The following is a 144,179-nucleotide window of genomic DNA, read 5'->3' as shown; positions in this document are numbered from 1 at the left end:
TTTATGTTACAGTATTGTATTTCAAAACCTGGCTTTGCGAATATAATTGCACATATATAAGGAACGAAACGTGATAGCGTTTTCTTTTGCACGTGGAGTAATGCTATGTCCATTAAATAAAAGCATAGCTGAACTTAACAACATAACCCCCCCTCACACACACACAAATTGATTAATTTCCTGACACCTAAAGCGATCCAGATGGCTGTTATTAGCTATATCTTCGAGATAAACAAAAGTCGAGGTGTTTTTTTTTATCACTTTTAAGTCCAACTTCTATCTACAGGGTGAAATGAAAGTTAACTGTACAATTAAGTGAGAGAAAACTGCTATACAGTTTGTTCTCCGGCAATTTTACCCATCTGCAACACAAAAATTCGAGGTTCAATTCTCATCTCTAGACCACAGCAGCAAGCACAATAAACAACCAACCAAACAAATAAACTCACTAAAGAAAATATAACTAGCACTGTTAAAACAGTTTTATTTTTGTTAGTTCGGAGAATAATGTTACAAATTAAAACGTATAGAACTTTCACTCCTCCGTATACAGGCTAGAAGAAAACTAATATGATGTGTGGTAAGAATTTATATATCATGGGAAGGTGGTGAGTGATAATACTTTGTTTATTATGGGAAGATGGTTAGTGGTAATACTTTGTTTATTATGGGAAGGTAGTGAGTGATAATACTTTGTTTATCATGGGAAGGTGGTGAGTGATAATACTTTGTTTATTATGGGAAGATGGTTAGTGATAATACTTTGTTTATTATGGGAAGGTGGTGAGTGATAATACTTTGTTTATTATGGGAAGGTTTGTTTATTATGGGAAGGTGGTGAGTGATAATACTTTGTATATCATGGGAAGGTGGTGAATGATAATACTTTGTATATTATGGGAAGATGGTTAGTGACAGGACATTGGTTATTATGGAAAGATGGTGCATGATAATATTTTGATTATTAGGGAAAGATGGTGAGTGTATATCATGGGAAGGTGGTGAATGATAATATTTGTTATTGGGAAGATGGGAAAATGGTGAATTATAATATTTTGATTATTATGGGAAGATGGTGAGTGATAAGACATTGGTTATTATGGAAAGATGGTGAATGATATATTTTGATTATTATCAGAAGATGGTTAGTGATAAGACATTGGTTATTATGGAACGATGGTGCATGATAATATTTTGATTATTATGGGAATATGGAGCTCTATGAAGTAACTTTCCTGGCTTAACTTACCCAGGAAAAGAAAAACTGAAGTTACTACTTTAAAAAAAAAGTCATTGAACTAAACTTTAACTTCACGAGAAACATTAACTTCGCCCATAGCATGAGTTTCTAAAACCGTTCGATTTAAAATTATGCTGTCTTAAATGGTGAGTAGTACGGCTTTTATATCAGATAAAGTTTGTATAGTAATTATTTCTAAAGTGTATAATGGGCTAGAGCTGTATTCATATTAACGGTGGAGGGACTTGGGGGAATTTCATTCCAACTAAAGGCGATATTAAATGAGATTTAAGACTTAAATTCATAGTTATCTGGACTTTTTCCTTCACTTCATTAACTGAAACATGTTTTTCTACCAGTTGTTTGCGTTCAAACCGTTTTGCACACAATAAGCGAACACTACTTTTTTGACTGATCGTGTCATCACGGAAACACGAGTTGTGTTATTCTATTTTACTCTTGCTTACACGTACCAATCATCTACGTTTCACACTTTTCTGTTAATGATAAAGAATCAGAAGGGTGAATAATTACCCATATAGGGTTGTAAATTGTCTTGTTAATAAAATGTCACGTTTCTTTCTCCTGATCGAGCCTTCCGAATTGCCAACACTTGTTTTCGATTTCAATGGCACCTCATGCGCGTATAGGATAAATGTTCGGATCAGCTGTCCCTCAATTTTGAGCTACAAACCAAATACAAGGTAGTCTATCAATAGAACCCGCTACCAAGAAGTCTTTGTCCTCCTTTGAATCGAATGTCAGGGTTGAATGTCGCTCTTATCACGCATCCTCAGTTGAAAGTGCAGAGCATGCTTTTCATCGGTATTGAACCTTGGTACTTCTGATAGCAAATTGACACGCTAACACCTGGACCACACTCTACCTCAACCTCCATATCACGAAAATACTAATAATTCATACACAGAATTTTAATTATGAGGAACTTACCATGATCAAATTACGTTTTCTATCTTTATTTATCAATAGAAAAAAACGAAAAATCTTAAATCAAAGACGTCTTTTCTATACTTAGTAGAACATAGAACTGTAACAGTTATGAAATTAAATACTGTTGGTTCTGTTTAACTTTTATACGGACCCCATTAGTTTTGTCTTTACATCGTATGGTTGACAGGAAAAAACAAATGATCGTCTACAGTGGGAATCTATTTATACCCTCTAATTAATTAACAAAACCATTAAATTAATGTACCTGTGCAGCTGAGTATCATTTAGTATCGTTATTTTTTAATTATCGAATAAATTATATCGTCAGCTTCAAGTATTTCTGTTTTTGAACATATCATTTTTGTCAAAGGAATAAGAAGTTCATATTATTCTTGTTGTTGCCTTTCGTCATAGTTTCGCAAACCTCTTAGCCACGAACTAATAATTGTGGATACTTTACTTTGTTTTATACACAAGATGGTGTTGGTTAAAGACAAGAAGAAAACCGAAGTGACTGGATCAGGTTCAATCTATTAGAGACAAGAAGCAGAAAGAATTGATTTGATCAGACTCGATGTACGAACGCACTTTCTGAAGGCCAACTTGCTTAGTTTGGTGAAAGTATGAAGATTCACTATTTACAATGTACGTCAGGTACATCTGATGTTTTTTGGATGTTTTCCAAGAGGAAACGTGTCTGAATGAAGAGAGTAGAACAAGATTAACTGTGAATATTTTGTCATTTTTTAAACTGATACATAGATAGACTCTCCTGACCTTTCTTTTTAATAAAGTTTCTTAGAAATATCACAAAGCTCAGCATCTCGCGGACATTCAATTTTACACTGGACAACTCCATACTTCTCATGCAATATCAAAATTAACTGTGTATAGATTCCAAATATCATAACGTATACAAAATGTCAGTTATAGCTTTCTACATATTTAAAAATATATATAAAGAAAACTTTAATGACTTTCCCAGTTTTCTAACGTTTGTTTGAATTTCGCGCAAAGCTACTCGAGGGTTATCTGCGCTAGCCGTCCATAATTTAGCAGTGTAAGACTAGAGGGAAGGCAGCTAGTCGATAACTCTTGGGCTACTCTTTTACAAACGAATAGTGGGATTGACCGTCACATTATAACGCCCCCACGGCTGAAAGGGCGAGCATGTTTGGCGCGACGGGGATACGAACCCGTGACTTTCGGATAACGAGTCGAACGCCTTAACACGCTTGGCCATGCCGGGCCTATTTTCTAACGTACATAAAGGTTTATTCTTCGATGTGTACTAGAATATATCAAGAAAACCTTTTTGTATAAGTGCAAAAGGTGTTAAGTATTATTATTTGTTTCGGATGAGTCTCCGATCTATTATATTACATACTTTACTTACTATTACTTCATAATAACCGGAATTTTAAGTTGAGCTCAGTAGTTAATTAAATTTTAATATGTTTTAAATTTATGTTATTTGCCAAAAAGAATGATATACACAATTTCCTTTTATAACACAAATATATTTTAATATACAAACATTAAAACAATATAATTTATAATAACGGTTATTACTAATAGTTGGTACAAATGGTGGTTTATATACAACAGTTTTACAAATTATAGTAAGTCTTATATCCGGTCTAGGACTGAATATTTTATCGATGGTCCAGGTCCACGACGAGCAAATTAATTCTGACTTGATATTGTTATGCCTCGTCTAAGCTAACACTGTCTTTTTCTTGGCTGGCCTCGCATCGTGTAAAAGCTGACTGCTTCCAAGAAATATATTTAATGTCCTTCTAGAAACAATAATGTCCGAAGTAATTCAATGAAGTTGAACGGTTTGCAATGTGCGAAACCTATAACATTCCTGGTCAGATTCTGTAGTTTCCGATTAATAGACGTTAGTCACAGTTATAGCTTCTTGTGCCTATAACACATTGGCTGTAATTGTTCAATAATATTCTCTTCCGTCTCTCGACTAGCCGCTTTTTATAGGAACCATGCGAAATTATAGAAATTTCGACAATATTTTCGTACACTTTCGTCAAACACGTATTGTTAATTTTTACACTTAAGTATTCTCTATAAGATTCGAGAACATGCGGGATTTAAGCAATCAACAATATACATCACATGCAGAAAAGAAAATTATACAGAAACAAGCGAAGGCACTAAAACAAAGGTACAGCAGTAAATCTCTTCCGAATGTCTATTAATACATCCCTAGAATTATGTTAAAATAATACTTGTTAATGGATTCCCACGATTCACGATCTACGATAAGTATGAGGTCTTATAACGCTAAAAATATTTTCAATACCGGCATCGGGCAGAGAATAGAAAACCCATTGTGTAGCTTTGTGTTTACTCACAAACTAACAAAATTATACTTATAGAAAATGACAAATATTAAGTTTCTAAGTTTGCTAAGATGCATTAAAACCATCTAAAAATAAAGATACATTTGAGAGAAAATGTAATCAGGTTGTTAAAAGTCTCTTTTCCCATATAATACTGTCTGTTTCTAAAGACATAAAGAACATCTGTCAAAATACATCATACTCCGCCATCTTAAAAGTGATGCCAGAAGCTTTTGAGAACATTTTCAAATACGGACGAACGAATCTTAGTCAAGATTATATTATAGTAAGTCTGTTTTGTATTTCGTGCAAAGCTACAAAAGGACTATTTGTACAACTCAACTCTTATTTAATAGTGACTGACTAGAGAAAACGCAGCTAGTCAACATCACCCACCGCCAATTCTTGGACTACTCTTTTATCAAAGAATAGTGGAAGTGGCCTTCATATTATAACGCCCTCACGAGTTAAAGCGTGAGCATCTTCGATGACCACGGTTCGAACCCTCGATCCACAGATTTCTAGTCGAGCTCACTAACAATTAAACCAATGTATGCATTATGGTGACAAATATACATACACACAGTATCCATAGAAAAGCAAAGTTTTCCGGGGGGGGTAGTGTGAAATTAAACGAATAAATTAATAGATATAATTTTCTATTTGTTTTAGCACAAAGCTGTTCAGTAAACCACATATGTTGTGTCCTCAGAGATCAACCTCGAAATTTAGCTCTACAAACTTCTAGGTTTACCTCTGATCAGCCATCGGGGAAGGTAGTGGCTTATTTATTTATGGTATAACCATTTTTAACGATTGCATCTATTAACTAAAGCCTCAGTCTCATTTGTAAAATAACGTGTCTCATACAAACACAGAGAATAGCTGTGTAAAAGGTTAGTCTTCTCTGATACTCACTATTTTGGGGTAATTTTTTTTTTTCGTACAATAAGAGTCAATTTATAAATGTTAACTTCAAATGAACTTATGATGGACACTATAAGAATTCATTTCTGACACGCGTGAAAGGCAATACTGGTTAAACATATATCTTTAAGGCATGAAACTTAACGGTGTAATTATTCATTTCACACGCACACACGTTAAGATGTTCAGAATTTCCGCGTATAAAGCCGTCCCTAATTTTGAATTGATACACTAGGAGGAAGACAGCTAGTCAACACCAACCACCAACAGCTCTTGGGTTGCTTATATTTTACGTAATAGTGGGATTTGACTGTCATTTTCATAATTGTACCCATGGTACAAATATGCCAGATTCTTTTACAGAAAGAGGGCATGCTATCCACACGCGATCAGGACATGATTGTAAACTTTCAGCGCAGCCATTCCTGACGTTGGACGAACGTTGACTTCTTGTGGGCGTGAGAGATGCGACATAAATATTAAAAATATATGTATGTAAATAACTATATAATTAATAATTTTAATCAAATACTTATGTTGGTACCCATGTATCATGATGGTTCAGTGATATTTCTTATACATCTAACTCTCGTGTATATTAAGTACGATTACACTAGAAATAGTAACCAGAACATATTAGCGCTTATTCGTGATGACGAGAAACCCACTTGAAATTAATATAAGAAAATGAAAACGTTGTTGTTCTCTACCTTATTTTAATTAAAGTTTTAATACCCATATCAGCCGTCTTGAGAATACATGTTGGCACGTAGACTGACTCAAGTGAAAGATGTTACTGACGGTAACATGCGACAATTTTATTACTTTAGAAGCCCGGCATAACCAGGTGGTTAAGGCGTTGAACTCGTAACCTGAGGGTTGCGAATTCGAATCTCCGTCGCACCAAACGTGCTCGCCCTTTCAGCCGTGGAGGCGTTATAATGTGACGGTCAATCCCACTATTCGTTGGTAAAAGAGTAGCCCAAAAGTTGGCGGTGGGTGGTGATGACTAGCTGCCTTCCCTCTAGTCTTACACTGCTAAATTAGGGAAGACTAGCGTAGATAGCCCTTGAGCAGCTTTGCGCGAAATTCAAACTAACAAACTTTCGAAACAATAGTTATTAACCAGAGACATACTCTTAGGACAGGTATACTCAGATAACACTATAGATCTTCAAAGGAAAAACATATTTGAATAAAAAAATACTGAAACATGATAAATTTTCATAATTACATTAAGTTTCCAAGCTACACATTTGGAACATGCAATTTAGTTAGCATTTTTGTTCTTTCTTGTTTTTAACAAACCATGAAAAGACTTAAAAGTAGAAAAAACAACACATGAACAACTAATGCTCTACGTGCAGTCTTATAGAATCCAGTGAAGTTTACTAAGCCTTCTTTTATATCATGCGAGATCGTTACAAATTAAAGCTTCAAGACTAATATTATCCTGTCTTATAAATAAACTATTTATTTACGCCATTGAGCCCAGCATATGCTATACTGGTTATGAATAAATTAATAACCTCGTATTGTCCTTAAATAAGACAATAGTACACACAGCTCACAGTAATTCACAAAGTCTTAAACAGAGCAAGACAATAACACACATACTAACAACGATACTTTTTATTTATTTATTATTGTATAATATTAGTTATTGATGTTTCTTTCTTTTTGTGTTTTAGTCCAGAGGTCGCTAGCGACTGTTGAGGCGTTGCCGGTGAATCTTGGTTGAATTTACCTGATGGCGCCCCTCACCTCTCCTGGTTGCTGTCTCAAGTTACCAGTGAAAGACTAGATGGAAACCAATTAGTGAACACCACTCACCACCAGCTCTTTGGCTGCTCTTTTTGCCAACGAATAGTAGAACTGTCGTCACATTGAAACACCCCCAGGAATGAAATGACGAGGATGTTCGGTGACGAGAATCGAATCTGTGGCCCTCAGATTGCGAGTCGATCGCCTTAACTACGTGGATCATTACAATGTACTTTCCGTTCTTGAAATCGTATTAACTTTCAATATCAGTTTCACACGAGACATTCATGTTCGCTGTTTACTACTGTTAGTTTCCATACGATGGTATTAATATATATTATCGCAGGTAACGACATCAGTTGAATATTACTCAGAGTTGATAATTAATTACTAACTATACTGGATTTCTAAATAGCCGAGTTATTGCTTCTTATTCTTGAATATGTTGTTGTTATAAATCAAATATTAGTATAAGTGAGTTATCATATCATTATATTAATTATTAATTGAATATATATATATATATATACATCAATTAATTGAAAACTTTATAATATTGTATTTTGAAGCCAGTTATATATACGATAGCTTCGCATAATTAATTATTCATTATCTTTTTCTAAAGTGATATGTTTACTTTATCATTACATTTGTAAAACCAACAGAATATATTCAATACAGGCAGCTACTAGCTTAAAATGTTTTAACTCTTTGCACATCTTTCGAAAAATAAAACCCGTTACGCAGAAGTATATATATCTCTTCAGCAAGTACGTAAATATTGATTGATGTAGTCTTACATACAAGTACAGGTCACTGACATCATACGCATGCGCTTTCATTTGCTTTCCGTTAGCAATCGATCATGTTAACGACTGTTATCATTTGTAACCCGTACTTTAGAACACGAGCCTTTTTCGCAGGTAAATGAAATATGTTTGTTTAGAATTAAGCACAAAGCTACACGATGGGTTATCTGTGCTCTACTCACCCCGGGTATCGAAACCCGATTTTTAGTGTGTAAGTCCGCAGACATACCACTGTGCTACTGGGGGACAATACAGATATGAAAAAAACAAATAGTAATCATGGAGTCTTCACATACCGACTGTCTCTTAACAAATGAGTTTTGAAAACCGATAAATGTTATAGCGATATGACGATTTAATATTCATCATCCCTATAGAAGCATTTAAACAGGAATGTCAACAGTGGAAGTTAAATTAGAACGTGCGAGTTAAACAGTACGTTCTTATGAAATGTTACCAGAGTATATGAGTTATCAGTAACTCTTCAAGGAGTCAGTCTACCTGCACGGCTCAGAACTAAAACGTAATACGTTGGTTTGATCACTTATAGAGGGTGCGATAGATAATAAAACACTCGAACAGCCAGCCCGGGAAGATTGTTGCAAGTGATTTGTTTTTAGTGGGACACAAAATAAACACTTGAACGTTGCGGGAATATTATTGTGTGTGAGTTGATTTTACATGGAAACTTTGAAATACAATAGACAACAAGTAGAATCTTTGCTGCTATACGCTGAGATATGTGAAACTCCGAATATTGTTAAAAACATGTAGCTAAACATTTTGACATTCTAATTACGAATTCACCTCTAACATATTATTCCCTGTTTCATCTGATCTCATTTCAATATCCTGAAGTTCTTAATGTTTGGAAGGTTTTATACCAAATTGAAATGAGAAATTTTGTAAATAGGACTTTTTTAAGCATGCTTTTTTTTCCGAAAGTGTTCGTGTCTTTTAAACAATTAGCGTAGGAAGCATTTACAATTAGAAAAGCATCTAATGAGACACGAGGTCTAAATATCTTATTCACAGACACAGAAATGCTAACTAACTAAGAAATGCTGACTAAAGAAAGGGGGCCAATCAGTGAAACCCACCGAAGAAAAAGTTATACTGAACCGAATATTGGAATTAACTGTTACTTTAATAACACTACCATAGGTTTGATATGGAGCGTGTTTAGGTTTTTTTATTGGGGCTGGACCTTTGCACCCTTCATTTGCGACCCGAATACGTTCAAGTCACGCGACTTTAGTTTCTCAATACGTTCATCTTTGCAAATCGCAAAACAAATATAAGCTCGTGATCAGCGGTACAAAAATACACAGACGTTTTGTTTGCACATGTAACCTGATAGCTTTATCTACTTCAATAACATATCTTGTAGGCAGGTGAATGACCTCAACTTGTCTGCATCATAATCAGTATGTCCAGACAACGTACTAAAACTAAAGCTTTCCCAGAATTACCAAATATTACTCTTTTATAATAAAAAACAAATAACACAGCAAGTAGCCGGGTAGACGGTGGCTGCTATTGGCTGGTTAACCTCCTTCTGGTTAATAGCTCTATAACAAAGATGGCTACCAAATATTAATTAGTATAGGGTAAAACAGACACGAAATGAAATCCATCCTTTAACTGGTTCCACACGTGCTCTCTACTTCAAACCTTGGCCTAATTCTAGCCACTTGACTCTCATAGTTAACACTTGCTCAGGACAGACAACAGTGATACATGCACAGTTGGAACGAGCATTATTGTCCATCAAAGTGAAATCTAGATATGAACATGGAATTCAGACCACTGACCTTTGTTTGTTTGTTGAGTTCCACGCAAAGCTACACGAGGAGTAACTGCACTGTCCATACCTAATTCTGAAATGATAAGTTAGAGGGAAGGCAGAGAGTCAACATCACCCACTAACAACACTTGGGCTAGTCTTGTCAGATCAAATAATCCTATAATGTATCAATTTCCCCAAAATTCGGAGCATTTGTTTTTTGTTATTTTTTTTACATTAACAGGACGAAGACGACAGAACCTAAGAACCATATAAAACAGTTAGGTCATACCTAGCTCATTACACTATGTAACACAAATTTTGTTCCTGGATAGTATGTGTTATTTCTTAACTGCTTATGTTGTAAAAGTACAGAAAATGGCCATTATTCCCTTCAACAAAATCCTTTTATATCATCAAATAATCACCCCTTACCTGGAGAAATTCCTTACATACCATCAGAGGATCACCCCTTAACTCGAGAAGAATCCTTTTATACCATTAGAGAATCGATTACCTCTTAATTTGAGAAAATTCCATCCGTATTGGGGCTCGGCATGGCCAGGTGGTTAGGCTACCCGATTCGTAGTCTGAGGATCACGTATTCGAATCCCCGTCGCGCCAAACTTGCTTGCCATTTCAGCCGTGAGGGCGTTATAATGTTACAGTCAATCCCACTATTCGTTGGTAAAAGAGTAGCCCAAGAGTTGGCGGTGAATGGCACCTTCTCTCTAGTCTTACACTGGTAAATTAGGACGACTAGTGAACATAGCTCTCGTGTAGCTTTGCGCGAAATTTCTAAACACACACCCCTAACAACCTAACGCTTGTTTCCGTGGGAAAAAGTACACGAAATCTTGTAAGAAAGTGAAGTAGTGCTCCGGAAAAAGAAAAGTCCGTATACGACAATTTACAGATCATTATAAATAACTCGCAAAGCATCATGAATATAAATATTACACATTTCATATACAAATACACTTAAAATGTTACGTACAAATATCCCACAGTTTCAACCATAAATGTCACAGAAAACTTGATAGACAAGTATACACACACATAACCTGTAAGTCATGGCCTTTAGCATGCTGAGTTATTATTAGGAAGATTTATGGTTCGCGTCCCCTTGTCGAAAAACACAGTACGGAATTTGGGTTTTGGGTGCATTATAAGAGTGAGGGTTAAATCTACGTTAACCAGCTGTTTTCTCTTTAGTCTGTCAGTTCAAAGTAAGATAATCATTCGCATGAAAATTCTGAAACAAACAAGCTTAAAAGTTATAAAATTATACTGAAAAATATGTGATAACCTTTCCTTTGGGAAAATTCCCTTGATAAGGAAAATCATGTCTATCCCAATATATCTGAAAACATTACACTAAAAACTGCAATTGAAGCTATTAACTATATTATAAATACTGCGTTAGGTTCAACAATGATATTCACATAGACTGTAAGAACAATAATTGTTTTGAGACAATAAATTTGATAATCATTTTGATCACATCTTTCTTTACATGGCTATTCGGGTTGACAACAAATAAAGAGCATAACAGCTTTTAAACTGCACACGTTACGTTACAGATTGATGATACCCTGACCTAAACGTTATAAGGCCTAGGTAGTATAAGCTATTAAGCAAACATAGGCATTGCGAAGTGCGGACAGTAGTGCTTCCACTGAGCATTTATGTGTGTTATAAACCTGACGAAATGTAACAAGGCCTCGTCGATAACAGCATGAAACACATGAAGAGTTCAGTTGCATTGTAATTACTGCTCTTATTCTGACACAACCACAAGTTCCAGATCAACAGAACACGTTCCACCAAGTTAGGCCTTAAGACTTAACATATCGTAAACGTCCGATACAACAAACATTTCAAATAGTTCGGTAGGCTTCTCCTACTTTCTGCTGACGCCATGCACAATTTTTTTTTATTATGTTCGTCACGTCCTTCGCAGCCACCATTGCTTATAAACTTTTAGCTCCATAATTTCGTTCATCCAGGACCGTCTTATCCAGTGGACAAAAGTGGTATTTGCCTAGCCCTAGAGCCTACACGATCACCGTTAGGGGTCCACCGCGCTTTTCGAGTAAAATAATAAATAAATGATAATATATGAAGTGCATAATAAAATTAAAATATTTTTTCCGCTTTTAGTTCCTTAACTTTTTGTCATTAATAAATTTAACTTATCAAACTGTACGGTATTTTCTTAAAAGCAAGAGTAAGCAGATATAAAGACATTGATTTATACTTTGCCCGCGGGCCAACTATTGCCTTAACGGTCCGGAATGAAATGACATAAAAAAATTAAGTTTTTTGAAGTTTCCTACTATTTTAACAGAAGAGGGGGTGCGACCCTCTGCTGCCCCACCAATTGTTTTACAATAACTGGAATGAAAATATATTTAAAAAATATATGATTGATCGAAACGCCTTGCAGGCCACACGTGATGTGGGAAGTTTGAATGTTATTATACAATTTTTAAAGAACATCATGTATAGGACTACCAAAGAAAGGGATCATTAGTTTTATTTCGGTCAATTATCACATAAATTAACAGGAAAAATTGCTGCAAATTTCCTGTTACCCAAATTCAGGAGACAAATAGAACTGCCACGAACATCGGTAATGGTGTTATATGTATATATCATTTTACCGCCGCCTATAAATGCTTATTATTTTTACAGTTATGAAAATTCATTTTCAGCAAGTGTGTATGTGAAATGATATTTTTATGGGATTACACTCAAATGGTAGGTTTAATTTGCTTTACATTTTGGCATAATGATTTGAAATGCTAATCTTAAAGATAATCTCCATTTATGAAATCAAAGGTGGTCCTCGCCTTTCTTCTTTTTAAACAAACAAAAACGTACAAACAACGATTCTTGTTCCATCTAGTGCAACATTTTATGAACATTAACTTGTTTATTACAAACACAAGAAATTAGATTTGATTTTATTTAAAATGATTCACAACACTTGTCATACAGACAAGAAAGAACGGGAAAGCAGTACGTCAACAGTTCGACAGTTTAGTTGACAGATAAAAGACGACTGTTTGTTTATTTCGGAGCTACACGAGGGCTATCTGCGCTAGCCGTCCCTAAATTAGCAGTGTAAGACAAGGGGAAAGCAGCTAGTCATCACCACCCACCGCCAACTCTTGGGCTACTCTTTTACCATAGAATAGTTGAATTGACCGTCACATTATAACGCCCCCACGGCTGAAAGGGCGAACATGTTTGGTACGACAGAATGAAGAAGAGACAAGTCTGAACCAAGCGGATATACGTAAGAGGAAGTGAAAAACGTCGAGCTTTGAATGCTACATCTTTTATGCCGAACGGAAAAAAAAACGTTCGAAAACAACAAAAATGAGTACGTGAGAGTCTAAGAGAGTTTGAGGAGTTGTTGATCCATGGTGGACAGATGAGGTTACAATCCGGCTTTAGAAGTCAGTAAGGTATCACGATATTGAAGGAAAACATAAAGTCGACGCACAGATACTTGTTCAAGCGATTTGCTGAAGACACTGAGTCGATCTGGACAGAAGACTTCTGTCGCGTGAGGCAAATGAAGAATGGTGAAATTTTCCAGGAGGAAGAATATGATCCCGACGGAAAGTGATAAAAAAAATGAGAAACGGCATTACAGTATTTTGCAGATTAAAATAAGACAATCCATCTGGATGAAAAGCTGTGTTAAGCCTACAAGATGAAGACAATGCACAGCAATAGAAACGTTCAAAAACAAATCATTCAGAATTCAAGGAGAAATACATTGGATTAGGTGCAGACGTACCTTCGATAATCAGTATCTAATGGGTCATGGTTATATTTGTTAATAGCTAAGCACAATGTTAAATAAAGGACTATCTGTTTCTGCCGACCAAAGGTATTGAAACCCGGTGTCTAGAGTTGTAAGTTTGTAGACATACCGCTGTGCCACTGGGGGTAGGTAATGGTTAAGGACGATAAATTTCACTTACAAGAAGAAGACGAATGTAAAGTATGAGTTTTATAGTGTCGTTTGCAATATTATTTTTATTATTAAAGTGCATGAACAACCGCTGTTATTTTGCGAAATAAATTAAAATGGTGAAATTAATTTGTTTATCATTAGAATCACGGTAAGGATTACCTAACACTAAATTATTTACTTATTTTAACACCAAATTGCTTATTATAACTACATATTTATTTTATTTAGGTTAGCCCGTTGATTGTTCAAAAGAACTGATGAACCAGCGTTCTAGTCTTCTTTTTTTATTATTTAAACATGTTCGCCCTTTTAGCCATTGGGGCGTTATAAGTTGAAGGTCAATTCCACTCTTTCAGTTGGAAATACCAGTAGCAGCACGAGCAACTACGACACACAAAGAACGTGCGCCAAGATTGAATAAAATTAACGAAACTCTTTCGATACCAGTCCAACACTAGTACAGTCTTAACTCTACGGATTTAAACGCCACAATCAGGTGTTTGATTACCCTCGGTGAACTCAGCTGATTGCCCAATGTGGCTTGGCTATATGAAAACACACACACTTTTGATACCATTGATTAATAAACAATTAACCAATACGAATAAAGAAAAACAAAAAATAAAAGAAAGTCCGTCATACTGTCTTCTTTATCTATTTACAGTGGATCAGCGATAAATAGACATAAGGACTTACAACGCTTCAATCTGTGGATCGATTCCACCGATGCACACATCACAGATAACGCATTATGTAGATCTGCGCTAAGAAACAATTACAGATACATGAGATAACACATTATGTAGATCTGCGCTAAGAAACAATTACAGATACATGAGATAACACATTATGTAGATCTGCGCTAAGAAACAATTACAGATACATGAGATAACGCATTATGTAGATCTGCGTTAAGAAAACATTATAGACACATCAGGTAACTTATTATGTAGATCTGCGCTAAGAAAACATTACAGATACATCAAATAACTCATCACATTCATGTATATAGACGTTAATCATTTGGTTTACGTTATGTTCAGGTTTCAAACAATTCTCATTATAAAACCTTGTTTTCGATGACAACGACATTTACTAGGCATGTAAATACATTATTTTGCTTCTAGTTACGTTCACGAAGGGGTTTCGAACTGTAAAGGTGGGCAGTAACTATTGTATTTGTGCAGTTCCGGATTCCAGTTTTCGCATGTGATTTGTTTATTTCAATGCTAACAAGTACGCGCGCGTGGGTTTGTTTTCTTTTCTCCTTTTTGTTTTCAAATCAAAATTACGGTAATAAGAGTGGATAATGTGTTGGATTACTATTGCTGTCACATAAGATAAGTTTCATGGAAACGCAGATAGCCTAGCTGCTCTATGCCATGAAACACCAGAACAACCAACCATTCATGAAAACACGGGGGGGGCGATAATTGGAGGGGGCGTTAATTAAGGGCAATGTGGCACGCACAACAACAAGAGTTAAACTATTTATGCTCGTACAGACTTCTAAAATTTCCACCAGTCCAGAGGTTTAGCCGTAGGCCTAAAGGCTTATATTGTTAAAAAGTGGGTTTCCGTACCTGTGACAAGTATAACGCAGATAACCTATTGTGCAGCTTCGTGTTTAATAACAAAAAAAAAAGATCGCAACATTCGTCGTTTAATTTTATTTTTCGACTTTCACTTAGACATATCGTCGTTTCAAGTTTCCGTCTTTGTAAGGGATTATAAAGTCCATCGTTTTTTAATGTAATAGAACACTTATATAGACACCATCTTGTTTTAAAATAAGATTAGTGACGGTTATGACAGAATGTAAGGTGGTCACTTGCCGTTGAGTTTGATGGTAACGCACTATCCTACAGCACCATACAGTAATTGCGGATGATGGTTTTAAACAGCAAGATTTATTCTTTGTTGGTTATACCCTTTTCCATATTTAATGAAATACCGTGTAATCTGACCACCATTTTATGAGTATCAACTGAATTAACTTTGGTCGCTATAGGCAAACTGTTAACGTGATCTACATGTGTAAGTGCGTAAATATTTGTGTAGTACAGGTTGATAGATTGATTAATTATTTAGCACCAAACACAAACTGCGTTTGACAGCACCCGCACGCTCTTTTATTTCAGTTCTCGTAAATTCCTTCAAGTGGTGCGTCCGTAAACAAAGTTAGCACCCAACAGCGTCGATAGAAATCAATTACACATTAGCGCTTATTAAACGAAAGTACCTATCCACCCACACATTGCATGCTTTTCAAGTGCAGTTTGTTACCAATTTGATGAAAGTTAGCTTTCTACTCGAACAACAGGTACTAAACCAAAAATAATTATGTGTACTTAAAAACAAATTAGGTACTGCTCATTTCATCTATTAATACGATAAATTTGGGAATTCTACGGGTTATATGATCCCGTTAAATGTGATAAATAAAGCATTATGCGCAGCTTACATCCTCTATCAAATATGATAAATATAGGTATTCTGCTGCTTATAATACCTCGTTAAATAAGATAAATATTGGTATTATACGGATTACATCATCTGTTAAAAATAATAAAAGTAGCTATCATACAGTTTACAATACTGTACAAAAGTGTTAGAACAAAGTGAAAAATTATATTTCAGGCTACTTTCAAAGAACAATGGAAGATAAAATCACAGGTGAAACATTAAACTTTTATTAACCTTCATATTTAGTACAACAGAAACTCACTGGAAGTGATTGAGATCAGTAAAGAGTTAATATTTTGTGTTTTCCTTTTACTTTAATAACTGCAGACAGTCTTTCAGACATTGATACAAAATATTTAATTAAAGTGTCCTTTGGGATTTTACTCCAAATGTCTCTGGTACACTCCCATAAAGTTTCTTTGGAAGTAATTTTTTATTTCTCAAGTTTTTATCTTTCAAATCCCAGATCTCCTCAATTGGGTTGAGATGGGAACCATTACATTATACGAATGACTCCAGCAACTTCTTTCTTAGCTAAGTATTTTATGCTTAGATTGGGTGAGTGTTTGTGGTCATTATCTTCTTGGCAGTAGAATCCTTTACCAATAATATGCAAACCACTGGGTATACCATGATGTACCAGTATCTGATGGTACTTGCACTTATTCATTATTCCAACTATTTTGCAAATATTTTCCTATCGCCTCAGCAGAGCAACCACCCCCAAACCATCAAACTGCCTCCTTCATGGTAGGTGCTACACATTGAGGTAAATATCTTTCACCGGATGTATAATCTACGTTATGAACCAAATATTTCAAACCTGGACTCATCCGTCCATAATATCCTTTTCAATCATCAACAGTCCTATTTTTGAACGTTATAGCGAACTTCAGTCTCTTCACAATATTTGGAGATCGAAATAAATATTTTTTAATTGCCACACGACCAAATAATATATTCTTGTTGAGGCTTCTTGATACCGTATATCTGGACACTTTTCTGTCATTTAGTAGATGGTTGTTTATCTCATGCTTGAGATAAGTGACAGTCTTCCTTCTGTCTCAAAGGTTACACAAAGATATTTAACATCACTATCATTGAGTTTAGGTGTTCTGCCTCTTCCTTTCCTATTTTCAAATGTATCTGTCTCAGTCTGACAGACAATCTATGGTGTACTTTATAGTGTTTAGGAAGCATTTCAAGTCTGTAGCAATTTGTCAAAGAGTCCAACCAGCATCATGTAAAACTTTTATGCGAACTTTCTGCTCTACTGACAATTCTCTACGGTTTTTGGACAGTAACATGACAACAAAACTTAATATAATATATAGTGTTACACACTGTTTTTATCAAAGTTTATCTTATTTTTAATTGTTTTCAACTTTTAAAGGCTTTAATACTTGCTGACTGTCTTGGACGCTACCAAGAGGTATCAAATTAATGAGCCCCAGAAATCTAACTATAATACTGTTGTTACGAATGAATTAGCGTGCGATCCTGTATACACCAAATAGTGGACATTTGTAGAATAAGTATGAATATGACCCGGCATGGTCAGGTGGTTAAGGTGCTCGATTCGTAATTTGAGGGTCGCAGGCTCGAATCCCCGTCACACCAAACATGCTCACCCCTTTCAGTCATGGAGGCGTTATAATGTCACGGTTAATCCCACTATTCGTTGGTAAAAGGGTAGCCCAAGAGTTGGCGGTGGGTATGTTGACTAGTTTTTTTCCCTCTGATCTTACCCTGGTAAATCAGGAACGACTAGCTCAGATGGTTCTCGTGTAGCTTTGCGCAAAATTTTAAACAAACAAGTACGATAGCTACGATCCCAAGATTCTAACAGCGTTAGACGGACAGGAATCTACATACATTTTGGCTAAAAAAATATTCATCATAAATATTTTTGTTTACAGTAAAAAATATATAATATATTATACTGATACGATATTACTCGTTTCTGACTCGGCGCGGTATGGTTCAAACAACTGTTTCTAGTAAAGAAGGGGTCACGGCTGTTTTTCGAAACAAAGGAAAAAAATCGAACTTTTAATTAAATGCTATGAGTGATGATTATTGAGTACTAAGTGTTGATTATTAATTATTCGGTTTAGAATCCTTATATTTATGTATAAATGTCCACATGAATAAATCAACTAGAAAACTCAATACGTAAGAGACTTTGATCAACATGTGTGCAGTCTCCTGGCGCAACTCGAAAGGAATGACTCCTAAAGATACTAAGACACACATCAGCTATGTTAAGTCGAAAGAATGGTAATCTAGTGTTATATTCTGAGAAAAGACTGTAATAAAACTGTATAACCTAATGTTTCAGGATTGAAACTACAGGGCATGAAAGAGTAACCAGTATACTTATTTAAAATCACATTATTATTATTGTTGTAGTCTAATGAAAAAATATAAATCGTGATACTGTTGTGGTGATTCTACTGCTAAGTTTGGTCCTGGTACAGAAAACTATCATAATTTATTTGTAAAATCTACTATCTGATGAATTATCAACGAAAATGCTTAAAAAATGATGGGTGATATTGACTTTTTAATTATAATAAGTTCTATTTTTTCATGTGTCAGCGCTCTGTAAGCCAATCACCACGGGTATCGAAATTCGATTTTTATGGTCCTAAGCCTTCAGACTTACCTCCACTGAGCCACGAGGAGAGGGGAGCGGACGGACATGACTAATTACACTGAACAAATGTATAGTTGAGATAGGTGTTCGCCACCGAGAAATTTCAGTTGACTGACTACCTATCCAGTCTTCCTGGGGTGAAAGGACTGTAATGGTTTGGTTTGAATTTCGCGCAAAGCTACAATAGGGCTAGCGCAGATAGCTAAATTATACTGCTAAATTAGTATAAGACTAGAGAAAAGGCAACTAGTCATCATCTCCCACCGTGAACTCTTGGACTACTCTTTTACCAACGAATAGTGGGATTGATCGAACATTATAGCTCCCCCCGGCTGAAAGAACGAGAATGTTTGGTGTGATGGGGGTTCCAACTCGCGACCCTCAGATTAAGAGTCGAGTACCTCAACCACCTGGCTATATCGGGCCCTGGCTGTAATGGACGAAAGCAGTGAACCTCATTGTTAGTGAGGTTTACTTTGCTGTTTTGAACGTGTATCTTTTCTCTAAGATTAGTTAACTCAACGTGGTTTCAGACCTTTTGTCGCCTCAATATTGCTAAATAACTTGGTTTGGTGCTAGTTCGTCTTAATTTTGAATAGTTAAAGATACCTAAATAAACTGATACTAGCATTAATATGAAAAGATATATATATATAGACATATAGAATAATCTTGTCTCCCTAATAACGTTAGACAGTTTTAAAAATTATCAAATTTCAAACAAAAGTAGCGAATATCACGTATTTCTTCATATCTTCATCAGATCTGTTTACAAAAGCATGAGTGTATAATGAAAGGTTTATATATTCAGGGCCATCAACCATCATTATGAAGAACTGAAGATTAATTGTCTGTCAACAGGATAAAAGGTTTGCACTTACATTTATCACATAATGGTTAATGTATGATATGACAATAATTTCCTAACATTACTACGTAGGAGGCAACAGAGATGAAATATTGTTACAATTACTGTTCTTTTTTGATCTGTTTAGAATTTCGCGCAAAGCTACACGAGGACTATTTACGCTAGCCGTCCCTAATTTTGCAATGAAAGACTAGAGGAAAGGCAGCTAGTCATCACTACCCACCACCAGCTCTTGGGCTACTCTTTTACCAATGAATAGGGTAATCGACCGTAACATAATAACGCCCCCACGCCTGAAAGGGCGAGCATGTTTGGTGGGACGGGGATTCGAACCCGCGACCCTCAGATTATGAGTCGAGTGCCTTAACCACCTAGGGCCATCACAATTACTACTTCTTATGTAGGTCGCTAGACCAACATCCACCAATTTTTATAAACGAAGATAGCTAAATAACATTAGAACATTTAATACGCTGAAGGGCTACGATTGGGCTTAGTACCATGTGATTAGTAAACAAATATACAAATATATATATATATTTGTATTTTTGGTTACTATTATATGAATATAGCTCGGCTGTTCTACAGAGTCATAGGATCTACATAAGAATACGGTTTAAACAGAGGATCTTTGATAACTGGTAAAGATTTTTTTACAAATATATAACACAATGAATATCAGTATTGAAGCAAACGAAATACACTGTGACAGCAGTTACGTCGTTCGGTTGGATACAGAAAACAAAAACCAAACTTTTCTCCATAGAAAAACAAAAACAGAGCCATAAGTTTCGGTCTTATTGAGCATAGATTCCATCATTGTTGTAAATCTGCCCCTCTTTAACACCCGAGTTGATGTCCAGATTTTACTTTCGGATATCATCAAATATCTTTGTGTTATAACTGAAAAATATCTTACCTAGAAGCTCAGATAACGGCTGTTGACTAGAATGTTACATCCTGTCTCCACCCACTTAGTCTGTTATCCGGAACTACATGAGGTTTGAATCTGCCCCTTTGTTTGCCCCTGTCTTACATACGGTCACACCACTTAACTCTCTGTCTACCAGCTTTTGTCGTTCCCTCCAGGCATTGAAACATAGTGTTCGTGTCTCGCTTTCATGTCCAACTAACTACCTGGTCCTTCCTACACTTCACCTCTATAACCGCACCTCTTTGCAATTTCCAGGACCTTCAAACCCGTTATGTTCACCACTGTTTCCTAAGTCAAAATGTCATATTCACTGATCCATGCCAGTCAGAACCCCTCGCTAAGCTTTACCTCCTGTTGAACATGTACGTCAAGTCTCTTCCACCAGATGACCCTAATTATAATGTTCACCACAACTAAATTTACCAAGTTACGTATTTTCCAAGGAGAGATAAACCGATATTTTCCATTAACTTATTAAAATCTTTAACAAATAAACGTAATTAAAAATCAAAAGTTATGTTCCTGACGTATTAAACCTGCACCAGTTAAAAAGGCTGACTATTCGACTAAGAAATCAATCCATTACCTGAGATTCTATTTAATTTTATAGCATCATGACACTTTTAGTTGTCATGAAGTATTTCATCGCCAGTTCTATATGATTTTTAACATCATAACAGTTTTACTTGTTATGAAATATTATATCATCGCCAGAAATTTTATATGATTTTTAACATCATAACAGTTTTACTTGCTATGAAGTATTTCATCGCCAGAAATTTTATGTGATTTTTAACATCATAACACTTTTATTTGTCATGAAGTACTTCATCGCCAGAAGTTCTATATGATTTTAACATCATAACACTTTTACTTGTCATGAAGTACTTCATCGCCAGAAGTTCTATATGATTTTAACATCATAACACTTTTACTTGTCATGAAGTACTTCATCGCCAGAAGTTCTATATGATTTTAACATCATAACACTTTTACTTGTCATGAAGTACTTCATCGCCAGAAGTTCTATATGATTTTAACATCATAACACTTTTATTTGTCATGAAGTACTTCATAGTCACAATATGTGTATACTTTTATGAGAAGTAAAACTGTCATTACTTCATCACTGAAAGATTTATATGATTGTATCTTATCATAACGCTTTTAAATGTCAAGAACCAGTACTTCTTCACCAAAACTACCATGTAATTTTATAACTTGGTAAAACTTTACCAGAAAATGTTTGTGATTTTATAACACCTTAAAAATTATTTGTCATGAATTGCGTCTTTCTTCACCAGGGGTTGTTTGTGACTTTAGTAATGATAAAATTATTTGTCATGAATTGCGTCTTCACCAGGAGTTTTTTGTGACTTTAGTAATAATAAAACTTATTTTTCATGAATTGTGTCTTTCTTCACCAGGGGTTGTTTGTGACTTTAGTAATGATAAAATTATTTGTCATGAATTGTGTCTTTCTTCACCAGGGGTTGTTTGTGACTTTAGTAATCATAAAATTATTTGTCATGAATTGCGTCTTTCTTCACCTGGGGTTGTTTGTGACTTTAGTAATGTTCTTCAAGTTCTTCATTTAAACATTAATTGGATTTTATTAGTTGAAGCAAACGTCAACACAACGAAGTGTACGAGACAAGAACTACAAGATCTAAACTACCATGAGGAACATTTACATTCACTTCCTATCAGAGTAACAGATACGTTTGTTCTTTGTATTTTATATTTAAAATGTGTTTTGTAAATAGGATCCCCCATTGGCTCAACGATGTGCCCGCGGACTAACAACGCTAAAAAGTGGGTTTCGATACCCGTCGTGCGCAGAAACCAAAGAGCCATCACATTGTGTAATTTTGTGGTTATCTTCAAACAAATAAACCTTTCCAGTGGTTCACCTGTGAGCCCCAGGGCTTATATTGCTAAATTCCATGGACACAAGACAGCTAATTCAGTGTGTAATTTTACAAAAAAAAAAAAAAGTGTTTATGCGAACAGCGGGCAGAGTTAAACTTTAAAAGTTATTCATTAACTTTATTTTAGGAAGATAAAATAATATCACCCAAACAACAAACTAGAGGTACAAAAATACTACACTGTTATTATATCGTTAAATTACTGACAAGTTTCATTGGCCTTGTTTTTGTTTTACTTTGTGTCACACTGTATGCTGTAGTCTTTCTTATATGCTTGTTTCCATTTCCCATGTATTAGGACCTATACACCTATTTACTTGGCCTTACAATATCAAGAAAAGAAAAACTGTTTTCTGTTCGAACAGGTTCGGCCACTCTTCTGCTTTTCGTTCTTTAAAACTAAGCCTACCTAGCTCGCTTCGCCCTCTATATGTAAACGTACATTATTGTTAGATTTTTTTCTTGTATACTCTTGATGAAAGATTGGAGGACTTATCAATAATATTCTTCACGTATTGTTTTTCACAGAAAGAAATGTAAAAGCAAACCAATACACTATATAATATATACTACTGAACTCTGTTATATGAAAGAAATATAAGTTAATCTTTCCATTCAATCATTTACAATGTTTAACATTCCTGTAAAAATAGAGGTTAATATTTAAGCTCTATAATAAACAATATTTAACCCTGCTGTAAAAAATAAAGACTAACAGTTTATGTTAAAATAAAGCCCTAATTGTAACTCTCCAACTCATTAAACAATTCTTGAATAGTGTTGGAATCCATGAAATCTGAAAAGCTCTCTCAACGTACGCTTCTAATTTTATCATCTACAAAAACCAACGTATCATTCAGATATGTTGATTTAGTACGGTTATGTTTGAGCTATAATTGAACTTCGGCGCCATACTTCAGATTTCGGTAAATTCATGTTTGTTTTGTTTTTCAATTATGGTATCGGAGAATTTTGTTCTTTTCAAAAATGACTACTTTCATAGTATTCAAGATAATGATAGCCAAGGAAAAGCGAAAACAAAACATACACGTCGCAAAAAAATAATAATTCAACGGAAAATATATAAATCTAAAACATTTCAAGATGAACTTAAAAAAAAAAAAGTTATTTAATGTTCAGTGTGAAGAGTCTTCACAAAATATAACCTCTAAGTCCTCAAGGACGAAATTACAGTTATTTTACGTTAAATCTCCCGCGTACTACAAACCAATAGCCACGCGTTGAACAGCCCTCCTAACCCAGCACCTTCCGACCGTGACGCAGACGACAGCTAACACGGAAAACTGTATATTCTTGGTGTCATATACCGTAGCGCCACACTTATACACTACCGCATTCCAGACCCAGACGGGTCTATGCTCTAAGGGGTGGACTGTTTGTCAGGAAGAATCTCAAGTAGAATCTTGGTGTCTTACACGCTCTAATGACTAACTATTGATGGCAACAGGCCAGAACAGTATCGTGGAATATCAGGCTTAGTAAACTTGGAAAACTCGTTCTGCCAGTGCTAAGATCGGCACGCCCCCTATTATCTTGTGAAGAGTACCGTTATCCGTGGCGCCTTAAGTATACAGGTTACCGAAGCGACCTTTCTACCCTGTTGTCTTGCATACATCAGTCGTGATTTACACTCTTTATCCTGAAGAGCACGCTTTATTGTTGGTACTGTTGTTTTTAGTTACTGTTTGGTAACTTTTAAAGGTAGGAGTAAAATAGAATTTGCTCAGTAACCGTTTTACCAAGCTGCTTTGGTGATGTTGTTTAAAGTTACTGTGGTAATCAACACACTGAGCAGAGCATGATGACCAGTTAGTACAGAAACTGAAGTACTGTGATTCTAGGCTCCAGATCGTATTGATTAGTATAAAGATTGAAGTGATTCTGGGCTCCAGATCGTATTGACTGGTATAAAGATTGAAGTGATTCTGGGCACCATATCGTATTGACTATTATAAAGATTGAAGTGATTCTGGGCACCATATCGAATTGACTAGTATAAAGATTGAAGTGATTCTGGGCACCATATCGTATTGACTGGTATAAAGATTGAAGTGATTCTGGGCACCATATCGTATTGACTGGTATAAAGATTGAAGTGATTCTGGGCACCATATCGTATTGACTGGTATAAAGATTGAAGTGATTCTGGGCACCATATTATATTGACTGGTATAAATATTGAAGTGATTCTGGGCACCATATCGTATTGACTGGTATAAGGATTGAAGTGATTCTGGGCATCAGATAATTTCTCAGTTTATCTGATGGAGATTGATTTAAACAATGTATGAAATGATATGAAACGCACAAAAAATATATAAGAACAACATCATAACGAGACGTAGAATAATTTATAATTAAAACAGAAGATGAACATTAAAACTACCTCGATATTTTAGAGTAAAAAAATTTAAGCGGCGTTACCGGATGTTTGAGCTCAGTTTTTAAAAATAAACGAGTCAAGTCAAACAGAAGCAAAATAAATAAATTCGAGTCACTTTCTCTTATTCTGTTATCACATCTTTCAACACTTCAGTTTTAAGTTTTCTATGAAAGCATTATAAACATTTAGGCACTTAGTTATAGTAATACAAGCCTTCTCAAAACCAAATTTTTTACATATAAATGTATACCAAAGGTTTATTGTAACTTTTACCAGAACTGCAATATAAAATATATACGCAGCACCTTCCCCTGGTGGTAAGATTTTTGGTTGCTACTCGGTTATTATTTATTAGCATTCAACAAAAAGCACGTGTAAATTTGTTGTAGAGTGCTAAGGCTGTAGTGAACAGTCGTGATCACTTATTTGAGAACACACCCTCGTACGAGATGCCCAAAGAGCTCACGTGAACCTATTTGCACCTCCTATTTGACGTTTATTACCCGCAGAAATGAAATGGACTGCTCCCATTGGCTGTGTGTTTTGAAAAAGTGTTGGGCTAGGGGCTAGAACAGACCGAGGCCACACGGAAGAGAACTGTCTCACAGAACAGGTGATCTCGGGAGGTGTTACTGTTTCAACGTGTTAATCTCGCTAACTGTGCTTTGTATTACTTTCAGTACCTTTTTTAGTTAGTGAGGCCTCGCTGGCCTCCACACTCGCGTCTGGTGCATCGCGTTGCGACGACTGTATAGTTGCAGGAAATGGTGAACAGGAAAAAACGGCTCTGAAGGCGCCTGTCTATAGCAGTGAATACAAGCTTGGAGACAACGAGGCAGATGGAAACCGACTCAAACAGTGCAGAATCATGTACACATAGCTAGCAAAAAAATAAATAAACCCACAATCCTGTCGCCCTTCTACTAACGGAATATTTTGTAGGCCAGCCTTACTCGCTTCTGGTAGGATTTGAATACTGGTATTGTACATGCACGGTCCAATGTCGTGGGGCAACTTTACAAAAGTGGAGGTAGCACAACCACAAACTTCTTTCGGTTCAATAAAAGGTAGGTGTAACTAACTTGTGTGTCTGTACATGAACAGAAAAAATAGTTAAGTAAAGAAATGTCAAGTTGGTAGAGAGGAGGAAGTGATGGCATGTTCAAACATGGAGAATGTTTCTTAGTACATAAATGCTCAAGACGTTTATTTTAATTATCAGAATTCTTTTGTTTACAGCAAAAACACTTATTTATACCTGTTCCTTGTAAGTCAAGGTAATCGCAATTCGTGAAATAATAATTAGATTTGATCGACACAGTGTCGTACTTTCAAAAACTAGCAGCTAAAATATAAAGATGGTGATTTTAATCTAGAGGCTATAGCGCTCAAATGTGTTTCTTTTTTAATTATTAGTTTGTTTAGAATTCTCACGTATATTTACATGTGCTATTTGCGCATGGCTGTCTGTAATTTTGAACTGATAAACTAGAAGGACGGCAAACAGTATATTCTATTCGCCGCCAACTTTTGGGCCACTGATATGTCATTGAATAGAATAATTTGACTGTTACTCTTATATCAGGCCCTAAAGACGCGAATTCTGTACCATCTGATTCATTAAGCCAGCTAGGTCCTTAGAATTATACGTTTTGAGCTATGTTTTTTTTTTTTTTTTTTGCTATTACACAAACTTGGTGTGAGCAGCATACTGTGAAAAATCTCTACTCTTTCAAACACCCACGTAACGTGATTATGTAACCTGCGGCGAACCAATTAGACATGTGAATAGATTGGTGATGATTGGTTCGGCGTTCGGGTATTAATGATTTCGCCGAACATAGCGTTTGTTATCCCGAAAAGCAAGAGGTTTTTAATTCGATATTTCCAACTCTTGTAGGAAACGTGACGTGCAATACCATTAAGAACTATGTTTTATGTCGTACTAACAAGGCATAAAAATGTGCAAACTGTAATTTGCGTCGAAGTAAACATGAACCACAATATAAGTATGTATAGTAGAACGCTCGTGTACTAGTACCAATCATACAGTGAATTAATCGTTGATAATAATAAATTTCCGTCATTGGGCATCGTTTCCAAATTAGTATATACAGTTTGGGCAATGATCAGGAGATAAAAAGTAAACAGAAAGTCCAGTCATTCAAGTTCGTTATTTTAATTTGTTGAACATATATTGTGAATGAAACAATTAACATTTCTTTTGCGCTCTTGAGAATAAATTTAGCTTATTACTTTTGTTTTCTGGCTGTGAGATAGACAAATGTAAGTCTTACAACTAATAATTAATCGTTGGGGATACTTCACAACGTAACATTTTGTTTATTACGTCAAGACGTGAACAGCTAGGACAGAGAATTTTAAACAGAGCCGACATGTGTATGTGTATGTTGTTGTTCTTTTGTAAAAAAAAAAATTTTTTTCATTCTTAATGCGGTTGAATATGGAGGGCTGGAAGAAGCCCACGAAATCTAGAAGTCTTCTAACTGCTTTGGGACAGAAACCTTTGACTCCATAGCCTTCATCGAGCTTGTACATATAAATGAGCCAAGCGTATTTTTACTAGTAGTTAGCGGCCGGGCTGTCGATTTGAGTATTCGTGGTTCTCTTCCCATTGCTCACAAAAGAACAACATAATAATAATGATAAAATGAATTAATTAACCTTGTAATACTTTGCTCCGAACCGTGAATGCGTTATGATTGTGCCGATCAGTTCCTATTGCTTGATCAGTGTTGCTCAACTCTTGGCGGTGGGTGCTGTTCATTAGCTATATACCCTCTAGTCTAACGCGAGCAGTTGAAAACTAGGGACGGCTGGCGCAGTTACATGTCATGTAGCTCTGCGCGCATATTCGATAGAAATATATAAATAAACTAAGAACGGTGTTTAGTAATTCATTTTGCACTAAGATTTATGTATTAAAATTTAAATGGATAATCTCTTAAATTAAAAACAGAAAATGTTTCCCAAATAAGAAGGTCAGTAACAAATAAGAGGCCAATGGGTTTCATGAATGACCACCTAGCCTGTTTAACTGTTGAAAACTGTTTTATTTAAGTTTACTACGATTTTCGAAAGACAGCAGCTGTGACTAGTATTACGCATTTTAATTTAGTATAACATGCGATCAGCATGTTGTTGTAACAACGAAATGGAAAGCTTCTTTAACGTTAACATTTATATTAAAAACGTAAAACTCATAAATAACTTTTTAATATATAGCTTTACATGACGATGATATAAGTAGCGTGATATTCATGATAAGACATTACGATATATGTATGTATTAATCGCTACCCGTTTCTTAATTTTCCAAAGGTACATACAGTTTGTTTAAATATGATTGTGTCAGATACACGGCTTGACTGAAATTAGCATTACTTTAAAAGTAGCAAATTTCTGGCTTTATGTTTATCAGCTAGCGTGATACAGTTGGAACATCCGTCATACTGATTTAAAGTAGGTTCAATAGTATTGGTATGTCTTCGGATAACGTAATGTGGTAAGTTCCCAAACTTTCTCACCAACCCTAGACCATTCCACATCCTGACTGAGGCACACTACCCAATAAAACTATTATTTCTGAATATCTTTATAACACTTTACTGTGGATTTCGGAGAGATCTGCATTTTACAGTTTGTTAACCTCTTACTTAAGACATTATTTTAAGCACTGTGTTGATGTGCATTATAAAGTTGTAGCTGTTAATGTTAAACAGTAAATGAAACTAGCTCTTTACTTCATTTGTTACTCTAACGATTTTTTTTCGTCTTTTTCGACATCTGTTCTAAATTTTCTGAGCGGAAGTTGTAATGATTTTATAATGGTCTGTCATTGTGTACGAAGAGGAAATTTGCACGAGCCGGTCTTAACGGACCTATTTCCAATCCATGTGTTACGATTTTACTCTAACAACGCACGTGTTGCAGATGACCCGGAAGTGGACAAAAACACGACTACTTCCGTATCACATAGTTCAAAGGTCATATAAGATTTGTATTTTTGCCCACGCTGTCACTCTTCGCGACCAAATGTAAAGCATTAACTGTTTATATATATATATATATATATATATTTCACCATCTTAGACTTCACGAACGTTGTGGGAAACCACACAGATAAGAAGAACTCCTGGTATTACTGGGTTCAGTCCACGATTTACCAACGTAATATGTACGCTAAGAAAACCTGTCAAATGCTCTAATCCAATTGGTTAATAGACACAAAACTACAGCCATGACTGCACTTTCTGCTTGTGCTGTTGTAGTCATACGTGGTTAATGGCTAAGATATGGCATGAGTACAGTTAGGTAACTCTGGTTGGGTGGTTTCGTTATCATGAGTACAGTTAGGTAACTCTGGTTGGGTGGTTTCGTTATCATGAGTACAGTTAGGTAACTCTGGTTGGGTGGTTTCGTTATCATGAGTACAGTTAGGTAACTCTGGTTGGGTGGTTTCGTTATCATGAGTACAGTTAGGTAACTCTGGTTGGGTGGTTTCGTTATCATGAGTACAGTTAGGTAACTCTGGTTGGGTGGTTTCGTTATCATGAGTACAGTTAGGTAACTCTGGTTGGGTGGTTTCGTTATCATGAGTACAGTTAGGTAACTCTGGTTGGGTGGTTTCGTTATCATGAGTACAGTTAGGTAACTCTGGTTGGGTGGTTTCGTTATCATGAGTACAGTTAGGTAACTCTGGTTGGGTGGTTTCGTTATCATGAGTACAGTTAGGTAACTCTGGTTGGGTGGTTTCGTTATCATGAGTACAGTTAGGTAACTCTGGTTGGGTGGTTTCGTTATCATGAGTACAGTTAGGTAACTCTGGTTGGGTGGTTTCGTTATCATGAGTACAGTTAGGTAACTCTGGTTGGGTGGTTTCGTTATCATGAGTACAGTTAGGTAACTCTGGTTGGGTGGTTTCGTTATTAACCGTAATAAGTTTAATTGATTACAAGCTTTTCTTTCTTACCGTAATAAGTTTAATTGATTACAAGCTTTTCTTTCTTACCGTAATAAGTTTAATTGGTGGCTTGATTACAAGATTTTCTTTCTCTTTTTTTTTCCAAAATTGAAATGTAAATATCGTTCTTGTGTTCTTCCATTTCTCTTGAAGCTTATTCGCTGAATTTTTTTTATTATAATTTTGTGTGATATTAATGTTACTGAAATCCCGCCGGTCTCATTGTTCGGTGGATCTTACAAGTGTAATGTGTACCAGCTGGAATCTGAGGACGTTACAAATAAACTCTGACAACCTTCATGTAGGGATGTGTGTAACTATATACTGTTCATGTAGGGATGTGTGTGACTATATACTGTTCATGTAGGGATGTGTGTGACTATATACTGTTCATGTAGGGATGTGTGTGACTATATACTGTTCATGTAGGGATGTGTGTGACTATACTGTTCATGTAGGGATGTGTGTGACTGTATACTGTTCATGTAGGGATGTGTGTGACTGTATACTGTTCATGTAGGGATGTGTGTGACTATACTGTTCATGTAGGGATGTGTGTGACTATACTGTTTATGTAGGGATGTGTGTGACTGTATACTGTTCAGGTAGGGGTGTGTGTGACTATACTGTTCATGTAGGGATGTGTGTGACTATACTGTTTATGTAGGGATGTGTGTGACTGTATACTGTTCAGGTAGGGATGTGTGTGACTACATACTGTTCATGTAGGGATGTGTGTGACTGTATACTGTTCATGTAGGGATGTGTGTGACTGTATACTGTTCATGTAGGGATGTGTGTGACTACATACTGTTCATGTAGGAATGTGTGTGACTATATACTGTTCATGTAGGGATGTGTGTGACTATATACTGTTTACATTCGATTTATCTTTAAACTTATGATTAGTAATAGTTAAGCCATAAAAATGAACACCTGCCAAATACGATATGTAAAAATAAGCAAATTGTGATAAAAATTCCGCAAGAATAAAAAAATGTTTTGCAAAGCTGACCCATGTATCACATGTTATTAATGTGATACACAATTAGATGTTTACTTAAGATGGAAAACCAAATAAGTGGCCAGTTACTGGTTACACGCTGTTACTTAATATTCCATTTATCTTTAAGCTTTTGAATAACCTTAGTGATGGCTATGTGTCAAAAGATGTAAAATAAATGTGATTACTGTTAAAGGTTGTACAGAAAACGTTATGATGGCTATGAAAGTTTGTAAAATAAAGGTTTTACCGGAAATGAGGTACTGGTATTAAAGGTTTGGTGGACGAAATGACAAAAACTTTCAAAAGTTGTAAAGATAATTTGGTGGCTAATTCTAAAAAGGTTCTTTATAAACAAACTAGCTGAATGTTAACACTCCTCGAAAAGACGTTTCTAGTCCTGATTTCTCCAAGCCCGTTCCCCTGGCTGTGGTTTCGCTAGATAGTAGATAGGGACAGTGGGAATCTCGTTAATCCATTCATTAATGGATTTAAATGGCAATTTTATTTAAATACAAAATTATTAGCCTAATATTAATAACCTTTCAAGTTGCTCTGGGGCCTATTAGGCCCCACTTTTCGTAAGAGTGTTAAAGGTTCATCAGGAAATACTGAGGTTAGGTATGTCTAACATTACCCGGTGACTAAATATTAAAGGTTAACCGACTAATATATTGTGACCAGGTGTTTTTAACGTTACGTAGTAACGAAATGTTAAAGGTTAAGTAGCTAATATTGAGACTAGGTGTTTTTAACATTACGTGGTAACGAAATGTTAAAGGTTAACTAGCTAATATTGTGACTAGGTGTTTTTAACATTACGTGGTAACGAAATGTTAAAGGTTAACTAGCTAATATTGTGACCAGATGTTTTTAACATTACGTGGTGACGAAATGTTAAAGGTTAACTAGCCAGTATTGAGGCTAGCTGTTTTCAACATTACATGGCGACTTAATGTTAAGGTTAACTAGGTAATATTGAGGATGGTATTTTCAAGGTTGGATGGTGACTTAATATTAAAGTTAACTAGGTAATATTGAGAATGAGTATTTTCAAGGTTAGATGGTGACTTAATATTAAGGTTAACTAGGTAATATTGAGAATGAGTATTTTCAAGGTTAGATGGTGACTTAATATTAAGGTTAACTAGGTAATATTGAGAATGAGTATTTTCAAGGTTAGATGGTGACTTAATATTAAAGTTAACTAGGTAATATTGAGAATGAGTATTTCCAAGGTTAGATGGTGACTTAATATTAAGGTTAACTCGGTAATATTGAGAATGAGTATTTTCAAGGTTATATGGTGACTTAATATTAAGGTTAACTACGTAATATTGAGGATGGGTGTTATCAACATCGCATGGTGGCTGAATAATAAAGGTTGACTAGCTAATATTGAGGCCAGATGCTTTAAACATTACACAGTGTCTTAATATTAAACGTTAACCAAGTGATATTTAGGATGGATGGTTTCAAGAATTTAAATATACAATCGATGAATCTGCTTACACTCTATATAGCATAATAAAAAATAAATTTTCTAAAACGTTTCCGTTTGTGGAATGAATAATAACATAACAAAAACACATTAGAGCGAAGGTTACAAGTAAACAATAAAAAGTAAAAGCTAATATACTGCAACATATATCGTACGGTGAAGTATGTTTCAATATATTAACTTCTTTCTTTTATCTTGTTTACACCTCAACTTGAAAACCTGAGGAATTTAGGTGTTTTTAGGATAATATGTTACTTAAAATAATCTAGTAGGTCCAGCCCTTTTACCTGCTTAGAGGGGCAACAACCTCTGAACCGTTACCTTGTTCTTTATTTGTGGTTCTTTAATAAAAGCTTGTTGTGTGCTTTGAAAGTCTTACTCAGTGCTCCCCCCAACCCCTACTCCCAGATTGAAAGTTTTGAAACCAGCATGGTCCAACATGTGCCTGGCCTTTCACAATATAACGCCCGCTCTGCGCCCCTCTCCTGCGTCCCTATATTGACCACACAAAGGTTTTTATTGCAGTGTCTGAAAGAGCAGAGAACTTCCGTGTTTCGTCTATTTCAAACATCAGCAGCTGCTGGTCAGTGACCTTTTATTGGTTAGCTACCATAAAAGACAAAGCAAACATTTTAAAGTTCGTTACTCCCTCCCTACTCTGGTAGAAAGAACTTCGTGTTCACGAAACAACACATATAAATACGATGAACTATGGAAACTTCCGAGTAGAATGAAGATACTGAAATGTGATTGTTATGATATGAGCGCTGAAAAGTGAAGAAGCGTTGGAAACCAATAAACCTAATATTTGTGACAAAAATAACGTCAGACAGCTATGGTTTAGTTTTGTTTCCACCGTCAGACAGCTATGGTTCAGTTTTGTTTCCACCGTCAGACAGCTATGGTTCAGTTTTGTTTCCACCGTCAGTTTTGTTTCCACCGTCAGACAGCTATGGTTTAGTTTTGTTTCCACATCTCTCTTTGGCCTTTACGGAGTTGAAATCAGAGGTGTGAAAGTATCATTTTAGATTTTTTTGTCTCTGCCATTTTACTTTCCAGTTAAACGATTTTTATGTGTGTAGTGCAAAGCTGATATTGGTGTTTTGAATCTGAACAACCTTTCATGCACACATGGACGAAGTGACCTTTGGCACTGAGAAATGGTCGTGCTTGGTATTTGGACAATTGACAAGCACTCCTTTCCATGAGAGCTTCGTCTCTCCCTGGAACCAAATAATGGGATTGACTGCCACTTATACAGAATAACCCAAATCCAAAGTATGGAACCTACTGGACAGTATCGTAGATCGAACCTATGGCCTTATGACTAACCATTAAGTCACATTCTGTCCATAGTAAGTTAATTCTAATGGTTTGGAATAGTTTATAAAGCAATGGAAACTACGAGGTTTGTTATTTGGAAGAAAAATCACATTATTCTATACGTAATGTTTTTTCTTTTTGAACGATAGACCTGAAAAGCTATTTTTAGTGGAAATGTTAGGCCTAATGTTCATTATATTAAAATAAGGTATTTTGGTAAACCTGTTAAAAACATTAAAACCTTTGAAAATATCTGTGTTTATCACAAATCACGTGTATTTATCTGTTACTTCTAAGAACATTAAAGTTTAATTTAATACAGCAAGTAGTTCGATGTGACTCTGCTGTAAGGAAACATACACCTAATTGTGTCTATATCCGGTCAACCGCCAAATTGGTTGCCACCAAGTCTGACATGTACCCTTAGGACCCTTACTGGGAGGGAGTGACATAGGAATCAGGATTTTGATTTAACCTCGTCCCGGGGTCCTTTTGTTTTTCCCATGTACTGAGAAAGAGACAATCGCTTTCTGAAAACTAGCAACTCCGCTGAAATCTGTAGTTAAGTTAAGGGGTACGATACTACTATATTGCGTAGAAAGCATTTCTGAATCAAATATTCAAGGATAAATTAGCTAAAAATATATGTGCGTAACCACGGCCTATTTTGGGATATGTTACGTTTACATACACTGTTATAAATGTGATATGTAATAAAATAAATTACAAAACTGAGATGATATATCAGTGATCTAGTAGACATTGGAATCACGCACATATTAATAAATACTTTTTCAATCGGTTACATTTGCATCATGTGTTGTGATAATAGAATTATGCGTTTTAGGTTTGTACACAACCGTAATGATGACGAAACCTATTTATAACACATTATATATATGCGTTTTTATTATTCTTGTGACTTTTCCCTATGAACACATTATACTGAGAAAAGGACTGAAAAGATCAGATTGAAGATTATTAAGAAGGGTTCGCACTCAAAACACTGTTGAGCTACTAGGAAATAATCATAGAGACACGCACGTCGTACGACAGATAAGTTTTATTTACTTGTAGTCTTTGACTTCTTTCCCAACGTTTAATCCACGGATAAGCTAATAAATTATTAGTTGATAATTATTTTAAGCCATACTTGTTGTATTCCAGCTTGTTTATTTATATATGATTCCCATGTTTACAACTTGTTAATCGCACAATATACGATATGGTTTAATAGCGTGTCAGTAGTTTGTCTCATTTAAGTGCTACAATACTGTTATAACGGTATTGTCTCTTTGGAGACAGCAGAGCAGTCAAAGTCAGCGATTTTATTCCTGCTAAGTACGCCTTTAGACGTTTCCTTCGTCAGTCGGCTAAAAGCAGTTCCATAGATCTATATAAAATTAGCATTAGTTGCAGTGTGATATCCCGAACAGAAACGTCGTTGTTCAACACTTTTAATATAGCGCACCCCGGTGGCACAGAGATAAGTCAGTGGGCTTATAACGCTAAACATTGGATTTTAATACTCACTTTGAGAAGAGCAAACATAGATTACTGTATAGGTTTGTGCTTTAGTAGAAACAAACTTAATATAACAATTAATGCCGGAAGAGAGCGGGGGTCTTCAGTTAATCTGGTCTTTCATAACGTTGCCTGGATTTCTTTGTAGACTTCTATTTATTTCTAAGATTGAAGTGTTTTTGGTTTTTTTCAGTTTCATATTCTTCAGATGACGAAGGATTAGCTATAAGCATTTATAATAAACCTTGGAAAACGGCTAGCTTGCGAGACATTGGATATCTGTAAGAAGCGTTTACGATGGTGTTCTGAAAGTAAGGAAGGAATGTACACCGTTATTTATGTCAGAAGTTAAGCCTAAAAAGTTTCCTCTTTCGCCACGTTCCGCTATTCTTTGAATTTATAAAAGTTACAAAATTACCAACTTGACATTTGAAGCCTGTCCAAAGATAAATCATATCATCAACGTATCTGTACTAATATTTGACATATTGTGTATTATTTTCATCACCAAACAATTTTCTCTCAAAATTATCTAGGACTGTTTGTTTGTTTTGAATTTCACGCAGAGCTACACGAGGGCTATCGGCGCTAGCCGTCCCTAATTTAGCAGTGTAAGACTAGAGGGAAGGCAGCTAATCATCAACACCCATTGCCAACTTTTGGGCCATTCTTTTACAAACGAGCGGTGGGATTGACTGTCACATTCATAACGACCCTCCGGCTGAAAGGAGGACGAAGATGTTTGATGTGACGGGATTCGAACCCGCAACCCTCAGATTACGATTCGAGCGTCCTAACCACTTGGCCATGCCGGGCCAATTTTCTATGAATACTTGCAAGTAACAGAGAGGGCGGAATTCATAGCTAACCCGTATTGCTGTTATGTATTTGGCCGATAAATTTGAAGTGGTTCTGATTTAAGCAAGTGATTATTCTTGTGTGTAAATATAAATACTAGGTATGTACTTTTTTCTTTGTCCATTAGATCACTATTAGTTTGTGTGCGTTCTTTAATACGTATGCTAGTGAATATATGTTTTTAGAAAATAACACGAAACCATTTGGAAGTTATTCAGTAGCTGTACGTTTTTTATTTGTTTTGCAAGTTCCGTAGTTTTTATACTCTACTTAGGTTTCAAACCAGTTAGATTTTTGAAAATATTTTATGTTTCCTATACCAGTTTTTAAGCGAGATCGTTAGTATAGGAAATAACAGGTGTGATCGGGATATCCGTTTTGTGTAGCTTCGGAAGTCCAGAGAAAATGGCATGTGAGGGCTCATAACACTTACTGAATTAGCTTGGCACGATTTAGTTGTTGTTCAATACAGATTTAATATTATTGTTATAGCTTCTGGTAAGGTCTTTGTTTAAGAGGGTGAAACTGTTATATTCGTTGGTTTTACCAGGATAACCTTATTACCTTTATCCGTTTTGGTAATTACTAAACTCTCATTCATAATTTTAGGTTTTATTGGTTTAATCAGTTTGTACTATTTATTTTTGTTAACGAAGTTTTCGGAAAAAGTTTGAGTGATCGAAAAGAACACGTTTTGTTTCAGAATCCAATCAGTATTAATTACTACCGCCAGTGCGAGATTTTTAGGCCTTTTACGTTTAACCTGGTTTTGGGTGGCAAAATTTTAAATCTTTACTCAGTAAATTTCATTATTTTGTTTTTGTGAACTCGTATTTCGAAATATGTAATAACTGTAGGTAGAAATCTCAATGGTTTTCTACTTCTAGATTTCAACTTTTATGTTATTATCCATTTTTCTGATTCAAGTAAGTACTTTATACCGACTGACTTCATTTCCACACACGTCTCTGCCAAATTTTCTTCTTCTAACATGATCTTCTTTGCTGATACTAGAACTTTCTTGGATGGACATGAAGGGTCTTTGGTCTTCAGTGAGAAGTGTTACGGGGTTATATTTTACGACCACACTTTTCTTAAACAAAAGGTGTTGGGTTCTCAAACTGTTTCGTTTTCAGTGTTATATAAAACGGTCAATTCTGCTGTTCTGACTTGTTTTGTATAACTAAACACGTCGGTATTTTGTGAAGCCAATGATTACAGAATTGAGAAAAACAACGAAAAAAGTGTACGTTTCACAAATATTTCATTTATTACTATTACGGGTTTGCCACTCAAAGCCTTTATCAGATACAGACCGAAATAGTTTGTAATTAGCTATAAATGTCTCAAATGTCAACAAAAGCACAAAGAAACTGTGTAATATAAGCTATATTGGAAGACATTCTCAGAAAATGTATAACACACTGAACAAAGAAATATATAGACTGACTGTTCTTCGCTCGCTCTTTCAGCCGCGGTGGCGTTATAATGTGACGGTCAATCCCACTATTCGTTGGTAAAAGAGTAGCCTAAGAGTTGGCGGTGGGTGATGATGACTAGCTGCCTTCCCTCTAGTCTTACACTGCTAAATTAGGGACGGCTAGCACAGATAGCCCTCGAGTAGCTTTGTGCGAAATTCAAAATCAAACTAACAAGACTGTCCTTCTACTGTAGAAACAGACTGGTCAAAATGTTATGTAACAACAAAGACAAAATCAGTACAATGCTGTTCACCAATTATCGTGCAAAGACAGAAACAGTGTATATTGGTCAGACAGAAGTTTCCATATAAGTAACAGTTAAAGAACGATAAAGAAGCTGGTAATTGGAGGAAAACAGACAACTTTTACTTTTAATCTGATGGAAATTAAACATCAGTTTCATCCCAGAAAACAAAATATACAAGTTTATATGTTTGTGGGGAAAAATGGGTAAGAAGTGAATAGTCTGGAAAATTTAGAAATAACTAGAAGTCTAAAAACGAATCCAGACAAAACCCTCAACGATAAGATTAACTTCAAATTCTCCCCACTTGTCTTAAAGTAAAAGTCAGGGTTTTATAATATCAGTATGAAAATGTTATGTTACATAAAATATGTTGGGTTTCTATAGGACTTTGAAATACTCACACTAGTTTATAGCAGTTTGATGGTTCGTTAATATATTCAAACCAGTAGAATATCTGAATGACAACAAAGTTGCTTGGAAACATTCAAAATTACGTCCAAAGAAGTTCACTTGTTACAAATTATTTTGTAAACAACATGGTTGGAATTTAGATGTCAACCAAAAGAATTCTGGAGTAAGAGTTTCTCTTCACATGTTGTTACGTCAGTGTCGAATTATTGTTTTTGAAGGAAATGTGAAGGTTCAATAGTGTGACATCATAAACTGGCAGATGACTCAGTTTCTGTATGTATTTCAAACGGCGTTACTAGAGGTGGGCATAGAACTAATGAGTCTTTTTTACCCGGTTTGCGTGGGACGAATGTTGTTCGTTTATCGTACATTGTAAGCATTATTCGCAACAATTAGGGATATAAAATAACCAAGAAATACGTCCAAGTACATCAAACTTTTGAATCTCAAAAAGGAGAGAAACTTCTGGAACTAGAAATTGTGCTTTACGTTTCAATGGCACTTCTCAAATTTTTACTTCACTGGGGAAAGCTACAGTTGCCACTGATATATTTGGTCCCAGTATTTTAAACATAGATTCCTAAATGTGTACGTTTTACTGAAACTATAACCATGAATTACATTGTATTTCCTTGTTGAACCCTTTGCGGATAGAAATACGTTGAAGTGAAAATAACTACAAGTTTCATGTTGTCATAACTTATCTCCTCCCCCTCCAGTAATATGCTGTTTGTTTTAGTCAATGTGCCATTGGACTACCTGTCAAGTCCACTGCGAGGAATCAAACCCCGGATTTTGGTGTTGTAAGTTCACAAACTTACTCTTGTTTCACCGAAGGATCTTGGTAATAATATTGTTTGTTTAGAATGATAAATTCACTATGCGATCCCTGCGGTAGGCTCGTATAAGTAGCCCATTAAGCGGCTTTGTTCTACAAACAAAAATTGTCAAACTTGATTAAAAGTAAGCCTAAACAAAAAAAAACATTCTTGATGAATGATCAGTGATAAATGCATGGTCGGGTACAGTCTGGTCGAACTTGGTTACTAAAGCTAACCCTGGTTTTAAAACATTCATTACTGGTAATAAATCGTAATACTGGTGACGCTTTTCACAGGCAGTTTAAAAAAAAATAATTAAAAGACTAATTGAGTTTATTGTTTATAACGAGACTAATACACGAAATCACACTCGGTCGCTCATGCTAAGTTATACATTTGACCCTTTGTCTTTTCGCTACTATTACAAAATTAAAGAAAAAACGGTTCTCTTCTTGTCGGACAGAACTTCTTTTATAGACTCTTATGTTCATTTGTTTTTCACATACGTTTTTTAAAATCAAAGATGTGTTAGTTTACAGAAGGAGTGTCCTATCCCCTGCAGTTTGATTACGTCATTTTCATTCAGTTGTATATTTCTGAGAGTTTGTAGGGGGCGTGAAACATCTACAAATGTTTTTTTTTTTAAACTTTACAATAAATAGTAAACACGCGTAATAAATGAGTCGTCGCCTTTGGGTTAACGATTAAGATATGTTTTTAGCTGGAATAAAATAAGTCGATGGTAAACATTTCGGCACGACTATTATAAAATCTCAATGTTGTTAGACTAATAGCTTGGGTGTTGCTTTGCTTTGGTTTGTTTTGAATTTCGCGCAAAGCTACACAAGGGCTTAGTGGTGTAAAATTAGAGGGAAAGCAGCTAGTCATCACCACCCACCGCCAACTCATGGGGTACTTTTTTACCAGTGAATAGTGGAATTGATCGTCATATTATAACGCCCCCACGGCTGAAAGGGCGAGCATGTTTGGTATGACGGGGATTCGAACCCGTGACCCTCAGATTACGAGTCAAGTGCCTTAACTGCCTGGTCATGTCGGGCCGTGTTGGTTTGAAAATGATGTATTTGTTTTGTCACTGCTCTTTCCTTGTTAAATAAACACTAATTAAAAAGTTACTGCTAATGGTCGAGCACTTTTGTATTTGTCGATAAAAACAAGAATGCAAAATTCAGTCTATTTGATGATAACGAAAGCATTTTATTCCTTGAGCTAAACGTTTCGTATAATTAAAGGTAGGCCTAACTGAATAAATATTGTATCAATAGAAATCCCACCTCCTAACTTTCTCGTATCAATGGAATATCTTGTGTCTGCTACTGCGCTAAACTTAAAATTTTCAGCGCTAACTGGAAGACTCAGTACTTAATTCGTAATTGATTAACTAATGAAAAATGTCATCTAACTCAAACTTTGTATCGCTCAAATCAATTCAGATTTCAAGAAAAACAAATCCAGACGTTGAGCAGCGCGTTCCTTTTATGAGGTCTAAAGTCCCTCTAATCAACATCAACACAAACATCTAAATTAAATAGAACATTAAAAAAAAGCATAGCTTCTAACAGTGCAAATAACTGCTCATTACGGTTGACCTAATGTTACATGTTGTGTTGTTATTGTCAATATACTTTCTCAAAAGTTTGATTAATATATTTTAATTAACCTCCAGTCAGAGCAAGCTACCTACTCACAAAGTGAAACTAAAAGTGAATTTGGTAACGAGGAGACCTAATTAAATATACTTTCCTCACGTTGTTACCTATAAAAATTAGAATGCATTATTTTACCTTCGTTGTTAACGATATTTTCGACCAGTTTAAGAAACTTAGATCCACATATTAAGTTAGTAACACAAAATATTATGTATAGCGAAACTATAATAATAAAAATTAAAACACAAAATAATACAATTACATATATTAAACTTGCTAACTAATACTACCAATTAAAATGACTGCATGTGTTTTTCTTATAGCAAAGCCACATCGGGCTATCTGCTGAGCCCACCGAGGGGAATCGAACCCCTGATTTTAGCTTGTAAATCCGTAGACTTACTGCTCTACTAGCGGGGGGCAAAATAATTGTCCAGAAATAATAAATTATATCTTGGTCCACTGTTCGTCTGGACTCTAGTGATGAAACGTTGAGTCTCTGTTTCTAGGATACATTTATTTGTCTGTGTTTTCGTTAAGTAAGTTTGAAGTATAATAAATAAATATTCTAAACGCTTATTGGTTGTTAAGTGAAATAACGCAGAAAATTAAATTATATATTTTAAAACAGCAAAACTGTGGAAGTTCAAAAATGTCTTAAGTGTATAAACATATGGTGAACAGCTTCTAAAAAACTTATGTTGCTGTTAAACTTTGTGTTTCTGTAACGGAATATATGATAAAAAAATTTTAGTTCTAACTGATCGTAAATTAAAGGAGCAACACCATTTTATGGGTTATATAATATCATTTTATAAGAAGCGACATCGATAAGATTGCGGACCTCAAAGGCAAGAAACAGAGTTTCGATACCCGTGATGGGCATAGCACAGATAGCCCATTGTGTGTCTTTGTGTTTAACCATAAACATCCAAGTCTCAGAAAAGGTTTTAGTATATGTTATACATATATATATATATTGAGACAATGTTTGGAGTGTCAGTAGTTTTGTTCGCTGTTACACGTTAAAATATTATTTCCGTTTCTGTTGATTGATGCCAGACATTAATATTTTAGCTGAACTTGCTCTGCTTGCTTCAAATGAATGTTATAAAATGCTTATCTGTATAAGGTGTATAACCGTACGGGGTACTGTGTGCAGTTGCTTGCTTCATTTTGTTGTGTATGTAGGCCAGGTTATCACGTGATTTGTGGATTGTTGCAAAAACTGTACGAGTTGTTTTTCTGCTCTTCCTGTTGAAAAGAGTAAAAGTGTCAGTAAACTAGAAATGTGTTGAGGACAGACCCAAGGATGGTAAACGTTTCTCTGTTTATTAACTGCAGATCTTTGGGACACTGACTCAGCCAGCATTATGTAATTAGGTAAAGAGGCCTACTACCTCTTGCTCAGAAACTGGTATGTTTGTTTTTAATATTTGTCATTGTAAACCGTCTGGAGTGTGACCATGTCCCAGTTGCGCATGGTGGGGGAAGGGGAAATAAAAACATGCAATTTCTCCATAACGCCATTTTGTTGTGATATATCAACAAGATGTGTTTATAATTCACTGCCGTTTTCTTCTTCTTGTTTTTTTTTTTTTTTTTTTGACAGACGCGCGAACACTAATATGTGTACACTCTCAAGGATTCGTTTCTGTCTCTGATTGGCTGAGGAGGGAACGCAGATGCACGTGCTTGTTGCGATTCATTCGACTGGCGTATAAAAGAATGGATGCCACGTCACAATGTTTAACAGTATGACCTTTGAAAAGAAAATTTTCCTTATCTTAGTGTGGAGCGTTTTTTACCATATTTTGACGGACGGTAAGACCGTCATTTGTAAACATGATCTGGACACAAAGTTGTCGTCGCGTTTCAAACCCTGGTCCACTTTTCTTCCATGATCCAATACTCTGGCATGCACTAAGACTTTGTAGTCACGAAAAAGGTTAGTACAACCAGTGCTCATGGTTTAATGATAATATGTTGAGTAGGCAAAGAGTTGAAATTAAATGTAATTTGGTGTAATAGAAGGGAAGGAAGTTAGAGTGAAATCCACACCTTACTAATTATTGTATATTAGTACAACGTATAAGGAAAAAAATAGCGAATCGATCGTAAGGCTCGGTGTGTCAAAAGAAGTAATATTTGGTGCTATAAGTTGTTTCTAAGGAGAGATAATAAAAGGGTTAATGAACAATACAATTGAGTGGCTGCAGTGATGTTTATATATAATTCTCATTTTATGTAACAGCTTACATTTTGTGTTAAACCCGATAAACTAAGCTTGTTTTCATCCTCAAAATTTGAAATTGTAATCTAACTGACTAAAGCTACATGCGAGCGCCTACGTGTGATTTTTATGATCTAGTGGTCTTTAACAATTTTGTTCCAGGAGCTCCTCAAGTTTTTGTTCGTGTTGGAAACCATGCAGGAAAAACAAACGTTTTAACATTGTGGACATTTTGATTCAGAAAACATTCTGTTTCGCATTTGAAATAATCTCATTTTAACTCTTAAAATTATTCTAGGCCAGAATGAAAGCGTAAAGTTATTACTATACATATGTGTGTTTATGATATTTCCACGTGTATTAGATATGTATTTAATAGAATTCGAAACAGTAATGGCTAATGTACAGTGCTCTTCGTCTTTCAGTGGAATATGTCTGCGATCTCACACCGCTAGAAACCAGGTTCCGATGGCCGTGATGGGCAGAACATAGATAGCCCATTGTGTAGCTTTGTAGTTAATAACAAACAAACATTGCTCCACAATGCTAAGTTTTACCGTCTTTTTAGTAGAAGAAATTCGCTTATTGAGTCCATTAATGTTTTAAGTTGGTATCATAAGATACAAATATTTTTTTAATGCCAAAAGGCCAAAGATTATGTGTATGTGACTGAGGTAAAGACACTATGATGCAGACTTTTTTGATGTGAAATCGTTGATGTTACATTTCTTTTGGATCTGATAAATAACCACTGTCCTTTTAATACCTGAAGTTGTTTATATCTTTAACTGAAGGAAAACAATGTCCCTCTTTTAATTTTATTTTTACATATAATTTTTTGTTTGTTTGTTTTTTAATTTCGCACAAAGCTACTCGAGGGCTATCTGCGCTAACCGTCCCTTATTTAGCAGTGTAAAACTAGATGGAAGGCAGCTAGTCATCACCACCCACCGCCAACGCGTGGGCTACTCTTGTACAAACGAATAGTGGGATTGACCTTCACATTATAACGCCTCCAAGGGGCGAGCATGTTTGGTGCGACGGGGATTCGAACTCGCGATCCTCATATTACGTGTCGAATGCTTTAACACACCTGGCCATGCCGGGCCAATTCAAAGTTAGTTCGTACGAGCTAGAAAGAATACACCGACTTTAAAAATAGTTTGACGTAATTTTCTTAACATTGTCGTTAGAAATTACTAGTTTATTAATTATTTTAAATAAAAACATGTTATTAATTTTACTTCAACTCCAATAAGTGAGATACATTTAAATTAACATTCTCGTGTATCCCTTCTATTATACAGTGCGTCCAAAAATGCATTTTCCGTAACGTTTGTTGTGAGCTTTACTATAGGTTCGCCCCCTGGTAGATCAACAGGATGTCTGCGGATTTACAACGCTAAAAACCGGGTTTCGATACCCGTGGCGGGCAGAACACAAATAGCCCATTGTGTAGCTTTGTGCTTAATTCAAAACAAACAATACTATAGGTTCGTTGTGTGGTGTAGATTTTCCCGATCATCTGTATTATTCAGGATGTTAACCTACCTTAGTACACAAATGTGATGCACTCGCCTTTTTTTTCAATTAATGTAGTAAAATTGATTGGAAACTGTGCATTTGTCGGCTTTATTAATAACAGTGTTTGAAGCTAAAAATAATCATTATTGTTTTAAAGCAGTGATAGGACTTTTTAACATTGTCCAATAACTTTCTTTACAGCCTAAATTCATTACATGACAGTAAACGTTTCATAATCTCGTGGCGTGATAATGAACAAACTTTTCATAATCAAACAGCTTCACGTTGTGATCTTGAACAAACATATCATATTCAAGCGATCTCGCGATGTGGTCATGAACAAATGTTTCTTAATGTGAGAAACTGGGTGTGTTGCGTCCTTACCACAACACTCATCAAATATGATCTGGTTGCATCAGGTTTCTTCAAATTTTAGCTTTATTATTATTTCTGTAACGTTCTTTGCAACATTTATCGCGACGGATGTTTGAACTAATGAAGTTCTGATAAGCATGTTGAGGGCATTCCGATTATATATATATATATATAAATTAGGTTCTGATTCAGGCTTATCAAAAAATGTGATATAATTTTATAACAAATGCATCTGTCTAACTAAAGTTTTTTCTTTTGTTTTGTTTTTTGCTGTGAATCAAAAGGATTTTGCCATCATAACCAAAAATCTCCAATCGTAAAATGGTTTAGTTAGTACAACTGAGGTCTTATTGACTAATACATGTCAACGAAAATGATCGGCCACTTAATTATTAACTAAACTTCTTATTTGTATCAATATATTAACGAATGTAATTTCGGAAACCTAATCAATTCCAGTTTACCTTAATAACGTTACTAAAAAGGCTCGTACTGCTTATACGTAATATAAATTATCACTAGTGATCGAGTTCAGCTAAAGGTGTAGCACCCGTACTTACCTGTCTTTAACTTGCTCGTTTCTTTAATAACGCCATCTAGGTAGCGGAAACGTACACAGTTCACATACACACGAAAGGAAGTTGTTAGTGGGTTTTATTTTTCGTAGAAACTAATTATGCATGCTCGCAGGGATTTTTTTTTTTTAATATCCCAAGCGGGAAGTGATAACTCACTCACTACTTTAATAGAAACTATCTGAGAAATTTCCCAAACAATGACAACGGACTCAGTTAGTGTTATCTCTATTTGGGAGTGATAACAATGAATAAAAGGAAACACCGATTTACTACTACAACTTAGAACATATTGAAGCTGTGTTTTTGTGGATGCTGCAGATACTTATGCCATCATAGTACAGATTACTGTAGTTTATGTCACGTGGCCAGGAATGTATTTTTATTGGCCTAAGTAAATAAACGAAGTGTTGCATCACCTACGTTTTTTTCTACTAGGCTGAGCTTCCCATACGCTACTACTTTGTGGAGCTATGTTGAACATCGTTTTGTAATTATTACGTAAAAGTAAAGAAAAAAAAAAGAGATAGAGGGAGTTCATAAGATCATTAAAAATGACCATACTAAAATTAGTCTAGCAAAACCATATAAACTTAGAAAAATGTTCCGATTACAATATAAATATTTCAATGTAAACAGAATTCCAAACAGGGGAGTGTAAAAAATATCATACAAGTTTGTCCCTCCCTCTCTGTGGTCTTGTGTATTTTCAGATTTTCTACATTAATCGCTAGGAAAGCTATGTTTATATATTAAAAAGTCTGAGCCATTGTATATTAATAAAAATATTTAGATGTTTTATGCTTGATAACAGAGTTGGTGTTTTTTGTTGTTGTTGTTTTAAGAATACACCCTGTAAAATGAAATAACATTAAGATCTGTTTGGTTTCTTTTGATTTAATTCTAGTTAAGCACAAACTTACACAATGGGCTGGCTGTCTGTGTTCTGTTCACTACCGGCATCGAAACCCGAATTAGGATGTAGGTGTTAACCCTAGGATAGTCCCCTTCCAGTGATACAGCGTGTGTCTGCGGACATACAATACTAGAATCCGAGTTTCGATACCCGTGGTGAGCAGACACAGGTAGCCCGTTGTGTAGGTTTGTTTGTGTTTAGTTACAAATAACAAAACAACAACTCTAGGATAAAATATTTTATTTAATATGAAGTTTAATGAACCGTAAGAGTACAGTAATTGCAATAAATTATTCGTTTTTCATTTTTTTACGTTTATTGTAATTTAATTATTTATTTCATTAACAACGTTCTATTTTCGTTACTTTAGCCTGCAGGTTTCAAAATTTGTTAACTTGATTTTTGAAACATAATATATAGTACATGAAATGATCGAAGTCATTCATTCGGCTAATGAAACAACAGAAACGCCATTTGTGATAATCATCGTGTAATTAATTACGTCTTCAGTTACATATCTTTATTACTGTTCCTTTTTCCATTTCAAAAGTTTCCTGTAGCAACGCGCAGTTCATCTTTTCCTGCACAACCAACATCGAATATGTGTACAGCAGTGTTGAAACCTGGTGAATATAATGTAACGCTGGTCACTTATCTCCGGAGATACGTATCACAGACTGTTTTTAGGGATTACCGTAACTTATGTCGGTCGTATAAAGTGCTGGCACCTGTCAAATGTGATCTAATTATGATCACATACATAGAAGCATGTCAAATTGCATGTAACTAAATTTAATGTTTATTTCGTCCATGCACTGTTTTGTGTGTGCGTGCGTGCGTGCGAAGTGCAGTTTCCACCACAACCAGCCAATAGGATTTGATAGTCTGAGCTGTCATTATAATTTAAATTTCTGTTTATTCGTTTACCATTCGAACGTTTTAAAGAAGCTAAAAATAGTTTCGCAGAAGTAACTATTAATCAGGAATGTAGGTAAAAGTTGTCGCGCTCGCTAGTATGACTAACAGATGTAGTTTTACAACACGTCTCGTTAGTTTCTTCTATAATAGAAACTCGCGTGTAGTTATTACTCTGAATTTTAATAATTACTACTGCATTATAATCGCATCCTAGTGGCTCAGCGGAAAGTGTGTAGGTTAAAACTGTAGTTTCGTTAGCCGCGGTGAGCAGGAACAAATATCCCCACCGTATCTTATCAGAAAGGCTGGTGTAGGTATTAACACTTTTACTAACAAAGCAGAAAACAACGTTTCGAACTCCCTAGGTCATCTTCAGATTAATAAAGTGAGAGTTTACAACTGACCTTTGCCGGACACATGTCTTAGGGACGAGAGTATAAACACGTAGGGGTGTTGCAGTTAGATATTAGGTAATTAATTAGTATAGGTATAAAGGTGTTCCATTATATTGGTTTAATTTCGGTTTTAGTAGTTGACATAAAAAAGATAGCTCCACCATGTAGCTCTGTGGTCAACAATAACCAAACTAAACGTAACACACAACTGTTTTTCGTTTAACCAATCACAGACAACATTTCATGGACTATGAACAGAAATCTTTAATTCAAACCTGTCAGCTCTCTATCAAGGGCCTCCAATGGCCCAGCGGTATAATCCAAAGGTTACAACGTTAAAAACGAGACTTCGATATTCGTGGTGGGCGCAGCGCGGACAACTGCATTGTGTAACTTTGTGTTTAACTACAAACAAGCCCTAAAAATATTTCTTGCTTATTCTCTTTATCTTATGTTTCAGGAGTTGAACAACAACAACAAAAGTTAATAAACAACACTTAAGATTCCTTACATCTGGGACGAGTGTTCGTTTGTTGTACATACCGCAGGAATCGAATAGCTAAATTTACTGTTATAGGCCCTCAAACATACCGCTGAGCCACTACACAAATCATTTAAGTGAAGCTTTAAAATCAGCGTGAAATACAACTTTTCTATTTTTTAAACTTGTGATTCATTAAAACTCTAACTTGTAAATAAAATATTCACTGATTTTTGTTTTAGCAGTGCTCTTTTATATCCTTTAATTAATGACGCGCAGTCTCGGTTTTTGTTGAATATGTTTGTTTGTTTTGTTTGTTTTTTGAATTTCGCACAAAGCTACTCGAGGGATATCTGTGCTAGCCGCCCCTAATTTAGCAGTGGAAGACTAGAGAGAAGGCAGCTAGTCACCACCACCCACCGCCAACTCTTGGGCTACTCTTTTACCAACGAATAGTGGGATTGACCATAACTTTATAACGCCCCCACTGCTGAGAGGGCGAGCATGCTTGGCGCGACGGGGATGTGAACCCGCGACCCTCAGATTACGAGTCGCACCCTTAACACGGTTGGCCATGCCGGGCCTGTTGAATATGTACATTTGAATTTTGTCCGTGTGTCACCTGCAATTTAACAGCGAAACCGAAAAGGTGATTTCTTTGAATTTAACGCTGAAGCCCTTGCTCAGATATCTTAACCACATGTATTCATATCAGAAAAGCAGAAACCATGCCCCGTGTTCACGTGAGTGTATTGACAGTTATTATTAATAGTCAATGTATTATTATATATGTTAGAACCACTTTGGGGAATTAGCGGATCTGGGGGGATTAACCTCCCTTTCCAATGGTCTACTAAATAAAGTTGTCCCAAAGGTAAATGTTTTTTTCTTAATTTTTTTCAAAAGATTTCACGAGTTGTTGGAATAACACCCCCTCTTACCGAACTCCTCCCTACTGAACTGGATTAATTTTAAATCAGTAAGATCTATCACTCCATATTCAATGATCCGAAAACTATGAGTACAATTTTTATTACTTTTTAACAACTTCAAACTCATTTTAACCATAGTTTAACGACCCTGTTTTTCTTATAATACACTGAAACTCACACAGATTAATACAATCACTGGTGTTTCACTTATAATTTTTTCCCTCATGGCAAACTGCTCTGTATTCATAAGTTTCCAATAACCTAAGATAGTGAATATTTTGATGCCGCAGAACGACAGTAGCTAGACTACTAGTTCGTACTGTATACCCGTTGACACATATTTATATATTCCCCCCACGTATGTTAATTTTAGCATCTGAAGGAAAGAGAACGTAACATTTTCTTAGCTCGTAGGATTTATTTCAAACACATACACTGTTCTATAGTTTTGAATTATATATATGTGTGTGCAATCTTTCCTCTAATTCTTCCAATGTACGGATGATTGTTTTTCATGTTTACCAATATCAAGGCAGTGTACGGATAAATTTTTTCATGTTTACCAATATCAAGGCAGTGTACGGATGAATTTTTTTGTGTATCAGTATCAAAGCAATATGCGGATATGCGCTACCAGTTTTTTTTTGTTTTTTTTTAGAGTGTGTGTGTGTGGGGGTATTTTTAGACCATCGACCCTAAAACATCATTAGACCGCTTTGCAATGCTACCAATTGGTTATTTGGGCTTTAGGCCTATCGACTTCCAGGGTCATTAAGGTCGTCAACGTGTGCGGCACTTGACTGGTTGTTTTGCACCTTAGAGGGAACACTCTATAATATATGTGTGTGTTTGTTATGATAATGAATTTTACTACTAGATAACAGTTATATTTCGAACTGAAACGAGGCTTTCATCAACTCTGACTGTCACTTATTTATAGGCAAATGACAGAAATACCAACTTTTCTGCGTCAGAATTTAATTTAAAGAAGAAGTTAAGTAATTTTCTGTTCCTGTTTTTCCCGAGTCTTTTATCTTATTCCCGATTAACAAGAGGTTAAAAAGTTTTGAAAAAACATGATGGAATCGAGTTTCTTAACATACATATACAAACAACATTCCTACCAAGGAACCAACTAGTAAGTAACGGAACAGGTTTTTGGTTTTTTTTCCACTGGTAGTCACGAGATCTCTGATGTAAGATAAGTTGGCCTGATGACCCACACAAGAGTGCTTGTTTCCGTCTGAACTGGTAGCGCCTAACGTATGGGTTTAGTTGCTACTAGGTTAATCCATAACTTTAGATTCTTTGGTTTTAACACTTTAGATTTAATGTGTAAAACGAACGATTCGTGTATTCTATTCTTTATAGGTTTCAGTTTTTTTGTGTATTAAATTATGACGTCGTGTACTTGTTGTCGGTATTCTATATGACTGGATTTAATGTATGTTACTTCGTTGTTCTGTTCTCGGAAGGTTTTAATATTAAACATACTTGTTTTTTTTCGCAAGGCTAACCGAACAGCGCCAGTTGCGTTGGCTGTTGCTCATTTTAATGATTGACTAGACTCACTAGAGGGAAAGAAGCTATTTAACAGCACCCATCGCTAACTCGTGGGCTACTGTAATCGAATAGTGAGATTTGACTGTCACTCATATAACGCACCAACGACTTCAAAGTGGGAAGTACGTTTTTCTGACAACGGGACGCGAACCCGGGATTCCTCACTACTTTGTAATGTACATATCTTACACAAGTTTCAGTTAAAAGTATGGAGGGTTCTTAAAATTAAAACAAGATCATTGTAGGTCGTTTAGTAAATGTAATGTTCAGGGCTTCTGTTTTATGGTGTTTATTTTTAGCTGTTTTATAGTTTTATTTAGATATCTCAACATCACTTTTCATTTGTAATTTTATGTAGATACCAAAAAATTGATGTTTATCTAGGTTCTTATTTGTTTAAATTTCACGCAAAGATACACAACAAGGGTTACCTGTGCTAGTCGTCCCTAATTTAGCAATACCACGGCTGAAAGGGCGAGGATATTTGACGTGGACTCGAACCCGCCACCCTCAGATTTCGAATCGAACGACATAACCACCTGGCCATGCCGGGCTGTCGCGTTCTCACTATTTTATATAGATACCTTAAAAATCGGTGTACATTCGGAGTTTCCGCTCTCAGTACTGGGGGGCCGGCATGGCCAAGATTTTAAAGGCGTTCGACTCGTAATCCGAACGTCGCGGGTTCGAATCCCGGTCACACCAAACATCCTCGCCATTTCAGCCGTGGGAGCGTTACAATGTGACTATCAATCCCACTATTCGCTGGTAAAATATTAGTCTTAGAGTTGGCGGTGGGTGGTGATGACTAGCTGCCTTCCATCTAGTATTACACTGATAAATTAGGGACGGCTAGTGCAGATAGCCCTCGAATAGCTTTGCGCGAAATCCAAAACATATAAACTCTCAGTACTATATTGAGTATACTAGAATATTTTCTGCACCCGAATTTTGTTATGGGAATAACAACAAGTACATAAGTTTAGTTATGTTAAACCTTTATAAGAGTAATTAATGTTTTAAATGTAGTTACAAAGACAAACGTAACGAGACGTGTTTCTTTTCTTTCGGTGTAATATTTCAAGGAAATGTCGTATCGTAGTTTGTCAATTTAAACTGCAAAATAAAATATCTTTATTATGTCCTTCTAGCCCTAAACACATTTTCAAGTGATTTTTTTTAATTCCCCAAACTATCTTGAGAGTCGCAGTATCAAACAGTAGGAATCTCGCATATTTGCCATTCTACCAACAGTTATTTAGAAATTAACTCTCCAGTTAGTGGTCAGTTAATGTATTACTAGCCTTGAAGGATATGTAACTTATTTTTCGTTTATACGCGTCAACATCCATGTAATTGTTATCAGTATGTATGTTTTAACATGACAATGGTGTTATTCTGTGCCTGTCTAAAAACCTGGACCACCGTTTCACTGAGATACTGTGCGTTTAGTAATATTTGTCAAATAAGAAACGTCTGTCAGTCTAGAATGGTTGTATACGATATCGAATCCCGTGGGACAAGTGTGATATCATCGAAATATCAGCTCCATCCTTGATGCTGATGAAATTAATAGGACAGATACTCTGTCAAACAGAACCAAGTACGTGACATAATTTAATCCATGGAAGACTTGTTTTCGTTTTAAATGTTAAATTAGTATAGTATGAGTAAATTTTGTTTGTTTTGGAATTAAGCACAAAGCTACACAATGGGCTATCTGTACTCTGCCCACTACGGGTATCTAAACTTGGTTTCTAACGGTGTGAGTCTGCAGACATGCTTCTGTGCCACTCCACTGCGAGGCGAATATGAGTAATGGTTTCAATTTTCTAAAAGCCCCGGCATGGCCAAGTGGTTAAGACACTCGACTGGTAATGTAAGGGTCGGGGGTTTGAATCCCCCGTCACACCAAGCATGCTCGCCCTTTCATCCATGGAGGTGTTATAATGTGACGGTCAATCCCACTATTCGTTGGTAAAAGAGTAGCTCAAGAATTAGCGGTGAGTAGTGTTGACTAGCTGACCAACCTCTAGTCTGTCGCTTCTAAATTAGGGATGACTAATGCAGACAGTCCGAGAAGCAACATTAGGAGAAACTCAACAAACAAAATATTCATAATAGGTGGGCCTAATGTTAAAGGAGACTTAATGCTCACCTTGGGATGCTAGTGAAGCTTTGAATTCTAAACATTTTAACGTTCAAAACTCTTTGAACATAAGGTTTGTACGACAAGAATGCTATTCATTGATACCAATACTTCATGATAATAGTTTAGAAGTATTTCACTTATTTTTTACCATGTTTGGAAAAAGACTATTGTATTTTAGACTTCTACATTCCACTAAAATAGTTAAGTCATAATGATCGGGTGTAACTAGTGGTTAGCGTGACCATCGCCGTAAGAAAGGCCCTTGTTGGTGCGCTTGTGATATTGACGGTCCATTCAATTAGCCAAGAATTAGCGATGGTTTGTACAAATTAACTACCTTCTCTTCTGTCTATAATTTAAATACTGGAAATAGCTATGAATACGTGAGTTTTATTTCCTCGTAGCCATTCCAAATATTTAAATTAGAGGCAGAAGAGAAGGTAGTTAATTTTGAAATAGTGGCTACACATAATAGAACATCAAATGTAAATATTTTTTCGTTATTATTGAGTGTCGATTATTTCGTGTTTTTTTTATATTCTAATTTAACTGGTGACGCTAATTTGACCTTGACATCTCAACGTATGGAATCCAAAAATATTGTTTTTGGATGGAAGGGTCAACTTGGCTTCCATCTAATGTGATTGTTTTACCAGCTGAGATATTTTTAAAAATACAAACTACAAGTACATATTCCAGTCAGAACTGACATTTAAAATACAAACTACAAAGTACATATTCCAGTCAGAACTGACATTTAAAATGCAAACTACAAAGTACATATTCCAGTCAGAATTGTCATTTAAAATGCAAACTACAAAGTACATATTCCAGTCAGAACTGACATTTAAAATACAAACTAAAAGTACATACTCCAGTCAGAGCTGGCATTTAAAATACAAACTACAAGTACAAATTCCAGTCAGAAATGGCATTTAAAATACAAACTAAAAGTGCATACTCCAGTCAGAGCTGGCATTTAAAGTACAAACTACAAGCACATATTCCATCCAGTCAGAGATGAGAATCTTGAAAGAAAACCCAACGTGAAACAGTGGGGAAAGCTCAAGAAATTGTAAATGCAAAATAAAAACTTGTTCAGAAGTTAAACACAGATTATATATATATATATGTAAATTAAAAGTAAATAAAGAAAATGATAAAAAGAAGAAATAAGAAAATTCTGTTAAAACTACAGCTGAGTTGGTGACATGACTTGAAACTTTCTCAATGTTAAGTTTCGTCAAGGAGTAGTAAAACTGAATTACTGCCGATAAGCGAGGAATTTCAGTTTAAATCATTGTACACCTAGAATAAACACTAATCACTGAAGACTTTAACCATAAAAGATCAAACTACACCAACTACTGAAAAATTTAACTATAAAAGATCAAACTGCACCAGTGGCTGAACACTTTAACAATAAAAAATCCAACCACTACAAATTCGATAAGTGTTAGAATAAATTTGCTTCTAGCTATACGTTGATGATCTATGTTTCATCTAGTGAAGTTAACATTGCTACAAGAGGGTATAATCTTTGAATATATATAAACAAAGTCAAATATGAATGTGTGTTCTGGGAATAAGCTGTTTTCATGGGTTACAGAAAGGTGACCAGAAGAGGAACTCACTCTAATGAAAAAACAAACTAGAGATTTTATCAGACATATGTGAAACACCTTTGTTTTTGTCTGACATATTTAATGTGAAATCATAAGATTGTTAAAATTAAACTGCGTTTTTACAGCACCTGCCTTGCACTTTATTTTGTGTATGATGAACACTATTATTATATTACACTACTACTGTTACTGTATTACACTTCAATCACTGTATTACACTACTACTGTTACTGTATTACACTTCAATCACTGTATTACACTACTACTGTTGTTGTATTACACTAATACCACTATTAACATATTACTGCTACCATCTAAATCGGGTATTTATGCCTCGTTAATCGTAGAGTAAATCACAATGTACGTATAACAATGCTAGATGGACCGTAGTTTGTATTGTGATTAAAAAAAATAGTTAGACCACAGCAACCAGTTGTTGTTTACATTTATATCACATCGATGTTTATTTGATTATTTATCACAGTAACGTTCGTATAAATAAGACACGTGCTTAACTTGAGTTCAGTAAAACGAATCATACTTTTCCATGAAACATAGTTTGTAATATTCGCATAACTTTTAAATCATATAATACACTTATATAAATTTTTGTTCATAATAATGCTGTACTTTGGAACACAAGGAAAGCTCTTTTTTGTATTGAAAACAGAATAACTGATTTATTTTAAGAAAGTACGTGTTGCATTCTTCTTTCTGACGGTCCATATGCCACACAAGTTGAAATCATTACATGCGTTAGTACATGTGGTATGTGCTGTCCGACCAAGATTTGTTTTTAATTGGTTCAGTGGCCCGGCATGGCCAGGTGGGTTAAACAGTTCACTGGAATAATAAATAGAAGATACTAATCACACGTTATTTGAACAATTTTTTTATATGTTAATACAGTGTCGTATTGAGTTGTGGCGCTGTATTTTTATAGGCGACACGTTTAGCAACTACATAAGGCCCGGCATGGCCAAGCGTGTTAAGGCATTCGACTCGTAATCCGAGGGTCGCGGGTTCGAATCCCGGTCGCACCAAACATGCTTGTCCTTTCAGCCGTGGGGGCGTTATAATGTGACTGTCAATCCCACTATTCGTTGGTAAAAGAGTAGCCCAAGAGTTGGCGGTGGGTGATGATGACTAGCTGCTTTCCCTCTAGTCTCCCACTGCTAAATTAGGGACGGCGAGCGCAGATAGCCCTCGTGCTTTGCGCGAAATTAAAAAAACAAAAATGGTTCACTAACTATCACACTTGGGCGAGGCTGTTGTTGCCCAGCAACTGACAAATAGTTGATTTTTTATTCAAGGCTAAAATTAATGGTACAACAGAAACAGGAAAGACAGTTTATAGTTCGTATATAAACACAGTTCTGAGAGCACTTGTTGGGCTTGTAAAACACTTATACGCAATGAAAGAAAACAAAGTTTAAAACGACCTTATATTGATTAAGTAGCGAATTTTGGCAACGTATCGAAAGGAACTGTGTCAGCTTTTCTCATAACGTAGCTGTCAGTATACAGTGTTCCAGACCCTCTAGCGGCAGTAACCTGTGTGACGCCTCTTGGCTACGGGAAAGTGTGTCAGCCATTATGTAATATAACCAACCTGTGGATAAACTTTTTTTTTCTGGGCCAACTTCCTGATTGCGTTGGCTAAGCATGTGTGGAGCGTGAGCCGTGTCTTTGACCTCGCTTGGCAGCCTGTTAAGAGACCCACTTTTCCCGAATGTAGGGGACGCCTCAGTGACCGAGAAGAAGTCGCTTGGGTGACGGACTCGTAAAATTTATACGAGCGGAACTTACTCGGATCATTGTTTTGGGTCTTGGTGTCGGAAGAACAAGTGGAATTAACCTGTTAGTTGTAAACGTTTACCAGTTCTGTTCGCGGTATCTCTGCTGGGAATAAGTTTTTGACGCATGCGCAATAGCGTACTAAACATATATGAACATATGCATTTATTCAATAATATCATTGTGAATTGTCTGTTTATTTGTTTGTAATTAAGCATAATGCTACACAACAAGCTATCTGTGCTCTGCTCACCACAGGTATCGAAAGTCAGTTTCTAGCGTTGTAAGTCCGCAGACATACCGCTGCCACTGATGGGGGGGATGTGAATTGTCATTCAGACTTCCTTGTCGCCATTGTATCCATTTTAGATCAACACAGTGCGTACACCAGAGACATGAAATGATTGTACTAATATTTAACGCAAATAACACAGAGATATTAATCCGAAATACGTAGCATTTTGTATGTGAAAGGTGATTTCTGTTTTATTCATAGATGTTTCTAAAAATCATTAGAAATTCGTATTCATATTTGTAACCCTAACAATGTACCCATTAAAGCATAGATTAAACTATTTCTCATGTTTTGATAGCCCTCTGTTTCATTTCTTGTGATTAAGATTAATTACTTTTTGCGGTTAATAATAATTTAATTGTTAGAAACAATTTTTCACATTTTAGTATATTGCTAATTATGCGTCACCTGGTGGCGAACAGGTAAGTTAGATGGTTCACAACGCTAAAATTCGGACAATTTCCTGTGACACTGTGTAGTTTTGCGCTTAACAACAAACAACCAAGTATCGCAAGTAAAGTCTGATATTGTTTCATTAATTCGTAGAGAAGAAACAAATAAAAAAAAAACAATAAAGAAATGTACCTAACTTTCATTTAACTATTTTCCGTAAGTAATATATTTCAAACTCCTCAAAAGAAACAAGTGTAAGTACATGTTTTTATATTTATGCCTCACCTTTCCGTGTGTTTTTGGCCAAGTGGTTAAGACACTCGGCTCGTAATGCGAGGGTTGCGGGTTCAAATCCCCATCACCCCCAAACATGCTCGTTCTTTCACCCGTGTGGACGTTATAATTTATGGTCAATCCCACTATTCGTTGGTAAAAGAGTAGGCTAAGAAATGGCAGAAGGTGGTAACAACTAGCTGCATTCCCTCTAGTTTGTTTGTTTTTGAATTTCGCACAAAACTACGCGAGGGCTATCTGCGCTAGCCGTTCCTAATTTAGCAGTGTAAGACTAGAGAGAAGGCAACTAGTCATCATCACCCACCGCCAACTCTTGGGCTACTCTTTTACCAACGAATAGTGGGACTGAGCGTCACATTATAACATCTCCACGACTGAATGGGCGAGCATGTTTGGTGCGACGGGTATTCGAACCCGCGACCCTCAGATTACGAGTCGAACGCCTTTAGTCACCTAGCCATGCCGGGCCTCTTCCCTCTAGTCTTAACTCTTGTGCATTAGGAACAGCTAGCGCAGATAGCCCTCGTGTAGCTTTACGCGAAATTCAAACCAATCCACTTGTTTTACACTGCACAAGTAAAATACAGGACCCCAAAGTAACCTTTAGAATGTAAAAGTTGCTATTTAAACGCCGAGAGTTAAAGAAGAATTATAAAATAATAGTCGTAGCATTTGCAATACAAATCACGTAAACCATAAATGCTTTTCTTCACATTTCTTTTAATTGGTTTATTTCAAATGCTGAATCAGAAGTATGTAAAAATCGTGTTTCACATATGTGTCGTTTGTCTGTCACAACCCAGGATAAACTCTTATCACCCAGCCAAAATAATTAGATCTGACATTAAACAAAAGGCCTCTTGCAGAGAAACAAGATATAGATTTAAAATGTTATTTTACCTGATTTAGAATCTGAAATAAAAGATGTAAGAGATATGTGTAAAAGTTTCAGTTTGTTTACGTGATTTTGGGTCAAAAATTTATGTCTCGCAAACGAAATATGAATTTAATCGTGTTTTGTCCCTAATTTTGGACTACTGACCAAAGAAATAGCAGCTGGTCTGCAATATATTATCACCCATGCTAAGGGATTGACTGTCACTATCATAACACACACACACAGCTTAGGTACGGAGAATATATTTTATGTTTCGCACAGATGCAAACTCGACAAGCTAGCTTCAAAATTTGGAGCTCTACCCTAAGACCAACTTGTGTTTCTCGTATTTGGGTTTACGTGAGTGTTGATATATGACCTTAAGGGTACTGAAGAGATATGTCAGACGTACTTATTGAGCAGACTACGTGATTGTTTTCTTAATCTGTAATTTCCGAATTATTTATATGTCGTTTATTGGTACACTTATTGCTTCATAACATTCCTGTTACAAAAACCAGTGTAAAGATATAAGCAAACATTTCAGTGATATAATTTATTTCCTGTATAAAATGTTCAGGAAACTCTAGCTGTGATTAGCGGAATTAATTACAACAATAACGTGTTTTTTGTTATAATTTTTTTTGTCATGTCTCAAATGTTGTTGGAAACCCACGAAATATTTGATGCATATACAAATCCGACACTAGCTCTTCAGTAGTTCTAGGGCCAAACGCTACTTTTTTTTCTTTTTGGTTTCTGATTGCTGAAAATTATGTTATAGTTGGTCAAAACTGGAATCTGTTGAAACAGCGATCCCAAACATTAAACTGTTTAGGGTGAAAATCTACAGACCAGCTATTCCTATTTCATGCTGGAAATTTCTAGACGAGCTTTCGTTTTTAATAAAATGTTTAGACACGAAAACGCATAATAAGAAGCAAACTGCAATGCGTAAAAAGATATGTTTTCAATTTCGCGCTAAACTACCAGAGGATTATCTGCGCTAGCCGTCCATAATTTAGCAAATTTTGGGCTACTTCTTTCCTAACGAATACAGAGATTGAATGTACCGTTATAATTCCCCCACTGAAGAAAGGCAGAGCATGTTTAATATCAGAACTTGCGACCCACAGATAGCGAGCCAAACACTCTAACCACCTAACAATGACCACATAAAAAACAGAAAATCATAGCTAAAGGGGTTAGTAATTCTGATTCCAATCTCAAAGTAACGCTGATAAACAGTTAAACACTTGTTGTGTGTCTCAGCGGTCAACTTTAGCACTTATAGCGCATAATGCTAAAATTCAGGGTTAGGCACCCAGAGTGTACCCATCTTTGATAGCCAAGTATGTAGTAACTTTGCGCTAAAACGTACAAACAAATACGGTGGAACGAGTTTTTGTAACTCCCTTAGTGGAACCTCCGTTTTCATTTGAAAACTGTATTTTTTATTTTACAATCTCAGAATCAGACACAGGTGATTAATAAATACAAGGGAACCCTCATTAGTCGCGGCATTTGATTTTTTTTTCAGGCAGGATTCAAGTAAATTAATGTGTGATAATTTTTCTCCTTTTTTTATTAACTATATTTTTGTGCACCAGTAATACCAAGAGTGAGGGTCAGGTATACCCGATTTGATTTTGTAACTCATCAGGATTTCTACTAGTCTAACGTCAAATCGAAATTATTTTAGAAAGGTTTAGAGTAAACAAATTAATAAACATTGGGCGTGGTCAAATATATCAATCAAAAGGGTTTGATCAAAACTAATCAGTTCTCGATCCATCATTTCCTCTTGATATTTCACCTTCATATATATCTCTAACAAACATACACTAGCTTTCAATATTGCATTTATTAGCTGCGGCATAGTGGCTCGTAGAATGGCTCTGTTTTTGAAATTCGCGCAAAGCTGCTCGAGGGCTCTCTACGCTAGCCGTTCCTAATTTAGTAGTGTAAGTAAGTCTAGAGGGAACGCAGCTAGTCATCACCATCCACTTCCAATTATTAGACTACTCTTTTAGTAATGACCGTTACATTATAACGACCCCACGGCTGAAAGGGCAAGCATGTTTGGTGCGACTGGGATGCGAACCCGCAACCCTCAGATTACGAATCGCACGCCTTAACCCACCTTGCCTTGCCGGGCCGGAATAGCTCTGCGTTCTTTCTCAAGTACAAACGTTTAATTCACAGCTTTGTCATCTCTTCATCGATTCGAGATCTAATTATATGTTTAAATAAAAAAGAAATTAAACTTAATATCAAATAGCCAACTAAACCATAAAGCCTTAATGACAAGTTTTGACGTAATCTCCCTCTTCACAGAAGTCCCAACCACTGAAGCCTGCAAGATAGCTTTAGAATTTTATATCCAAGACCCCAACCCATTGATACCCATCCCCAGCAACCCTTATAGAATTCACTACTACCAAAACTAACTTCATGTTCAATAACCCAAACTACCTACAAATAAATGGCCTAAGTATGGGGAATCCCGTGTCACCAGTTCTCACCAACATTTATATGACACAGATTGAATCACAAGCTATCAATTCAGCCTTACACCCACCACTATACTGGTACAGGTATGTTGATGATACAATTGTCGGATTCACGTCCACAGAACACACACTTAGCTTTTTTTCAAACACGTTAACTCGACACATCCCAACATTAAGTTCACCTGTGAACAAGAAAAAAGTAACCAAATAGCATTTCTTAACCTCGAAATCAGTAGAGCTAATACACAATTCAAAACAGAACTCCACAGAAAAATCACCCATACTGGATTATACATTCCCTGGGACTCAGCATATGAAACATAACAAAATCTCAACATATTAAGAAACGAAATAAACACAGCCAAAAAACCATGCTCACCTGACAAAATTAATGATGAAATCAACAAAATAAAACAACGCTTCATCAACATCAACAAATTTCCTCAAAAATCCGTGGAGAAAATTATACGCACACAACTAGACCAACAACAAACAAACAATAAATTTCAAGACGCAACAAACTACAAAACCTTACACTGCTGCATACCATATGTTCCTCGACATAAGCGAAAAATAACCAACATTTAGAAAAAACTTATAATAAAACACAACATTCCAGTAAACACCAAATTAATTTAAAAACCAGGTACAAAACTAAAGTCCATACTCTGTAAAAACTACACTGACAAACGCAACACCAACATAATTTATAAAATACAATGCAACAACTTCCATGACTTCTATATTGGAGAAGCAAGCAGAAAAATGGAAACTAGATTCAAAGAACACAAAAACACCTTCACACGTTTTTGAACTCTGCAACTCAAATAAACACAACATAACCATAGAAAACACCCAGATATTAAGTAGGGAAACAAATATAAACAAACAAAAAATCAAAGAAGCCCTGCTTATACAGCACCTAAAATCAAAATTAAACCAGTGTAAAAGAACACCTTTATACCTATACTAATAATAACATCCAACTGCAACGCCCCCTACAATCCCTGCCCGTTTATACTCTCGTCTCTGAGACATGTATCTGGCAATGGTCACATTCAAACTCTCTTTTTCTTAACCTGAAGATACCTAGGAAGGTCGAAACGTTGTTCTCTCCTTATCAATAAAGTGCAGATAGTCCTCGTGTAGCTTTGTGCGAAATTCAAAAGAAAAGGAAACCGTATCAATAAGTATTTATACCCAAACCAACCGTTCTGAGATACATTTTTATTTCAAGTGGGTTTCTCATCATCAAGAATCAGTTAACATCATTAGAATGTGTGGTTATAAACAAACATCCATATATATGTATATATGTGTGTAGTTATCTATACCTATCCATCTGTCTAGTTTGTGTGTGTGTGTTTTTCTTATAGCAAAGCCCCATCGGGCTACCTGCTCAGCCCACCGAGGGGAATCGAACCCTTGATTTTAGCGTTGTAAATCCGGAGACACCGCTGTACTAGTGGGGGGTCCATCTGTCTATTACTGATGTTATATATCAATAGCTTCTGTTGCTTCAAAATTAGGGATTAAGGACCAACTCCTACATAATATATTGCAAACGGGCAATTTTCCGAACACTGTACGTCTGTCTCTGTGTGTATGTCTATCTCAACAGAACAAAATAGCATAACTGACATTATCATTTTCCCTTAGCTATAACGTAATTTTCGCTACCCGAATCTTTTTATCAAACAGTGTGGTAAAAAACTGAAACACATGAACATGTGTGATCAGTTAGTTATATTATTGACTTTCAGTACAATGTATTTATCAAACTATAAATGATATTTTCAACAGGGAACCCTTTATTGAGGTTGCAAAAGCAACAAACAAAATCCATTGTTTTTATTGTTGTTGTTTTTCGTAATGCGGAAATTTAAAAATTATGGTCATGTTACGTTAAAATGTACTCATAAAGTTTACGACAGGTGGCACTTGTGCAGTGTCTCCAGATAGTCACATTTCTTTGAGCATTTATGATTATAATAATTATTCTACAGCAGCTCCATCTTCGAGAAGAATAGACCCGGAAATGACCCTTTGGCCTCGTTTCGCACAAGTCACCTCATCCACCTAAACGAAGTTGTGCGCATGTCTGAACAACAGGTTCCCTGTCATATTCTCCCCAGCGTTTGCACCTAAAGATAACAAATTGAAGCTACTAGGAATGACCCCGTTTTGTTTAAACCTGCATCTCCCTAAACTCTGTATGTACTATATACGCAGTAAAACGTTTATAAATATATTACAAATTACTGTATTTATTTATTTATTAAAAGCATTTTCGTTCAATGTGGACTCTACAGACATTAATAATAGTTCTAAATATGATATCACGGATGGAGTTGCAGATGAAAAAAAATGAAAAGCTAGAATTGAAAGAGACAAGAAAAACACGTTCGAATTTTATATTTTTCAAAATGAAGTGTTGTCTCGAACGATTTTACGAAATATTTTTTTTCGCTTCCACTCTGTTTCACTGCTTGAAAGTTCGCGCAAAGTTACACGAGAGCTATCTGCGTTAGCCGTCGCTAATTTAGCAACAAAAGACCAAAGAGAAGGCAGCTAATCATCGCCACCCACCATCAACTCTTAGGATACTCTTTTACCAACGAGTAGTGGGATTGATTGTAGCATTGTAACACACACACACACACACCCATGGCTGAAACGGCGAGCATGTTTGGTGGAGGATGATTCGAACCCGAGACCCACAAATTGAAAGTCGAGCGTCCTTATCACTTGACCATGCTAGGCCTTCGCTATTTGAAAACATTTTGCAAAGTGAAAAAAGTACATGCATGTTGTCCGAATATTCATTCAAGTATGAGTTGATAGATCACAAATTCTTTGTCATTGAATGTACATTCTATCACAGTTACTCTTCAGTTTGACCTCTGTCATTTTCGTGGCAATAGGAATATGTTAAAAGGAGTGATCCAAAATTATCTTTCTTATTTTAAAATTTGATAATTAAATCACTTAGGAAATACAACCATGAAGTTTTCAACATGTTATAACTCAATCAACCAGTTTTCTTGTAATGTTTGTTTGGTGGTGGTTTTTTTCTTTTTTTTCGTTAGTGCTGTTTTGTTCACTTCAGTGAGTAATGTTAGTCTGTAAAATGGCATCCGTACAAGAAAAGGTTCCACGCGTCGTTTGGCTTGCGGAGACCAAGTGTGGGTGTGTGTGGGTGTTTTCTTATAGCAAAGTCACATTGGGCTATCTGCTGAGTCCACCGAGGGAAATCGAACTCCTGATTTTAGTGTTGTAAATCCGTAAACTTACAGCTGTATTAGTGGGAGACCAGGGACCAAGTCGATGACTGTGGTACAGCATACTTACAGACGTTAATAGAGGTAAAAAGTATTGTGATATGTTAAGGATATCGTGTATCGCACATCTACAGCAAATGTCATGAAGTTACAGACCAGAATAACGGACGCCATTGCCACTATAATTGTGGACTGAAATCGAATATCGGTTAAACGTGCTGAGAACCACTAATGGTGCACACATAGAAGTCTACTGACATGTCATTAGAAACTCTGTAAGTTTGGCTACAAGGTGTAGAAACTATATGGTTTTATTTTCTTATTTAGTTAATTATTAAATTTTAAAATGGGAAAAACAAACAAACTATACTCCATCCTGTACAATGTACAAAATTTACGGATTTACAATTCGTGTTGCTACTAACTTTGAAACTCTTTCATGATTTAAGGGTGATTTCTCTACTGGTTTTTAGATAATTTTGTTACCGCAAACATCCACATTTACATCTTTCTTCCTCCTTGGATGCCCCCCTCTGGTATAGCGGTATGTCTCCGGATTTCCATCTGTGGCCTCAGCAGATAGCCCGATGTGGCTTTGTTATAAGAAAACACACTTCTCTTCGCACGTGTTTATTTTTTTTTCTGCATTCAACTGTGCATTATGTTTCTCTTACTTATAAGAGCCTTGAAATTTTGACTTTGTTTTAATATTCCAGTATATGCACGATTTCTACTGAATTTGTTAAACTTGTATGGATTCTTTGTGGTAATAATAGGGGCCGTCCTTTGTTCTTCTTCCGTAGCTTTTTCTTTCTGTTTCTATAATTCAGATCTTTTTTTAATTTTTTAGGATATATGTATATTTCAAGTTATTATTTTATCTATTTGTATATACTACTTCACTTCCTTTTTTTTTGGCTAACGCCATAACTTATATTGCCCACCACGGGTATCGAAACCCGGTTTCTAGCGTTGGAAGTCATGATGCTTGGATTTCTTGATCACAAAATTTAAATAAGTTATAATAATAATAAATACTGAAGCATTTTTAAAGATGTTGTAAGAACTTCTGAACACCACAAAACTAACTAACTAAGGATTAATAAACTTTTAAACGTAATTTGATGATACATAATATCCAGAGGTGATAAGAAATGGTTAATGTCATAAAGCAATACACAGAAAACAAAAATAGATAAAAACCAAGATAATTTAAAATTAACTTGCATGTTTATGGAAACAGTATTGCGCTGATTAGAAATACTTCATATCACAAATCGATACACCGGAAACTGAAAACCCAAATTTATTAGATGCATTGAACCATCAGTTGAGTGTCCTCCCTCAATGTTAACAACGTTTTCGGGCATAATACAAAAAATACCTCATTACGTGCAGATAGCTTAGATCTAAATTTATAAATAAAGCCAACAATGCAAAAGATAATCATAATAAATGCAATATCAATTAGCGAAACACATATAAAGATTATTTAAATATTATAGCCAATATAATTATATATACATAGGGAAATTAACCATAAACAATTGAAACCTTCCTTTACCAGGATCTAACCGTTGGGAAATGTTTAACAAGTGTTCTGGTGAATTAATAATTTTTAAATTTACTGTAATAAAGTTCTTTTTTTTAAATCTAAATCACAAACAATACAATTTTCAAAATAAGTAATTATCCCATCGTGTTATCTACAGAGTCCACCGACTGGAATCGAACCCTTGATTTTAGTGTTGTAAATCTCTAGACTTATCGCTGTACTAGCGGGAAAACCCAGAAAATGAAAAATAAACAGCTCTAAACAATCACGCTTCAGATAAAAAACAAAAGTTAAAAACAATACCACCTGTGTTTCGTATAACAACATTTTGGGGTTGGAGTGTCTGCAACATCACTTTAAGGTAAAAACAACACAGTCATAGAAAATAAACATGTTGGCTGAAGCATCATCTTACCGTTGGTTTTTATACAATCTTTATATATACATATTTAAAAAGAAAGTCGATAAATGTCATATATATATGTGGCTTCAAGACACAAACGTGTATTTAAACAAACACAAATTTGGTTTCTAAACAGCACTTGACTTTGTGTTTACAGAACACTGTGTTTGTGTTAATTTACAACATAATATATTTTTAATACGCAGTTTCTTCAACTGTGAACACTGTTATCATCGACTTTTTTTTCTTGATTTTCTTACAAGTAAAGCTGCACGGCGAGTTGTAATAGTTATCACAGCGCATGCGTACGGACATATGATTCCATTTGCAAAGAGAAGATTACTCAGGGATTTCTGAGAACATTTTTATAACTGTTTGTGTAGAATTTTTAATTTCAAGCACCTAAGTATACAATGAGATCTAAAACGTTTTAAATATATGAATCTATTAAATTCTATTGTGTTCACATACAACATTGACTCAGACTTCCAGTAAACGTTACAGATCAATTATGTTAAGAGGCAGACTTATACGTTCTTTAATATAGGGGATGAATGAATTAACTGATACGCAGTTTCTGACAACCTATGTTGATGTCGTGTTGAATATAGCATCAATACAGCTGAAATAAGCACACACTCAAAATAATTTTAAAAATCAGTGCATCGAACGAAAAGTACTTGTTCGGTGCTGTGAGAAAATAAACAAGGGAAGTAAGAAAAATGGACTCCAGCCTTCCTTGTAAATAAATACCTGTCTTGTTTTGTTTTTGTCATTTTTGGAATGTTCATTTTCCTCCTTTGTTGTGGTAAGCCATTATAATAACAAAGCGTCATCTAGCAAAATCAAATTGTTATTAAACTAAATTTTGTCTTTAACCAATTTGTTATGATTGAATTCTGATTGGTTTATATTATAATGTATTATGCTGTTCATGAAAGGAGTTATTCTACAGAGGAAATTACTTCTTGAAAGAAATTTTTCCCTCATCCAATGACATCATTATGGGAAATAAAGTTCTCGTGTATTTTCAATGAATCCACATAACTGTTGTTGTTGTTTTCAAAGTGAAACTGTTTCATTTTGGTAGATATGCTTTTTTTAAAGTATTAATCCATTATTACTTATTGTAATGGCCCGGCATAGCCAGGTAGGTTAAGGCGTTCGACTCGTAATTTGAGAGTCCCGGGTTCGAATCCCCGTCACACCAAACATGCTCGCCCTTTCAGCTGTGGGGGCGCTATAATATGACGGTCAATCCCACCCAAAGATTAGCCCAAAAGTTGGCAGTGGGTGGTGATGACTAGTTGCCTTCCCTCTAATCTTACACTGCTAAATTAGGGACGACTAGCGCAGATAGCTCTCGTGTAGCTTTGCGCGAAATTAAAAAACAACAATACTTATTGTAACGTCCAGGTGACACACCTGTCTTTGTTGCTTATTACACATACAAGTTATTCAGTTCTGTAGTTAACTGTTCCTACTTCTAGGTGATCGTCTAAATAAAACATGGAATTATTTTTGTTGATTACACAGTTGAACTTTGTTACGTCTAGATAAAATACCCAAAACACTCTCACTCCCAGTGGCACAGCGGCCTCTCTTTGGACTTACAACGATAGAAACGGGTTTCGATACCCGTAGTGGGCAGAGAACAGATAGCCCGTTTTGTAGTTTTCTGTTTAATTGTAAACAAACTTACCATAATATATTTCAAATAGAAGCATTCGTTTTGAAACAGAGACCTGTTTGAGAAAAGCATTTCAAAAACACTTCATCTTTGTGTTTTTATAATACATATTTCCATAACTTTTATATTTTAACACAGTATTAAAAAAAGGTAGAAAAACGTGTGTCATTATCATAAAACAACAGCGTACAAAATAGTAAACATTCTAAATGAAAGTTCGAGAGACAGAGATAAATGAGACAATAATTAATGTTAAAACATGCCCTCTGATTTACTTTAAAAAAAGAAACGCCGAAAGTATAAAGATTTCGCTGTTAAAACGGTTTAGAATATAAATACATTATACTGTTGTTTTTCACACTCCTCACATCCATAACCTACGTAAAGGTTAGGTAGGGCCTTGTCAAGTATCCCATGGAGCAATTCAAGCTCTCAGCTATTTAGTGAATTTTTCAACATACACGTTAGAATTATTTGTCGCATCTGATTAGTTCATTAAAGTATGAAATAAGCGTACTTTTAATCTGGTGTTAACAGCTACAATGATATCTACAGGTAAAAATATGTCAGTTATACGCAACCAAAAATCGCTCATGATATTGTATCGAGTGTTAAATACGTTATAACATGATTGCATATTACAGCTAAAAATCTTTATAGGTGTTATTTAAAACTCATAACGTAGGTAAATCAATATATAGAATCATACACGGACTTAAAATACTTTCTTCTGATTTGAGAGCTTTCAGCCTTTCTTACCTTAGCCTGATGAAGGCTGCTGTGAGAAAAGCTGAAAGCTCGCAAATAAACGAGTATTTTAACGTAGAGAAAAGTCCGTGTATGATTCTACATATAAATACATATAGTTTTCCTTATTTAAAAGCTCTTCTTACGGTCAGTATGTATGTGTTTCTCTCTTCTCTCTTTATATATATATATATATATATACACAACGTGATTGTGTAAATATATCGATAAACAAAGCAGTAAAATATTTTCATATACTGTCTCTCATTGTTTAAAATAGTTAACTTTCCTAACCGTATTACATTTTATACTTTATATGCTAGAGTCAACACATTAGTACTATGATATACAGTAACGCAATGTTTGAAACGCCAGGTGCACGCTGAAAATAATGACTTACTTTCCTTGCAACAGTATCCTACAATAGAACTATTGTTATACACTAGTCACACACTTTCAAAGCAAATGCTTCATCTGGATGTTTATTTTTATTTACTATATTAATAAAAAATATAATTACAAGAATAACTAGTGTACGTAGGAGCTTTTCTTGAAAAAAAATCAACCTAATCATCTATGATTCAGTAACTGAAGTTTTATTGTACGTAGTCACAATATTTTTTACCAGGTTTTTAAGTGATGTGCTTCAAAGTGTAAAACCAAATGCGTTTTCGAATATGTTAAATACGCGTTTGTAAGTACTGAAGTTGAAGACTCGCCTGGCAACCAACAAAACAAAACGAATACATCAATGATCTCGTGTTTCTGCTCTATGACCACAAACGTACTTTTCCCGAAAGCTAGTTAGAGCTAGAAGTAGCTGTACTGGCTTGCGTGTATGATAATTGATGGTCTAACAGACTGCGATCCTCCCCTTTATCCCCTGGAACGAACAAAAGCAGAATATATATATATATATATATATATTGCTAAGCCTGTACACACGGAAATGAGGGCTCAGTATTAATAAGTGTTGAAGGGTGTGTAATGAAGTTAGTCGCAAAGTGGGCGGCTAAGTCCTGTAATAACACGAAGTTATTATTCAACAAACAACATAAATGAGTTAATGTTCACTGCTGTAAAAAGTAAACTGAACGAAATTGCAATTATTATAACATTGTAAAGAAAAACTCTTGTATTATAATTCAATTGTTGTTTCAGGTATTAACTGCAACTCCATTTATCATGGACTGAATGACATATTTTACAGTTTGGAAGCAAATTAAGCGACTGCTGCGCTTTGGTGCTCGGCTCTCGGCTATAATTGCGGAAGTGCTTTTCAAAATGTAGCTTGCCTGTGTTTGTCTATAAATAACATGCTACTAGTATATCGTTTCTTACCGGGTCTCCTAGCTGTTACGCCACGTATCTCAGGGTTTTTTGACCCCGTGTTCTGTTTGCCTCTGCTCCGAGAAACAATGACGTCACAATGTTAGTTGTATTACTCATGTTATATGATGCGTGATATTGTTTAAAATAATGTTGCAATAGTATAGTGTGTCAGCAAATATATATCGTATTATAAAATGTATTTCAATATAAATACTTAATGAGGATATAAATCTTAAATAAGTCAAAGTGGCTCATGTTTGTTTTCGGCATATTTTTTATGAAGCGGTTTAATGGATTTATAAGAGGTCTCTGTGTACATGATGTTTCTTTTAGTTATTATTGCATATTTAATAAATTTCTGTTAACTTGAAATCAAGTAAGGACTTAGCGAAAGTTCTCGATTTTCGTGTTTTGTAATTGAGCTGAATTTCTTTATAGAGTTGCAGCCTTTAAGGATATCCAATTTAAACATAACACTCCTGGAATGTAGTGTTCGTATTTTTATTTATTGTTGTTTTCTTTTTGTCTTTGTGTATCAGAGTCAGTTCCATACATGTCTTGATTTCTTCATTCCATTTGTAACTGTAAATGCATTAACAATTCCGTTTTTATTTTATTATTATTAGTTTTTTACGGTTACATTTAATTTTTGTCAGAGTCTTAACACATATTCTTTATTCCGTGATACTTCAGTACTGCCGCAGGCATAAGCTAGAATTTGCTTAAAATGGTCATAACTTTTTCACACGTACTGACTGTCAAAACCTGCTGCAAGAAACCAGTTGGACAAAGGTACAGTGAAGGCCTACTTCATGAGTCGACTACAGATACACTTCTTATTACACGTAGTCGTGGAATAAGTGACCTACTTGCAAACTGGTAATTTAATCAAATAAATAGCGACTAAATAATTATATATATATATAGCGATGCTGCTTTCTTGTTTTCAGTACTAATCTTGGATCTCTATAATCAACAAAAATACGTAAGTTACTTTCACTTAAAGCAAAGATAAAATGATGTCTGTTGGTGTAACCTACTTTATTACTTGACAACTTTTTTTCCTATTTTAAACGTTCAACTCAAAATTAGACTTGAACTTTTAGAAAATATTTACCTTAAAAAAGGGAAGAAAACATATTGCCATGTTTTATAATAATCTGTTAAAAACATATAAACCAAGATCGTTTTTTTAAATCAAAAACTGATATGGAAACGATGTTCATAAAAATGACTAATTTCACTGTTCGAGATTGTGAAATGTTCTGAAGTTTGATATTAAATGGCATATATATATTTCATAATACAAATAAAGCTATCAGAAATGAAACTGTAAGAACCATAAAAAATCCTACAAATGCAAGTTTAATGGAAGATGTTTGCCTAAAACTAGACAACATGTTGCAGTGCGATGATAATTTTGTAAAGAAATACAGAGCTCATGCGTCATCTATCACGAATAAGACTCAGTGTTCCCCTACTCTACTTTTTTTTTAAACATTTGGTGTAAAATAAACTCGAAACACCAGAGCGAATTCCTCTAGGTGAATGTCGCTTCAAGCCAATAATAAGGAATACTAGGTCTAATAGATGCTGGCTTTGTCATGACCTAGAGTATTTGCTGTTTTTGAGATCAGTTTTTGTTAGAAGCCTTTATATGAAGAGATATTTTAGTGAATTATCAGATGCCACATGAATATGCTGAGTTAATTATAAAGCCACATGTAAATTCTGAACAATAGCAAAGATTTACCGCGCTTTTTCTGTGACAGCACACAATAAATTATTTTCTAACATATTGAAAGCTCAAATTAAAATGTTTATTCAAATTCAAACGCCTTAGAATGAAAGATACTTATTTTCTTCTTTAAAATGAGCAGGTATCTTAAAATGTACTATTAAGAGTGATTTATAAAAGTTAAATAAATAATAGATACTTCAATATCATCATTTAGTTTCGTCTTTTTTTCTTTTATTTTTTGTTGTTGTTGCAAGATTTCGCATTTTTCATGTTAGTGATTTTTTTTTTTTACAGCACAGATAGAGATCATACCGTGTAAAGTATGTGGGGACAAATCATCGGGAGTACATTATGGTGTGATCACGTGCGAAGGTTGTAAGGTAAGTATAAACTGGTTTTATTTAAGTAAAAAACACAAAAAAAAACACGAAGAAACAAAGGGCGTGTCTCCCAAGGTGCCTTTTAAGCCTTCATTGGTCCATCTCAAAAGTGTATCAAACATAACTCGAAGTTGTGTATATTTTCTGTTATAGTAAATTATTGTTTTTGAAATTATATCACTAAACTTAAGTGGATCGAGCAAGTTACACTATGTAACACAAATTTTGTTCCTGGATAATATGTGTTACTTCTTAATTGCTGTGTTGTATAAGTACAGAAAATGGCCATAATTCCCTTATTATACAAAAATGTTTAGAAGTGAGTAGTGTTTTTGAGATTTGCGACTGTAATGTAAATCACTTTCACATATCAGACCCCAAATATATTATTTCATCATATTTTCGTTATACGCTTCCAGGGCCCGGCATGGCCAAGCGCGTTAAAGCGTGCGACTCGTAATCTGAGGGTCGCGGGTTCGCATCCCCATCGCGCCAAACATGCTCGCCCTTTCAGCCGTGGGAGCGTTATAATGTGACGGTCAATCCCACTATTCGTTGGTAAAAGAGTAGCCCAAGAGTTGGCGGTGGGTGGTGATGACTAGCTGCCTTCCCTCTGGTCTTACACTGCTAAATTAGGGACGGCTAGCACATATAGCCCTCGAGTAGCTTTGTGCGAAATTCAAAACAAACAAACAAACAAACAAATACGCTTCCAGGTCACAAAAGCAAATTTGAAGAGAAAAATTGGTCTTTTCCATTTACTTTATGCATAAGCAATTGGGAAATGACACTTTCTGCCCAGGAAGAAGTAAAAAGTAAAAACGTTGTTACATAGTGTTATCATTCTTTATATTATTAGGTTGAGGAATAATTCGTGAGCGTTTTTAAATAATTTCATTCAAGCATTACATGCAAGACTATACAATACTTCAATGCATGAACACATTACACCCAAAACATTTATTATGATACTTTATTTCATGTAATACCTAGGTATATAGTATGCATTGTTTTAAACGAAATTGCAAGAAATTAAATGCGAAAAGCAGATGGTGTCGAAAATGCTCGATTTTGTCCACTTGACATTCCATTTAATGAGCTGAAAATGAAAGCAAAAATTAAAGACATATGAAAATCAAACACACCATCTATTAGAGCAAAATATTATCTACCAAATGACATGAAATATTTTGCGAAAGCGTTTTATTTATGAATATATTATTTTTAACTTGAAAAAACGCTCACGAATTATTCCTCAACCCAATATATTAACTATTCCTTCAACTGAAGATTGAACTATTGTCTATCTTTCAGTAAAACTATCTAGACACATATAATGTTACAAAAAAAAGTTATAATATTTTGAAATTGAAATTGAGAAGTATTTTGTATGCTCGAATAAAAAGTTATATGCATGAATATTAAGGGCTTCTTCAGAAGAAGTCAATCGAGTGTGGTGAACTACCAATGTCCCAGGCAAAAAAACTGTGTTGTAGACCGGGTGAATAGAAACAGATGCCAGTACTGTAGACTGCAGAAGTGTTTAGCTCTAGGGATGTCAAGAGATGGTAAGAAACTGATTTCTTTGTGTACTCCACAGTGAGTAAGAATATTGGATAAATTTTTACTTTTGAGTAGGTATTAGTAGTTACATTCTGTTCAAATTAGACATATACATTAAATAAAAAGAAAATAGTTATGTTTTATTATCTGTATCAATATTATTTGATAACAATCTTTAATTCTTTCCTACTTGGATTTTCTTGTTTCGTTTGATTATCATTGAAGTTTACTGTAACACATAAAGTGTTTCATCTAGCTGTGAAGTTTGGAAGAATGTCCAAAAAACAGAGGGAAAAGGTAGAAGATGAAGTTAGATTTCACAGAGCCCAACTAGTCCGTCCTCAGTCTCAACAACAAGGACCTCCACAACATCACCCAGCACCGCCACAAACCACAGAGACATCGCCAGATAGTTCCGTCTTTGACCAGCAGCAGCCGTCCTCATCCAATCAGCATCTACCCTACATCAATGGAGGGTAGGAATTTGCAAAAGAAACATTAAATTAACGTACAAGTAATTACATGTTATAATGTTCTCGTCATACTTTCTGCAGCTTATTGAACATGTAAAATATTTTAATTATAAAACTTAGTGTTATGGCAAAAATAATAATGTTGCCTTGTGGTGGTAGTTTATATATTTCCACAAATTTCCAAAAAAATAACACTATAAAAATTTCACCTATTATTTGATATGTTAATTTTTCTGATCATTGTACGTTTTTCAACTTCATAATAAACTTAACCCTAGCTTGTACGTGTGTAAATATATATATCTTATAATACAATTTAATGCCACATATTAAGTTATGAAGGTAAAAAGTATCACTTTAAACTATATAAAATTTTATAGCAAAGAAAAACAAGGAAAATAAAAAACAACTGAGGTGTCAAATGAGAACACAAAGTATAATGTTTTGAAGTTTCACTTAAAACTTGGTTTTTTGTTTATACTTTTTACAGTCAAAATGCCTCTTTAGGCCTAATAAATAATGAGAATTATTGAAACAGTTTGTGAAGAAAGTTGTTACTGCATGTGCATGTATTATCAGTGTTATTAATAGTTCAGTTAGCTTGTGGTAATGAGTGCTGTCTTGTTTACTGTACTTTTTATTCTTAATGGGTCTTGTTTTTTTTGCTAGGTATGCTTATAATGGAGACCACAGTACCTTTACACCAAATGGGTATATTTATACTCCTCAAGCCATGACTTTTGACTTGGCTGGAACAGATTTTGTAGACAGTACAACTTTTGATCAACGACAGCAGTTAGAAAATTCTTTACCAGATACCAATAGACTCCTCACAACCACAGTCCAGACCACTACGATATCAAACAATTCCCATTTAGGTTGGTTGAAGCAGAAAGTAACAAGCACACTTGACTTTTTAAACCTAAACACTAAAATTAACCACAATATGATCTGTGTAACCAAAGGAAGACATAAAACCATTTTGATTTCATGTAATAAACAATATTTTAAAATAAACAAGCACTAAGAATTTAAAGCTATTGCATAAGTGGTTTTGCTAAAAGAAAAACTGGGACAATAGTGTCAGATATAGTATTTTTAAAGAAAACTGTTTACTGATATTACAGTTGTTGAAACATATACAACTCTATATTGTACAAAATGTTCATGTAGTTTCAAAACTCACACATTAGTGAATTCACAACTCAGCATGCATACAGGTGAACAATATAAACCTTACAACTTTCATATGAAACCACCCAGACATCATTTCTAAAATTAAGTACTACTGGGATGATGCATTTTCTCTGTTATTCTGTCAACTTCATCTTATTTGCATTGTAAAATATAGATGTTGTGTTCTAAATGCAATTGCAAACAGCTGCTTTATGAACATCAGTTGTTTGGAAATGTATATTGTGTAGGCTATCCTTGAAATGATAGATGTCATGGGTGTTAGGTTAAGATTATATGCAAGATGGTGAGAAGCTGTCCACTAGAACTTCTCAGTAACACAGACAAGTATACCACCTTATGGTATTATATTGCAGGAAGATATTTTACTTTTTTTCTTCTGGTATACACTGATGATTCTATACAACATCCAAGTTTACTCATTATTCATGGAGTATATTCATAGGATTTTAATTAATAATAATGTCACTTGTTGCTTAATACTACTAACACTGATTGGATAATTAACATAATAGCTGTAATTTATTCATATCTAGAGTATGGAAAATACAATCTTATTTTTTCTAACAACTCCCATTCACATCAGTTGTGTCAAAAAATAAATTAGTTTTTATTTCTAATTAGAACTTCTTACTGTTTTTCAATTTTCAGGTTCTATCATCTGAACTAAAATTCCAATTAATATTTGAGTTGCTTACTTAATGTTTGTAAAACTTCTCAATAATTTTAAGACTTAAATTATAAGCTCTTATACACAGTGCATTTTCACACTATAGTTATGCATAACTTTGTAAATATCTTTGTTTTGTTACAGATTTACTAGCCAAGACTATTGCTAATGCACACAACCGTACTTGTTTGTATACCACAGAGCAGATTATAGACCTTATGAGAAAACCCCAAGATATCTCACTGCTTTTATATTATAAAAACATGGCAAGTGATCTCATTAATTACTTATATATTATAGGGAAAATAATATACAAGTAAAGTTTCTTTTGTTGTTCTTTATAATTAAAAAGCTTTTGCAAATATTTTGTAACTTTTAAGAAGTGGCTTATCTTATTTGATGTTTCAACCAGTAATTATGACAAATCACTCAGTTTAATGTTTCAGTAACTAATTTCATACTTCATGATGTACATAACTAGCTGAGATGTCTTCTGTGTTTAATGATATACACTTTCTCTGTTATTGTTGACTATATATTGTTTTTACTATTTTTGTAAAGTATAATATTTAGCTCCTTTTCTATAATTGGATATTTTAAATGTAAAATGTTTTTGTAAACTCATACTAGGTTGTAAATTTCATTAGTAGATGTGTACCAGGAGTTACAGACCTCTCTTTATGTCTATGTGTAAATTTTTTTTATAATTGGATATTTTTAAATAAGTGTTTTTTACAATCTTATAGTGATTTTAAATTTCATTATGAGATGTGTATCAAGTGTTACAGATGTTCAGTCATAGTGTAGTTATATATTTTTCAGGTACAGGATGAACTGTGGTTGGACTGTGCACAAAGATTAACAGCAATTGTCCAGCAGATTATAGAGTTTGCCAAGATGGTTCCAGGTTTTATGAAACTATCTCAAGATGATCAGATTGTGTTGCTGAAAGCTGGTAAGTCAATAAGTATGGGAGGATGTTCATGATTTAATTGTTTCTGACTCATCATGCCCATAAATAAAAATGACAACAATATTAATGATAATTGAAATTTATGGAATACCAGATTTATGAAAAACACAAAAATATCATAATTCACATAACTTTTATATGTCACAGTTAGGGTTAGCTGAGGAAGGTTGTCACATAATATTAGTGACAAAAAATAGTTGTTTGTAAATACACTGTTCTACACACACTCTAGAAACTTATCTATACAACATCACAATGTGACTATCAGACACTGCTGCATATAAACTACTTTACCTGTTGATATTAAGAACAAGTTGAAGAGTATTTCTAACAAGTTTCATATGTATTGAAAACAGTTGAGCCATTTGAGAAAATATGATAATTTGTTATTAAAAATAATGAAAAATAATACAGATTTTAAAATACCAGTTAAACTGTTATATCAGCCATTCTTTTATTTTACAGGAAGTTTTGAACTCGTTTTGTTGAGGATGAGTAGGTATTTTGACTTAAATACTGGTTCAGTTTTATATGGAGAGAACCTCTTATCTGTGGAATCATTCATGACATCTGGTGAGTGGAAAACAGGATTTCTTTGTGTGTGTTTATATATATGCATCTATATTTATTTAAGTATGCACATATGTGTAACCAGTGTAAAAATTATGAAATTCATTACCAGCTGTCAGATACAAAGTATTGAAATTTAAATTTAAAAATTTTCATAACCACTGATTCTGTCTTATTTTATGTGTGTGCTTTAGCAATAGAAAATATGTTCAAACTGCAACCATACACATTTTCAACTGATTACGAAAAAATAGGCTATATTATTATGACTTTAATTTGATTTTGTACATTTAAAATAAACAAGAATTTTTCTGCTGTTTATCATTTATTAAAATGCAACTTCTATCATAGATTTTAACCCATAGATGCCTATTAGCATATTATCACATAGTTGATCTCTCAAAACATTATGCAAAAACATATACTTTAATACATCCACAAATTTTTGTTGGTTAAAAACTATGTATCACAAATAGCTCAGATGGAAAACTATAATAGTTCTTTCAACAATTTCTCAATCTACAAATAGATACAACTGAAATGAAGCTTGTCAGCACTAGTTTTGACTTTGCAAAGAGTATAGCAGAGCTCAAGTTGACCGAAACAGAACTAGCCCTGTTTTCTGCATTCGTTTTGCTTTCTCCTGGTAAGTTAGAAATCATGTTTGTAAGCATTTCATGAAAGCTGAAAAAGAAGCATGAACAAAATATGAATCGTTTGTTTTTATTCCACTTAATGTCAAATAATTAAACTTTTGTCTGTAATAGAATACAAAGAACTGAGTAGTATAAGATAGGCAAACAGTCTGCAGCTGACTGGCAAAAATGAATTTGTCATATAAATCTTTGTTGTGTAATTAAAAGTATCTTCACGTGTCTTACTGTTATGTGATAAATATTTCAGTTCATTTTATTAATTCATAGTGTATATATAATCTGTCATTGTTCACTTTTGCTGATAGTTAAGTTACCTCTCACAATTTGCTGTTTTACAACACTAGCACAGCCTTAAGAAACAAACCCATTTAGTATTTATTTAAGTTTTAAACTGCATGATATATTGAGAAATCATTTTGCTTAACATGTTGGGGACCAAAATATTACTTTATTAATTTGCATATTGAGAGATTGTTTTTATTTATCATTATTTGTAAAACATTTTATACTGCTAATACCTGATATGGCTAATACACTAATTGGTATAACCATCAGGTAAATGAAATATCTTACACGTATTACAAACTGTGGTTCTGTACAAGTGTTTGCCTGTTTTTTTGTTTGAAACGCTGCTGCACATGCAGGTAAAGCTCAACATTCACTTCTGAAATAATGGAAAAACAGACATGAATAATGTTGAGACCAAATTTATATTTTTTAAGCAAAATATTCTACACTAAATTGTTAAGAAATAATTATACTATCATTCACATTTCAAAATGTGACATAAGAATAAAAATGTGGATTTTATGGTTTGTTATTGTTTAATGACTCTTAGAATTGCTGAAATGCTCTACAGTTACTTTTTAATGGTGGGCAGTATAATTAGTTCAAAGCTATGACTCAGAGTGAAACCAAGAGTGCAAAACTGACCATTTTAAAGTCCATAAAATAACTTAACTTGATAGATTAACATAAACTTTACCCGTCATTGGGGATGGTACTTTTGCTTGTATCCCTTAAAAACCAAGCTACTGAACACAGAGTATCAGCTGTATATCATTCAATTATACATTTTGATGGTCTTGTCTAATTGGTTGATGACATGTTCAGTTTCTAACCACTATGGATTTGCCACATTTCTACCTCTGCACCTTAAAATAAACTTCCCATTATTCTTGCAATAAGCATACTGTTTTTAGTTCACAGTCTTCTCATGTTCTTGTACAAGTTTAACTTTTCCTGTAACAAAAATGTAATTTTGATAATACTTGCCTCCTCTTCACACTTTAGCTTTATCCTGATGAAAACTTCTCTGTCAATCTAAGCATTGATATTAATTAGATCTCACATGTTCCAGTCATTTTGTCCTACTATATTGCCAATAACAGTTTTAATCTTGTGCCTCTGTCTCCACCTGTACCTTCTTTACTAGATCCATATACAAATTGCCCATTATTGATGGTTATTCACTTTTTCCAAACTGACAAAATAATGGCACCCAAAACCCAGTCATCATGGGAAGGCAGTGTGGGATATAGTGCATGGAGGTAGGTATTATCAGAAATACATTTTTGGTATTGGAAGATACAAACTTCTGAAATGCTTTTATCTCCTGCCACACTGACCTAGAATCCCACATTGACATGGTGGAGGGACTGGTGAGGTCAAAATACACATAATGCATCTGTGTAAAGAAATATAAATGCAAAATGAGATACATTATGGTACTTTAGTTGAGTCTGCACTACTTCTGGAACAGGTATGCCCTTTGCTTGATAATGTGAAATTGAAAATCATGGGCAGTAAAGGGCAACCAGTTACTATGTCAAAACTGTAACGTTACAAGAAGAAACATACAAAGAAAGGCATCTCTTCCAAACATGGTTCTTCCAGCAATTACAGATGCATCTGGTTTAGAAATACACCGCTGGCCAAAATCTTAAGGCCAATGAACATAAAGAAAAAATATGCATTTTGCATAGTTACACTTACCCACTTATTTGAGTGGAGCTTCGAAAGATGAAAATAAGAAAAGGTAATAAAATAAAAAACTTTTAAGCATTTAATAGGAAAAATGTGAACACTCTGAAATTAGCCTAAACACTAGCTGGTCAAAAGTTTATGACCATACTGAAACAAAGTGTTAATCAGAAAACACGTAACAAAATTTAGTCATTTGTGTTCAAGCATTAGCATTGTCAACATTTCCCACTGACATCTCCTGTGTTACATTGGGTAAAAATATGGCAAAGGCTAAAAAGTTGACAGAGTTTAAACGTGGCAGAATTGTCAAGCTGCAAAAGCAAGGTCTCTCTCAACGTGCCATCACTGGTGAGATTGGGCATAGTAATACTGCTGTTGCAAATTTCTTGAAAGACCCTGTGGGATACGAAACGAGAATTTCAAGTGATCAGCCCATGAACATTTGACCAGCTTTAAGCAGGAGGATTCGATGGGTTGTCCAGCAAGACACCAGCCAATCATCGAACCAGATTAAGGCCCTTACGGATGCAGAATGCAGCTCAAGAACAATAAGACGGCATCTACGAGAGAGAGGCTTCAAAAAATGTAAACGTGTTCAAAGGCCACGCCTCCTTCCACACCACAAAACAGCTCGGTTAAACTTTGCTGAAAGGCACCAAACATAGGACATAGAAAAGTGGAAGATGGTTTTGTTCTCTGATGAGAAAAAATTTATCCTGGATGGTCCAGATGGCTTCCAGTGTTACTGGCATGATGAAGATATCTCACCGGCAACATTTTCTACATGACACGGGAGGAGGTTCCATCATGATTTGGGGTGCTTTCTCCTTCCATGGAATAATGGAGCTTCAGGTTATACAGGAGCATCAAACAGTAGCTGGCTACATTAGCATGTTGGAGAGAGCATCTTTATTGACTGAAGACCCTCGCTTGTGTGGAAATTACTGGATGTTTCAGCAGGACAACACGTGATTGTTTTGGACCATCCAGCATGTTCACCAAACTGAACCCCATTGAAAATGTCTGGGGGTGGATGGCAAGGGAAGTCTATAGAAATGGACATCAATTCCAAACAGTGCATGATCTTCGTGAAGCCATCTTTGCCACTTGGAATAACATTCCAGCCAGCCTTCTGCAAATGCTTATACCAACCATGCCAAAGTGAATGTTTAAAGTTATTCACAGTGACGGCCATGCAACCCACTACTGAGACCTCTTGTTGGGCATTTCCTACCCTGTTTAGGACTTCTTTTTGGTATGGTCTTAAACTTTTGACCAGCTAGTATTTTGGCTAATTTCATTGTGTTCACATTTTTCCAATTAAATGCTTAAAAGTTTTTTATTTTTATTTTCCCTTTTCTTACTTTCATCTTTCAAAGCTCTATTCAGATAAGTGGTTGAGTCTAACAATGCAAAATGCATATTTTTTTCTTTATGTTCATTGACCTTAAGATTTTGGCCTGCAGTGTATTGTACATGCTTACAAGAGATGTTCAGGACCCAACCATGAAGATGAGGACCAAAAGTTAAATCCAAGGTGTAGTGGCTAGGGCATGTGGACCACAGGGTGATATCATTGTATTATGGTGATATGATATTAAGAGAACTCAACCTTAGCCAGAATTATAAAGAAAAGGCAAACAACATCCAAACAGACAAGCATTCCCCAAATCTGAAGACATGCATAATGTAACAAACCAAATTTGGAATTACACAGCCACGTATGCCTCACTCAACCTGAAGTAAAGAGAGATCACTTGACCTTGGATTACAAACCAAAATACTAACTCACTATCCTGAGAGGCAAGGCTATATCTGTCCCCAGAATTACGAGGAGGATGTGGGTTAAGCAAAGTTCAACCAATGGCACAGGTAGTGACCTTTTACATGCAAAATCATGAGGAGTTTAGGACCCTCTTCCATGATCATCAAAGTAACAAAAATGACCATAAAGAGATGCCATACACACAACCCAACCAGAGAGTAAACAGTCATTTCTGAACTGGAGACTCCTGCATAGGCTGCTCCTACCACACATCTGCAAAAACCTTCCAGAGTTATAGGTAGGAGAGCACCTAGCTTCACCTTGTTCTCCTTGACCAGAATAATGAGCACAGGAATAACCTCTGTTCATCACTCCAGAAACTGGAAATCAGGAGTGGAAAGGACTCTCATGCTCCACTAGGGGAAATGGAGGAATACACTGCAAAGTCCTGAGGATAGATGATCTGGAGACAGTGCAATAGGTGAACCATGCTCCCTATTTTGAAAAGCAAACTGACTTTGATTTATTCAATCAAGTGGCCACCAGGAGCAAAATACTCTTTAGCTTTACTCATAATAGTCCTTAAGTGATGGTCCAGTAATATGTTTGTGTCCCACCTGGAAGCCACACAAGGTGGTCTTATGGAACACCCTATCTCAGTAAAACTCATTGCTATCAGAAAAATGATTAACATTTGGACTGGTAACTAGTGCATGTTTGAAAAATATTTTGTTACTTGTAAAAACACGGTCAAAAGATGTATCCAGCAAAGGGATAAAGCATTCTCTGCCAATACTAGACCAAGAATTTCATCATAGTACAGTCAATAAATGAGTTTTTTTATGAGGAAAATGACTCCATAAACCAACAGACTTACACAATATAAATATCATATCTCTGATGACAGTAATAGAACATGTAGAACCTCATTAAAATTCATAATTATATCAAAGTACATATGTAAAATTAAATGCATTATTACAATCATGTGGATTGTATTGAACAATTTCAGTTAAAATTATAGAAATCCACTTGTATGAACATTACCAATATTATACTACTCGTTTTTATAGATTATGAACATTTTAATTGTCTTTTACTGTAGACAGCTATGATATTAAAAAAAAACACTTCAAAATATTTAGCAATATAATTCTCCCCCTATCTTTAAATATATAAATTAACAATATCAACAATACAAATGTCATTTTAAATTGCTGGCAGCTTGATTAATAGAACCTATGGACACAAACATATTACTAACCCAAGCTTAAGCTTTCTAAAGTTATAATTACCTTATGCAATTTATTAATAACTTTTAAATGAATTATAACTAACATTTTTTGTGTAGCCATAAACATATCGCTTTGATAAATGGGTGCATGTTTTTAATATCCAATATGAAAAACCAAATACAATCACATAGATTCATAAACTTATAATAACCTTTTAATAAAGAGAATAAAACTGTACAATAATTTTAATCAAATGCATGATGGTGCCAAAGGAACATCAAATTTGTAAATTGCTGCACTTACAAAGAAATTCCTTTTTCACAGATCGTGCTGGTCTTAAAGAAGTACATGATATTCAACGTCTCAATCAAGCCATCTTAAAGTCACTGAGATTTGAGCTGGACCGCACACACAAGCTTCCTTACAAAGGGGATGTCAGCGTATTGGATTCTCTCTTGGCCAAAATTCCGACCCTCAGAGAAATGAACATACTGCATATGGATGCCTTAGCAAAGTTTAAACAGAATTATCCACACCAAGAATTCCCTGCTTTGCATAAAGAGCTTTTCCCAGTTGATATCTAACCATCGATTTCTTGTTTTTCTTTGATTGACTGTCATGGCTAATCAGATGGATTCCCAAGACCTAAAAGCTCTTGAATTAAAAGGCCAGTTGGAACAGACAGCACTATTACACTTTGAAATAACTGTCTATACCAAGAAGGGGTTAAGCCTATCAATATCAGCATTAAACTGTGTAGAAGATCATTAACTTTAAATAAGGACTGCTTGGCATTCCCAAACCTTGGAGTTCTCTCACTTTTGAATGTGTAGAGAACTTTTAACTTTGACTCAACTATAGGTAGAATGGAGGTGTAAATTGAAAGTGAGCTTTGATATCTACACTTCTAAGAAAAAATTTAAAAAATAAAACTTATTTGTTAAGAAGTGTGATATGTATTAAGGTTTGATGGAAATCTTCTCTTAATAAGGTGTTAAGTTCTTGGAATGAGATGTGGTATTAGAAACGTATAACATGTAAATTATAGTTAGGTGATTTTTGGAAAACGTTTATGGATGAAGCCAAACCTACACAAACTTTTCACAAAGGAACCATAGTGGCTAAAGAGGCTGAAAGTTGTGTTTCCTCAGATTATTACATAGAGCAAATACTGCCACAATAGTTTCCCATGTGGGGATGAACTGGTAGATCTTAGATACCACATTCAGCTCACTTATTTATAATACACACATTCATCATTGATGTTGTTTGTAAATTGTTTTATAAAGTTTACTTTAAGTTTTGAAGACTTACTTTAAAACTTGTATTCATCTTCATCATCATCAGGTACTTGTATATGGCCCCTTGTATCTTGGTTTGAAGTGGGAACACCAAGGGGTTTTTAGCTGTAGCTCAGGGCACACCTGATTAAACATTGTATCTGCTTACAGATTAAAATATTGAATGTTGTTTACAAATCCTCAGGGGATCTCAAATTATTTTTCATTTTATCACTGATCAGTATAATCTGCTCTGCTCTTGTACTCAGTTCTGTAGTAAAGCTGTTTGGGAGTACTGCAGTTTTTACAAGAGAGAGAGAGAGAGAAAAAAGTTCTTCCATTAGGGCAAATGGATGCACTGTATGATAGAAAAGTTGTTTGCTTCTTTATTCCAACTAAATTATATTTTACATAGATGAAGCCACAAAAGTCTATAGATTGTTAAGTAAAGAGGGCAAAGAAAAGAATAGTGTCTACCTCGCATCTGGGTTGAGAGCAGCATTATAGTGCAATCACTGCCACTTTCTGCTTCCTTTCCCACAATAACTTTCATATTACAGTAAAGGATGTGTTCCACAGTCCCTACTGTTTTGGATTAACCTAGTTGGCATGGTCAGTTATTTATTGCAGCCTTCTGAACTGTGCATAGTAGGGTAGATTTACATCTGTCCCATATAAATATTACTTTGACCACTAGTGTGATACAGGTGTTGAACATAGGACATATTTTTGTAGAGTTTTAATGGTCAGATTTTAAAGGTATCTTGTTATTTGTTGGTGGTGAGAGACTTCTTACCTAAGTTGTTCACAGACACCTGAAAGTTTGTGATATACTGCTCGAGCTTTGCAGGTGTTTGTGTTAAGTATGTAGCAACTCATTAAGTGGTTATTGTCAGGTTATAGCCGTGTATCGTGTATGGTCAGGTGTTGGTGTTATTAATGTTCTTTCCATTAATAAGAATGAACTGCCCTATTAATGTATATTTTTTGTAAATTTTCTTTTTTTGCATTTGTCCACATTTTAACTCATTTTATTATTTCATGTTTCTGTTTTCACATTTTTAAGCACATGCATATACTGCAGTAAATTTTTTACCTGATTATTATTACAACTATTTTAATACTACCGTGCAACATATCCAGAATTAAACTCCAAAATCTTTCTGCATCTGCATAAACAAGTGGATGATTACCTATATGAAGTGATTAAGACTAGGATTTAAAGAAAAGTAACTACAATAACAATGAACAAATTGTTTTGTATGTAACTCTTCATGGGAAGGTGAGCTTCCCAATTACTGCACAGTGAAATATATATCCCAGATTAAAAGTCTTTAATTCAGTTCTCTTTGAAATCTAATATTCTATTGTTATAATTGCAATATTTTCATGGGAGACATGAAAAAAAATTAGTAAAATGTAATAAAATTTTGATGGTAATGGGAAATTTTGTATCTGACTGACTTATAAGAAACCTTCAAGATGACATATTTGTAGTCACTTGTAGGTTGTAGGAAATACAAACTACATACTTCAGGCTACTTATATTAAGAAGTATGGAAGGTTCCCACAGAGGTGCAGTAAATAGAGTTTTAGAGAAATACAGGACAGATTAGCAATGTGCCTTTATGCCTGTTTATAGCATACAAAAACTTTTGGTGTTTTTCATTCTAGTGCCAATATCTTTTTATAGTTCAAGTAATTAATTCCTGTTCATCATTAATGTGAAAACACTGAATTTTATTATCATAGCTTTTGAAGTAATTGGTAAATGGCAGTTTGTTTAAGCAAGAATTTCACACACACACACACACACACACACACACACACACACACACACACACACATTATATATATATAATTTAAAACACTGAACCCACTGTGGGATTACTTTATGTAGCTCAATTGAATACTGACTTCATCATTGCCATGAAACTAACAAATGTGTTTATTAACTTGAATATACTTAGGTGGACTTTTTATGTTTGATGGTTTGATCTGTTCTGTCCTTCATTGGGGGATTCACCAGAAATGGAATATGAAATAAAATCGTTATAGAAGATTAAAATGAATCCTTCCACGTGTTCTTGATTTAATTCTATTTATTATAAATCACACAACTACAAACTATTTTAAAAATTTCTTTGCCAAGTACTCAGGTAAAAAACGTAATTAACTGTTATATACCACTATAGAAATACAAATTACATCCAAGTTTATCATTGTATATATTTTTGTATTTTACTAAATCTTCAGCTACAAAAAATTATTGGTATAATTATTGAATAGTATACAATCCAAACATCATGGTTTTCTGCTAAGTGGACTAAAATGTTTTTTTTTCGAAAAATATATTAAAAACAATTTATTCAAATTTTGTGAAATGTAAGAAGTAATGTTTAAAACTCATCTTCTTCAAAAATGTTTACTTGTAATTTCAAACCTAATGAAAGAGATCAGTTTTTGATATCAAGATTACTTCTTACCCAATGAGTTAAAAGAATACAGAATAATAACATTTTAAAGTTTTCAAAATGAATATGATGAGCAGAAGTAAAATTACTACCAAGGTCAAGATGGACAGAGTACTGAGAAAAGGCCATCTTCAGGAATCTGCTGCTACTAGACCAGAAAGACATATTCATATCATCAGAATAAATAAGTATTTTAATTAGAGTGGCATATATATACTTATAGGAAATGAACTTTTGGGTCATGTTTACTAGTACAAAAAGTATTCATGTATCTTAATGAGTGCTCTTAGATTAAAACAAGTTTCTAAACAAAATATTTTGCACATTAGTAAAACGGTAATACTTCTTAATATATACACTTTCTATCCACATTACATAACAGAACATTTTAAAAATGTATACACACAAACTGATCAGAGATAAATAGTGTTAGGGTTTCTGTTCAGATGTAAAAACAAACTGTCAAATAAGTAATTATAAAGGCTCATCAGCACAGCAACCAATACAATCTACTATAATTGAAATTCTTTACAATCACCTTATGGTCTGCGTAACATAAATATCAAAAGCTTTATATATACCATAAGATAACCAGATATGAAAAAGCCATAGAGACTTTTCAATGGATAAAGAACACAGATGAGAAGTAAAACATACTTGTTGTGTCTAGAAGAGAAAAGTAAAATAAGACAAAAAATTGTCTCTGGGCATTCTGAGCAAATATATAAACAGATGGAAAAAGAAAGGAAAAAAACGTAATCATGCTTCTAGCTTGGGAAGAAGTCTTTCTCTCAGTAAAGAGAAGTATATTATTTCTAAAGCCTTCCTGAATGTGGCCTAAAAGATTTGATTAAAGTGTATATGATCTGTTTTAATTATTTATGAGTAGAGGTGTTACACAGATTGATATATTCACAAATGTCAACTTTGAAACTGGTAAAAGTGTGTGAACCTCTTAGTAAAGTATAAAGTAACACAAGTGATATATTTAAAAGTAACCAACCACTCATTTACATTTTTTAATCTTGTAAAGACCAATGGAGGTCTTTAAATAAAAACTGGATTGAAAGATAAGTTGAGAGAATAGAAAAACGTTTTGTTTTTTTTTACTCATTGAGTTGTTCATTTTCAAGAAAACAAAACTCTGGCTAATTAAATCATAAGATCACAGTTGAAGTATTAATGGTGACTGCTTTCAATAGTTTGTTATTGAAAATTTTTTACAGAAGTTTTAACTTAAAGTTCATTAAAACATCATAACTCTGAGATTATGCAATATTAATGCCCAACTATAAAGTATACATTTTTACAAAGTTTTAATGTGAGGACTGTTGAATTGTTATTTATCTTTCGATGTAAACACAAAAATACACCAAACAGTAACGTTAGACCTAGGTTGAATTGCCAATAAAATATTTGAAAATATTTTTTGTTTTCTTAGTGCAAAGCTACACAATGACAACCTGCACTCTGTCTATAGCATGGAATCAAACCTTGGATTTTAGCAGTGTAAATCTCTAAACTTAAAGATGACCCATCAGGGTAAAAATAAAAGGCAAAGGAGATAAACTAATCAAGTGTTGATGAAACTTTGTAGAATGGACGTCTACTGAAGACCGAAGGTGGAAGACTTTCCAAATATCATCCTCTATACTTGTGTCTCTACAAAAGGCAGTTGCCGTCCATTCTACAATGTTTCATCATGAATACTCTGCCTAAATGATCTATCAAAGAATACTCAAATGTTATTGAGTGAATGGGACCCTTGTGGCTGGACAATAAACATGTCATTAATAAATGTAAGCCTCAGTGGGTTAAGTGCTATAATCTCAATAACACATCTTCAATGATTCAAAACAAATACATTTCTGTAATAATGGATCATCTTTTTACCTATAGTGGTATTTTGAAATTCCAATTTTCCAGGTAATGTTAGTATAAAATATTACTATGTCAGTAATTGCAAGTTATCAAACTTATGAAGGTGTGCTAGTTAAGTTATGTTGAAAAAATGTGACATCCTACAGATTCTCAGAAAAAAATAATCAAGAGAAGAAGCTAAAGAGTTCAGATAAAAATTGACAAAATTTGATATCTTCTCTGTTAAATAATTTATTCATGGTACTATCTTTGAAAGAAAATTAGTAGATATATGTGGTTCATCAGAGATTTTAGTATATCTGAAACAAATATGTTTTTATCATTTAAATACTTAGCTTAGGAAACTGCAGGATCAGAAAAAAACAAAAAGGCATTACATAAGCACTTACCTGAAATTGGCTTAATGCTACTTTACTGTAGCATCCAATACACAAAATATCAAAGAACCTTTACTAACTGGTTTTATAGTACTGTAGTTACAGTTAAGTTTTATTGGAGTTTTGCTAGGGTATTCTGAAAATTAACACCATTATTTCTTTTTCATTCTTTATTTTTCCATTTTTAAAATGTTGTTATTATAATTAATCAAAATATCTTTTGCTTAGTTTTTACTTGTTCTGAACACACCAATATTCTGGATTAATTATCTTATACGACCTCAGCATTTTTACACTGCATTCAAAAATCTATTTAACTGTTGTTCCTGTGCTACCTTGACTAATGCACTGATGATTTATTAACTTTTTGCTGATAAAAGAGAAATTTTTATTTTAGAATATAAACTCAAAATTCATGATAAATAACACTGCATTACATTTAACAAGATCAATTTTTAGCTCTGATCTAAATAGGTAGTTTGTTTTAATAAGAAACTATTGATAATTAACTAAAGATACCTTTCCACCATTACTACCAATATTTCAATATATATTAATTAAAGACAGCAAAGAAAAGAATACATGCATTGTTGAATACAAAGAATTAATAACTTTCACAGTTTTTTTAGCTTTAGATGAAAATTTAAACATTTTAAATCATTGTTTTGTATATTCTTCACAAAATAAGACAGTGATCAATTAATGTTAGCACTATTATGCTTGCATTTTAAATTGTAACTGATTAGATCCAAATTGATTATTTAAAAAGTTTATGTGTATGAAAGTAAATTAAACAAAACAAATGTGGATAAGTCAGCTTTCAAAATATTTGTTTCTTTCTTTTGTTAAAATTTACACAGAATTACTCAAGAACTTTCTGCACTAGCCATTCATAATTGTTTTATATACTACAAAATACAGGGATTTGACCATCTATCTTGTAATACACTCACAACCCCAAAGTACATATTCTGGTATGCTAACCACTGGTTTGCTCTTAGTCTGCCCTCAAAATAACACCAGAATATTCCTATTAATAAGAAAACAATCAGAACAATGGTGTGTATACTTCTTGATTAGTGATATTTTCACAAAAATATGCTGTTTCTGTATGATGTATGACTGCTTCTTCAAATACTCAAATAAAAACCTAGCTAAGTATATTATTCCAAGAAAAGTGAGTCTTTAAATATGCCATTAATGTCTACTGTATTTGTGTTAATAGTTCTTCAAAGATGTTCACATAATTTTTACATTTTAACCATGTTAGGTTTTGTAATATCTTGTAGCTGCTTCTATGTTTAATTTATTTATATTATTTTATAGTTTCTATTCCTTATGACCTACATGGTATGTGAAAAAAATCTAATGAAACTTGCAATTCTATCACAAAAAACTTAATACTTTAACTTAATATCCTGACCTTTTGCTGGTGTTTAAAAAAATGCATTTGATATAAAATAATAATTCTGCATAATCAACATTTATTTTCAGTACAGAAGTTTGACAGAGATGTAAATAATCTAAGTGTTTTATTTTTCACACTTTTTGAAAAAAAGGTTTTTATTAAATTACCTCACCTACACAAATATACATTGTGACTTTAGGTTTCTCTTCTCTCTAGTTTCAAAATGACATCTTCTGGCTCAAGAAGACCAATGTCACTACTTATAACAATTGGTACCTAATAAAATAAATAAACTTTGTAAACTAAAAGAAACAAAATTTAAAGAATGAATGCAACTTACATATTACGAAGATACTTATGGTACTTTCAATCAAAGAAAACTGAATAGTTAATCAATGAGAAACTTTATATAATTGGATGAGTTATTTTAACACAACACAAAAAGAAGTCAGGGTTACAATAAAAAGTTTACTACAAACTGAAATGAAATCAATTAGCTATGCTATAAGCAGCTATACTAATTACATTTTCACAGTTTTCTGATATGGTAAAGTAAAAAAACAAGCTATGGCTACAAGAACTCTCTCTTTTGTCATATACAGTTTTTCTGACCTTTGTTTCTTTGCATCTAGAAAACTTAACAGCAGTCAAAATCTTCAAAAGACAAATCTTTACTACTAGCTGAGCAAATCTCATTCCAATGCAGTTCCGTGGGCCTGCACCAAATGGAAAATAGGTATATGGCAATATTGAATCTTTGTTCTCTGGTAAAAACCTATCAGAATACAAAGTGGATGTTTGAAATAATCATAAGTAACTTTTCTTTCAGTTAGAAAACTGAATTTATAATATGTAACATTTTTATGTCTTAACCTAGAAATGAAGATAGAATTTTGATGAAGTCAATAGTGCCTGTAGAAACAAATACAAAAGAAATATATCAAAACTGTGTTAAAATTAAATAATTATTATAATGGCTTTAAAGATTTGTAAAATTGTATTATTTGTAAAATACATCATAAAAAGCCAGGTTTAAACTAATTACTTTACAATACCAAGAATAAAAGTGTTTCACTCAAACACAAAGTTTCACAAACCAGTAACAAGGTGCTAATGTATTTCATTATTTGTAGTATAATTTTCAATTTCTTTAGCCTCCAGGTAGCTCTAAATTAGAAATAAACTAACCAGAGGTTCTTGCTTTTATAACTCAGATGACTGATTAAAGGTTTAAACTTTTTGTTTTGCCAGTCAAACTAAACTGGTCCAAATATTATACTCATTTTTACACTTAATATTACACAGTTATGGACTGATGTTCCACTTGTTTCCAAGTATTACTACATACTCAAGCATAACAAATTAAACATTACCTCACTTAAAAACTCACTAATTGTATTTAAAACGTCAGACCTCTAGACTAACTCATAACTTTCAAACACCCTCTAAAATCTATGAAAAAAAACACATTTAAACTATAAAAAAAGTTATTAAATATCTTTAGTTTAGTGTTTCTTTTCTTCAACTAAACACAACCTTATGCACATAATGGGTTTATGAGCCATGTCAAAGGTCATTTGTGTTTTAGCCATAACTTCCCTAATTTTGAACTGCAGATCAGAAAGAAGGAAACTAGTCAGTAGCAGTTTATATATGATTGTTTATTTGTTTTTAGAGCAAAACTGTCTTAGACTGTCTAGTGTATCTAACATAGGGAATAAAACTCTGGATTTTAGTATTTCAACTCTACAGTCTTACTTCTATCCCATTGGGGGACTTTTCCATATGAAATGGCTAATATAGACAGAATAATGAGCTTCGTTAATACATTCACAACTGAGAATGTAAAAACCCAAAAGCTTTAAACCACCAGTTCAATGATTAGCCACTAGGTCATTCTCTGTTGACCTTAATATTAGTGATTTGAAAGCTTTAGTAAGTTACTCACAACATTGTTTATAAAATTTAAAAGGCTACACAGAAAGGATGGGATAAAAAGTCAGAGTATTTTTCTTCTGCCCTAAAAGATCACAAAATGATCACTTATATAAGGAAAGCACTAGGAAATTTTCTTAATTTCTCATGTGTACAATTTTACTTATACATAAAAGTTTAATCTCAAACTTTTGTAGTTTCTAAGATATACCAAACCTCTGACTTTTATTTCTTTCTAAATTTATTGAGATTATTAGCCACAAATGTACTTTTCTTCTAAGACTAACTGCATAATTTTAAGTGATATAGACTGTTCTTTGAAACTGAATGGAAAGAGTGTAATACAAGATTTAGTATCACTATACACTAATCAATATCTGGAAGGTTGGCATATGGTTTTTAAAAAAAAATTATAAAAATATAATTTTGTTTTTCCTCTTGAAGCATGAAATATTTGAAATGGACTCATAAAAACATGCTACACATTCTCACACCATATATAGTAATAAATTTTTATTAACATTAATATCTTGGTATTATTTAAGTAAAATCACACAGCAAACCACAAAAGTATCAATTTATACCCAGCTATTACTAATATTCTTAAAGGTAGTTTTATATATTATATATCATTGACTTAAAAATATACAACAATATTGTAATTTTCAATACAATTACCTGTCTGGATTAAACGTTTCTGGGTCGGGAAACCACTCTGGGTCATGGTGAATAGCGTAAATGGGGTAGTGAATAATCATGTCCTTTGGAATGACTATGTTACCATAATCCAAAACATAATCCTCTGTACAACGTCGCTCTGAACTAAAGACAAAATGTAAATAGTTTATACATTTATAGTAAAGAACTATTTACACACTACCTTTAATTATATAATTATGTAAAGGTATACCTGTATGAAATGTACATTCACTGAAGACACAATTTCAGAAATGAAATTAAACCCTTGAAAGTTTTAAAACAAACAAACAACATAAACACTTCTTAAACTACATTACAATAAACACATCAGAAACTGGTAAATAGTGTGGTATAAGAGAATGCAGTGCAATTCTATCTTCTTTTAGTATTAGATATTTATTCTAAGTTTCTTCTTTGTTTTGAATATGTGGAGATTTCACTTAAGTTGTGACCAAGAAAATCAGTAAGTTAATCTTACATCAAGTTATCTTTATTCTTTTGTTGTTCTTGAAATAGGTAATACCTATTATAAGCCATGCAAGACATTTTTTTAACATAGCACTGTGTACAAATGTCAACAGTAGCCTCGTTTTGTGGTTGTTTAGGTGATATCTAGAGGCTACAGCCTCACCTTCGTGGATTAAAAATGACCAGTCATATGGTATTGCATGTTGGACTGGATAATTGTAAGAAACTCTGTGTTTGATGGTCTGGTTTTACACATCACTGAAGATAGTGTAGTAGAACTAGGTCTTCTGTAATCAGTCTAGTGATCCACAATGAAAGTAAGGGTCTGTCTTAAGTGTGTGTTTTCTTATAGTAAAGCCACATCAGGCTATCTGCTGTTTCCATAGAGGAGGAATCAAACCTCTAATTTTAGCATTCCAAACCCATAGACTTACCACTGTCACCTGACTTAAGTAAACTGGAAGTGCAAAATTATATTCAATTTCACCTTAATAAAACCAACGGAACCTTTCAACATACAAATGTGAAACTGATTAAACAATACTTTTATACACAAATTAGAAACAGATTAAATGGTGTCTTCCAATACAAAGCCACACAATGTTTTTGGAAAACAAAATTTTCAAATAGCATAAGAAATATATCAATATTCAGATAAATAAACTATACATTTAGACTTACTCCATAACACACTGCTAGATTAAATATAACATGATCTACTGCTCAAATTTACTAACATGCCCAATATCTTGACATGGCAGCTTCCTCAGAAACTCACTCAGCATTGCAATACATTTTGTAATGGTAGTGAACTGTTAAATAATTTGTAGCTATTAAACAGGCAGGAAAAGGAAAATACACAGTAACACAAACCATAACCCAGAAATAAATCATATTAAAACTGTCAGTCAGTCAGTTATACCGAATAAAGAACATGAAGTGAAGGAGCCTGAGACACACTTTATGCTTTTATAAGATGATCATGTTAATTTACAAAATTATAATGTATTACAGAGGCTTAGTATGTTATGTAAAAATAATTTATGTGCTTCCCCATATTGTAACAGTTATTAATACATTTAGCTATTCTACATCTGATGACTGTGTACATTAACAAAATTCTTTCAATGTAGTTTCCAAAGCAAAAGGCTTTGTTGTAATGCATCATATACAAAGAACACCATTATTCTATGTGGACTTCCCATAATCTAACTAGTATGTGACTTTAAATTTCTAGCAACAGTCTCAACAGCCTGATGGAACACAAATGTATAGGTACTGTGTCTGGCAGCTTGACTGGTATTGAATAAAACAAACATAAATGTCATTCTCTAACTACTACTTTTAAAGTGTGCAATGATGGAAGTAGTAGTTAGAGAATGATGGAACATACGTACACATCACTTTCCACATAGAGATCCTTCTTGACTACACTGCATACTGTTACCTGGGGTAGGAGGACAACTTTTACCACTAACCTTGTGTTTTTGGACTCTCACCTGTTACAAAACACTGCATTTTGCTTAGCATGGCTACAGCAGGACTCAATGCAAGTCTGTTTCTGAATAAGTCTAATGCCTTAAAATGTTCCATATTCTTTTGTTTTCCAACACCATTGAGCAAACAGGATAGCCCCATCTTGTAAATTCTAAATCCCTGGTTTTAAAACATCTTTAAGATGTGCAAGAATATTTTTAATTAAAAAAAACTTTTACAGTTACCATAAGCAGTAATATGGTATTAAAGATATATTATACAACCTAATTCTACGTGTTTAATATTACCTTTTAAAATAATTATTCTTTATCAAATGTTGTTTTGTTGTAACTATATTCTCAATGTTCACTTATGATTGAAAAATTTGAAATGTTTGTTACACTGGGCAACTAATTCACACTGATGAAGAAAGAAAAGATCTTCAAACTTCAGATGATCCTTTATGAATATGAACATTTCCAATACTCTTCACCTTGCTTCTTATTATAGGTTTTTATATTTAACTACAATAATGGCTGATATGTTCCTTTGGAAGCAAAACATTCTTTTATAGTGGTGTTTATTTCTAATTTTTCAGTTCAACCATTTGTAATGAGAACATGCTAAACCATGGCGAGTTTTTGTGTCAGTGATTTCAGACAAGACATAAAATAACCCACTTAGGTCTTTCTAATAAACTCACCTTTTAAAACAAATGAAGAAATATTGTTACTGTAGACAAAAGAGCAAAACATGACATTACTTTTTGCAGTGTCAACAGCACCTATGAGTATGACTTTATATCTGAAATTAACATCATTTTATTGATGAGTTAAATACACATTTCACTACATTATAATAAAAAAATATGGTGACAAAAACAGCACCTCAGAAATTTAACAAATAGATCTGTAATACTAATTGGATGTATTTACATTTATACTTACAAAATTGCTGGTGGGAATAATCGTAGAGTCTCAGAAATAACAGCATCAAAATAATTCATTTTGTTAACAATATCATGAAGACACTGGTTCTGTAAAATGACCAGCATTTTCAAACTTTAAATACAATGCAATGAAAAATATTAAGTTCACTATAATAATATCAGGACAAAATTTTGCTCCTTTAACATTAAAAGTTTACATTTATGTAACAAAAATACAGAAACAACAGAATTTGTTTTAGTAAAATTATTAAACCATCTGAGATAAATGAACTTATTGAGCCTGAAAAATAAAATTAACATAGTTTTTGTCAATGAAGCCAAAAACCATACAAATGTATCTACATGTACATTATATAACTGGGGTTGAGCATTTACTCTTCCCTCAAATAAATGATCAACTGATACATAACATATTTTGTGTGCATGCGTATCACAAATGAGGAAGAAACAGAACTATGTGACACTTTACTTAACAATGACCACTGAGATAACTGATGAAACTAGAAGTTACAGGTTTGACACCAATGAATTATACACATGAAATACAAGTACAAAGGATAGAACTATAAGCTGGTAAATATAACCTTCAAAAATTAAAACAATTTTTGCATAAAATGTGAATAGGAATGTGAGGGTTAGAGTTCTCAGTGAATTGTTTTATCAACCAGTTTCAAAAAGAATGTACAGCTGTACATCAGGATAATCCAGAAAGAAATCTGTAACACAAATAAAAATTGCCAGGTGTTGATCTCTCATATTTTTCAATGCCAAAAAGATATCAAATAAAATAAATCCATGACTTAGATATAGAATCCACTTGATTGATCGTAGAATAAAAGATTGATGAAGCAGGAAACAAAAACTGTTATAGCCAGGAAATGGAGTAAGAAGAATTCTAGATAAGGTCAGATAATCTTGTGAGATAACAGAGCTCAATGATTTGGTTCTGGGACTTAAGAAGCAACTGACCAAATGATTCTGACAGTAAGAATTACAAAATATAATCAAACACGATGAATGAAAATATCAAATCTGGAAGAAACACCTGACAGTATCTATGGAACAAAGGATCTGAAACTGTAATGTAATAACTGATAAGAAACAGCCAGAATGGTAGAATGTTATCACAGTTTCCACCATAACAATGTCAAGCCATGCAGTAAAAGATTCCACTAGTAGGTGTGCAATGGTTAACATCTCAGGAGCTATGAGAAAAACAACTATAGGATCCAGATCTAGTACTGGCATCATTGCCATGCAGCAAGGTAAAGTTCAGCCAGCACAAATAGAGGACCAATTACACAGGCCTGTAAACTTAAAACTTTATGAAAGTTGTTTTGGTTTAAATATCAGATTTTCCATAATTCACATGTGCAGATTCAAAAAATAATACTGATTTTTTTCTGTTGCATAAGGATTTTTTACAAATTCAAAAGAAAAACTTACTCAGATCAAATTGTTATTTTGTTTACCACAATGACCATTTTCATTATCACATTTGCTAAAAAAAATACAAACAAACTGAGAAAATGGAAGAACATAGATGTCCAATAAATATACATTCTCATTCATCCTAATGTTTTGTAAAATCTACATCATTTAGTCTCAAAACTACATGTTGTGGTCTTTCTTTTATGTACTGTGTCTGGCACATCTTGTTTCAGTGACCAGCAGTGATGAGCCACCATGCTAATGTTCTACCTTCCATGATACCTCCTCTCCATCTCTTTACTGTCTGGATGAAACCTTTCCAGGTATTTTAGGTTTAAAATGATCCTTATCATCATTTATACTGACATCAGATTCAGTATTAGATGAAACTACATCAAGATTCTCCAGTGGAATAGGTACATCAGGTCCATGAGTCAGAAGCAACAGGTACAGGTACATCAGGTCCATGAGTCAGAAGCAACAGGTACAGGTACATCAGGTCCATGAGTCAGAAGCAATAGGTACAGGTACATCAGGTCCATGAGTCACAAGGAATAGTTACAGGTACATCAGGTCCATGAGTCACAAGTATTATAGCAGATTGAAGGTTCAGATAAGAAATATCCTTTTTTATTTCAAACTTATAACTTATTATTGTTAGCTACATTTCCATAAACTTTTGTTTTGACACTTTTGTGTCAAAATAAATATTTATATACCTCATTCTGTAGACTTTCTTTGATTTCTTGTACCAGCTTTTCCTGACACTCTGGGTTAACAGCAAGATTGTATAAAACAAAAGACAAGGTTAAGGAAGTTGTTTGGGAACCCACAACAAAAAACATGCAGCACTGTGATATAATCTCATCCTCTGATAGTTCTATAAATAAACACAGAAAAAGTTTATTATCAGCAAACATTGAAACAAAAATGCTGAGAATTAACTTATGAACTTTAATACATTGATAAATATGCATTAAAGTAGTAACATTAATAAATGAAATAAATTCAATGTAAAAATTTATAAAAATTAAGCTTTCTTGGAACAATCACTAAGTACTGTATGGGAAAGTAAATGCAGTGAATACATACTATTTAAATTTTACTGTTTTGTCAGTAATGAGAATCATGGAACTCACATTTAAAGTCCACATGATAACCATTGAGCCTTCTTTGATATTAATGTAACTAACACAAAACAATAACATGGTAATGACACATTCTGCAGTCACTGCTACAAAGTAACTACTTTAATCATATTTTAAAACCAGATCCTGATAATAAAAACAGCATGTTCTCAATTTTATGCCATCACTTTATCCTCTATATTTCCTGATGAGCCACATGGACTCTTATTTGTTTTATAAACACATTTAAAAACTACTTATGCACCAAACTGGTTGTGGATAATAATACTGCTGGTTAGAATGTTTCTAAGAACAAATGGGTCACACACAAAAAAACTATATTGTAGTTAGTCCCATTAATTACTGAGTGGCTTCACCCAATTTTTACTTTCTGGGAGGGGCAGTTCTTTAGTATTATAACAAGCAAAAAAAAAAAAAAAAATTGTCACTATGGATTCCACTAGTATTGATGGGTCTAAAAACAAATTAGTAACGTGAGAATTTACTAAAACTAGTATACATAAATGCTTTGTTCTAATAGGTGTAAAATACAAACAAAACTTGTGAATATGAGCACTAGTTGACCATTAAAACTGAACAGTTTAATCTGTGTTTATATCAAAAACAACTTCCTTTTATTCAAGTTCTATCATTTCTATATTTTATTGTGGATTAACATTAAAATAAACTGTAATTTAACCACTTAAGTGGGTGTGTGACTGAGTTCTCTTTATCCTAATTACTAGTTTTATGGTATTAATAGTTTATTGTGACAATAAAGATAACAATAAGCTCTACTTGTCATAAAATGTAAGGAAAAATTGTTATTATGCACATTTTGTAACAGGTTGGAAATTTGAAAAAATATATAACACAAAACTTAATAACATCACATTTAAAATGAACTTCTTATTCTTGTAAAATAAGCAACCCCATTATAGAGGCATCAATTACATGGCACACAACAGTGCATATCAAAATACTTTATAAATTACCCTTTAACTTGTTACTCTTTTCTTTGCCTTCACTGCCAATCTCTAAAATTTCTCCATCTTTTGTTTCATCATTCTGAGCATCCAGCAAAAGTTGAAGAAAATCATCATATCGTGATTCTTGCTAATAAGGACAAAATACAGTACATCTTTTAAAGCTATACACATTGTATTAATTTACATATGTACACATTTGCAACAAACAATAATTTATGCTTTCCAGTAAACTTCACAAAGTGGACTTTTCACTAGTAATAACAACAATTACATTTTCTTTATTTGTCATTCATCCTTAATTTGTATATGTTAGTTTCATAATAAATTACTGTAATAACCCTTATTTATGAATACACATTCATAAAACACATTATGTTATTGATTTTTTTTATTCTTCTTGAAAACAAGCTTGTGAATAATATCAAAGTATGTGTGTAAATAGTCAAAACTTACTGAGATACTATCAAAAAAACACACCTGGAAATAAGTCTGTCATGTGATATACAAGATTTTTACAGATCAAAGGTATATTTAAAAACATGCATATTCCTACAATGACAAAAAGAGATGCTATATTTTTGGTTATGTAGATGGGAAGGTTTTGGTGCCATAACAACATAGTAGTAATTAACACATATAATGATGAATGTAAGCATCCTTACATATAGTCAGTAAAGAACAAGTTATTTCTCTATATTATTTCTTCAAAAATTAAAGATTAGTGTACAAGGCAAATGACAAGGTCAAGTCTAAAGCAAAGACTAAAAAAAATGGGAAAGCCTCTGTAAAAATTAATGTTCAAATGACAAAATAATGCATTAGAAGACTAATATACTAACATGAAACTAAAGAAAACTCTTATAAAAAGAGTGATGAATCATACCCATAAAAACGGGGCACAAATTTAGTTGAATAAAAAGTTCACAAAAAATATAATAGTATGTTTGTTTTTGAATTTCGGGCAAAGCTACTCAAGGGCTATCTGCACTAGTCATCCCTAATTTAGCAGTGTAAGACTAGAGGAAAGGCAGCTAGTAATCACCACCCACTACCAACTGTTGGGCTACTCTTTTACCAACAAATAGTGGGATTGACTGTCACATTATAATGCCCCCAAGCAAGCATGTTTGGTGCGATGGGGATGCAAACCCACGACTCCTAATCTGTTAGGAGTCGCATGTATTAACCCATCTGGCCATGCTGTGCCTAAATATAACAGTACTAGGTCATAAAATAATAAAATCTAACATTGTAAGAAGTTTAACAAAGGAAAAAAGCATTTTCCAAAGAAAGCCTGCCTTTCTGACTGGAAGTCTCTAAGTCCAAAGATAATATATGGTATATGAAAAACCAGTCATTGGCAGAAACAAAGATCTTTGGTTAGTTCTGAGAGGATATTAAAATGTGACTGTGTAGTTAACTTAAGAACTTAATGCATGGTAAATGAACCCAATAAAATTATTTTTGAAACTCTGCATGAAACCTCATAACTAATAAAATTATATATTATATACACAGTCATACAAAAATTAAGAATTTCATAATATGGAGTTAGCTGAATTAAGGAATGTGATATTTTAATACTTCCATTAGCCATACAGTTTTCAATATAAACCACAAGTGACTTTGTAATCATTTATTCCTGTATGAGAATAGGGCTGATTTATGAGATACACTTTATAAGTTACATATTGTATATTCTACCTGACTGGATTTTCTTCTTTCTTCTATCAATTTCATTGTAATGTCTTTAAAAAACTGTTCAGCTTGAGTATCTACTATATTAATGTTGAACATTCGAAATACCCAAGGAAGTAAAACTGAAAGGATAAAATATTTTTCACTTTTACATGTTATATTTTGGTCATTTATATACATTTTATGTCACTATATGAAAAATCCCTTATTACTTTAAGCATTCTTTTTTAAATAAAAGAAACAAATTTAGAAGATCTCCTTTAATAATTATTTTACTCATGTGTAAAATCACTAAATTTAGAAAAGTACACACATAATACAGTTCAATAAACCCAATAAGTATAGTGTTTGTCTTGCCAATGATTTAACAATAAATGAAACATTAACCAATTGCTACCTTTATACAGGTTAAGATACACAGAATGAAAATGTATAAATTATCATTTCAAACTGGGTTATTTTTAATAAAAGAATATTTTCTAATTTAGAACAAACAATAGCATTGAGTAAAATGCATTGCTGGCAATGGATATAGTGGACATAGTGTGGTCAAAATCTTATACAGTCTGAAGTATAAAAGTCCAAAGAGACAGAACAAAAAGTGTAGTGTTTAAAGATATAATGGACTTAATGCTAATGTCTTATGATAAGTATAATTGATGGGAAGATTGTTGGCTAATATTGTAACAGCTTGGTGGAGAATACATCTTGAAAGAGAATTAAACTTGAGGAAGAGTTGGCAGATCAAAAAGCACAGAAAAGAACAGGCTTGATGCTTACTTACTGATGTAATCATTAACATAATCATTTCCATCAGTTCTTTAAAATTTGCTATTAAACACACAATTTATTTTATATTATAAAATTAGGTGAATACTTGTGATAAAATATTTCACCATGAAGAATCAAAAACCTCATTTAACAGTATTTCTTCACTATTCGGATAAACCCAACATAAAAAAATATGTACATGTGCTGTCAAAACATCTTTTTTTGTTTATCATTTCTTGCTTAACATTTTAACTGAAAAAAAATAAATCAGTAACCAAGTTCAATCATCAGTACCTGTAGATGTACAAATATAGAACTTTACGGGGAAGCTAGGCAAATTGTGTACATGTACAAAGAAAACTGAACCTGATGATGACCAAAGAAGGTCAAAACATTGCTCGCTCCTCTACATGGTGCTTTCTCTACCCATACCAGCCGTTTTTTACATATATAATTTGCTGTAATCATAATTGAAAAAAAATATTTTCTCTACTAACTACTCCAAATCTGTGCATATTAGAAATGACAGATTTTCTTACTGAAACTGGTAATATACATATATTATAATATATTAAGGTAAAATGTGACTTACAAAACAAAACAAATTTAAAAGATCCACTAAAAAACTTCTTGCCATTCACAACAAACTGATTGTTAGGGTCATCCAGGGAACTTATTTTAATACCAAAGGCACATCTTGCTATAATGTCCATGGTCAGGCTTTGAAAATACCTATGTGTATAAGAAGTAAATTTATTCTAACATAAAATATCCTACCTTGAATAAATTCATTTATCACCAAAAATTCCTTTCATGATAAGAAAAACAAAAGAAAAAGATTAAACTAAATTCACTTTTGAGATCTGTTAAGTAAAAACATTCAAGAAAACCTTATTACCATTGGCCCTTCAAATTTCTTTGATCTTATATGAAATACAGGTTTACTTTTTCATCTACTGACATTATTTCTGGTCAGTATTATTTCTTTTCGAAAGCAACTCTAGTTCTGATGAAAACGAAAAAGAAGAAACCCTTGAGAACTGCAGTACTTGAAAATGATTTATGCAAAATTAGATTTAATTAATCTACAAGACTTCAGTGAGGTCAAATACATCAATTGAAAGGGTTTCACCTCCTAAGTCTAAAACTGTAATTAGATCTCAAATTGATTAAGAGATAATGGAGCTATGTGTTAAAATTTGTACTTTAAAATCAAACAAACTCTGAGCCACTTTACAAGCTGTTATACAGCAGCTAATAATAGAAAAATGTAAGCCTGGCTTTCAATTAAACCTCACTATTCATTTTTAGCCTCCCTGCTGAGATATAATCTCATAACAGTTTTCTCTTGATAGTGTAGGAGATTCCTGAAAAATCCTCTTCTTTCAAAATTCATTCAACACCCTTTAATAAAAAAGCCCAACTTGATTTTCTGTTACAAAAAATATTCCTAAATGTTTCCATATGTATTATAAAATAAAAAGTAGTATTACTTTTTATCTTTAACACCATGTTTTAGGGTACAGTATACTTCCAGCCAAGATATGTTGATGAGAAATCAGAATAACCACCTACTTTTTTCTATTAACCATAACATCATAACTAATCATTTTTACAGATTTCAAATTTTCAGCACTAAATTTTTTAATAATATTTTACTTATGAAGAGGTAGAGGCCTATATCAGACTGTGCACGTTTACACGAGCAACAACACATGTAAGAAGTTTGGTAAGGCTTGACCTCCCCAAGTAAATTTTCCTTCATTGGATATTATGTATTAAATATACCTAAAAAAAATCTGAAAACAGATCACCAAAATCTTCTTTAGAAATAGAGCTATCTCACAAATCCTCCTCTTCACACAGTGAAGATGAATGGATATAAACAAATAAATGAACAGATGTTCTACCATTACACATCCATGTGAACCTAAATATCTTGACCATCAATAAAACTAAAGAATCTTCTTGTACACTAAAGACAGACTACGTGATTAGGCTTAGCCTCCAAGTTATCATAAATAATTTGTGATATTGCTAGAAATAGTAGCAGCATTAGTTAACATTAACTTCAGAATTTACACAGAAAAAGTTGATGGTACAGCAGTCAAGAATAAAACCTGACATATTTAGAAAAATCCATAGTTAACATACGTTATCCAGACACATGGAAAATAATTGATATGGAAACAAAGAGAAAGAAAAATACTGAATAAACTCCTTCACTGAGTCAAAAACATTCAAAACATTAAGTTACATGGTTAGTGATATATAAGTCACATGGTTGTTGACAACATAGAAACAACATGAAAACACAATCAAAAGATTATGTTAACTACCTCTGAGCACCAACTAAACTGATTACTGTAATATAAAAATAATCAATCATTATTACAATTATATTTATTAGTGTCATTAAAATTAATTGAAATTATTATTTCTGATTATTATTCTTGTAGATTATTCTAACTGTCCAAGTAATATTGATATTGCTATTGATTTCTCATTACTAATTTTAATTAATTAAAGTGTTCAGCTGAAAATATTTTTTTCTGTTACTTACAGAGCAAATAAAAAGTAGCATTTTTCATTACTGAATACTTTTGATTATTTCTGCTGTCCAAATCTCACAGAAAAACAATCAAAGTAGAATTAAATCCATTGAACCCTAATAAAATAACTTTTGTAAAAACATTTAGAAAAAATCATTTTTAACTGTCAATGGTATGGCTAAAATTTCATATCTGACCCAAAATTCAGTTAACTTGATAAACTCTTTGAGATTTGCAAGAATACATCAGCTCCCCTACACTATATTACTCAGTAGTGCTCTTACATCATATGAGCAAAGTTTAACAAGTTTATCCTAAAATATATGTATCTTAACACTCTTTTAAGTATGGATTGAATAAGCTTAATATTCCCATGCTAGGATACATTCTGTAGAAACCCAGAATCATGAAGGCTGCCCTAAAAATTTGCTTTTAATTATTCATATAATCTTATTTTTTGCATATTTTGTGAACTTCTGAAAATTAAAAACAAATCACTACCTTTATCAATTTTTATGAATAAACAAAAAATACCATATTTCCCCTAATAAATGCTCGATAGCATTGTAAGCTGTGAAGTGAAAGGGGCACTGATTTTTCAGATGTGATTTGTTGATTTCTATGCTAATAAGTGTGTGTTTATCTTTTTTCTTTTCAAGTCAAAATTATGTTAACAAAAATACTGGGGAGGAAGCCAATAACTAAAGAGGAGGCATTAATTAGGGACATTATAATAATACATTTAAAACCTAGAAAGCAGACTTTTGAGTTTTTTTAATGTTTAGGTTCTTTTAGTTGAAAGAATGGTCTGAATGGACCAAAGTGTCTCTCACTGACCTTTAATGCTCTGTTAACTTATAAGGAACTTTACTTATTTCCAGAAAAACGTTTATAAATATTTTAAGTTTGTTAATAATTTGATTGGAAATATCCAACTTTAAGCAATACTATGTAACTCTTCTGTTACAAACAAGGCTGCACTCAGCCTTATCTCAGGGTTAGAAAGATGACTATTATAGTTATTGGCACAGTTTTACATTGGTAATCAATTTTTGGAACTCCCAAAAGCATAAGTAAATGTGGGCCCACTCTACCACAAGGCAAGCATTCTTCAGCATTAGGTGACTTTTGATCTTTCCAGACAACCAAAGGTATTCTTTATATATACATATATATATATATGAGCAAAGTTGTGATACACATAGACACATACACACAAAATTAATATTTTGAGTGTAATTGCATTATATTACCAAGAAAACTGGTGCCACAGATAGTTCTTTAACATTGCTTAAATAAAAGTACTTACACAACTTCCAATCAAGGGGCCCCCCGCTAGTACAGCAGTAAGTCTACGGATTTACAATGCTAAAATTAGAGGTTAGATTCCTCTGGATGAGCTCAGCAGATAGCTCGATGTAGCCTTGCTACAAGAAAAACACACAAACACACATCAATCAAGGGTATTTCAGACAAGGCAGAGTTTTGGGTTTAATGGACTGCATCTGAAGAAGGCCTTAGTATTGAAGCTTAAATGTCCTCCCACTTTCAAAACAGATAGGAGCAGTTAAGATTCTAATTATAAGCTCAAGATTCTAATCATCTTTGATGTAAACACACATACATGCTGTACTATCCATTTTGTAAAACTTACTTTTTGCAATCTACTGTTTTTCCCTCATCAGCAGCTTTCAGAAAAGCATTGGTAATCACTTCTGCACACTTTCCAATCTGTTCAGCCATCTACAAAAAATTGCATAAAATATGGCTACAAGTTATGACAATCATATAACTAACAAAAATCTATACATTAATGCACCATCAGTAAAGCAAACACCCATAAGTCACCCATTCATAAGATATTTACATTCACTTTTTCACTGCCATATTTGCTAGTAAAGAACTCTCTCAGCAGTAGATTGTTTTTCAATATGTAATAAAAAACAAAGACATCTTTTAACATTTATTATTTATCTGAAACTACTAAAGTTTAGGAACTTTGAGGGGGAATATTCCTTTCTTCAAAGCTATATAAAATTCAAATTCCTATTTGGTTTGTATCATACTTTTCAAGGCTAAAATAAAGGTCATGTATATACACACACACGCACACACACACATGCTTATAGCAGTGAATGAGTTAAGCACATGAGGTTTAACCAAATCAGGGCACCCAGTACTTGTACTGGTTTATAGTACATCATATGTTGAGAATGCTATCTATTATCACATGTCCCATCTCAGAGTTTTAACCGAGTGCTTTCTCTAGTACTTCAGCTTTGCTTTTCACAGTATTATAAATACTTGATGTGGTGGTTTTGAGTTCATACTTCAGTCAATAAGCAAATCTCAACATGTAAATCAGCAGTAGCATGAAATATGGGAAGCTGGTGAATCCCACATTCTGGAAGAAAACACGAATGTGCCTACACAACTGATTGCACATTAGGTAGGTACATGCATGATTAACCCTTAGAACATGGGCATGTCACAATGTTTTAGTGGGTTAAATTCAAAATTAATTAAACTACTTAATGATCATGGTATATGAATAAACCTGGCATCAAATCATAGATAATAAATCAAATTTTTATATGAATTTTTTATTCTTAATTGTATAAGAAAATACTTATAAGCATCCTCAAATTTCCCTAGTGTGATAAGTTAAAAATTTGTTTTTGAGCTTTCTCCTCTCCTGGATTCCTTTGTTCACCTCCTAGGAAAATTTGAATTGAAATGAAAAACAATCTCTATAATTTTTGAAGCTACATTTTTATATTCTTCAACCTTACAGGGTTAAAGAGAAATCAATGAAATTTCAGAAACTACTTTCCATGCCTACCTCTAACATGCTCCAGCTTACAACCTGCCAATAGATTTTTTTGAGGCCAGCTTCCATTAAATTTATAATAAAAAACAAACTAGATTTCAAATTATTCATTTCCATAGTTGTCATACCACTGGGCTTAAAGATAACTGATAATTTCGTTTGATGTGGAAAAAAAAAAAATTTCCCATGAGAGCACATTGAGAAGAATAGTTGAATTTCTAATTGCTCAACTCACATGATGAAAGATGATTGAGTACTGGTATTGGCAACTTGATACAGCCAGTAGTATTGCAAACCTTGTATCAAATTGTTTTAAGTTAGTGTCAATAAATAAAGGTTTCAAATTTTTATACAAAATTTGGAAAGGAGTATTTTAAACAATACTTATTAATATAGATGGTACAAAACCTGAAGGGAGTGTTTGATTTGGCATGAAAATGAATATGAATTACTTATAAGTATTTGACAAGTGACAAGTGTGAAAGTATATTGAATAATTCTTTCATAATATTTCACCAGTCTATTCCTAACTATAAATGTCTTACCCCTCTCATTCTCTTGGAAGTGAACGTTGGAGTTAGAATTGTACGAACTCGTTTCCAATCTTCATCTTGAAGAGAGAATAGCATCTTGTCTAATATAGCATCATTGACTGAGAAATCCTGAAACCAATCCCTATATTAATATTTCATTCATCAAATACATCTTTAAATGCACTTGTAAGTCAACACTTAAAATTATTTTACAAATGCTGAAGTTTCCAAATGAAAACTATAAACAAGTACTTTTCTGTATAAAGAAAGGACATCTCATAATTACTGTTCATTACCATGACTTCAGCTTGTTTTCTTACAAACAGCACAATTCAATCAAATTTGAAACCATGTTTTAAAAATAGAAACTAACAGGCCAGTTTGACCATGTAAGAAGTTCACAAGACTGCTTTGAGAAAATCAACATATCATATAAAAACTCACACACATGATGCCACACTTTTCATGATTTCAACAGTCTAGTACTAGAGATAAAATTAGAGTGCAATCATAGGAAGAATGCACAATCTAAACAAACAAACAGCAATTTTCATCACTTCAAAAGTTTCAATTTTCCTATAATGAAAATATATTCCCAATAGGCATTTACCTCTTCTCACATAGTTAACTATACTTCTTCAGTGCTGCCATCTACATGCAAACCTTTTCTTAACACATGCCATAAGCCTTGCACTCCTCTACTGGAATTACTATATTCTAGCATGTCTCTCATGTGAATCATCACGTGTCATCTCTTAACAAACCATAGCATGGCATGCTCACGTGATGCATGTGACTCTCTCTACCAAACCTTCACTTCAAAATTTGGCAGTATAGGAAAATTATAACTTACAATACACTATTCACCTCCTCTTACAAAATTACTTATAATTCTATATCAAAGAGGAGAAGGGGCCAGTGCAAGGCAGTGTAACAGTACTCCTGAAAGAATCTGAAAGACACCTTTTAATATCAGAGACACAGATCCAAGTATTACAAGACAGGAACCACCCCACTTCTGAGTCAGGTAAACTCTTTACCCACGTGTAGACTGTGTAATACACAAGGGTGGAAATAGTGAAGTGTAGAGTAGTTATTGAATGGCATACCGTACAAGGTAGGTCAACTACATCCAAAACTTGCTCATGGGGTACCGACATTCATGCAAAGGTAGGATGAGGATCATACCACCTTCACCTCAAACCCAAAAATTGGGGATAAAGATCCATAGCAATTTCTGGGTGTGTCACAAGGATCAACAGTGATCTATCAATCTATGAATTTAAATCTATTGGGTTGAGGAATAATTCGTGAGCGTTTTTTCAAGTTAAAAAAAATATATTCATAAATGAAATGCTTTCGCAAAATATTTCATGTCATTTGGTAGATAATTTTTTGCTCTAATAGATGGTGTGTTTGATTTTCATATGTCTTTAATATTTGCTTTCATTTTCAGCTCATTAAATGGAATGTCAAGTGGACAAAATCGAGCATTTTCGACACCATCTGCTTTTTGCATTTAATTTCTTGCAATTTCGTTTAAAACAATGCATACTATATACCTAGGTATTACATGAAATAAAGTATCATAATAAATGTTTTGGGTGTAATGTGTTCATGCATTGAAGTATTGTATAGTCTTGCATGTAATGCTTGAATGAAATTATTTAAAAACGCTCACGAATTATTCCTCAACCTAATAGTATCAAAAGGAAGTCTATTGCATGAAATCAATGCTCCCAACCATGGCATAAATTGACACTATCCAAAGACAATAGTATCCCTGTAAGAAGAGAATGAGGGACAGTCAAGGATAGCATCAGAATAGTCCCACATACTGCCCCTGTGACCAAAGATACAGAAGGAGAAGGAGCAACTGGGGAATGAAGATAGACAACCTAAACGTGAGTGACAGCTTGTGTTGATTAGTTCACTCTAATCCAAAACCTCTGGAAATTGAATTACATGCAAAGGTAGAATGAGGCCTCTCAATTGAAGAAGTGAAGTTGAATTGCAACAGATCAACAACAGTGTTCATGTAAGGTGTATCAGAATGTCAAATAACCCAACAAGATAACAGCTCAACTTCAGTATTTGTGCAAAATGAATTGGGAAACCACATCATCCCATAAGGTGATGGCTCAACTCTTGTGGTTGTGTAAATGTCAGGAGGCCATGTAATCTAGTTAAAAGACAGCTCAACTTTAGTTGTTGTGTAAATGTCATGAGACTACATCAATCAGGAAAGTGACAGCAACTGCCCTGAAGGCTACCCCCAACTTACACTTGCAGAACACTATCACCTGACTCTCAACTGAATGATTCTTATTTTTTCCTTGTAGAATGCATTTAGAATAGTGCCTTCTTGGTCAACCACCACAGCAGTTTAGAACTGGAAAGTGGTAAGGACTCCCAAACTTCACTCAAGGAAAGGAGAGAGACAGTGAAGTGGAGAGTCTGGAAAAGCATCATCACTAGAGATAGTGCAATGGGGAAACAAAAACCTTATTTTGAAAAGTAAACTAATAACAAGCTATTCACTTGAGGAATGGCAGGGATGGGCAGCAATCCCTTTCTGCTTTACACATGTAGTCAATGTATGGTATGGTCTGTAATGGGCATGCTTATGAAAAAATTTATCGTGAAGTAATTAACCATCCAACAATATATGGAATATGCCATCTCAACAGTGAGCATGTGAAGCCATGGACGAGAGAGCACAAGTCAACATGGCTGACAGTCCAGGTTTAAAGTTAAAGAATACCTTATCAAGAACCACTCATCACAGAGTGGGATCCATGTAATAAAAGGGGAGAGAAAAGTATCTGAAAAAAAAAATGAAGAAAACTTACTAGTTAAAGTCACAATGAAGTTTGAAGAACACTCACAGATGGTAGATGAAACTCTCACACAGAGAAAGGCACAATATGATAAAGATAGTGTGAGAGGAATATAGTGAGAGTAGTTCACATGTCCAATTGTAAAATCTCCTCCACTGGATGACAAAGACGAAAAGTGAGGGAAAAGTGAAATGCTGGAACAGATGAGAGGAAACATGGAACAAGGTATGTGAGTAGGAAGGCAGGGAAGAATAGGCCAAATACGCCAAAATGTGAACCCAATTCTTAAGAGTAGAGTGTGAACAATCATGTACTATATAACAATGAGGAACCCTAACCAGATACAGAAGCCTATTTGAATGTGGTCTAGGGTAAAGATGGGATATAGAAAGTAAGGAAATAGGAAAAAGTTGAACAACCCTCCTGATCTGTCAAAGTCTCAGGAAAAAAAGGAACAATTGGGATAAAGAAGATAGGTAGAATAATAAAGGGTACATGAGACATCAATGGCAATCAAGTCAAACTGTAATGTTCATGAGCCAAGAGAAGAAGGAAATATGTTTTAAGAGATAAATGAAACAAGGATCACAGGAAAAGTGGTTCAAACAAAGGTAAAGGGATGGCATGGAGGAGCACCTTGACATTCCAAACAGAAGGAATGCATGAGTATAGTAAGAGCAAAAGAAGTATTAGGAATAACAGAAGGTATGGGATATGGCTGCCTAATATCTGGAAAGTAAAGATACAAAAAATCCCATGGTCAAAGAGCCAGATGAGAAATTCTGCCATATAAGCCACAAAAAGCTTGTCAGCAGGAAAGCGCTTGTTAGCAGACCAACAGTGGAATACTTTCCATTTACACTGATATACTTCCATGAAAGATGGGCTAATGAAACTAACTAACAAGGAGGTGACTCAATCAGAGTTTATTGCTATACTTACAAAGTTCCTGAAACGCTTCCTTATAAAAAAATATGTGAAGAGGGTAGTTAGTTGACCGCACATTCAATCTTGACCACTAGGACTAAGTGCAATCAAAACTACATTCCACACAGCTTGAGTAAAAAATTTTAAAGACTACCAATGGAAATTGGTATTCTGTAAAAAGTATTTCTTTAGTGTGATAATACCAATTCATAAAATCATTTAAATGTAACTTCAACAGGAAAAAAGATGAATATTATTATGTGATTTCAGAAATTTTCTGAAGCCTGAAAATGAATTTGAATTAAGAATTAAAGAGTATACACAAGTAACACACCACTTACCCGCACCCTTGAAAATGCATGGAAGTCCTTGACCAAAATATTTTTCAAAAGTTCAGGTTCGCCCACAGAGATTGCAGGGTTGAATCCATCCAAAAGTCTAGTTAAAAAAAGTTCTTAAAAGTGCAAATCTTTTCACAAAACAATAAATAAACAACTCTGTTTTACTCAATAATAGTTTTTTTTCATTAAAAGGTTTCATACTGAAGGCAGTGAACAGGAATTTCAAAATATTTATATAATGCTCTCTCCTTTTGATATTTCAGTATATTCATTATTCATTGTTATAAAGTAATATTTTAATATACTTACACGTAACTACTCATGTTTTGACTAGCTTAAGTCTAGTGAAATGTACAGATAAGCTAGAGTAATTCACAGAGTAATAAAGATAACACAAGATCTAGTTATAAAATATTTCTACTCAAAGTCACTTAACCTTAAATACCACCAACTTTATGGATGGTATCTTACTAGCAAAGGGGATACTAGTTGCACCTTTAAAATATCATGTAAAGCCTTGAGAGAACACAAATCTCATTAAGAAAAATTCACAGTCATTGACATTTTAAGCTTACAGTTTAAATATATATCCACATGAGCATTATCTATTTAAATTTGTGTTAAAAACTTAGATTTACACAAAAACCTTAAAGACATGTAGTTTCATTTTGCAGTTTAATACTGTAAAACGTCTACAGTAATACTATCAGATGTTTGGAATCTTCAGACATTACCAGACAAATCTGCTAAAAACTAGTGTTCAGATATTTGATTACTATGTAGATTTGTGAGCTTTTATAAGATTAATTACAATATATAAATGTACCAATTCTTACAAAATGTGAGAAAACAGTATTGTATAAAGAATATTAATAATTATATTACTAACCAACTTTCCATATTTTTTGTTCTTTTTTACTTAATATTTTTCCTACATATCAAATCCGAAAAATATACTCACCCATGGATTCTTCCTAATTTCTTATAATGCTCGAGTTCAAGATGATGCAATTTCTAGAAATATTTATAATTCTTAACTCAAGTACTTTTTTTTAATATTCATGAACAAAACAACTTAAAAATCATAAATACTAAATATATTCATATAAATCACTTTATTGTACATTTTCACAAATATATATAATGCCTATAACATATTAAATCTGTATGTTTTAAAAACTCAGACAATATAAATAAAGTATTTAATGCACAGACCCCATATTGGTTTTGAGAATTTGACACAAAATCTCCAATTCTCCTGTGTTTCAAATAAAAAATAAATCCAAAACTCTTAAAGAACCTCATCATACCTTCATTTTAGAATAAATAATGGAGTTAATTTTTTCAAACACATTTTTCTAAACTATCTATGCACCTAATTGATTGTGGGTTACTGACTGTTGGTTAGAAGATCTATAAATAACAAATAAATCACACAGAATTAAACCAAAATATCATAAAAACTACAAAGAACTTTAACAGTTACTACTAAGATTTTATAAGATTTTGCATTCTATGTTGTGGTCAGTTCTTTATACTGAGTGCTTTGAAAATTAAAAACACAAATTTATTATTCAATACAATTTAATACGTGGATACAAAAAATGTAAATTGTTTGTAATAAAATTGGTAATTTGAGGTTTAAACTTGATAGGTGATCTCTATTCTATTTCCAACAAGATAAAGATCATTACAGCCTGCTGCTCAAACAGGATAAAATTACATTATTTCAGTGGCCCTCGAGTGAGGTCTCAGTAAATCATGTATAACTGAACAGTTAAAGTAAGAAAACTGGTGTTCCTATTATTAAAATAATATCAATTTCATATTGTTAAAACTTAATTCTGTTCTAATCAATAGAATAACTACATTCACAGTAGGATTATATATGTGACAGTATGTACAGAACAGCATTCACTTCTTTCATTATATTTCTCATGTTAACATGTTACGAGTGAGCACTACAAGTATTCCCTAAATAGGCATGATTTTATAACAGCCAATTGCCATCCATTCAAGTTTACTCATCAAATATCTTAAACTTGTGGTCCAAACACAGTGATATCTTCCCTACAGATCTTAATTCAGTTGATAATGATCAACTGACTTGAGAAGAATCATTAGTACACCATCTATGTGACTGATATTAAAAACAGCTGGATCTAATCTTTCAACAGATTATTGTACAATTTGAGTTCAACAAAAACAGAAATACTTCTCTATAATTTTATTCACCCATATCAGATTCTTTCATTTAATAAAAGCAAACTATTGATCAAAAGTCTAAAATATGATCAACTTTGTGAGCTCTGTGGTAATTTTTTAACATTTTAGTATATTTAGCTTATATCTTGTTTATTAATCTTAACGAAACAAACCTTTCTAAAATTAAACAATTCAAATGGTGAAGTAACTGCTGGTAAACCACGATCCAACCAGTAATGGCATTTTTTTCTCAAATACCTTTAATTAAAAAGAACAAAAAAACAATTAAATAAATTAATTTATTCTACTTAAATCAAACTTTACATTTCAATAGAAGCATATTTACCCAACTTTTCCTGACATTTGTATCATTTAATTTCATAACCCAAATTATTTGTGTGATAACCCCTAATATTTCTACCTTTTTAGAAAAGTTCTTCAAGGCATCAAATAAACCTTTATTCCTACCATAATGCCATCATTATAAATACATCATCTTTATAACTAAGAAGGATGACAACTAACATGCATTCTAACAAACTCTCAATATTACTAAAAAATAAATAGTTTGTAACACTAAAAAAGCACCATTAAAGATTTCTTTTACAAATTATTTTTTTTAGTAAACAATATGCAAATACACAACCGAGACATCACAAAATGTTAGAAGTTCATCAAATTAAAATACATAGTAATAAAATAACACAGTATGTGCATATTTAATCAAATTATTGTGTAAGTTAAAAAAACATCAACACAGCCAAAGGAACAAATTATCATGATAAGAAGTTGAGCTTGAGAGATTTCTTTCAAAATATTCCTGCATCAATTTGAAAATGAGGTTTCTATAATTTAAACTCTTCTGATAATAAATAAGGTTCATCTTATAGAAAGATAATGTACCATTTTAAATATTTACTATTACTAAGGACTTTGATTTTTCACCCTCAGTGTTCAATACTATTTAGATTTCTGTTCAGCACAGCTCCAAGATTGCCAAGGTTTTACACAGATTTTTTTTTCAAACTTTTCTGAACTCATTTACATTCAAAATATTAAACCAAACTGTTTTCAGCAGCAACTATTTGAAATTAATTTCCTAAAGAGAAATTCGAAAGCTTCAACAAATGTGTGCATGCAGGTGAGATGTAGTAACTGTCACGCTGGGGAGTTAAGACCTTCTTGTATCAGATCTAAATATATGCAGGTAAATTGATACATGAATATTTAACTTTTAAAGTGTATTCCACCTTTTCTAAATGTTATTCTGTCCGGCGTGCTTCTAAAACCAAAATAAATAATGCAAACACACATAGCTCCATTAATAACTTAAGTTTATTTTCAGATTAAATATTTTTATATACTTACAGGTAGCATAGTGTTAAAAAAATGACCACACCAAGTACCCAGTTAGGGACAAAACTTAAACTCTCCATTGTATCGGCAAAATACAGCGCACGATTGTGATTCGAGTAAAGGCAATACTTCTATACTAACCACCTCAACTTGTTAAAGTATTAATATTATATACGTGTGTGTATATGTACATATATATATATATGTCAACTATATAACCAGATATTATTGTATATTACGGTCACGTGAGATTTGATTGATGGTTGGCCTTGAAGATTTTTTTTTTTACGTGTCTTCCTATCTCTCTCTACACTTTCTGACTTTCGTTTACACAAAAATATAAACACAGAGAACCATATTATAATCAATTTGTCCTCATGAACGCGCGAAGCAGGATGCAGCTACAAATTCCCCTGCTTTAAAGTATGGGTATTACTGCACACTTGCTAGTGCTGTTAGAAAAATAATATTTATTTGCATTGTTCGTATTTCGCATTATGTGTTTGTGGATAGTTTGCCCAAAGATATATAAATGCAGACTTGTTATATGTCGTAATAAAATCTAAATCGAGATTGGGTCTTGCACGTTCCATTACATAATTTATAACTCTATATTCACTGATAATGATAATTCTATTTGCGTATAGGGTCTACGTACTCATGAATTCAGAATCAATAAAAATTAATTATTCATTCTGAATTCATGAATATATCCTCCCTTTCACCTTTCAAATGAACTTAATTAGTATAACGTATTACAAATATTGTTAAATGTCAAGAATTAATAGTGAGTTGAGGTGCAATCTGAATTTTTCGCTTCTGACGATAGACATGTGTGTTTATCCTTCCGAATCATGAGAGAGTAATTTATTTACATATCTTAATAGTTGTATTTAAATCCTTTGTTGTAACAGAATACATGCGAGACGACTAGTTGTATAGCTTTTGCATGAGTTGGTTATATAAAAATGTAAACAATATGTTAGATGTCCAAAACTATATCCCGTCCTGACACGTAAATTGCTCAAGTAAAACCTCTCTCTCTCCAGGTGTTTGGGTATATAAATTTGTATACCCAAGAAGGACAGGTACACTAAACCTCTTCCTCCTTCCTTTTCGTTGTTAGAGTGGGCTTGTTAATATATTTAAAGTTAATACATGAAGGCCAGAGTGATGAGCATAACTCAGGCCCTTTGCAGGGCAATGTCCATGTGTATTGTTCTTTCAGATTTTCTAAGTCTAGAACATAGGTGGCCTGTTTTAGTTCAGCACTAGTATTTTTTATTTATATTTATTTTTATATTGCTTTTTTATTATTATTTATTATTCTTATTGCTTTTTTAATACTTAATTTTAGCTTGATGATTTAATGTATAAGTTTATCGGGGAGAGGTGTTTAGGACTCTCTTCATCATATATGCAATATCTGTCTAGTTCGCATAACAACTCATTTTTTTCTCCAATCTTTATCAAAATATTTTATTGTACTATGTAGAAGTCTATCTGGTATTGTTTGTGTATTAAAATATTTGTGCATGAACTTTGAGGAAGTGGTTTTGGGTACGCTATATGCTGTTGTAATTAATGTATTCTGTAATTATTGTAGTTTGGTTTGCATTTGTTTTTACTTACGTTAATCCAAGGAAAACCTATGAAACCGGCTTGTTTTGAATTTCGCGCAAAGCTACGAGAGCTATCTGCGCTAGCCATCCCTAATTCAGCAGTGTAAGACTAGAGTGAAGGTAGCTCGTCATCACCACTCACCTGGGCTACTCTTTTAAAAACGAATCGTTACATAATAACGCACCCACGGCTAAAAGGGAGAGCATGTTTGGTGCGATAGGGATTTAAACACGCGATCCTTAGATTACGAGTCGAGCGCCGTTACTACCAACGATTACAACAACCTTTGCTGGCCAAGGTTAGATATCTATACGTCAGAGCCAAGATTTCCTACATCAGAATGGAGCCAAGTTCTTTATTGTTATACGTTGATATCACTATATTTTTTATTTTGGTATAAATTCCAGAGGATGTTGTGATTTTCTTGTTGTTTGTTATTAAGCACAAAGCTACATAAAGGGTCATCTGTGCTCTGCCTACCACAAGTATCGAAACCCAGTTTCTAGCGGTGTGAGTCCGCAGACATATCGCTGTACTAATCTCTCTCTCGGGTTTGGGTATCATATGTACCCTGGAGGGTCAGGTGGTCTTTGACCTTTACCTTTTTCCTTTACTTATGTAGTCACGCAGTGTTTGATGGTGTTAGTTACTGCTGTGCCAATGTGGGATTGGTTTGGTTTGTTTTGAAGTTCGTGCAAACTTACAAGAAGGCTATCTACGTTCTATTGTTGAATTCCTAGAGTGGCTGAAAGATGTTGATCTGTTCATTGACCCAGTAGAAATGATCGTCCCTGTGTATACACAAGTATACCAAATGCTTATTTGTTATTGTTGCTACGTCTGTAATAAAGATATAAGCAAATTAATTAATGAGACAATGCTGACGAACGCTTGTTGTTTAAATTGCATTGAATGTAAAGTACAGAAATGACAATCAATTGTAACGAAATGTTAAAAAGATATATGAAAAATGTTTTTCAATACAAACCTTTGCCAATTTCCTGATGTCACCAAATTATATAGCAACGTTTGACATTGTGGAATCATAATTAGTTAACTGAACAATTTATCCGAATTTCATTATTAAGATTTTTTAATTTAATTACATAACTATCATATTACTGAATTCCCAAATTTTACGCTGACGTAAAAAAATATTCCGCTGTTTGTTTAATGTGTTTAAACGTTTTTATGGTATTCTTAAATACAAAAGTTTATATGGCAATAATGTAGAAAAAAAAAGTGCTCTTAGAGTCGAGTGTAGACTAAAACTTGATAAGAAATATTTTCCCACCTAGATTGTGATGTATTGATTTTGCCAGCCTTATTCACAAGTGATGGATCGAATGATGCCTATACAATGGAAATGAAGTTCCATGGTTCGTGCCCCATTAATAGCAAAAAAAATGTTATATGCCATTTGGAGCTATAAGTGCGTTATAAGAATGACGGTCAAATCCCTCTGTTCGCTTAGAATATTCCAAGAGTTGGCGTTATTGATTAGTTATCTTCCCACTATAGTTTAGCATTCAAAATAGGAACAGCTAATACAGATAGCTTTCGAGTAGCTTTGTGCAAAATTCAACAAACAACAACATCACCACTAGTGATGGATTCAAATAACAGCCAAAAACTTGTTTTACAAGTTAGAATTTCATTAGATAGGTAAAGTAAATAGCATATAAAAGCTGTTAAGTATTTCACAACTATGTGCGTAACAGTTATTAGACGAATGCTTCACTCAAACGGAACGTTTCATGTATAAAAACTCTTCAAAATAAGAAACGCAAAAGGGATATTTTTGTTATTTTAAAGAAAAATATATGTAATAACGTTACAAGCTCAGAGTATGTGATGTTACACGTGTTAAGGCACTGACTGTCAGACCAAAATGACAATAAAAGTTGTGCACTTTGAAAACGGAGGAAAACATCGGATTTTTCGCCAAAACGCATGCGTGTCCAATAAATTTGTTTGAGAGATCTGCATGTTCTGCAAGTGCAACATGTGCAAAATCCCTATAAAAGTGACGGGTTCTCGGTTTCCATAGCTCAGTGTTAAGCCACCGACACGCAATACAGTTACGCCAAGACTGAGAGAAGCACAACGCAACAACGCCATTGGTCGCTTGGAAGCAGGCGAATCTCGATCAGATGTTGCCAGAGCTGTGAATGTCCACCCAAGCACCATCACAAGGCTATGGAATCGTCACCAACAACATGGATCAACTCGTGACCGTCCACGATCTGGCAGACCTCGTGTGACCACGCCCGCACAAAATCGCAACATCCGGTTACGTCACCTTCGGGATAGAACCACCACTGCGACGTCTACTGCCTCAACCATACCAGGGCTGCGTAGGATTTCCGAACAAACCGTACGCAACCGTCTACGAGATTCTTAGGCCCCATGTGCAACCCATCATGGTGAACGTCAACGACGTTTTTCAACATGACAACGCCCGTCCTCACACAGCCCGACTCACCACTGTCTTCTTGAGACACCACAACATCAACGTTCTTCCCTGGCCCTCCAGATCACCAGATTTAAACCCCATCGAACATCTTTGGGACGAGTTGGACCGACGTCTGCGACGGCGACAACCTCAACCGCAAACTCTACCTCAGCTTGCAGCAGCTTTGCAGGCTGAGTGGACAGCCATTCCACAGGATGTGATTCGTCATCTCATCGCTTCCATGGGCAGGAGATGCCAAGCAGTTATTGATGCTCACGGGGGCATACTCGTTATTGACGTTGAGTGACGTTAAACTTCACCTAGTGAGCGTGGACTTTGCCTTTGCAGACTTTGGATGTTCAGCAGTGAATGTGCAAAGTTTCACACATGTCATACAGAACTACCCGGAATAAACTTGTTAACAATTTGTCTCATATTTTGCCTTTTGCGTTTCTTTTTTTGAAGAGTATACATACACACACACACACACACATAACTGTGTGTGTAATGTGGGATTCGTTGTTGTAGAAGAAATTTAGTGGACAAGTTCCATATGACAGATTCCCTTCATTTCCATTATTTCTATCTGATTATACAACACAAACCAATAAAAGTTAACGTAGAAATACAATCCAAATAAAATTACAAATAATTTAAGATCTTTTACTTTATAATTATCCTTATGAAACCCATCACGTGGTGTGTATATCACTAAATAGATAGTAGCAACTGCATTATTATCACGCACTTGTTATGATTGTAATGGGTTCTAACTTTTGAATTGTTATATTGCTATAAGTTTCGGTTTATTTGTTTTGAATTTCGCCCAAAGCTACATGAGGACTATCTGCACTAGCCGTCCCTAATTTAGCAGTGTAAGACTAGAGGGAAGGCACGTAGTCATCACCACCAACCGCTAACTCTTGAGCTACTCTCTTACCAACGAATAGTGGGATTTACCGTCACATACAACGTTCCCACGGCTGAAAAGGCGAGCATGTTTAGATTTGACGGGAATTCGAACCCGTGACCCTCAGATTACGATTTAAATGCCTTAACCACCTGGCCATGCTGGGACTCACTGCCATAAGAATAGGGCATTTGAAACATCAACCTATAATGCCTTTCGGTGGTGTATCAAAATTCTATGTACCAGTTTAGCAGTTAAATTATCACCTCAGTGATTTCCATATTATTATTCAACGTTTTGCTTTATTTCAACCCACAGTAGCCGAGGTAAACGTCTAACTATAATCTGTTGATTAATCAACAGAGGAGGAGAGGACATTAAAGATTTAGTTGTTTTCGACACCAAGAGTTAGCCTGAGTGAGACGTTTGTAGTTAAGACTGGCCTGTTGTTAGCATTTAAAGTTGAATAAGATATATTATTTATTTCTAAAACCCACACGTTTTTTGTTATTTTTTCCAAGGACATTTCTAAGACAGTTCACAGCTGCACACTAAAAATAAACACATACAGACAGAAGAAATAAATTATATTTGTGTATTATCCAAACATGTCTCGAACAGAAAAATAAATTTCGTAGGAAAACTGATTGCACATAAGTTTTTCTTTCTTCCAATTTGAGAATGTTTCCAAGATAAAGTAGCTTCAGGTCGGTCCGGCATGGCCAGGTTGTTAAGGCGCTCGACTCGTAATCTGAGGACTGCAAGTTCGAATCCCCGTCACACCAAACATGCTCGCCCTTTCAGCCGTGGGGCGTAACAATGTGACTATTTGTTGGTAAAAGAGTAGCCCAAGAGTTGACGGTGGGTGGTGATGACTAGCTGCTTTCTCTCTAGTCTTACACTGGTAAATTAGGGACAGCTAGCGCAAATAGCCCTCGTGTAGCTTTGCGCGAAATTCAAACAAACAAGCTTCAGGGCAGGAACGCATAAAGTGAAATAGTTTCGTTTCGCGCGTTATTGTTTACACTACCCTCCCAGTATTATTCTTTTTAATCCATCTTTTGTGCGCGATTAAAATGTTTGAATGTTACCTACACGTGTCCTTGATTATGTACTCGTAGCGAAAAGCCAACATATTTGCTGAACTGCTCAAAACTTTATACTCGTATAAGGAGTGAAACATCTAGTTCAAGGGTCAATGCCAATATTTTTATCTATCGTAAAAAGTTTTTCGTTTACTGTTATAGTTAAAGGACTGATATATTTCCTGAACAGTACACGGGTGTTAAAGTACAAGTAGATAAAGACTATATGCCACCCTAATTTTTTTTATCTTTTTTTATATTGTTTGGGAGAAGCCGCTTGTCAGTTTTATTGTTCGTTCCTTTCTCGCTGTTTGTCCCATAATACCGTTCCACCAAGAATTCATCATAATACAACTTAGACAAGAAACAAGCGATGGATTAGACGAGATCACTCGAATTACATCCTTTTAGGGTATATCTTTCGATTAATTTTCGTGATTAAAGTTCATAAGATAGCGGTCTGGCATGGCCAGGTGGGTTAAGGCGTTCGACTCGTAATCTGAAGGTCGCTGGTTCGAATCCCCGTCACACCAAACATGCTCGCCCTTTCAGCCGTGGGAGCGTTATAATGTAACTGTAAATCCCACTATTCGTTGGTAAAAGAGTAGCCCAAGAGTTGGCGGTGGGTGGTGATGACTAGCTGCCTTCCCTGTAGTCTTACATTGCTAAATTAGGGACGGCTAGCGCAGATAGCCCTCGTGTAGCTTTGCGTTAAATCCTAAACAAACCAAACCAATCATAAGATGGCGTCAGACATTTTGATTTCTATTTTGTTGGAATGAGACCCATGCAGGCTCTTTATTGTTGTACTGCTGTGTAACAGTATCGCTGGGAAATAGGAAGTTCCATTAGAGCAATTATAAACAGTTTAAATACGTGACCTTGGTGGCTTAAAAAAAAAAACAACAACTTTCATCGTGTGTAATTTATATAACCCTACAGAGACCGGAAAAAGAAAAAGAATTCGAAGAGGTGCAGATACAGAGTTGTATATTGCTAAACTTAAATACTTCAGATTCAAAAATAAGTTTGGTTTGTTTTGAATTTCGCGCAAAGCTACACGAGGGCTATCTGCGCTTCAAAAATAAGTGATGATAAAACTCTGTAGTGGCATTTTATGAACTAAATATTATTGTTGCTCTCTAAATTAATAAAAAAAAAACATGTTTCTGACAAAATACCACCACTCACAGTGATACAGAGGTATGACTGCAGACTTAAAATACTTGAAACCGAGTTTCGATGCCTATGTTGGGCAAAGCACAGATAGTCTATTTTGTAGCTTTGTGCTTAACTACAAAAACACACACAAAGTTTGAAAAAATATTATTTGAAAAAGTATGAAATTTGTTTGATACATTCACGTATCCTATTTAATCTTATGTATACTCATCCGAAGACTTTGCAGGACCAAAGAGAATACATGAAAATATCAAAACTAGCTTCCTAGTCTTTGTTCTAATAATTATTTACATACACAGCATTATGCACGTTAATTAAAGCAAATAAATATATATATAAGAGGAGTAAAACTAATGTTAAAGAATGAAAAAAACTTTATGTGTTGAAGCGTCCTCTAGTAGGTGAATTGTAACTTTACGGATTTACAACACTATAATTCAGTTCTCGATTCTCAAAAATAGACGGAGGGCAGAATTTTGAAACCTAGAGAAATTTCATTTTCGAGTATTATATAAAATAAATATAACAGTTAAATAGATTTATTATAGACGAGCCAATGACACTGCATAAAACATTGTAATCCAATTAATTAAAGATTCACACTCATGCCTTTTACCTTTCATTAGGTGACAGTTAAAATTCATGTTAACATTGAAATGGTATGGAATGTTCAGCAGGGTGTTAACTAAAGGTTTTTTATGCAAGTAGAAGATAAATATTTGTACAAACGATTGAAATAATGGATCAATAGTATCACCTAGGATTTTGTGTGTGTGTTTTTTTTTTTAATGTTGGCCTTGGGAAATATTGTCATTGATAAGAGCTATATCAATATCCACGTAGAAGATAGTCGTCATAAAATGGTGCGTCACATGATATTACCATTTGTCACTCTAAAACCTTGACATTGATATGAAATAATGGAGTATCTCAGTAACAACAATAGCATTGGTATCATAATGCACTGTAAGCCTAATTTTCTTGTTTTATCATTATTTCAGTAACTGTTTGAAAACAGTATATGCAAGACTACTGTAATTAATATTAAAATACGTATTTCAGACCAAAAAAGCTTACGAAAGGTTTGTTTATTTAATTTTGGGCAAAGCAACACAAGGGATATCTGCACTAGCCGTCCCTAATTTAGCGGTATAAGACTAGAGAGAAGGCAGATAGCCATCACCACCCACCGCCAACACTTAGGCTACTTTTTTTCCAACGAATAGTGGGATTGACAATAACTTTATAACGCCCCCGCGGCTAAAAGGGGAGCATGTTTGTGGGATGGGGATTCGAACCCGCGACTCTCAGATTACGAGTCGAGTGTTTTACGAAAGGTATCTCTCCTTAAATGTAGCTGACAGGTTTTAACAGACTGAGCTTTCATTCATTTCAATAACCTTTCGAATATTTTTCCACACTATGCAATAATATCTGCAGAGGTTTACGATGACAGTAAAGCTAAAACTCGAGTGTGGATCCAGAATTTACAAACATGGGTGATACCCTATAAATGTGGATACTAGAAAATAACTCAAGACTTTTTTTAAATACAAAGCCTCTCTGAGGTCCTGACACTCTCGTTGAAGTTTTAACAGTCATTCCCATCTGTTAAATAGTAGTAACAGTAAGAAATGTGAATAACATGGAGAACATAAGCATTTATTATGTTCATAATGATCTGAAATAAGATTAAAATCCATATAATTTTAAATTTTTGTGGTGGAAAATTCTCCAGCTAAGATTTATTTTCTATGAGTAGTAATAAAACAAACTGTATAATCATAAATTAATGTTATTAAAACGTATATAAATATATAGGTTTCAGTAGGTCAAAATTTCGTCCTGCTTTTTAGACGATTTAAAAGAAAACTATTGGTACACAAAAATAAAGACTAAGAATACTGCAAAATCGCTAAAACTCTATTCTCTTACTTATCAAAAATAAAGGCTAAAATACTATCAAATCACTAGAAACCCGTTCTTTCACTCTCCTTCATTCGTACAAGTGATTATCATAATCAGGATCTTGAAGTGATCACCGACTCAACTTATATAAAATACCGTTTATTGATGAGATATAGAAGGAGCTGGAAAGTGAAAAGAGCTCCTTCTGAAACCTGTGATGGGTTTGAGTTCGATCAAAATGTTTTAAACAAAAACATAAATACGACCACCACCAACCTTTTATACGTTACAGGCTTCTATACAGGAATACGAGTATAAATGGCCACAGAAAACGAATGAACAGGATTTTTTTACCAATTCCAGCTCTGTTTTGTCTTCATTTCTATTCAAATTTTATTTTTTAACTTTGATTTTATATATGTTTACACTGAAAAACTGTAGAGGTTCCGACTCTAGACCTCCCCATTAAGTTATCTACACAAATTAATTTAACAATACATTTTTACTCATTTTAAATTCCCGCGTAGTAAATGCTGTAACTTTTAATATTAAAATGGTTGTTTTCTTCATAAAAAGCCTCCAGTCGTTCGGCGGTAAACCTGAGGGCTTCTAATTTTAAAAACTGGATTTCGATACTCGTGGAGAGGTTTTAAGATGATTGGTTTGGTTATTTTGAATTTCGCGTAAAGCTACTCAAGGGCTATCTGCGCTAGTCGTCCCTAATTTAGTAATGTATAACTATAGGGAAATCAGCTAGTCGTCACCACCCACCGCCAGCTCTTGGGCTACTCTTTTACTAACGAATAGAGGGATTAACCGACACATTATAACGCCTCCACGGCTAAAAGTGTGAGCATGTTTGGGACGACGGGGATTCGAACCCGCGACCCTCTCATTACGAGTCGAACGCCTTAACCCACCTGGCCATGCCGGGTGGGTTAAGATGAAACAAACTTCATTACAAAATATGCAAATATGAAATTCCAAGAACAAAAAAGAGAAAAACCTCTAAAAGTATCCACGCCTCAAGATACGATTGAATTAAAATTACTATTTGATTTAATATAAATCAAAATATGCTATGTTATATTGCTCTTATCGATGTTTCGTATGATTAAAAGTAGTAAAAAGTGTTTTTTTAAGAAATCGTTCTGTCTTAAAAGTTTTAAAATTAAACTAAAATATAATAAATTTTGTTATTATATTTGCTTACAGATGGCAGAGTGATCACGAATAAAAATTTCTAACGTGAAAATGCGCATTGTTAATTTCATGAAAACGTTCAAAGAACTTACACGGCATATCAATACTATAAGATCAACAAAAGAAATATTCTACAATAAAATTAGACCGCTAAGTTTGAAATTTATACATCCAATCTGAGAAGTGCTTAGATATCTTTACATGCAACATATACAACTTCTGAAAACATTCATCAATATAGTATATAACTAGTGACTTTAATTTGTTTTGGAAAAGTATTTGCAATACAAGATGAAGATATAAACGTTGTTGTTCTAATACCTGGCAAATAACCACAAGTTCTGTTATAATATCTATATTCCCTAACTGCAACACCAAGATAATTTCTTAATTGCGGAAACAAAAGACAATAAATAATTCGAGATCTGATATTCCTATGAGAGCGTCATAAAAAAGTAACAGTCAATCCTATTATTTCAAAGATGTCCGACAAAGCTTTTGTGATAAGATTGCTACTTTCCTGCTTTAGTCAGCAGTTCACAATTAGAGACGGCTATACCTGAATCCTAAGAATCTATGACCTGGTCGTTTAGCCCACGTGCACGTAAGGTGCTCTTCGGGGTCGATCATTTCAGTTCTGTAAGTGTACTTAAAGAGTAATGTTTTTCGTGAGTGACAATGAGTTATCTGCGCTCTACCCCTCACGGGTATGGAACCAACGTTTTAACATTATAAGTAGTCATAATTACCGTTTTTTTAACTTTGATGGTATATAAAGTTTTTCAGGTATAGTGGTGAAATATAGAAGATTTATTTCATTCTTAATTTCAAAAACCTATTAATTCATTTTTAATTACATAATATGAATTACCAAATGCCAGTTTTTTATGTTTTTAGTGCCCCAAAAAGATTGTCTCGAATAATGTGGGTTTTTTAACACTGAATACTGTTGTTGGAGATAAGTTGCTGATGCAAAACGTAGTTCCACTGCGAAACAAGAGTCCTTGAAAACTATAGTATACTTGTTTTTTTATGCAAGTTTGTTATAGTTAAAATTCATTATTTTAGGTAGCACAATGCATAAGAGCCACTTATTAAGGAGGCGTGTCTGGTGTTCTTTAATATCATTAGAAACCTCTAGTAATTTATATTGTAACTACAGCTCCTCCTCATCCAACTGTTTATATTTATATATATATAGTATAATTAAGTATCATTTATCGTCATATTCTGAATGAGTATTAAAAATTATTTGTGTGTAGGAGCGAAACGTAGGTTTTCGAACAGCATAGCTGGCGACCTTGACACATATAGCCGAAGAGAACTGACCGTGATGGAGCAGTAAAAATCGATGAATATTTCGAAAATATTAAAGGTTTTTTTTGTGTTTTTATATTCTAGTTATGCCATTAATAGAGATTACAATCTCAGTCTCATTGCAGCAGCTAAAATTGTGGAATTGTATTTGGTGTGAATACGATAAAATATTAATATAGTTTTGATAATTAACCTAAACTTGTCTACGTGTTTGTGTACACGTAAAAACGAGTAACTGCTTGATTCTCAGGTATCGTATTTGTACAAACTTTACAGTTCATTCGCAGTTACTTTTAAAATATAATCGGTAAAGATAATACAGTGGAAATGAAAATGTGTTTTTTCAACACATTCAGTATCGCCTGAGATAGTTTTAAAAATTTATTTTTGCTTGATTCTCCTCAAGGAAGAACTGCTAAGATCAGTGATCAAAATTCAGGATCAGAGTAAAATAGTGATAAAAAGAAATTATTAAAATCAATATTCAGAGTGATCTTTGCATCCAAAAATATTTACATACACTACTGGCCAAAGTCTTAAAGCCAATGAACATAAAGAAAGAATCTGCATTTTGCGTTGTTAGACTCAACCACTTGTTTGAGTAAAGCTTCGAAAGATGACAATAAGAAAAGGTAAAATAAAAAACTTTTTAGCACTTAATAGAGAAAATGTAAACACTATAAAATTAGCCTAAATACTAGCTGGTCAAAAGTTTAAGACCATACCAAGAAGAAGTCATAAATAGGGTAGGAAATGCCCAACAAGAGATCTCAGTAGTGAGTTGCGCGGCCATCATTGCGAATAACTGCAAACATTCGCTTTAGCATGGTCAATGTAAGAGTTTGCAGAAGGATGGCTGGAATGTTATTCCCAGTGGTGAAGATGGCTTCACGAAGATCATGCACTGTTTGGAACTGGCGTCCATTTCTATAGACTTCCCTTGCCATCCATCCCCAAACATTTTCAATGGGGTTCAGTTCGGGCGAACACGTTGGATGGTTCAAAATAATCACATTATTCGCCATGAAAAAGTCCTTTGTCCTGCGGTAATTGTGGATTGCAGCGTTGTCCTGCTGAAAGATCCAGTCATTTCCACACAAGCGAGGGCCTTCAGTCAATAAGGATGCTCTCTCCAACATGCCAATGTAGCCAGCTGCTGTTTGACGCCCCTGTATAACCTGAAGCTCCATTGTTCCATGAAAGGAGAAAGCATCCCAGATCATGATGGAACCTCCTCCACTGTATCGTGTAGAAAATGTCGCCGGTGGGATATCCTTATCAAGCTAGTAGCGTTGGAAGCCATCTGGACCATCCAGGTTAAATTTTTTTTCTCATCAGAGAACAAAACCTTCGTCCACTTTTCTACGTCCTATGTTTGGTGCTTCTCAGCAAAGTTTAACCGAGCTGTTTCGTGGTGTGGAAGGAGGCGTGGCCTTTGAAGATGTTTACGGTTTTTAAAGCCTTTCTCTCGTAGATGCCCTCTTATTGTTTTGAGCTGCATTCTGCGCCCGTAAGGGCCATAATGTGGTTCGACGATCGGCTGGTGTCTTGCCGGACAACCCATCGAATCCTCCTGCTCAACGCCGGTGAAAATTTCTTGGGCTGACCACTTGAAATTCTCGTTCCGTATCCCTCAGGGTATTTCAAGAAATTTGCAACAGCAGTGTTACTACGCCCAATCTCACCAGCGATGGCACGTTGAGAGAGACCTTGCTTTCAAACCCTGTTAACGTTTTAGCCTTTGCCATGTTTTTTACCCAATGTAACACACGAGATATCAGTGGGAAATTTTGACAACGCTAATGCTTGAACACAAATGACTAAATTTCGTGACGTGTTTACCGATTAACGCTTCGTTTCAGTTTATCTTAAACTTTTGACAAGCTCGTATTTAGGATAATTTCATAGTGTTCACATTTTCCCTATTAAATGTTAAAAAAGTTTTTTATTTTTATTTTACCTTTTCTTATTTTCATCTTTCGAAGCTCTACTCAAATAAATGGTTGAGTCTAACGACGCAAAATGCATATTTTTTCTTTATGTTCATTGGCCTTAAGATTTTGGCCAGCAGTGTACCTTCATAATCTATAATCTACGTGAAATATTTTTATATCCAAAGTGGTCAAATATTCAAAAATATCTTTTTAGTAATATTATTGTTATATTCTTATTTGCGCGCATGAAAATATTTTCTGCAGACAACAGAACTGTGTCTGGATGAATTGATAATATCCACTATTTTGTTTCTGTTGATCTCAGGACCTGAAAGTGATGTCGTAAAATACACATTTTTTAGTGTACTTCGATGAAATAGTAAATGAGTACTAACTAATTTTGTACGTGTTCTCTCTACGCCTAGAAGCACCATTTTAAGAAGAAATGTAGGGCAAACTTAAATTACGTGAGGTGAACTAATAAACTGTGTATATTTATCAGTAAAATCAGGCTGCACTAAAATAGTATAATATTTACGGCACATCTCAGCCTTATCAGATCTAACGTGTTATTAGTTTAAAATAGTGTTTCCGTATTTGATTGGTAATTATTTTAAGACACAACTTACTCTCCCCAGATATATGTTATTATTTTAAGGCATTGCTCAGTGTTAATGGATTTTGTGTGTTATATTTTAAGGCATAGTTGAGTGTTGCTAGATAAGGTGTGTTACATTTTAAGGCATATCTCAGTGTTTCTGGATCTGGTCATTATTCTAAGACATATCTGAATCTCTACAGATGTGTGTTATTATATCAAGACAATGATATGTCTTACTGGATATGAAATATCGCGATTTCTAGGTAAAACTTAACTAAATGGAACATGTTAGTATTTTCCAAATTCAGTTCTAATCTACTACACTTGATGGGTTAACGAATTAACGTCCCAGTTCAGAGACTTACTAAAGGTATAATAACACATAACAAAATGACACAGTCAACCTCACTGCACTGATACAAGCACAGCATAATTTCAGTATATCTACTGTATTAACATTTGAAAGAACAGCCCCGCCTTACTCGCGTCGTAAACCAACATTTAAAACCACAGATTTGATAATAATTTTATGCTCTTTACATACGAGATATTATTGAAATTTCTAAAAAAGAATGACAACTGACATGAATTTGGCTTTTTTAGAAATTCTTGTTTCTCTAAAAAAAACTAAAAAAAACAATCTCACAACCAAAATGCGTGTCCCTCTGATTCATACTTGATGTAATATCAACAATAGGATCACATGAGGTTTAGCGTACCTTACTTGTGAATTTTAGTTTTATGGTTTGCGTCTTACTGCTGCAAAAACTCTCTCTTATAAGAGTGACAATGTAATCAAACTATTCGGTCAGACAAAGAGTAGCCCAAGAGTTGGCGATGGGTGTTGTTGATAGTTACCTTTTTTTTCGGTATATCAGTTCACCATTAAGAACAGTTATGCAGAGACAGATATTTTAGCTTTGCGCGAAAATTATCAATAAACATCAGCAATCACGACAACAATTTTATGCTGTTCTAATATCGTAATATTTTCACCTGTTGGTTATTTCCAACATACAGTTTAGTAATAACAATGAAATATTGTGTTCCACTTGTATCACAAAACCGTTAAAAAACAGATGACGAAGTAGGTTATAACCTGACAAACAACCTGGAGTCGTGACAACCTGAACACCACCTTACGCGCACGTAGGCAAAAGAGTAAGGTTCAGGTGGTGCCGTTGTGAATATTGAGCTAATGAGCAGAGGTAGGAAAGCCATCTTGAAGTACTCGCCAACTCAAGGGCTTTGTCCGGCTATTTGAACAAGGTAATAAGACTGATTACAACGTTTATAACGCGCCCACAAATGAGAGTGAAGAACATCGTTATATTATTGATGTTGGTTCTTCGCCCGCAGTCTGGTACGCTAAACATTAGCCTCAGTTCAAGCTCTTTTAAAGTGTTGTTTTTGTTGTTTCTTTTGTACAATACCAGTAGTTTGTTATCACAATATCAAACGAGACAACACAAAGATGAGGAACGACTGTTGCAATGAAACAATAAAGAGAAACTATAGAATTCAGACACGTATCCTCCCCTTTCAAACATTCTGCATACGGGCTTGGAATTATGTAACAAAATATACTAAAACATATACAAACAGTTCACTGGAATAATAAATAGAAGATACTAATCACACGTTATTTGAACAATTCTTTTATATGTTAATACAGTGTCTTATTGAGTTGTGGCGCTGTATTTTTATAGGCGACATGTTTATCACCTACATATTCGTTTCACGGAAAATTGTGACCGTTCAACAGTGATATTCCTTCTTACATGTACTCATGAGTGATGAAATATAATAAAAAAACATTTCCAAAGAAACCTCCATACAATAAGATTATCAAACGAAAAAGGAAGGAGAAACCTAGCATTGTAGAACGATTAAAATATAAACAGACTCCCAAACCATAACCTACTGAAAGCAGAGCAATACCTTTATCGGTAAAGTGAAGAATATAGCTATGAAAGAGAACCTTCTGATACCAAAATTCGTTAGTATGAAGTTCAGCATGTCTCCTGGTTCTACAAATAAAGTAGTAATAAAAATATTCGAAGTTAATGGAGACTCATATACTTCCTTGAAATTATTGGCTGCTCGTAGTAGAAAGGTGACTGAAGAAATAGAACCACAGCAATATAATTCCATCACATACATGTGAAGTTTCCACTTCCTATATTTTGATACAAACTTAATGCGCTTTCGTTCATTTAGTCTGTGTAACGTTTGTTAGTATGTATAGTCTAACACTTCTCTTCTCATCCTTCCAAAATCTTGTTACAATGGAAATCATAGTGTTTGACAACAGTGTGAAATAAAACAATGGCCATCAAGAAGTGTAAGGTCGACAATGGAAAAATCAATTTCATGAGTAGCATCGTTCTGATACAAAATATAACTGCACCCCAGTGGCACAGTGGTATGTCTGCGGACTTGTACACTAAAATCCGGGTTTCGATACCCGTGGTGGGAAGAGCATAGATAGCCCATTGTAAAGTTTGTGCTTAATTCAAAACAAACAAACATATTTTTAAAAGTATGTCTACGGATTTACAACGCTAAAATCAGGGGTTCGATTCCCCTCGGTGGGCTCAGCAGATGGCCCAATGTGGCTTTGCTAGAAGAAAACACCAACACCACCAAAATATAATTACCTTCAGCATAAATACTTAGAATAAATTATTATGACAATAATAAACTAATAACTTTAAACATTTTTGGGGGGAGATTGTATTTTTCAAAAATTTTATTTTCAGTTTTCCATTCTTTCACCTGGTGAAACTATTTTGCGTAAAAACTGAAACTTTAAATTGCGACCCTTCACACATTCCAAAAATACTTTTTTGAATTGTGTTTTGTGCACCAATGTCAATTTTCCTTAACATATCAGATGTTTCAATATTTTTACAGTTAAATTAAATGTACATTTCAAACGTTCTAACAATCGAAGCTGTATCATTTTACTCACGCATTTATGTACATATATGTGTATTATATGAACGATTTCATTTGGTTTGTTTTGAATTTCGCGCAAAGCTACACGAGGGCTAGCCGTCCCTAATTTAGTAGTGTAAGACTAGAGGGGAGACAGCTAGTCATCACCACCCACCTCCAACTCTTGGGCTACTCTTTTTACCAACGAATAGTGGGACTGACCATCACATTATAACGCTCCAACGGCTGAAAGGGCGAGCATGTTTGGTGTAAGGGGGATTCGAACCCGCGACCCTCAGATTACTGGTCGAGTGACTTAACCACCTGGCCATGTCGAACCTGTACGAATAAATCAAACTCATCAAGTACTGTTTAAAAAAAACAACTTATAATGTTTAAAGCGACCCCTGTACAGTAGATATACTTCACATAGATAATAGATTTCCTGGAATTATCTTGCGTTTAAGATATACTGCTATGGTTCATAAAGCATAAAAATAACATAACTCTTTCAGGTTTCAATTATGATATTTGATTTGGCTTGTAAAATTTTGTTATCAGTCAAAATAACGTCGCAAGTTACGTATTGCATATGGCCTGAAAATAATACAAATGTTCTGTTGTAACGATTAATTCTTGCATTTCTACTAAATAAAATAGCAGACTCGTTTTGGAAGCTCGTCTTCAAAGTTGCTCTAATCAGATTTGACATCAGAATCTTCTAAAGTCTCCCATAATGAGAATAGATAATCGTTTACAAAATATGCACAGACTTTTTCTCTGTATAAAGTACTTTTTCCTTTAATTACGATAGGTTTGTTTGTTTAAAATCAAGCACAAAGCTACACAATGGGTTATCTGTGCTCTGCCCACCATGAGTATCGAAACAAATAATCAGGTCATCAGAGTCTAAGTTTTTCATTGAAAAAAGCGTAAAACAAGCACCACGTATACGAATAATTAAAGAAACGATATTAGATATTTTATAAAAAATTTATCACATTTTTCAACGTCCTAAATAGGCGTATAGTTCCGTTCTCACAACTTTCTAGTAAAGCTGTGTTTATTTATTTTTAAACTTCGATTCTCACCTACAAGCATCTCTGCGGACTTTCACCATTAGAAACTGGATTTCTATACCAATGGTGGACAGAGCACAGGTAGCCCATTATGTAGCTTTATACTTAACTCCAATCAAATAGTCGCGCCTGAAAGATCTACCTACTGCTATAATTGCTCAACATGAGGGTACGAGTTTTCACGCCTCTTTCGAACACTGGTAAAATGTAATTTATAACTCCGGAAAACATACTTCAATATTAGTTTTCTAATATTCTATCGTTTAACTCAATTTTAATTTATTTCTATTATAGCTCACTGTTACCGGAATTTATAAATTTTGAAATGTCCTAATTAAAGGAACATTTTTTGATGTACCATGTTGCTTATTTTTATTATTAAACTTCGATTCCCGGCTGAGAAATTAATTGCTAACTCTTTAACAAGGCAGTATATGGATGAAATTTTATGTCTATTATGAATGTTAGAAAATTACTATCAGCTTTGGTTTCGAATTTTGCGCAATGCTACCTGAGAGCTATCTACGCTAACCGTCCCTAATATAGCAGCGTAAGACTAGAGGGGAGGCAGCTGGTCATCACTACCCACCGCCAACTCTTGGGCGACTCTTTTGCCAACGAATAATGAGATTCACCGTCACATTATAACGTCTTCACGGCTGATAAGGCGAGCATATTTGGTGTGACCGGAATTCGAATCCGCGACCCTCAAATTACGAGTCGAGTGCCTTAACCACCTGGCCATGCTGGGCCTTATTAGATTTAGGTAGAATGTTTGGAATCCAGGAAGACTGTATTTACAGTTTTAAGGTATCCATAAAGATAACCGAAACGTTTGGAATCCAGGAAGATTGTATTTACAGATTTTTGGCATTCATACAGATAACCGTAATGTTTATAATCTAGGAAGATTGTATTTACAGTTTTATGGTATCCATACAGATAACCTAAACGTTTAAAATCTAGGAAGATCGTTTTTACAGTTTTGTGGCATCCATACAGATAACCGAAACGTTTAGAATCTAGTAAGATTGTATTTACTGTTGTATGGTATCCATACATATAACCAAAGTTTTTAATAGTACTGGTGTTCCTTTTCTTTTTTTTTAAGTTTCAGACAAAGCCGCTAAAAAGGATGGCTGCACATGTCCGTCTTTAATTTTGAAGTGATAGATTTAATAGTTTGGTTTGGTTTGAATTTCGCGCAAAGCTACACGAGGGCTGTCTGCGCTAGCCGTCCCTAATTTAGCAGTATAAGACTAGAGGGAAGGTAATTAGTCATCATCACCCACCGCCAACTCTTGGGCTACTCGTTTACCAACGAATAGTGGGATTGACCGTAATATTATAACGCCAATACGGCTGAAAGGGGCATGTTGGATGTGACGGGTATTCGAACCCTCGACCCTGGGATTACGAGTCGAATGCCTTCACCACCTGCCCATGCCGGGCCAAGATTTAATAGAACATTATTCAACATTATCCCCCGTCAACTCTTGGGCTAGTCTTACGCGACCAAATAATTGTATTTGACACTCATTCTTATAGTATACCCACTCCTTCAAAGTGCGGAGTGCATTTTTACAGCAACGGTCCACGATCGTGAACCCTCAGATTCAAAGATGCTAAATACTAGGTTATGCCATGTTTCAGTTTTCTACCAAATTAATGAAAACTAGATATTCAAACCGATCAGATGTTGTGGTTGTTACTAGAGTTTCGTCATCACGACACTTTATTACAAATAACAATATTAAATCGTTTTTACCGTGTGCTGACATATAACCATTGTTAAGCAACGTGAAGTAAGCTTTAATTTTCGAGACTTGTTGTTACTCTTAAGCACAAAGCTTTAAGTAAATAACTTCTACCGTGTGCTGACAGGCAACCACTTTTCAAGCAGTGAAATAAGCTTTACTTTCGAGATTTATTGTTATTTTTGTTGTTAAGCGCAAAGCACGCATCTGCTGTGTTTGTTTGTTTTTTGCTGCTAAGAACAAAGTCACGCAAAGGGTTATTTCTATTGTTACCCTTCTGACCTTATTTTAAGCCTTATAAACCTTCAAACCTATCGCTGAACCACAGGGGCGACAGAATATAAAATTGTTTGGAAATAACCAATCTTTAATTTGTCATCAAGTTGGCGCCAATAATCTTCTACTGAAATGAAAAATATAAAACACTGTACTATGCTTATGTATATCTAACTAACTCAATACAATATAGGAGTTTCATAAACAGTTCAACTTCAAAAAATAGTACCTCTATACCAGTACAATATAAAAATGGAGAAAATATAAAGTGTGAACCACATTCATTACACCGTAAAATATGTCCTCAATTATATATATGTCTACATTTTACAGAGACAGCCCCCTATGCGATAATATTCAAGATTTCCCGTCACTTAAAAACAATTACTTTCGGCTATAAACATACATGTCATAATAAAGAGAAAAATATGTTTTTGAGCTAAACGTGAACTAATCGAAGTCGAAGCTCTGGCTGAGAACTCATTTTGAATACTGACGAGCGCTTTGTTTGTTTTTGTTTGTGTGTTTGTTTTGAATTTCGCACAAAGCTACTCAAGGGCTATCTGTGCTAGCCGTCCCTTATTTAGCAGTGTAAGACTAGAGGGAAAGCAACTAGTCATCACCACCCACCGCCAACTCTTGGACTACTCTTTTACCAACGAATAGTGGGATTGACCGTCACATTATAACGCCCTCACGGCTGAAAGAACAAGCATGTTTGGCGCGACTACCAGATTACGAGTCGAGCGCCCTAACCACCTGGCCATGTTAGGTCCCGTAACCGTCGTACGGCACATAAGCAACAGGGTGGATTTGTTATATATTCTTGTTTTTATTCTAGGAGTCCACACAGTTGTCAGTGATAGCTTCATGCCCATGAACAGATTGGACTTGTAAGATAATTGTAAATAGCGCAAAAGAATGCTCAGAAAAACATTGCTCAGAAGAGATTTTTGGTTTGTAAATAGGATATGAAAGTTCAAACACACACATGGCGATAAATGTAAGTAGATAATAAGAAGTTTAATTTCAACAGAACGTGTGAAATAGCCTTCAGTGTTTAAATCAAGATTACGGTCACTTCGGGCCAAGCAAGACCTAGAAGTTGGTGAGATGAAGGTTAGAAGGTTCAAGGTTTGAACCCGTGACATACTCTACCTTTTCAGCTGCCGGTGCGTCATAAAATTGCAACCCTTCCATTCCTCTTGTCAACAATGCAGAATTAGGGATGGCTTTAAATAAATTTCAGTGTCCATTGAGCCCATACGTCACATATGGTACCGTTTAGATCGAAAATATTCGATATCAAAAACAGAACTATTTCATACAAAAGTCAGAATGTGTAATTTGTTTACATTTCTGCTTGCATGCGTTGAAAGAGTATGCCATAAAATGAAATATAAATATTTAATTATTACTTTATCTTAAATACACTCGTTCTGATTTTTGATATTCCCATACCAAATTCCAATGGTTGTACACCACAAATACATGGCGCCAGTAAACATGCATATTTGATACTTCCGTATGCACCAAAGATTCAATATTACGATAACCTTTACATAAAATCTTACTTATGCATATCAGGAAGCTTTTTTACATATGTACGCAACATCTCAAGAGAGAAGGGCACGTATAAATTTATTATATATCGAACAAATATTAAAAAGCATTCAAACGCATGACAGTGGTTAGCATACATTTCGTGTAATTCTTTGTAAACGCTGAACGTACACAAGCCACGATTTATTCGTTTTACAAACACAAACTGCAGACAATGCGTGTCCAACAAAAACTGATAATTATTAATCGTATCTGGAGGGCCCAGGGCTCATTTGACAAAATGAAGTGCAGGAATGTCAGCCACAGACCCATAATTTATAGCGAGAGCCCAAGGTTCATTTGACCGAATGAAGCGCAGGAATGTAAGCCACAGGCCCACCATTTACGGCGAGGGCCTAGGGCTCGCCTTAGGGTTCTGGTAGCTCATGTGTTCTGGATTAAATTTCATGCATTCTTCTGCTTTTCCTGAAAGTAATTTTCCGAATTTCAATAATATTTTATTGGGACAGACTAAAAACGTCCCCATCCCTGTTTCCTACGTCACTAAAATTGTATCGAGGTTTGAGAAAATATCATTGTTACTCTTTTAAAGAGTTAATTTAACCATCCATCTCTCGAGATTTAACAGCTTAACGCATTTAGACCGTTGTTTGTTATGGTCGTAACATTCTAGTAAATGATGACTTACAGTCTCGCTAAAATAGGAAAATTTCATTTCTCAGGTTCCTGTCCTGCATCCCTTCTACCAATAAATCAAAACAGCTTTTTTCCCCCATTTTTTTTTTGATATTTTAATCAGTAGTTAGTCGTTCTATACATCCCTTTTGAGATTTTTCTTCGAACAAAATGAGAATTATTCAAGTATTTGGTTAAATATTATTTCAAATAAATTGAGTAATAAGCACGAAATGTTAATAGTTTGTGGAGGTACCATTGAAATTAGTCTTTTCCACTCCAATTATGTAGACATTTCGCAACTAGAAGAGACAACAAAACACCACAACTCCTCCTGTGGATTCCAAACATGTAGATTTTTCATTCACATGTATGTTAGTTTAAATAACAAAGCTCATACTTTATTATTTTTTCTCGTATTCGTTACGTCCTTTGCATTGTCAGCGGTAAGTTTAAGGACTTATAACGTTAAAAATCCAGGATTCGATTCACACAGAGGACATGGCGTAGCTTTTAAATGAAGGTGTTTAGTTGTTTACGGGTTAATGCAGAGAATGGAAACAGTTTTATTAGGTAGTGCCCAACAGAAAGGTTACAAGCCCAACGCAATATATTGTTTTCTGTTACACGGTAGGGGTAAATAAACGTTTAATAATTTTCCAATCAATATTCTTTCAACAAAATTCTTCAGTAAATGAAACTTAAATTTCGACAGTATTTACTGAAATTGTCATCATTTGATCGCTTAGGTTATGGATTACTATTCATTGTAGCCGCTCTTCCCCTCCACCCCCCACAATCCGTACCTGGCCGTAGACTGCAAAACCGGTCCTTATTGAAGAGATACTGACACGGAAGTTTACTTTCCCAAATGTTCATTTTATACTTACCCACACTGACTTTTATCTGAAGTTGACTTACATTTCAGGCTTAAAATATTGTAAATTTGGGGTATTTATGACCGACGTAAAATGACTATTCAGAGCAGATATAACACACATGCTCAGTTAGCTCTCTGACCCTCCCAAGTTCAGTATCCAGCTGCCATAGTTTCAACATAAAAACTAAAATCCCTCCCTCCTACATCTCTGAAACACAAGGTAATTTTTATTATTTTTCAATCACGTTCTGTATGGTATATTACGTCACTAAGATTTGCTATCTCAGCAGACAGGCGTTTTAAACCTGAAAAATTGATCACGTGGTTAAATATAAAGATTTATGATCTAACTTTTATTTGAATAGAATATAGCCTTTTTATCTGAGAATTGTTTACTATTATTTTTTAGAATTAACGACATCCTACTATCATATAAATTTTAGTTATAAAATCCGTTGACTTTACTTCTAAGTACAAACTGTATTTATTTTAAAAATTATGTCTATTTGACCTCTCAGAAAAAAAACAACAAAGAAATATTTTTCACGCGAAACGATTGTGTAAATATTTCATAGAGTGCATTATATTAAAACGATTTTGGAGCCTCACCACGTCTTTATAGTTCGTGTCACAACGACCAGTCGTGCTCTACTTGACGACAGTGTAATTTGACAATAGTCCTGTACTGTAGTTTCGCTTGTAAAATCTACATGGTAAAACTACCATGTTCAAAAACATTACATTTCTCCCTGCTAGTTTCCATAATCCATCTAGTGTAAGAAGATAACAGTTTCTCAGTGCCTGTTTCTATAGTCTGATCGCATAGAAATCCATAGGCACTGAGTCTGACGATTTATCTTCGGAAGAAATAGCATGTATACCTATTTCATTCTCTAGCTACTTAAAGTATGCGACGAAATAACAGATATCTCGTACAAGAAGCTTGTGTTAATCTGAGTTGTGTGCTTTTACAGACGGATATCATCTTGATTATGTTGCCTAAGATACGTAGACAGATTTTGCCATTGACCTATGGCCTGACATGGCCAAGGTTAGGGAGCTTGACTTGCGAACTTGGGGTCACGGGTTCGAATCCACGCCCCATCGAACGTGCTTGCTCTTAACGTGCAGGCTCTTAATGTTACGATCAATCCCACTATTCGTTGGTAAAAGAGTAGCCCAAGAGTTGGCAGTAGCTGGTAATGATTAGCTAGTCTTACATTGCTACATTACGGACGGCTAGCACAGATAATTCTCGTATAGCTTTGCGTGAAATTCAAACAAACCAAATAAAGCTACTGAGCTTTATGTTAATTGAGTCTCACCTATTGTAAGACGCCACACCGTGTTCACCATGGCTGGGGTACGACTTATGGAAAGTCTTGAACCTCAAGTTGATTCGCATTCCTTTGTTTTCCAGTGCCATTAAATATGAATAAAGTCCCATCTCGGAAATTCTAAATCCTCAATCTGAACAAATATTTATGATACGAGCGTATGAATATTTTGCGTTAGAAGTGTCTGTTACATACATATATTTTTCCAAAAGCGATCAGTTTTCGCTGTCATTCCACTAACCACATAACATAGTTTTGACAAAAACCGTTCTACCACAACTTTGTACCGGCTGTGGTTGTCACGTAACTTGCTAATCTGCATATTCACAAGCGTGTTAATATAGCAAACTCGACCTTGTTTAACCAAATCCCGTAAAATTCATTTTTCCACGTGAAGCCGAAACTGTACAAATTTCATTCAAGCTAGAACTGTGTTTGAAAAATTGTGTAATTTTAGCGATTACTTACTTCTTTAAACTTTTGTTTTTAATATAATATTAATTATAAACATAACTATAACACGAGAATCATGTACCTGTCATATTTATAGGTTTTAAACATTTATATTTAATTTTGCATGATTTGTATTTACACATATTTACATTGGATTTTAATATATCAATTATTTATTTCGGCCCTCTAAAGGGATCACTTGTTTTAACCATTCGCACCACTATACAGCAGTGTATCGGCTGTCAGATAGTCAGCCAGTCAGTATACACTAAAATGACTTCACATAAATGAATGTCGTCGGTGTTTGGGTACATACCCTGGAGGGTCAGGTTCTCTATGACCTCTTCCTCCTCCCCGTACTTATATTCTTGGCTGATTGATATTTATGACTGTGAACTGAATTTTATTTGGTCCTTTTCAGGACAATGTCCATGTATTTTGGCTCGTATACAGTTATTATTCTATTAGCAGAATGTCAAGTTTGCTGGTGGCATTTTTTTAAATACATAAATAAAGAAACTATACTTTTTTTAAATTTTTATTTAAAGTTTATATTCTTTTTTTATTATTTAAAGTTTTTATATTTATTTATTTATTTTTATATTTGAAATATAAGTTAACTGGGGAGAGATATTTAGGACTAGCTTCATCATGTATGAGGTACCTGTCTAGTTCGCATAGTAATTCGTTTTTCATCCAGTTCTTATTAAAGTACATAATTGTAATATGTAGGAGTCTATCTGGTATGGTTGGTATGTTCGAGTATTTGTGAATGAATTGATATGATATTGTTCTTGAAACTCTGTATGCAGTTGTGAGGAGTGTGTTTTGGATTGTTTGTAGTTTAGTTTTAATTATTTTATTGCTTACACTTATCCATGCTGGAGCTGCATAGTCTATTACAGGTCTAATATATGTTTTATAGATTTTTAGAATGTTATCTGTAGATGCTCCACTGTTTTTACCAGTTAGACTCCTAGCATAGTTAGTTCTTCGCCAGACTTTATTTTTAATTTCGTTCACATGATTGATCCAAGTTGGTTTTGAATCATAGGTCAGACCTAAAAATTTTGCCGATGGGGCAGTCTGGAGTAGAGTGCCATTCATATATAGTTCTGGCTGTTGATTTTTGTGTTTTGTGGATTTCGTAAAGACTACGAGTTGTGTTTTTGCTGTATTTATTTTTATTCTATATTTTTGACAATATTCACTTATTCTATTTAGTTGCCGTTGTATGTTCGTGGCTGCTATCGTGGGTGTTGCGGCACTTTTCCAGACTGCCACATCATCTGCGAACTGTGAAGAGAATCCATGATTTGGATCCTTCAGTGGCATATTGTTTACATACATGATGAACAGTATAGGGCTAACCACCCCTCCCTGAGGGACACGAGCTTGTGGAGTAAAGTATTCAGAAAAAGTTCCTTCAACATTTACTCTACATTTTCTGTTTTCCAAAAAGTTAGATAACCAGCGAATAATTCCTCACTGTAGTTCCATTTCATTCATTCGGAACCTTAGACCATAGTGCCATACAGTGTCAAATGCTTTCTCGATATCAAGGAAACAAGCGACTGTACATTTTTTTTTGTTGAAGCTATCTATTATGGTTTCGGTTAATCTGATTAGGTGGTCTGTCGTTTGTCTAAATTTCCTGAATCCATTTTGTTCTTTTGGCAATTTTGATGTTATCTCCAAGAATGTGGAGAGTCTATTACTGATTATTCTTTCAAGAATTTTGCCTACACAGCTGGTCAGGCTGATTGGTCGGTAGCTCTTAGGTTTATTCGCTGGCTTTCCTTCCTTATGGAACATTAATATATTTGCAAGCTTCCAAGAAACTGGGATGTATCCTGAGGATAGTGATAAGTTAAAAAGTGAATTTAGGTGGTCAAACAATTTCGGAGTGCCCTTTTTTAGGAGGATAGCTTGTATTTCGTCTTCACCTGGTGCTTTGTTTCTTGTGTTTTTTATTGCTTCTAGTAATTCTTGAAGGGATATTTCATTTGTTAGTAATGTGCTTACATATTCTGTATCGGATCTTGTATTTGTATCAGTTATGTTTACTGGAAAAATTGGTTCAAATTGATGTTTATTGTTTACTATGTGATTAGTGACTTTAGTGTAGAAATATGTATTTATATCCGGATCAGTGTGAGTTTTAAATGTATTTTGGAGTTGATCTTTGAAAGCTTCGGCTATTTCTTTATTTGTGTGTGCTGTAGTATTATTATGTTCAAGTGGAGGATATTTCTTTGTGTTTGTGTTTTCAGTTGTGAGCCTTTTAAGATGTGACCAGAATTTTTTCGGGTCAGTTTCATCATTTAGTTTATTGCAGTAATTGTACCACTTATTTTGTTTTTGTTGTTTTATTTGTGTTCTGATGTGATTTCTAATGTTGTTTATTTGTGTTTTGGTTTCTCTGTTTCTTGTTAAAATGTACTGTTTCCTTAATTGTCTTCGTTTTTTGATTAGATTGATTATTTCTGTGGTGGGTTTCCATGTGTTGTTTGTTGTTTTATGGTGTTGTTTTGGTATTGTTAACTTGGCTGCTTTCTGAAGGCATTCCGTAATTGTTTGACAGTAGTTATCCATTTCGACATGTGTTTTAACTTCTTTTATAACTTTATTATCACATAAGAGATGCTTAACGCTGCAGTTTGAACTGTCCTGACGTCAGTAGAGGGTGCGCATGCCAAGAATGACGACAAGAATTATGTACAATGTACTCTGTAGACTACAATACAACATGACATGAACTTCGAAAAGGAGAAATAAAAATATTTGTTACTCTTAATTTTGGTTTTATTTACTCTTGAAACAGAACATTTTTGGGGACCCTGCGAAAGTACATCTAATATATATGTGTGTGTGTGTGTGTGTGTAAGTCGAACAAACTTAGCGGTTAGCATACCAGACTATAAAACTGAGGTTTCATATTTTCTAACTTTTCCCACAAAATCCCACTCCGCACTTTGTTATTATAGGCGGTTTAGGTCTTTCCCCTAGTTATCAGTTTAAACTAGGGACAGTTAGCAAAAATAGTCCTTCTTTACATATACATACACCGTGCGAGATTTGATTTTCTTTCAATTTTATCATCGTTTTTATTAAGCTAAAAGTATGTTGCTTTATAACTTGTTCCAGGTAAATCGCCACGCCACCCAGTCTGTAAATTTATATTGCTAGAATCTGAGTTTCGATACCCGTTGTGGACAAAGCACAGATATTCAATTGCGTTGCGTTGTGCTTAACTTCAACATGAACACCAATCTCCACATGGAGAATAAGCTTTATTTTCTAGTACCTTTATTGTTATTTTAATTATAAGCCTGGTTGGTTGTTCATTTAACTGAAAGTTTGAAGACGTGCGAAAACAAAGTGAATGACAAAAACTATTTCACAAAAGAGTCAAAATAACAGAAGTTAGTTTTGTGTTCATGTGAAATAATTCACCTCTTCA

General features: G+C 34.2%; 2 protein-coding genes across 8 annotated transcripts; one reads left to right on the top strand and one right to left on the bottom strand.

The window, feature by feature from the left end:
* Positions 1-25,669: 25,669 nt before the first annotated feature.
* Positions 25,670-86,343, top strand: LOC143224950 (putative nuclear hormone receptor HR3). 5 transcript variants are annotated; one of them, XM_076453474.1, is made up of 10 exons: positions 25,670-26,163; positions 71,821-71,906; positions 73,333-73,474; positions 73,726-73,945; positions 74,612-74,820; positions 75,951-76,072; positions 76,629-76,761; positions 77,245-77,352; positions 77,879-77,995; positions 83,316-86,343. In XM_076453474.1, the coding sequence occupies exons 1-10, from the start codon at positions 26,085-26,087 to the stop codon at positions 83,573-83,575; spliced, it is 1,476 nt and encodes a 491-aa protein (XP_076309589.1). In that variant the 5' UTR covers positions 25,670-26,084; the 3' UTR covers positions 83,576-86,343. The 5 variants fall into 5 exon arrangements, with proteins under 5 accessions (XP_076309589.1, XP_076309588.1, XP_076309587.1 ...); XM_076453473.1 differs by having other exon boundaries at positions 73,714-73,945; XM_076453472.1 differs by lacking the exon at positions 25,670-26,163 and adding an exon at positions 42,627-42,867.
* Positions 86,344-86,358: 15 nt separating this feature from the next.
* On the bottom strand, positions 86,359-115,728 carry LOC143224949 (cytochrome P450 3A2-like). Of its 3 annotated transcripts, none has more exons than XM_076453468.1 (15): positions 115,551-115,728; positions 114,356-114,440; positions 112,939-112,991; positions 111,978-112,074; positions 107,882-107,998; positions 106,161-106,249; positions 102,547-102,686; positions 101,190-101,305; positions 99,492-99,612; positions 98,089-98,249; positions 95,937-96,025; positions 93,025-93,168; positions 91,024-91,186; positions 90,584-90,687; positions 86,359-86,890 (listed from the first exon to the last, which is right to left on the bottom strand). In XM_076453468.1, exons 1-14 carry the CDS (start codon positions 115,616-115,618, stop codon positions 90,607-90,609), a joined length of 1,524 nt encoding a protein of 507 aa, XP_076309583.1. In that variant the 5' UTR covers positions 115,619-115,728; the 3' UTR covers positions 86,359-86,890; positions 90,584-90,606. The 3 variants fall into 3 exon arrangements, with proteins under 3 accessions (XP_076309583.1, XP_076309582.1, XP_076309584.1); XM_076453467.1 differs by having other exon boundaries at positions 86,359-86,893; positions 115,551-115,727; XM_076453469.1 differs by lacking the exon at positions 86,359-86,890 and adding an exon at positions 89,878-90,033.
* Positions 115,729-144,179: the final 28,451 nt, after the last annotated feature.

The sequence above is a fragment of the Tachypleus tridentatus genome, chromosome 9 (assembly GCF_004210375.1).
Source record: "Tachypleus tridentatus isolate NWPU-2018 chromosome 9, ASM421037v1, whole genome shotgun sequence".
NCBI lineage: Eukaryota > Metazoa > Arthropoda > Merostomata > Xiphosura > Limulidae > Tachypleus > Tachypleus tridentatus.
This window is presented reverse-complemented; position numbering and strand designations above follow the sequence as displayed.

What these genes read in the sequence shown, in the direction of transcription:
- LOC143224950 (XM_076453470.1), top strand. Translation starts at nt 42,765, where the DNA reads ATGATCTGGACACAAAGTTGTCGTCGCGTTTCAAACCCTGGTCCACTT. An exon ending in GATTGTGTTGCTGAAAGCTG is followed by an intron (nt 76,762 to 77,244) that starts GTAAGTCAATAA and finishes TTTATTTTACAG; the next exon opens with GAAGTTTTGAACTCGTTTTG. An exon ending in GGAATCATTCATGACATCTG is followed by an intron (nt 77,353 to 77,878) that starts GTGAGTGGAAAA and finishes ATCTACAAATAG; the next exon opens with ATACAACTGAAATGAAGCTT.
- LOC143224949 (XM_076453468.1), bottom strand. Translation starts at nt 115,618, where the DNA reads ATGGAGAGTTTAAGTTTTGTCCCTAACTGGGTACTTGGTGTGGTCATT. An exon ending in TTTTAAATTTGTTTTGTTTT is followed by an intron (nt 101,306 to 102,546) that starts GTAAGTCACATT and finishes TTATCCTTTCAG; the next exon opens with TTTTACTTCCTTGGGTATTT. An exon ending in AAGAAAGTCTACAGAATGAG is followed by an intron (nt 96,026 to 98,088) that starts GTATATAAATAT and finishes GTCATTTTACAG; the next exon opens with AACCAGTGTCTTCATGATAT.